The following is a 123,951-nucleotide window of genomic DNA, read 5'->3' as shown; positions in this document are numbered from 1 at the left end:
TGCAGGAAGCAACTTTCTTTGTACTGGTTGGTATGAAACCTTGAAGCTCTGTGTGGACTTTGTACTTCGCTTGGCTCTTTACAGTTCATTTGGCACTTTAGTTGTTGGCAGCCATTCAAAGGAGATAAAGGTGGGTGCTTATCTCAGGGAATTGTTTGGGACTCATTACGGGCTGGGAATGCACATAATTCCCAGCCATTGACATAAAAAGAGGGTCGTTTGAACTAAGCGTGTGCTTAATTACCGTCTTAGGAAGCCTTGGTCAGAACACAAAGTCATCCAGCTGATCTCATCCCTAAGGTGGACCTAGAACTCCCAACTTCCTGGTTATTGACCCAAAGTAATCCAGCCTGCTTTCATCCCTAAAGTGGGACTAGAATTCCCAATCTCCTGGTGATTGGCCCAAAGCCAGCCAGCTTTCATGCCTAAAGTGGGACTAGAACTCCCAGCCTCCTGGTGATTGGCCCAAAGTCACCCAGCCAGCTTTCATGCCTAAAGTGGGACTAGAACTCTTAATCTCCTGGTGATTGGCCCAAAGTCATCCATCCAGCTTTCGTGCCTAAGGTGGGACTAGAACTCCCAGCCTCCTGGTGATTGGCCCAAAGTCACCCAGCCAGCTTTCATGCCTAAAGTGGGAGTAGAACTCTCAGACTGCTGGTGATTGGCCCAAAGTCACCCAGTCAGCTTTCATGCCTAAAGTGGGAGTAGAACTCTCAGACTGCTGGTGATTGGCCCAAAGTCACCCAGTCAGCTTTCATGCCTAAAGTGGGACTAGAACTCTTAATCTCCTGGTGATTGGCCCAAAGTCACCCAGTCAGCTTTCGTACCTAAGATCGGACTAGAACTCCCAGCCTCCTGGTGATTGGCCCAAAGTCACCCATCCAGCTTTCGTGCCTAAGGCGGGATTAGAACTCTTAATCTCCTGGTGATTGGCCCAGTCACCTGGCTGCCTTTTGTGCCTAAGGTGGGACTAGAACTCCCAGTTTCCTGGTGATTGGCTGAAAGTCCCCCAGCCTGTTTTCATGACTAAAGTAGAACTAGAATTCACCGTCTGCTGGTGATTGGCCCAAAGTCACCCAGTCAGCTTTCATGCCTAAGGTGGGACTAGAACTCTCAGACTCCTGGTGATTGGCCCAAAGTCACCCAGCCAGCTTTCATGCCTGAGGTGGGACTAGAACTCTCAGACTCCTGGTGATTGGCCCAAAGTCACCCAGCCGGCTTTCATGCCTAAGGTGGGACTAGAACTCCCAGTCTCCTGGTGATTGGCCCAAAGTCACCCAGCTGGCTTTCATGCCTGAGGCGGGACTAGAACTCACCATCTCCCAGTGACCAGCCCAAACCCAGCTTGTTTTCATGCCTGGGACTTGCCATCTCCTGGTTTGTACACGAAGACCTTAACCACTGCCCCAAGCTGTCTCTGTGTGGGGGTTCTGGGTGTGAAATCCCACAAGGATGACAGGATACGGACCCCTTTACCTCTGCTCTGCCACGTCCACCGGGCTGGCGGGTTTCTAAAGACGTCAATGGAAACTCTCATCCCATGCCGGATGGACATTGGACGCACGCAAAGAAGCCTCCTTAAGGGTCGGCTGGCTGAGCCAAGATGCCTTCGGCAGAAGAGGGTCGATTAATCATCAAGCCGTCGCAAGCGGTGCCACGGGAGAAGAGACGGATGGCATGAGGATCCGTGTCTTAGAGCCACGCAGGGCACACTTGCCCACCTCCGGATCACAAAACCGCTTCGTTTTCTGTTCTTTCGTTCTCGGTCGGTTCTTTTTCTTTTCATTCTTTCCCGTTTTTTTTCATTGTGTGTTTTTTTATTCTTCAGACGGGCTTTTTCGTTGGAACGTGAAGCTTGGGAAAGTGAAACCAGCTGCTTATGAAGACTAAAGTGGCCTTAAAACATTTCCAGCAGGGCTCCAGGTCTAAAGAACCAGCCAATTCTGGGCAGGAAGGACAGAAGGCTAGAAGGGAAGACAAGGACCAGGGGAGACAGGAGAGCAGCCTTCCAATATTTGAGGGCAGGGGGGGTTGGACTAGATGATCTACAATTCTGTTCATCTGACTTTAATCTGATTTTAATGAACAGATGGACCAGGAGAGACAGGAGAGCATCTTCCAATATTTGAGGGGCTGCCCCAGAGAGGAGGAAGGGGGTCAAGCTATTCTCCAAGGCACCTGAATAATGCCAGACAAGGAAGAATAGATGGAAACTGATCAAGGAGAGATTCAACCTGGAAATAAGGAGGAATTTTCGGACGGTGAGAACCATCAACCCATGGAACAGAAGTTGCCCTTGGAAGTTGTGGGAGCTTCATCCCTGGAGGCTTTCAAGGACAGACTGGACTGCCCTTGGTCAGAAATGGTGTAGGGTCTCCCGCTTGGGCAGGGGGGGGGTTGGACTAGATGACCTATAAGGTCCCTTCCAACTCTGATGATCTGTTATCTAAGAATTGGCACCCAGCACTCTTGCAATGCCAGACAGAGAGGCGGGACGGGCACCGGGGACGGAGGGACGGTCGAGCCAGACCAGACACTGCGGAGTCCAACTTCTTCCTGCTTCCCTAGAAGCTGGAAAGGGGTGTCCCAGGAAGCCCCCCCCAAAGAACCACAAAATAGCAGAGCTCTCCAAATTGTGATGACTGGATGACTTTAAGACTGGTGGACTTCAACTCCCAGAGTTCCTCAGGGCTGAGGAACTCTGGGAGTTGAAGTCCACCAGTCTTAAAGTTGCCAAGTTGGAGACCCCCCCTCCAAGCTGTCCAACCGGTAGAGTTCTACATAAAAGGCCAGGATTGCAAACTCCTCGTTGTGGATCCCAGTCCTGGCGCCTCCTCTCCTCCCAACAGCCTTCGGGGGAGAGAATTTGGGGGAGGGGGCAGGGGGATTGTGGGTCCAAGCCAATGCATGCAGTGGGCGGCAGGTTGGGGAAAGCAGCCGCTCCTGGCGGTTTTCCTCCGCTTTTCGCCTCCGATTCTTCATTCCCGGTGTGGGCCAGCAGGGGGCGCCAAGAGCTTCTGCCCGGCTTTGCAAAAGATCCCGAGTGGAGTTGCGCAAGATCCCTCGGAGCCATCCTGGCGCTGCGCTTTGCCCTCTTTGGGACGGGCAGACGTGCAGCTCCTTCCTTCCTTCCTTCCTTCCTTCTCTTATTAACAGATGAGTTGGAAGGGGCCTTGTAGGTCATCTAGTCCAACCCACCTCCACCCCCGCCCAAGCAGGTCGTTTCCGACAGATGGCCGCCCACTCTTCCTTCCATGCTTCCGTCCACAGTTTCATCTCTCTGGTTGGGTTGGGGGCTTTTACAGATCCATTATTAACAGATTAACAGATGAGCTGGAAGGGGCCTTGGAGGTCATCTAGTCCAACCCAAGCTCTTCTTGAAAGCCTCCAGTGATGAAGCTCCCGCAACTTTCTCCAAACGACGCCCACCCCTCCGTCCAGCAGCGGGAGACCCCCCCACACACCTTCCTCACCTGACAGCCTTCCAGTCTTCCTCCGGGAGCCTGCCCGTCGCCCGGCCGAGCCGTTTCGCGGGTCTCCCCGCCCGCGGCGCCCCCAACTCAGCCCTGCTTCTGGGGGAGGGGGGCAGGCAAAGGCGATTTGGGTTTTTCTCCAACTGGGGGCGTCCTTCTCATCCTAGGAGGGGCTGAGAGTCCCGGAGGAGGCTGGCTCCAGCTTTACCCCGGGTGGGTGGGCGGGGGAGAGAATTAGCAGGCTCTAAATAGGGTAGGGGGTCGTCCGGGTATCGGAAACCGAGGGGACGGTGCCCCCCCCTCCGCCAGCTGGGACGCGGGGGTGGCCCTCCAACTCCTCCGCCTTGGGGACCCCTGCTCCCCCTTCTTAGAGATCCCTCTGGATCGCCCCCGTACCCCGACTCCGGACGCGGGGAGGAGGGGGGTCCGCAGCTCCGGCAACCAAGCAGCCCACCCTTCCCCCTGCCCAGCCGCCGCGACCCTCCAGCCTTGGGAAAGGCTGCCGGTGCGAGCGATCCTGTCCTCACTTCTGGATCGGAGGCGGTGGGTGGGGTGGGTGGGAGACCCTGGCGAAAGGAGAGAGCGCAGCCCCCGACTTGAGTGGGCGTTGCGCAAGAGCCCCCACGCGGGTCCCGGAGGCTGAGAGGGATCCTGAGCCAGAGAGAGAGACGGGTGGGGAGGGGGGGAGGACTGGCAGAAGCCCGCCCGCCCCTTGGCCTGGCCCCACCGGGGTGGGGGCGGCCGGCCTCGCCCCAGTCCCCGCCCGTTGCTGCAGCTCAGCCCCTCCGTCGCTTCTGCGGGCAGCGCCCGGACGGCTCAGATGCACGCGCGTCCGCCTTGCGCCAGCCGGAGCAGCCTAGGAGAAGCGGAGGCGGAGGAGGAGGAGGCGACCCCCACCCACCCACCCATCCCGGACCCCCCCACCCTGCCCGAGGAGAGCGGGAACGCCCCGCAACCGAAACCAGAGCCGACTTCTGCTTTCCGACGGGGAGACGTGCAGGTATTCCGCCCCCACCTTCCCTGCGCGCCATCCTTCTCCTTCCCCGGGGTGGGGGGATGCCGCAAGCTGCTAGTCCTCAGTGAGGAGCTCTCCCACGACGGGTGTTCCTGGGGCAGGAAGGCGAACCCCCTCCTATTTCTTTGGCCGCTTTCTTTCCCTTCCCAAAGCTGGACGCAGGAGCTGCCCACCCCAGAAGCCTGGCCGGCTGGTCTCTCTCTCTCTCTCTCTCCCCTGCCTCCCCCCTCCTCCTCTCCGTGCCAATGTGCCCGACTCGGAGCCCCGGCTTTCCCGACAGCCTGCCCCGCCGATGCAGCAACCTCACCACCCTGCAGACCAACAGTGACCCCACCCTCAGCTCCTTCATGTTCGCAGCGGGCCTGGTGGGCAACTTGGCGGCCCTGGCCATCCTCGGCCTCCACCGGAAGGAGCAGCGCGCCAAGACCTCGTCCTTCTGCATCTTGGTGACCGGCTTGGTGGTCACCGACCTGGCTGGTACCTGCGTGGTCTCTCCGGTGGTCTTCGTGGCCTACTCTTGCAACTCCACCCTGGTGGGCATGGTGGGCGGCCGGGACTGGCTGTGTAACCTCTTCGCCTTCTCCATGATGTACTTCAGCCTGGCGGCCATGTTCCTGCTCTGCGCCATGGCGGTGGAGCGGTGCCTGGCCATCAGCTACCCCTACGTCTACTCGCAGCACCACATCCGGCGGTGGGTGAAGCTATGCCTGCCCCTCACCTACCTCTTCAGTGGCCTCTTCTGCGCTCTGCCTTTCCTGGAGGTGGGCAAGTTCAAGCAGTATTGCCCGGGCACCTGGTGCTTCGTCCAGATGGACAAGGACTTGGTCTTGGGCGACAAGGACGTGGCCTTCTCGTTGTCCTACGCCACCGTCATGGCCTTCCTCATCGTGGCCATCTTCATCTGCAACGGGCTGGTCATTGTCAGCCTCTGCCAGATGTACCAGAAACAGAGACACCGTCGGCGGGGGTCCCTGGGCGCGGGACAGCGCTGGAAGAAGAGTTGGTTCAGCCGAGGGGAGGAAGAGGTGGATTACCTGATCTTCCTCGCTCTTGTGACCGTCATCTTTGTCATCTGCACGTTGCCCCTCACGGTAGGTGCGGCACCCGCTCCGGGCACAGCTCCGGAGCTCCGGGGAGGGGTCACGTAGAGCAGGGGGGGTCTCCAACCTGGGCCACTTTACGACTTGTGGACTGAAACTCCCAGAATTCCTCAGCCAGCGAAGCTTTAAGATTTGCAGACTTCAACTCCCAGAATCCAATTCTGGGAATTGAAGTCCACAAGTCTTAAAAGTTGCCCAAGTTGGTTGAGGAATTCTGGGAGTTGAAGCCCTCCAGGCTTAAAAGTGGCCAAGGATGGAGACCCCTGCTATAAAATGTCCTGGGAAGGATAGGGATCTGCTCCTTGCTGGTAAAACCATTTTTTTGGGGGGGTGGGATCTCACCTCCACAGTGCCAACTCTGGGGTACACGCAACAGGATACGACGGGAGGGAATTGGCCTTATGAGGTTATGGAAGTTATGGAAGGGAGGATGGTGTCACCACCCCTTAAACTAGAACAGTGTTTCTCAACATTGGCCACTGGAAGACAGAATGGACTTCAACCCCCAGAATTCTGAGCCACCGTGCTATCGAACTGGAAAATGGGGGGACTTCAACTCCCAGAATTCCCCAACCAGCGTAGACAAATCCCTGCCATTTTCTTGGCAAGGTTTGCCGTAAGTGTGTTGCCGTTGTCTCCTTCCTAGAGTTGAGAGAAAGTGGCTGGTCCTTTGCCCTCATAGTCCCCCTGCTGGCTTTGTGCCTTAAGCAGAACTAGAACTCCCAGCCTCCCCGTTTCTAGTCCGATACTTTGACCGGGACACCAAATTGGCTCTTTTCCTGGGAATTTCCCGTCTCTTTCAATACAGGCTGTGGCGTGAAGGCAGCCCGGCCCCACCGACCCTCTATGTCAGGGGTCTCCAACCTTGGCCACTTGAAGACTTGTGGACTTCAATTCCCAGAATGCCTCAGCCAACTTTGGTAACTTTAAAAGTTTTGCTGGGTGGGGAATTCTGGAAGTTGAAGCCCTCCAGGCTTAAAGTGGCCAAGGTTGGAGACCCCCTGTTTTTATAGTATCTCAGCTTCTCTGTGATTTTCATCACAAGAACCATTATCAGAAGAGTCCAAATATTTATAGCTGTCCTTGCTCTTCTTCCCTCCCCGTCGTGTTTTCCTTTGATGCTATCTCTCTTCTCTCCCTCTTTTTGAAGTGTACAATCCCCCAGAATCAGGGTGGGGAGGGGAGAACAGGACAATCTGCATTCTTCCTCCAGTAGCTTAGGTGAACCGTCTTTCCTGGCGGAGAAGTTAATAATAAGCGCGCCTGTCCCCTCTTTCAGGGGCGACACAAAAATGGGAAACGTTTTTTTACTTGTTCAAACTTCACCGAAGGATCTTTTGCAGGTGAAAGGTTTAAAAGTGGAGCCAGTTCATTAAGACAGAAGTCCAAAAGGGAAGCATGAATGTTAACTCGAGGATGGGGGAAAGGGTAGGATTATCCAATTTTAGCAATCCGTGAATTAAAAACAGGGCAAAGTAAATTAAGAATGAATTAATGAGCGCATTAAAAATAGGGCAAAACTCACCTGACAACAGAAAATTTGGGCTCACTCGCGTTCGTAAGCGGAGGAATGCGCATGCATATATTTACTTATTATTAAATGTGTATTCAATTTATATGCTACCCATCTCACTGTCTTATAGATATAAATATATATTCCTGAATATAGCTTGGGAAACCTCCTCCTATTTTGGACACACGCACACATTGTCTAGGGGCATCGTCTCCCCTTCAACCACTCCTGCTTACACACACGTCATTGTCTGCAATGAAAAAGAGAATCTTTATAAGCTGAATTTTCATGCTTCCTCTTGGTCCTCCCCCCCCCACAACATCTGGGGTCCTCCTGCTGCCCCCTTGTCTGAAGGGTGTGGGTGAGTTTGCCAGCTCTTTCTCCTGTCATCGGCAGAGATAGCAAGGCAGGTGTCCTTCTCTTATCTTCTCCCGCCAGGTTCATCAGTGGAGGTTAGGTAGACACAGAGGTACTTAGCAGATTTTCTGCAGCCATCATTGGGGTTCTTGGTCCCCCCAGTTTTGGATAATGTCCAGTGACTTGTCTTGATTTTAAAAGGGGACATTTCTGGACAAAGAAAGAAAAATTGTTCAGAAATAAGCCAGAAAAATTAAGGATATGAGCCTTTCTCTTCTTTCTTTCTTTCTTTCTTTCTTTCTTTCTTTCTTTCTTTCTTTCTTTCTTTCTTTCTTTCTTTCTTAAGTGTCGTACCTTATGCTTCTTGACTCTGGACGAATGTATCTTTTCTTTTATGTACCCTGAGAGCATTTGCACCAAGACAATTTCCTTGTGTGTCCAATTACACTTGGTCAATAAAGAATTCTATTCTATTCTATTCTATTCTATTCTATTCTATTCTATTCTATTCTATTCTATTCTATTCTATTCTGTTCTGTTCTGTTCTGTTCTGTTCTGTTCTGTTCTGTTCTATTCTATTCTATTCTATTCTATTCTATTCTCCCTCCTTCTCCTTCTCCTTCTCCTTCCCATTTCCTTCCTTCCAATCCTCCCTCTCTCCTTTCCTTCCTTCTCTTCCTTTTCTTCCCCCTCCTCTTTCTTCTCCCCAATAGGACAATTAGCAGTCAGTTTATGTGTATCTTTTACTAATTGTTATTCCTCTTCTCCACCACCTCCTCCTTCCTTCCTTGTCCTTTCTTCCTTTCCTTTCCTCCCTCCCTTCCTCCATCTGTCCCTCCCTTCCTTCCTTTTCTCCCCCCTCCCCACCACATTTTCAATTCCACACATGCCCGTTTTCAGGTTTATAGCCTTTGCAATGGAGTTATTTCTTCATTTAGAGTCCCTGAGAACTTGGCCATTTTAAGACGGGTGGGCTCCAATTACCAGAAGTTCCCAGCCAGCAGGTCCCTCATCTATGCTGGTTACCAAACACCCCAATTTTTGTCACCTGACCATGGGAATGCCTGGATAGTGGTCAGTGGGAGGAGTGGTCATGCTGTTTGTCACTTGGAACAGCTGCTAAATGAACAGTTGTAAGTTGAGGACTCCTTTTGGTGAAGATGGAGGTGGGCAACCATCCTTGTTCTGCACTGCCTTGGTAAAGGTTTTCTCCCCCCCCCCCCCCGGTTTTTAAGATGGAAAATCCCCCATGCTGCATTACGAAATGATCATCACGTTGGTGCCTTGTTGTTAAAAGCCACTTTCCTGTCCTTTGTTCCCTTGAAAATTAACCTTCGGGATGGCTCGCCAATCAAATCCACAGGATAGAAGGAAAAAAAACCAAAAGAGAAAAACCGCAGATGAAAGGGGGAAGTGGAAGGAACACCAAACGGTTTCATGATCGCCTGTCAATCAGGAAGCTCTCAGCAAGCGGGAAGGCCAAAGTCTTACCCAAAACCGGGCATTTTTGCGCAACGTGTCATCATTGTCAAACAGAGACACGAGAGGAACAAAATTGCATGCCGGGAATCCTAACCACGGGGCTTAACAGGGGTCAAAAAGCCAAGATGGAGGACGATAGGTTGACACCCACCCTCTTCTTCTTTGTGACAGTCCCTTCAATATTACAAGATGCTATAATGTCACACCAGTCCTTCTGTTCCTTAGACTAGACATACCCAGTTCCTGCAACTGTTGGTCATGTATTTTAGGGCAGAGGTCCCCAAACTTGACAGCTTTAAGATTTGTGGGCTTAGAATTCCTCCTCCTGTCATGTTAGCTCAGGAATTTTGAGAGTTTGAGAGTCCACAAGTCTTAAACTAGCCAAGTTTGAAGACCCTTGTGATAGATGATGGATAGATGATAGATACATACATAGATAGATGATTGATAGATTGATCGATTGACAGATAGGTAAATAGGTAGGTAGGTACAGGGAGAGAGAGGGGGGGAAGAGATGATTAGATCAGGGGTCTTCAAACTTGATAGCTTTAAGACTTGTGGACTTCCACTCCCAGAATTCCTCCTCCAGTTGTTAGCTCAGGAATTCTGGGAGTGGAAGTCCACAAGTCTTAAAGCTATCAAGTTTGAAGACCCTTGTGATAGATGATAGATGATAGATAGATAGACAGACAAACAGACAGATAGACAGACAGACAGATGATTAGATCAGGGGTCCTCAAACTTGACAGCTTTAAGACTTGTGGACTTCCACTCCCAGAATTCCTCCTCCAGTCATGTTAGCTCAGGAATTCCGGGAATTGAAGTCCACCAGTCTTAAACTTGCCAAGTTTGGGCTCTGGAAGCTAAAACATGAAGAACGGTTGCAGGAATAGGATCTGTCTAGTTTAATGAAAAGCACCAGGGGGTGACATGATAGCAGTCTTCCAAGATTTGAGGAGCTTCCCCAAAGAAGAGGAAGGGGTCAACCTATTTTCCAAAGCTCCAGAAGGCAAGAGATAAGAAGCAACGGATGGAAACTCATCAAGGAGAGATCCAATGCAGAATTAAGGAGAAAATTCCCAATAGTTGGAACAATTAATCAGTGGAAGCTGTGGGTGCTCCAACACTGGAGGTTTTCAAGCAAAGATTGGAGAGAACTCTGTCTGAAATAGTACAGGGTTTCCTGCTTGAGAAAGGGGGCAGGGTGGACTAGAAGACCTTCAAAGTCCCTTCCAACTAACTTCTGTTATTCTGATGGGGATGGTTGCCTGCACATTTGAAACAAGCAGGATTTTGATTGGAGAGTCCCAACCACTATCGTGACGTTAAAAAAAAATATTCCCAGGGTTAACCCTTGGCATAATTTACCAAGGAATACAGGGTCTCTGGTTTTGAAATGTTTCCTTTTCTTCCTTGATGGTTTTGGGGTTTCCTGTTATATGCCAAGGGAATTTTCTTCTGGGTGCTGTGAAAATTGACCAGAAGGGCTCGAGAAATTTGACTAGAAGAGCTAGTCTTGAAATGGATGAAAAAGGATTATTTTCAGAAGCTGGACGCCTTTTAAAACCAACTAAAGAGGGATAAACAAGAAAGGCAAAAGATTTGGCAGTTGAGGTGTCCCCCCAGCCTTGTTTCTCTTAAATTTGTTCTTTTAATTCATTTTCAACCTAATTCTTTTCAAATGCACAGGAATGAAGGAAGAGCGATGCTGCTTAAGAAAGGTGCCAGTAAATATTTAAGGTGCTTCCGTGTTCTCTAAAAGGCGCTTTCATTATTAAACTGCACCCAAATTAGATGGAAACGCTTTACAGGATAGAAAAATGCACCCGCAGTTCGCAGCTTGCCATGTTCGCAGCTGGGCAGTTCGCAGCTTGCCATGTTCAGTAGGTAAACAGGGTGGTTTTTTTTTAAAGCTTAATTTATAATTTTAGCTTTTATTTTCTGTTTGGTTTCTCTGGAAATGCAAGGAGGCCCGTTCATAAAGCCAAAAACCTGGTTTTCGTTTGCAATTTGCAAGTCTGAGGAAGCGAAAAACAGGCGCAAAAAAGCGGCCAGTGTGTGTCATGTTCTAAATGTTGGCTGATAGCCTCCTGGTTGGAAAAGATGGCAGGGAGGGCAGAAAAGTCAAGATGGCAGCCCTCATTGTGCAATTGAAGCAAAGCTGGCTGAGGACCTCTGGGAGTTGAAGACCACAAGTCTTAAAGTTGTCAAGGTTGGAGACCCCTGCTCCAAGTTGTAAATTATGAGCAGCTCAAAATAAGAAGCCGTGTACCCTGCGGGGTGGAATGGCTGATCATTGAGGAAGCTTTATTGGTGTGAAGTGAGCCAACTTTCATCCTGAATCTTCGGTTTCTCCTGGCTGGGGAATTGTGGGGGTTTGAAGTCTTAAAATTGCCAAAGTTGTTTTAGAGCTCAAGTATCAGAATTCCCAAGCTGGAAAGAGGCCTTAGGTCCTCTAGTCAAACCCCTCACTCAAGAAGGAGACCCTCTACCATTTCAGACAAATAGTTATCCAATATTTTCTTGAAAACTTCCGTTATTGGAGCATTCACAACTTCTGGTGGCAAGCTGTTCCACTAATTAATTGTTCTGTCGGGAAATCTCTCCTTAATTCCAGGTTGCTTCTCTCCTCGATTTGTTTCCATCCGTTGCTTCTTGTCCCGCCTTGAGTTGCTTTGGAGAATAGCTTGACCCCCCCCTTCTTTGGGGCAGCCCCTCAAATACTGGAAGACTGCTATCGATCACCCCTAGTCCTCCTTTTCATTAAACTGCTAGACAGACCCAATTCCCGCAACAGTTTTTCATATGTTTTAGCCCAGGAGTCTTCAAACTTGACAGCTTTAAGACTGGTGGACGTCAACTCCCAGAATTCCTCCTCCAGTCATGTTAGCTCAGGAATTCTGGGAGTGGAAGCCCACAAGTCTTAAATTTGCCAAGTCTGAAGACCCTTGTTTTAGCCAAATCCTCTTCGTTGCTCTTTTCTGCACTCTTTCCAGAGTCTCTACATCTTTTCTTTTTGACATCGTGGCGACCAAAACTGGATGCGGTATTCCAAGTGTGGTCTTACCAAGGCACTATAAATTGGTATTAATGCTTCAGGTGATCTTGATTCTATCTTTCTATTAATGCAGCCTAGGATTGCACTGGCCTTTTTGGCTGCTGCCTCACACTAATGGCTCATGTTTAAGTGATCATCCAGTAGGACTCCAAGATCCCCCTCGCAGTTACTGCTTATTGAGCCAGGTGCATTGGGGTTTTTTTTTTCTTGCCTAAATGTAAAACCTTCCTCTTTTCTACATTGCATTTCATTTTGTTAGAACAGAGGGCCCAGTGTTCCAGTCTGTCGTATTCAAATGCCTGAACTTTCCCTCTTGCCATCCACTGCCTGGTAGTTCCAATCCACCGCTCCTTAGGATCCGGCTAAAACAGGATGGCTGGAGGCTGTTGTACATTTTACTGGTGCAACAGAAAGCTGGCAGGGCGTGATAAGTTAGCACAAAAGGCTGTTTGGGTCAGGCTGTGTCAATAATTGAGAGAGGCCTAATCAGAACGATGGATAAAGAACAAAATAGAATAGAATTCATTATTGGCCAAGTGTGATATTTGTCTTTGGTGCCTATGCACTCAGTGTATACAAAAGGAAAACAAATACATTCATCGAGAATCGTAAGTTGCAACACTTAATAATAGTCATAGGGTACAATAAGCAATCAAATCATACTCGGAAACAGCCAATAAAGAAAAAAATACAAAGGGGCAAGAGACCAACTTGCCAAGGGGGTCAAAGCTGCCTGAATCAGAGGCTGGGTGGGGGGCAGAGCTTCATTTATTGGGGTTCTTTGTCAAAACCCTCGAAAAGTTTGCTCCAAATTATGTACTGCAAGTCCTGCCAATCCAGTTCCCCAAACCAGGAGATGGGAGAAGAATCTCGCCCGAACCAAATTGAATTTCAAGTTTTGTTCCACTCCGTCACTGGATGCCAGCCTACGGTTGTGCCGATTGAGGTCTTGTGCGTGCGTGGGTGGTTCTCTCTGCCCTCCTTCAATCACGGCCAGCCTTATCATTTCATCTAGGGGTAGGAAGTGGCAGAGTTTCTAGGGCACGAGGCAAGCTTTGCCACCCCCTTCCTTCCGTTGCTTGGCTTTGCACCATGCAATCTGATTTTGGGGTTGTTGTTTTTTCTCGCGGGGTGGAAAGAACGACACACACACGATCGCTGCAGGATTCAAAAGCTGCCCTGGGCGAGAATCAAGGCTGTATTTTTTTTAAACACCCAGTTTTCAGCTCAGAAAAAGTAGGCCAGCCTGTTTAGAATACGGAGGAATGACAGAGGAAGGATGGAATCTGTCCTCTGCACCTCTATAACGGTCTGGTTCGGTTCTGCAACCCAACAGGACAGACACAGACTCCAGAGAGGAATTAGGACCAATGCAGAAAAACACAATGGCTACTAACCTGCCTTCCATGGAGGAGGACCTGTATCCTGCACGAGTCAAAAAGAGGGCTGTGAAAATATTTACAAACCCCTCACATCCCAGACATAAACTGTTTCAACTCCTTCCCTCAAAATGACCCAAATGTCATCACTCTGCTAAACAAATAATTCCCTCAACGCTATCCAACTATTTACTAAGTCTGCACTACTATTACTATTAATCTTCTCATCACTCCTGATTACTCATCCCCTACCACTTGTGACTGTATGACTGTAGCTTGGTTGCTTGCATCCTTACGATTTATATGGACTGTTTCCTAGTATGATTCGATGGCTTATTGTTCTGTATGACTATCATAAAGTGTTGTACCTGATGATTCTTGAGTCTTGACGAATGTCTCTTTTCTTCTATGTACACAGAGTATTTGCACCAAAGACAAATTCCTTGTGTGTCTAATCACACTTGGCCAGTAAAGAATTCTATTCTATTCTATTCTATTCTATTCTATTCTATTCTATTCTATTCTATTCTATTCTATTCTATTCTATTCTATTCTATTCTATTCTATTCTATTCTATTCTATTCTATTCTGTTCCTAGTTCTATTTTATTCTATTTCTATTTCTATTCTGTTCTGTTCTATTCTATTCTATTCTGTTCCTAGTTCTATTTTATTCTATTTCTATTTCTATTTCTATTTCTATTTCTATTTCTATTCTATTCTATTCTATTCTATTCTATTCTATTCTATTCTATTCTATTCTATTCTATTCTATTCTATTCCACTCTCTATTCTACTCTACTCTATTCTATTTTTCTATCCTATTTTCTATTCTATTCTATTATTCTATTCTATTCTATTCTATTCTATTCTATTCTATTCTATTCTATTCTATTCTATTCTATTCTATAATACGGGGTAAAAAATCTTAGGAAGAAATACAGATAGTTCTCGAATTGCAACCATTCATTTAACATCTGCTCAAAAGTTACGTTGCCTCCTGGAAAAAATGACTTACAAACCAGTCTTCACACTTACGACTGTCGTAGTATCCTCCCCGAATTCGGGCACTTGGCAATCAAGCCCAGATTGACAAAGGTTGCAGCTTCCCGGGATCAAGGGATCTCCACTGGCGATCTTACGGCAAGCGAAGTCATTGTGGGGGAGCCGGATTCACTTAACGACAGCCTGAGTCATTTAACAACAGCAGTGATTCGCTCACCCTTGGCCAAAAAACAAACAAAAAACAAAGGTCATAAAATCAAGCGCAACTCACTGAATGAATCCTTGCTTAGCAATGGAAATTCTGCGCCCAACGGAGCTCGTAAGTCGAAGATTATAAAGCCTCAGTGGCGCGGTGCTTAGAGTGCAGTGCTGCAAGCCACTTCTGCTGACTATCAGCTGCCTGCAATTTGGCAGTTCAAATCCCACCAGGCTCCAGGTTGACTCAGCCTTCCGTCCTTCCGAAGTGGGTAAAATGAGGACCTAGATGGTTGAAGACAAGAGGCTGACTCTGTAAACCTTCCTTCCTTCCTTCCTTCCTTCCTTCCTTCCTTCCTTCCTTCCTTCCTTCCTTCCTTCCTTCCTTCCTTCCTTCCTTCCTTCCTTCCTTCCTTCCTTCCTGTTAGAATGGAGTATTGCAGGCTAACTCTGCCCACTGCCAGCAGTTCGATTCTGACCAGCTCAAGGTTGACTCAGCCTCCCGTCCTTCCGAGGTGGGTCAAATGAGGACCCAGATGGTTGGGGGCAAGAGGCTGACTCTGTAAACCTACCTCCTTCCTTCCTTCCTTCCTTCCTCCCTTCCTTCCTTCCTTCCTTCCTTCCTTCCTTCCTTCCTTCCTTCCTTCCTTCCTTCCTTCCTTCCTTCCTGTTAGAATGGAGTATTGCAGGCTAACTCTGCCCACTGCCAGCAGTTCGATTCTGACCAGCTCAAGGTTGACTCAGCCTCCCGTCCTTCCGAGGTGGGTCAAATGAGGACCCAGATGGTTGGGGCAAGAGGCTGACTCTGTAAACCTACCTCCTTCCTTCCTTCCTTCCTTCCTTCCTTCCTTCCTTCCTTCCTTCCTTCCTTCCTTCCTTCCTTCCTTCCTTCCTTCCTTCCTTCCTTCCTTCCTGTTAGAATGGAGTATTGCAGGCTAACTCTGCCCACTGCCAGCAGTTCGATGTTGACCAGCTCAAGGTTGACTCAGCCTCCCGTCCTTCTGAGGTCGGTCAAATGAGGACCCAGATGGTTGGGGGCAAGAGGCCGACTCTGTAAACTGCTTAGAGAGGGCTGGAAAGCACTGGGAAGCCAGATAGAAGTCTAAGGGCTATTGCTAGTATTGGCAAACTAGCCCTTTGGGCCTTCTCGGCGTTTTGAGATGTGGCGGGAGGGTTAACCATGCACTTTAAAAGGGAGGGGCCTTCAACGGCCAGATCCCTGGGAAAAAAAAGTTACCCCCCAAACGCTGCAGGGAAATGCTGGAAAAAGGAAGCCAGAAGCTGAAAAGCAATTAAGGCAGCAATTATTGCTTGTGCAGAACAGGAAAAAACCCAGACTGGTCTCCGGAGAGCATCTTCTCCTTGTGGTTTCAGGGGAAGTGGGAAAATACTTCTGACGGTTGCCCATCTCTCTCTCCCAGCTGTGGAATATGGGCCAGGGAATCACAGCAGGGCTAGGGGAGGGCGGTTTCCCAATCCTCTCCCCTCGGAGCCCACCCCCCTCTGAAAATTGTGCTGGCTGCTGCAGAATTCCTGGAAAATGGTCCTTTTTATTGTAAAAGGGGTGGGGGCGACATGACTGGACACGCCCAGGCAAAGGTCGAGTGCCATTTTCATTCCAGAGCAGTGGGATCAAATTAAATTGGGTCCCTGCGTCGGCCGCTGGCCAAGGTTGTCCTCCAAGACAAAACGCAGCCGTTGACTTAGAACAAGCCTGCATGGGACAGCCTGGTTGGCCAGCGGCCAAAGATTTTGAGACCAGGCCTCTTCAATCTGGCGCTTTCCAGAAATGCCGAGACTCCGGCGCCCAAAACTCCCAGCCAGCCTGCCTGCCCCCTGCAACTAGCACCCTCTTTTCTTTGGAGAACTGACTCTGTGGTTTCTTTCCCCAAACCCCAAAACCTTTAACCTTAGACTGTCCACTATTGACCTCACCCCTTTCCTAAGAGGTCTGTAGGGGCTGTGCATAAGTTCACCAATGTGCCTACCGTCCCTGTCCTGTTCTTTCTTTTTATTTTTCTTATATGTATCCATTTCATGTATTCATAACTATGTTATACTTATACCTGTTATCTTATAATCGCTTGACAAAATAAATAAATAAAATAAAACCTCGCTGGCTTTAAGAGGGGTGGACTTCAACTCCCAGAATTCCCCAGCCAGCATACTCTTGAACTCGATGTGTGGACCACAACTCCCAGAATTCCCCAGTTAGTGTGGTTTAAGAGGGGTGGACTTCAACTCCCAGAATTCCCTAGCCAGCAGACTCTTGAACTTGAACATGTGAGGACCACAACTCCCAGAATTCCCCAGTTAGTGTGCTTTAAGAGGGATGGACTTCAACTCCCAGAATTCCCTAGCCAGCAGACTCTTGAACTTGAACATGTGAGGACTACAACTCCCAGAATTCCCCAGTTAGTGTGCTTTGAGGGGTGGACTTCAACTCCCAGAATTCTCCAGCCAGCATACTCTTGAACTCGATGTGTGGACCACAACTCCCAGAATTCCCAGTTAGTGTGGTTTAAGAGGGTGGACTTCAACTCCCAGAATTCCCTAGCCAGCAGACTCTTGAACTTGAACATGTGTAGACCACAACTCCCAGAATTCCCCAGTTAGTGTGCTTTAAGAGGGATGGACTTCAACTCCCAGAATTCCCTAGCCAGCAGACTCTTGAACTTGAACATGTGACGACTACAACTCCCAGAATTCCCCAGTTAGTGTGCTTTAAGAGGGATGGACTTCAACTCCCAGAATTCCCTAGCCAGCAGACTCTTGAACTTGAACATGTGTGGACCACAACTCCCAGAATTCCCCAGTTAGCGTGCTTTAAGAGGGGTGGACTTCATCTCCCAGAATTCCTCAGCCATGCTGGCTGGGGCCTTCTGGGAGCTGAAGTCCACCCCTTTTCACATGCCTTAGCAACCAGTCTGGGGAATTCTGAGGGTTGACGTCCGCCCATCTTAAAGTCACTGAGGTTGAGAGAGACATATACTGCTACCCTGAGAACCCGACCAATGAGACCATTCATTTCCTGACAATTTCCACGATGGGACCGCCATCCTTTTCTTCTTCCAACTTCTGATTCTCAGTTCATCTTCTCAGCTCTCTCTTCCCAGAATATCCCCTCCTAGTCCTTGGGGGGAAGCCCCACGTAACGGGGCCAAAAGGGTTTGGCAAGCCGAGGGGGCTGCTCAGACCCGATGCACTACAGTTCCCATCCGACGTCGGCCAGCCCAGCCGTTGGCTCGAGGCCCTTCTGGACATCTATGAGGACCTAAGCAAAGCTTAGTCATTTTTCAACTAGCATCCCCAGAGGCGTAGCGGCCTCTCCAAGCGGAGCAAAGATTTTTCTAAAACAAAGAAGGAACAGAATAACAAGAGATGGATGGGACCCTGGAGGTCTTCTAGTCCAACCCCTTGCTCAAGCAGGAAACCCTACATCATCCTGGTCATCCAATGGCTGTCCAGTTTCTTCTTGAAAACCTCCAGTGATGGAGCACCAACATCTGGTGGCAAGCTGTTCCACCGGTTAATTGTTCTCACTTTTGGAAAGTTTCTCCTGACTTCCAGTTTGCCTCTCTCCTTGGTGACTTTCTGTCTGTTGCTTCTTGTCCTGCCTTTGGGGGTCTTTGGAGAATAATTTGACCCCCGTTTTCTTTGGGGCAGCCCCCCAAATACTGGGATACTGCTGTCAAGCCACCCTCAGGTCCTTCAGATCAGGTTACAGCACAGAGTTTAGGAGCTAACAGTGTCAAGGCTTTGACTCACGAGGTTGGATTCCTAAAACTTAGAACACGGAATAACAGAGTTGGAAGGGACCCTGGAGGTCATCTAATCCAGCCCCGTGCTCAAGGAGGAGACCCTACATCATTTCAGAAGAAACGGTCGTCCAATCTCTTCTTAAAAACCTCCAAGGATGGAGCACCAATGATTCAGCACGGGGTTGGATTAGATGACCTCCAAGGTCCCTTCCAACTTCTGAAGACAAGCCATGCCACTGGTTAATTATTCTCACAATTAAAGAAATTCCTCCTTAGTTCCTGGTTGCTTCTCTCCTTGATGAGTTTTCCATCCGTTGTTTCTAGTCCTGACTTCGGGGGTCCAATAGGTTGGGGCAGCCCCTCAAATATTGGAAGATGCTACCCTGTCTTCGTCGTCCCCCCCATCCTTCTTTTCATTAAATTAAATCTACCCAATTCCAGCAACTGTTCTTTGTATGTTTTAGTCTTCTAATCCTCTGTGTTGCTCTTCTCAGCATCCTTTCCAGAGTCTCAACATCTTTTTTTTATATCGTGGGGACCAAAACTGGATGCAGTCTTCCAAGGGTGGCCTTATCAAAAGCTTATAAAGCCGTATTAAAACGCCCCATGATCTTTGATTCTCTCCCTCTGTTAATGCAGCCTGGGACTGTGTTGGCTTTTTGGGCAGCCGCAGTATGCAAGTCACTTGTGAGGAGATCGGTTTCCAAAGATGCCGTTCTTTTACAAAGAATTGTAAAAGGAGCCTGCGCCAACCTTTCCATTTTGAAAGAGGGGGATCTTAACACAGCTGACTAATTAGACTGTTTTTCTGTCCTAAATCAGGTTGATATTTAAGGGAGAATTTGGATAAGTTAAAAACAAAACAAAACCCACATTAAAAAACAAAAAAACAAGCGCTTACAAAAAGGCACTTATAAAAACACAGCTGCAGCATTTGAAACACAACCAAAACTGTGTTTTTCTTCCTTTGTTAGAGGCACTGCAAATGCTTTTAAAAGTGCTTTATAAACTAGCATTCCTAAGAAAACGACATTTCTTCCAACAAAGATTTTAATCTGCAGTGCGATTTAATTTAATCTGGGATTAAACCAGGTGGAAGAAAGGATAGAGTGTATAGATGTAGTATATCATATATATAGAAAATATAGTATATTGTATACTAGCTCGATACCCGTACTTTGCTACAAAACTATGTGGTCGATCTTAGTTTTTTGGGAGGAAAATAGGGGGGGGGCGAGTATTCTGCCTCTGCCTACCAGCATCCATTGGTATTCATCTGGCTAGTGTCTGCTCAGTGTGTGAGAGAGTTGAGGGCTGCTTGGAAACTGAAACAGTATTTGCTGTGTGAGCAAGGAGACAACAAGGAGCCTGGGCGTGACTTAGCTCAACTGTTCTGTACTAAAGCTGCTTGGTGCTGTGAAACTGAACCTGAAACTCCTCCCCTCTGCTTGTGTTTTGCCTTTGGAAGAGATTTCTTTCCAGGTGGGGAGGGGGAGTAGAACTCCTTAGCATCAGAGCGTGTTAATAATAATAATAATATAGGGAATATTAATGCTCTGATGGTCATTTCGAAAAATCCTTTCTTAGTGAGCATCTAGAAGCCAAGAGGAAGATACGTGCCAAATTTTAAGTTTGTAGGCTTTACGGTTCTGGAGATTTTGTGATGATGCGTGAGTGGTATTTCGCTTTTAGATAGAAGATAGATAGATAGATAGATGATAGATAGATAGATAGATAGATAGATAGATAGATAGATAGATAGATAGATAGATAGATAGATAGATAGATAGATAGATAGATAGATAGATAGATAGATAGATAGATAGATAGATAGATAGATAGATAGATAGATAGATAGAGAGAGAGAGAGAGATGGATGATAGATAGAGACAGATAGAAATAGATAGATATATAGGTATAGAAGATAGATAGATATAAGTAGTTCATTGTGTGACCATTCGAAATTACAACGGCATTGAAAAAAGGGACTTACGACCGTTTTTCACACTTATGACCATTGCAGCATTCCTTAACAACCAGGTTACTAACTGAAGCACTGCAGTGATTCACTGAACAGCTGTGGGAAGCAAGGTCATAAAACAGGGGCAAAACTCACTTTGAGAAATGTCTCCTTTATTCACAGAAATTTTGGGCTTATTTGTGGTCGCAGGTCGAGGACTACCTGTATATAGATATAAATTAAATCGTATATAGATAGATACATTCCTTGTTGTTATTATAAGCCAGCATGTGAATTTCCTAATGAATTTAGGTCAGTTGGGAAGTGAAATAAAACGATCCCAAAACTTTCCATTCCCTGAGCTGGGAATTTCTATAAATCCTTTAATTCTTTTCTTTGTTTGGCTGGTTCTGGCTCTCTTATTACCTGATCAAAGTTTCTTCCAACTGGGTAAAACTTGCTGAAGTTCTTTGTGCAGTTAAACATCTGCCAAAGATAAATATTCCTCGGTTGCTTTTTTGTTTTAAGGGCAGCCATTTGTTTGTTAAAAGGAAGAGGGTTTCTTTTTTTAATTCTGACAAGCACAAGCTAAAAATACAGATCAACATTTATAAATACAAGCCTGACAAGCTCTGCTTCAAAAGCCACCCTTCTTGTAAATTTCCACCTCCGTTAACAAAGCCTGGCTTTTAATTTTTGCATCCTAGGCACGGATCGATTTTTTTTTAATTGGGCTTTGTCATAAAGAGAATATAGGTGTTGTGGTTTGCCAGCAGCCGGTGCAGCCGGCAGCAGAAATGGACAGTGGGGCAGAACGGGGACCAGTCAGGGAGTCTGGAGAAGATTCGGACGAGGGTCCTGCGTCGGATGCAGAGGTGGGGCCAGGACCTTCTGGGAGTGGGGGGCTCCCTCTGGAACCTCCAGAATCTGGCAGCAGCGAGGCAGAGGAACCAGGGGAGCTTGTTCCCAGTGTGCATATGCACAGAGCTGCTAGGAGGCGAGAGCAGCTGAAATAGAATTCTGGAGTAAGGCTGGGCGGTGATTGGCCCCTCCCATAAGGGATAAAAGTCAGACCTCAATGACGAAATCTTTGCAGGAAGCAAAGGAGTTCAATCGGTTCAGAGTCATAGTTGAAGCTCTTTATACTTCGGTTGGTTTTTTTTTTCTTGTGCTTCGGTTGGTTTCTTTTATAATTAATTTGATCCTTCTGTTTTTGGCAGCATTCCACAGCACTGAAAGGCGTGTGCTTATCTTGGGGGACTGTTTAAGATTAGTTCTGGCTGGGAATGGAAACAATTCCCAGCATTGCAATAAAGTAGGTTTTGCTTTTAAAACAAGTTTGTGATTGATTACGGTTTATGAAGCCTGGGTCAGAACAGTAGGTCAGGGAGGGGACAACTGCAGCATTACCTTCCGTTTGCAATGTCCTGTGTAGGCAGTCCTCGAATTACGACCGCAGCGGGCAGTGAAATTTCCGCCGCTAAGCAGAGGAATTTGCTAAGTAACGTTGCACCCAATTTTAGAACCTTTTGGCCACAGTGCTTAAGACAATGACTGCAGTTGTTAAGTGGATCATGGAGTCGCTAAGCAAATCCAGCTTCCCCGATTGAGTTGGCTTATCGGAAGATGGCTGGGAAAGTTATAAATGGTGATCGTGTCACACACACACACACACACACACACACAGAGGATTGTTGCCAAGTGCCTGAATTTTAATCCTGTGACTATAGAGATGCTGCAGTGGTCAAAAGTTGTAAGTCCCTTTTTTCCAGTGCTGTTGTAACTTGGAATTAGCACTGCTGATGTTACCTAGTTTTGTAACGAAATGTCTGCAAGAAAACCACCAAGCTCAGAGAGCACCAAGGACCCCACAGTCTTCCTCCTTCTCTTCATTTCTCCGTCATCCATTCTCCTTTCTCTTCCATTCTGTGCTTCCCATTCCCTTCTAACACTGACAATGTTACCTAGCTGGGTTATGAAATGTCTGCAAGAATACAGCCTAGCTCAGAGTGCACCGAGGACCCCTACAGTCTTCCTGCTCTTCCTCCTCTTCCTAAACCCCACTCTCTTCTACAACTGATGATGTTCCCTAGTTGGGTAATAAAACATCTGCAAGAAAACCACCAAGCTCAGAGAGCACCAAGGACCCCACAATCCTCCTCCTCTTCCTAAACCCCACTCTCTTCCAGCACTGATGATGCTTCCTAGTTGGGTCATGAAACATCTGCAAGAAAACCACCAAGGTCAAAGAGCACCGAAGACCCCAGAGTTCAACCGGACTTGCAAATAATTTTCTTCTATGGATACACGCAGATGCTGACACCCGTTTCGAGCTTGCGGCCTGTGATTTTTCTGGGTCAGAGCGCAAGACATTTCTCACCAGGGGATACGCAGCTGGGGAAAACATCTGGGCTTGGGATGAACGCCTTCTTTGGGCCGCTTGTGTGCCTGCAACAGAAGACCTGCCCCTGCTCTTGCGCATGTTTCTTCTTTCCTCCAGCCCTGATTTTATTCCTGAGAAGAGAGAGGCCCTCCTTCTCTCAGTTCCCATCCTCGTTTCTCGGGACTTTTGCAATCAGTTAAGAGGTCAAAAAGTGATCTCGAATGTCTTGAAGGAAAAAAAATCCAAAAGAATATCATTCATTTGGGGGAAGAACAGAGCAATTTTTAGCAACCAGGCTGGAGACCCCATCACCACACCAGGTCATGTGCATTATAAATAATCCGGACTGCCTCCTTCACGTTAATCGGAAACTGCTCCAGCCAGGAAGCTGAAATGGGGTGGCCTTTGGGTCAGTCTGATCCATGGCACAGGATTATTGCAACGATAAAATGAGGAAAAAAAAAAGTGAACAATCAAATAAACAAAGGTGATTTTCGGAAGGCCCCAATTCCAGGGGTTTCTTTGCACAGGGGATAGAATTCACCCCACGTATCTTTCAAGTCTGACATCCGTGCAAGCGAGAAACCTTGACTTGTGAAGGTTATGATCCTAGGGTGATGGAGTGGGTCGTTTTTTCAAAGCTTGGGACGATTTCGAGGGATCTGGGGACAAATCAGCAAGGATCTCCAAACTTGGCCATTTTTTAAGACTTGTGGATTTCAATATCAGGGTTGGTGGTTTTCTTGCAGACATTTCACAACCCAACTAGGGAACATCATCAGTGCTAGAAGGGAAAGGAGGAGGAGGAGGACTTTGGGGTCCTTGGTGTTCTCTGTGCTTGGTTGTTTTCTTGCTGATGTTTCATTACCCATCTAGGTAACATCATCAGTTCTAGAAGAGAAGTTGTGGGAAGAAGGAGGAGAATGAGGAGAACTATAGGCTGGGTTGGTTTCTTGCAGACATTTCATGACCCAACTAGGGAACATCATTAGTGGTAGGAGACAGTGGGGTTTTATTTATTTGATTTATTTTTGTCAATTGCTTACAAGATAATAGGTATAAGTAAAAACATAGTTATGAATACATGGATACATATAAGTAAAATAAAAAGAACCAATAGGACACGGACGGTAGGCACATTGGTGCACTTATGCACGGCCCCTACAGACCTCTTAGGAAAGGGGTGAGGTCAATAGTAGACAGTCTAAAGTTAAAGGTTTTGGGGTTTGGGGAAGAAACTACAGAGTCGGGTAGAGTGTTCCAGACATTGACCGCTCTGTTGCTGAAGTCGTATTTCCTGCAATCAAGTTTGGTGCGGTTAACCTTGAGTTTATATGTATTGTTTGCTCTTGTGTTGTTATGGTTGAAGCTGAAGTATTCATTGACAGGTAGGACATTGCAATGTATAATTTTATGTACTATACTTAGACCAGACCAAAGGTGGCATAGTTCTAGGTTGTCTAGGTCTAGAATTTCAAGTCTGGTGGCATAAGGTATTCTGCAACGAGTAGAGGAGTGGAGGACTCTTCTTGTGAAATTTTGGGTTTGTGGAGAGGAGGAGGAGGAGGAAGAGGAGGACTGTGGGGTCCTTGGTGCTCCCTGAGCTTGGAGGTTTCCTTGCAGACATTTCATGACCCTACTAGAAAACATCATCAGTGCTAGAAGGGAGAGGAAGAGGACTGTAGGGTCCTTGGTGCTCTTTGAGCATGGTAGTTTTCTTGCAGGCGTTTCATGACCCAACTAGGGAAGATGACCGGTGGTAGAAGGCAGGATTTGTGGAGAGGAGGAGGAGGAGGAGGAGGAGGAAGACTGTGGGGTCCTTGGTGCTCTCTGAGCTTGCTTGCTAACCCCTTGCTTCCTGTTGCCCTCTAGATCCGAGCCTACATCGGGGGCATCGATCCAGACCACAGCGAAGCGGCCGACATGGTGGCCTTCCGCTTGAGCGCCCTCAACCCCATCGTGGACCCTTGGCTCTTCATCATCTTCCGCCATGCCGTCTTCCGCAGCCTCCGCCATTTCTTCTGCTACCAGCTCAGCTGGCCCTGCTGGTTTCGGCCGCCCAAAGGGACGACCACGCTCAGGATTCAGGACAGCCTCCCCTGCCAAGCCCAGTCGGTCTGCTGAGAGAGTCTCCTGTCCTAAACTTTGGAATTTGGGGCTCCTTGGCAGGTGGGGGGGGGAGGGGCCAATTTGGGGAGGGCCTGGGGAGCTGGGCAGGAAGCCCCCTCCCCTACCATCCCTGAGAGTCCAAGAATCGACAGAAGAAGCATCTCCTTGGAAAAGCTGATTGGGGAAGGATGGCAGAGTTGGAAGGTCTTCTAAGCCAACCCAGGTTGAGGAACGTTTGAGGGCATCTGATATGGCTTTGGCTGCAGGAGAAGGGAAGGCCCATTCTGCCTCCAAAGGGGGCTAAATTGGAGGGAGGGGCTGGGAGAAACACAACCTGAGATTTACTTTGCACCTCTTTGGGTCCAGCGCCCTTCTTTGACTTCAGGTAGCGTATGACTAGTGATGCTACCTTTCTGGGTACCACTTCATGCAGGATGCTGCTGCTAGTTGCACTGAAGAATCCTGCAGGACCTGGACAGGCCTTGAAGAAATAAAGGAAGCACTGAAAATAAACCTTCATCTCGCCCTGTAACTTTAACTTATTTCTTGGATTTTATTTTTTAAACCCCCGCCATCTTCAGACGCTCGGCGGCTCATAAACCCTGAGAAACGCCCGCCACGCCAGCACATAAACTCAACTAGAGAAACTGCAAAAAAAGAGAAATAGATTTAACTAAGCCGCGATGCTTCTATTCTGGCTTCCAAAACTTAACTTCTCCCAAAGGAATTTATCTGGCCGGGTCTTTGTTGCTTCCATTTATTTTTATTTGATTTAATTTTTTGGCCCAACATCTTTTTTTCCTATTCAAATGGGATTGCGGTTTTTGGGGGAACAAAACATGGCTGGCTTTTTTTTTTTTTTTAAATTGAATGTTTTGCTGGAAGTTTTAAGATTCTTTGGGGATGAAGTGGATTTTTTTACAAGGGTTAGTTAGGGCAAACACTTTGAAAGCTTAACACCTCGTCCTTTTGCTCATGGTTCTTCCTGACCCCTATTTAAAGTTATTTCTCATCACTAAAAAACCCAGAACGGAAAAAAAAAAAAAGCAGATGAAAGGATTTTGCCTTATGGCAAGCATGTCCACGGATCAGAAAGCAGAAGTTTGTTACCGCTTTTTCCAGCCAGCAAAAGTTTATTAGATACAGATAATCAGAGTTGGAAGAGCCCTTGTAGGTCATCTAGTCCAACCCCCCGCCCAAGCGGAAGACCCTACACCATTTCTGACAAATGGCAGATGCTTCTGACTTTTAATAAATTTTGTTAGCTGGAAAAGATGCTACCAGATTCCTCCTGGTTCTTGGCCACCCCAGACAAACAGGACTCATCTCCAATCATGTCCGGGATTACAATGCCCAGTTGATCCCTTTTTCGTGTCTTCATAGCTCCTCGGAGATCTCCAGATTTTCTTTGACTTCTTAAAGGTTCCCTTGAGCTTGGTTGTTTTCTTGCAGACCTTTCATGACCCCATTAGGTAACATCATCAGTTCTGATGAGTGTGGGGTCTGCTCGGTTTATATACAGCAACTTGCCCTGCCACTGAGAGTGGGAGTATGGTTTCCCCCTCGATAGTTCTTGGATTAAAATATTGCTTTCTGCTAGATCGTTGGTCTGGAGTTAATCCCTGCTTATCTGCGTATCGGCTGCACAGATGATGTTACTCAGTGGGGTAATGAAAGGTCTGCAAGAAAAGCCACAAAGTACAAAGAGCACCCAGGATCCCACAGTTCACAAGCAATTCATTATCTCCTTCCGAGAACAAACAGCAGCTCTTCTGCCCTCCAAGAAGCCCCCCAAAGAGAGAGTTGGCTTGTCGCATGTTCACAAAATCCTCAACCGGAATCAAAGTTTGCCTTTTAAAGTTGTTGGTGCTCCATCGCTGGAGTACTTCAAGAAAAGATCGACCAGCCATTTATCCGGGGTGTATATGGTCTCCTGCTTGGGCAGAGGATTGGACTAGAAGAATATAGAATAACAGAGTTGGAAGGGACCTTGGAGGTCTTCTAGTCTACCCCCCTGCCTAGACAGGAAACCCTACACCACTTCAGACAAATGGTTATCTAGCATCTTTTTAAAAACTTCCAGTGTTGGAGCATTCGCAAGTTCTGGAGGCAAGTTGTTCCACAGATTAATAGTTCTAACTGTCAGGAAATTGTTCCTTAGTTCTAGATTACTTCTCTCCTTCATTAGTTTCCATCCTGATTGCTTCTTGTCCTGCCTTGAGGTGCTTTGGAGAATAGCTTGACTCCCTCTTCTTTGGGGCAGCCCCTCAGATACCGGAAGGCTGCTCTCCTGTCTCTCCTGGTCCTTCTCTTCACTAGACTAGCCAGGCCCAGTTCCTACAACCGTTCTTCATATGTTTTAGACTAAACATCTTGGTTGTTCTTCTCGGCACTCTTTCCAGAGTCTCAACAACTTTTTTTAACATCGTGGCGACCAAAACTGAATGCCGTATTCCAAGTCTGGCCTTTTCAAGGCCTTATAAAGTGGTATTAAGTAACCCTTCAGGTGGTCTTGATTCTATCCCTCTGTTTATGCAGCCTAGAACTGGCAGCTGCTGGCAGCTGCTGCACCTGGCTGGCTCCTATTTAAATGGTGGCCCCAGTGGTGGGATTCAAATTGTTTTACCACCGGCTTGTTGGGTGTGGCTTGGTGGACATGCTTTGCCTAATGCCGGCGTGCAGCTTTCCAAACACCAGCTGAGAGGATAAAGAAGAGAAAAGCGCAGGGAACGGTGGGAGGGCCAATCCTGCACTTTTCTCTTCTTTTTAGTATCAACTCAAAAGATACTCCTTTGGTCTTTTTGGTTCTGCCAGCTGAAAGGAAGTGGGGTAGAGCAGTGCATTCCTTAAATGCCTCAGATAATCGCCTTGGCAGCCGAAGCTGTTGGCGCGCAAGATTATGACTGGAGAGCATGATTGGCGACTCTTGGCTATGGATGTGTCCCATTGGAGAATATACATCCAGGGGGTGGGGGGGAAGACCAGGGTCAAGGGGGAAATGAATGATGTATTTTAGTGTTGGCTGCACCCAGCTAACGCCGACATGGCCGCTCCTAATAAATCAATTTTTTTTTTTTACTCTTGAGAGATGCGGCTAGAGACTTATGATTTGAATGAGAGTGGATGATTTGGAGGATTTTTTCCCCTCCTCTCAGCCGATCGTCAGAGCCCCTCCCCCTTTTTTTTACTACCGATTCAGCTGAACCCGTCCAAACCGGTAGCATACCACCACTGGGTTGTCCAGGGGTCTCCAATCTTGGCAACCTGGAGGACATCAAGTCCCAGAATTCAAAGCAAAGCTGGCTGGGGAATTCTGGAAGCTGAAGTCCTCCAGGCTTAAAGTTGCCAAGGTTGGAGAGCCCTGCCCTTAGACTCCGAGGACCTTTCCAATGCCCTGATTTCATGAAGTCTCTTGCTAACTCAACAAACCCCTCCTCTCTTCCAGGGAGGAGTTCAGTGGAAGCCCTGAAGGCAGACGGAGAACCTCCTCCCCCAAAATGGGACGGCCCTCCTCTTAAGCCTGCGAATGGCCTCGGGGGGAGGTGGGAGAGAGGAAATGGGGAGCCTTTTCCCGCAGATGGAGGTTGAGTCAGACCACTTTTCCAAGCCTTCTCTGGCTGCTCCTCCTCCTCCTTCCCCACCGTGGGCGTTTGAGCATCCGAGAGCCCCCTCCACGACATGACTCTCTCCCGTCCCGTGGTCTCTCCTGGATGTCAACAGGACTTCCTCTTCTGACAGCGAGCGCTAGAAGTTTGAGCAACCCATCCGCGGCCTTGCGACAGCATCTTGAACTCAAGTCAAGAAGGGAAGACATGGGTGGAGGAACAGGGGCCTTCGTCAAAAAGGATGGGCCGGGCTAGATGAAAGCCCTTTCCGCTCCCTTTGGACCAGAACCACACAGACGGCCAGCCACCCGTGCAGTCCTGTCTTCCAGAGATCTTACGAAACCAACATCCCTCCGGCTGTTGGAAGGAGCAACGACATACAAGTTCTGGATGGAGGAGATGTCGGATGGGGCGGCCAGAAGAATCACGAGAGAGTTTTCCTTTGCTCCAGGCTGGGGTGTGTGTGTGTGTGTGTGTGTGGGTGGGTGTGGGTGTGGCTGAAATGAACTCCAGTGAGTTCATTTAGCTTTCAGTTGAATTCAAATGATCCCCATTTCGGAAGATGGCTTTCGTTTTCTCCCTTGCTTGCAATACCTCCCCCCGACACACACGTTGGAATTCGGGAATCAGTTCTACAACGGCTCGGTAGGACGATGGGGGTTAATGCTAGATTAATCACCCAGCAGTAAAAAAACATCCCGATGAAGGATGGAGCAACTCTGGCCAACAATCAAACAGTAAGCAACAGCAATAAACAAGGGACCATCAAGAAGAAAACCACGTTCCAACCAATACTGGCACGACACACCAGTTGTGTTATATATAAAGGGAGCAAACCTCCATTCTTGCACTGGTGATGTTACCTAGTTGGGCCATGAAACGTCTGTGAGAAAACCACCGAGCATCAAGGACCCCAGCAGAGTCTTCCTCCTCCTCCTCCTCCTCCTCCTCCTCCTCCTCTTCTCCATAAACCCCATTCTCTTCTACCACTGATGATGGTTCCTAGTTGGGTCATGAAACATCTGCAAGGGAACCACCAAGCTCAGGAAGCACCAAGTCCTTCTCCTCTCTCCACACACCCCACTCCTTCTCCCTTCTAGCACTGATGATGTTACTTAGTAGGGTCATGAAACATCTGCAAGGAAACCACCCAGCTCAAGAGACCACCAAGGACCCCATCATCCTTGTCCTCCTCTTCTCCATAAACCTCATTCTCTTCTAGCACTGCAGATGTTTCCTAGTTGGGTCGTGAAACATCTGCAAGAAAACCACCCACCTCAGGGAGCACCAACCCCTCCTCTCCTCCTCCTCCTCCTCCTCCTCCTCTCCACAAACTCCACTCCCTTCTAGCACTGATGTTTCCTAGTTGAGTCATGAAACGTCTGCAACAAAACAAGCAAGGTCAAAGTGCACCGAGGACCCCACAGTCCTCCTCCTCCTCCCCCCTCCACACAGCCCACTCCCTCTCCGTTCTAGCACTGATGAGGTTACTTAGTAGGGTCATGAAACGTCTGCAAGAAAAGCCACCCAGCTCAAGAGACCACCAGTTCAACCCCGAGCTACTAAGATCCTCTTCCAGCGGCATTTTTATCTAAATGGAAAGGTCTCTTCAAGCAAAGCCATGAAATGAAAACGTGACATGAAGAAACCGCTAAAGAAACGGCTTCCTCTTTACAAGACATCACCCCACCCCTCCCTGACAAGAACAAAACCTCAACTGTGCAGGGTCATGCGAGGTGAAGTCCAGCAGGTATAAGGATCTTAAGGTGGAGGAGGCTAAAGTACACCTTCGCCCAACACTTTAAGTTCCATCAGAAGAAGAAAAAATGGAGATATTTTGGCAGAATGTAGTTAGTCCTTGATTTACCATCTCAATTGAGCCCCAAATTTCCTCAGTCCATTTTGTCCCATTTTACAATCTTTTGACCACAGTCGTTAAGTGAATCACTGCAGCGAGTCAAATGGTTGTCAAGTGAATCCGACACCCCTCCCCCGCCCTTGTCACAAGCCAGGTCACACCTGGCAATCACGGGACATTGCTCCCGTCATAAATACGAGACGGTTGCCGAGCGCCTGAATGCTGGTCACGGGAACCCTGCAACAGTCGTTAAGTGTGAGACACGGCCATAAGTCACATTTTTCCCAGTGCCTTAACTTCTGAACGGTCACTAAGTGAAACAGCTGTCGACAAGGACCTGCATTTGCAAACAATGTGGGTCTTTAACAAAATTTGACATGATGTTGAAGGATCAGAGGATGGGATGTATGCACAGAGCAGGCCCTGGGGATCAGAGGAAGGGTCTGATATGTGGAGAGAGGACCCAGGTAGGGATGGAATGGAGATGAGAGGGAGGAATAGGAATTCTGCTAAAACATTTTCTCTCGTCTTCATTTCTGTGCCTTAAGCAGCCTTGCTCCTTCCTGTCCCTCTTTACAGGAGCGGGGGGGTCACAGGGGAGTGGGGGTGCTGCCTCAGACAAAAATTTAAAATTGCTATTACTTTTCTCTGATGAAAGGGGGTTCGCTGAGGGGGGAGCTACCTTGAGCTGCTCTGCAATAGGAAAGGGGTTGGAACCGCACCTTCTTAGCGAGGCAGAAGTTAGCACCTTAAACCACTAGCCAGGATATCAGGAACAAGAATAGCTGGCTTATAAGAAAAACCACATAGCTGGCACATGAAACTAGGACACCTTTGCAAGATACCCATGACCTGGGGTGAAAAACAGGTGGTGCCACATTGAGCTAGGTAGGGGGCTGAGATCCAACCAACCAATCAATATGATGTTACACATGCATTATTAGGGAAAGGGCCAAGGGCTGAATGCAACTACCCCTTGACTATAAAAATTGCTTGTAAGATTCTCATCCGGGCCCTTGGTTAGCTTTTGAGCCGGGGTCCTTATAGCTTGGTACCAAAAGAAAAGTATATTGTATCACACCTTGTATCTGGGGACACCAAGCAAGAGCCGTGTTTTGGGGACAACAAAGTCCTAGACAGAATTGCTCAATGGGTGGGGAGAGATTTTAAGGCAGGGGTCCCCAAAATTGGCACCTTTAAGAGTTGTGGATTTCAACTCCCAGAATTCCTCAGCCAGCTATGCCTGCTTTTTTCTCTCTCTCAATCTCCTAAAGTGGAGAGAGATGGCAGAGGAAGGGATTGCAAGAGAGTAAGCTCTGCTGGCTGGAGAATTCTAGGAGTTGAAGTCCACCAGTCTTAAAGTGGCCAAGGTTGGAGACTTCTGTTTTAAGGGGACCCTCCTGCTCTCTCTGCTCCCCCCCTCTTTTTTGCTCTTTTATCTGGGGTGTGCGCAAATGCACGCATTTCCACACCCTATCAGAATCAAACAGACTTTGACAAGCATTAAATAGGCTACAGCTTTATTTTTATTTATTTTTTTAAAAGGGAACACGCAAGCCACAAGGGTGGCTATTAATGGAATAGCGGGAAATGATAGTGCTTTTTTTTAAAAAAAAGAAAAATTCTGTTTTTCAGTGCAGGAGGAGGCACCTACTGTTTCTCTTCTACAATTTAATTCAGAGGGGGGAAAATGATAATATAGAGCATGACAATAAAGAGCAACCTTGGCTACTTTAAGCCTGGCGGACTTCAGCCCCCCAGAATTCCCCAGGATCTCCAACCTTGGAGACTTGTGGGCTTCAATTCCCAGAATTCCTCAGCCAGCGCATGTCCAGGAAGGATGCTCGGGTGGAGAGGTTTTGGAGGTGCTCCAGAAATTGTATGCATCCTTGGGGGGTCTTGCTCTGATGCAGGGGTCTCCAACCTTGGCAACTTTAAGACCTGTGGACTTCAACTCCCAGTTAAAGCTTTGCTGGCTGAGGAATTCTGGGGGCTGAAGTCTACAAATCTTTTTTTTTTAACTTTTTTTTATTTTAAACAAACATAAACAAACACAAAACATGCAACATTAAATAAAATCTTTCCATTATACAGTGTGTCGGTTGGTACATATCTCTTGTGCACAATATCAATAGTCATTCCATCCTGGTTTTACATTACAATTCATAATATAACTACTATCCGCTTAGCATCACATTATTGTCAAATCATTATCAGACTGTCTTTATAAATTCACCTCATCTTTTTTGAGCAAGAATCAACAATTATAAAGCCTAGTTTGTGGTATCGTTCATTTCCAAATAATCAAACATAGAATATCATATTATAATCCTTTCCATAGTAATTGCTTATAGCATATCATTACATTATTTTATCTTAACTATTATGTTATGTTTATATTATGTTATATTTCTCTAATTTCTTATCTAACCATTGATAAAATAAGTCCCATATTTTATAATATTCTTTTTCTTCTTGCTCTCTAAGAGCAAATGTCAATCTACTCATTTCTGCACCTTCCATTATTTTCGAAGTTTACAAATCTTAAAGCTTTGCTGGCTGGGGAATTCTGGGAGTTGAAGTCCACAGGTCTTAAAGTTGCCAAGGTTGGAGACCCCTGCACCAGAGCATAGGGTTCCAAGTTCAGGACCCCCAAGGATGCATACAATTTCTGGAGCACCTTCAAAACCTCTCCAGCGGAGCATCCTTCCTGGACATGCGCATTGCTTGGTGACCCAACCCATAAGCCACTGTCCAGCCCGCAACCTATGGAAGAAACTACCTTCATCAAGGCAAGGGGATTTTTCCATGGAGGGAGGCGCCCTCTGCTGTCTTGACCTGGCACTACAAGGCCAACAAAATGCCCCCTTTCCAAACATCACAGACCCCCCCCCCTAGAAACCCCAAACCTTTCCCAAGGGAATTTCAGAAACGTTGCAAGGAAAAAGCTTTCCAAAGGAACAAAGGCTGCTACATCGCTTTCATCTGAGACAACCCTGAAGATGGGAGGACTTCAACTCCCAGAATTCCCCAGCCAGCAAAATGTGAAATACAAATAAATGGTCTCGTTAAGTGGAGTCCTTGAATTTGTATTTTGCTTAGTTGACCATTCGAAGACACAAAGGCACTAAAAAAACAACTTATGGCCGTTTTTCATGCTTAACGACCATTGCAGCATCTCCCTGGTCATCAAAACTCAAGATGCTTGGCAACTGGCATGTACTTATGACGGTTGCAGTGTCCCAGGTCACTTAATTCCCCCTATTTGCGACCTTCTGAAAAGCAAAGTCCATGGGGAAGACAGATTCACTCAATGACAAGGTTACTAGCTTCCGCACTGTGGTGATTCACTTAACTGTGGCCAGAAAGATCGTAAAATGGAGCAAAACTCCCTTAATTCTGGGTTCAGTTGTGGTCATAAGGCGAGGGTTGGCTGTAGAGGGGTTTCTTCCTCCCATCAACAGCTGATAGAAGGGGGCCAAGGATGGCAAGAGAAGTCGCTGTAGGGAGAGGGCAGTTGTGGGTCCGTGAGGCCCTCGGTCCTGCTGTTTTCTTGCAGACGTTTCATTACCCAAGTAAGTTGCATCATCAGCGCTGGCAGGAGTGGGGTTTGCTGTCTGTAGAGCAAAGGTGTCCATCCTCGGTATCTTTTAAGACTTGTAGGCGTCACTTCCCAGAATTCCCCAGAGTGTTATGTTTACAGGCCTTAAAAGTTTTAAACTGACTAAGGTTGGGCATCCCTGCTGTAGGGCAAATTCTGTAGACAGCACAAACCCCTCTAGCACTGACGATGTTACCTCATTGGGTCATGAAATGTCTGCAAAGGAGCAACTAAGATTAGGTAGCACCAAGGAGCCCACGAGTCAACTCTTGAGCTACAAATACGGTATCCATTGTTAGTTTACATCAGGGGTCTCCAAATGTGGACTTCAACTCCCAGAATTCTCCAGACAGCATAGTTGGCTGGCGAATTCTGGAAGCTGAAGTCCACAAGTCTTAAAGTTGCCAAGTTTGTCAGGATTCTAGCCATCGCCCTAATCATGATTCTCGAGCCAAACTTCAAAAGGATTCATTAGAGGCGACATCCCGGCACCGCCCTGGGTGAAGCCAACTCTGGCCTATGTCATTTACAGTCCCCTGTGACCCTGTTCCCCCCTCACCCCCAGGTGTGTCATAAATCAGATATTCCAGAGCACCTTCACAGGCTGCGTGTCCTCATTCACGTTGCCCAATTCCATATATTCCCGGGCAAAAGCTCTGGTAGTTTAGTTACAATCTTTTAAAGAGTTGGAATGTACTTTTGCTTGCAAACTGCTGCACTGCTCTTCCAGATTTCCTTCCTCTCCCCCCCCCTTTAATAAATGGCAATTACTAAAACAGGAATAGGAATGTTTTGAGTTGACATTCGGCCTCCTCTCACTTCTTGAAGGTGACCTGTATAAAGCAAAAAACAAATTGAGTGCAGATACAGAATTTAGGATTGCAAACCACTAACCCAGGCTTGGTTGGATTTTCTGCATGGAACCTTGCTAACAGGTGATCAGCTTGGACGTTCCTCCTCTTTACCCAATGCCTCTGGTAACAGATAGCCCTTCCACTTAAGTATTGGAGTTGTCTCCTGTGCCACCTCGAATCGAGGACGTGCTGCACATCATAACGGGCTTGGCCTCCTATGACCACGGGGTCTGGGGGCTCACGAGGCAGGGGCCTCAGGGTCGATCCGACCACAGGTTTTAAGAGGTTACTATGGAATACCAGGTGTATCTTCCCTAGCAATTGGGGCCATTTCAAGCGCACCATGACTGGGTTGATCATCTTTACTACGAGGAATGGTCCCATAAACTTTGGCTCCCGCTTCTTGCTAGGGAGTTTTAGCTGTAGGTACTTTGTGGAGAGGTAAGACTCCTCCCCCACATGGAATGGCCGCTGCTGGGCTCGGTGTTTTGTCTGCTTGGTTTTTATAGGTGTTGTGGTTCGCTGGCAGGAGGTGCGGACGGCTGAGGAGAGTGAGGACTCAGATGAGGGGCCAGGACCATTAAGGAGCGGACTGCCGCCTTCAGAGATTGTGGGGGCTGGCAGCAGCAATGAGGAGGTTCCCGAGGAGCCTGTGGCAAATACACGTGTGCGCAGGATTGCTTGCAGTAAAGCAGCTGCAGCAGGCAAGGGCGACTCGGGAGTAAGGCTGCAAGGTGATGGCCCCGCCTTCAAGAAGATAAAAGCCAGCTGTGAACGTTCTTTGCAGGAAGCAAAGACGTTTTGAAGCTCAGCCTCGTGGACATTCCAGTTGGTATTTGAAGACTCTTGTGTCGTAAAACTATTTCTTTTCTGTTGTTTTTTGGCAGCCTTGCAAAAAGTTGGCAAGGCTGTTTCTTGTCGGAGCTACTTAGTTGGAAGCAGCCTTCTATCTGTGAAGAAACAGGATTCATAGAGGAAACCTTAAAAGGTTGTGCTGCTGCCTTTGTCTTGTGTTTGCTCTCTTGGAACCAGGTTTGGGTCAGAACAATAGGTCTGCGCCGCTTTAGCTAGCGCTTTTTAAACATTCTCCCATGTTTGGGGTCTACGTTGCCAGCCAACATAACGGCAGGAGCTTGGCAGCACCTTCAGAGTAGCTTCTGCTCATCGGAAACCTCCTCTGGGTTCAAGACCAAGCGGGCTCCCCAGGAGGCAGGCCAACCAGCCGCCGCTTCAAAGCAACACCAGCCACGTCAGGTAGTCACTGCATTTTATTGGAAAACATTGATATAATTTTTTTTTTAAATTTTTATTTTTAATCTTCACAGCTTGAACTGAACAAACGCCGCCTGCTTTCAAAAGACATTCTGGCTCAACCTTCCCCACTCTCTCCAGCAAGGCCCCCCCTCCACGGACATGTCGGCGGAGCGCGAAATTCTCCCCGTCCAGATACGGGACACAAGAGTCTGCTTCTCGTTTCAATGGCCTCGCCCGGAAGAAGAAAAAAAGAGAGGAAAAAAAAGCTCCCCAAACATTACTTTCCTCCCCCAAATTGGATTTCAAAAAAAAAAAAAAAAAAAACACCAAAATCAACCCTGTCCCCCCGCATCAAAGGGGAGGGGAAAAAGAGAGAAGCGAAGTTTGCAGCTCATGCTGTTTGCCGCCAGGAGGGGGAGGGCAGGAAGAAGAGCGGGGAGGGAGGGAGGGGGGCAAAAGGGGGGAGAGGGCGGAGGGAGAAAAGCCACAGCTAAGAGCACAGACACCGAAGCCGAGAAGGTGCGCTTAAAGCCGCCAGCCACGACAGAAGAAATTTTAAAAAAAGCACTGGCGGAGGAGAGGAAAACGGGACGCTCGCTCGGGCACAGTTGGCATTCGCTCGGCTGAGGCTTCCCTCTTTTATTGCAGTGTCGCCCCCTCCCCTTCCAACACCTTCTCCCCCCCCCCCAATCTTCCCAAAGCTGCCAACCAAAAAGCCTCTGCCGCTCGCAGGGCGCATCCCCATCGCCTCAGGTTATGTACATAGCAGCTCGGATGTCGGACACCACGCGCAGGAAACCGTAAAGGACATTTACAATTATTTCTTTTTTTACAGGGTTGAGAACAAAGAGACTCGGGGAGCGTGTGGCGGGGGTGGTTTTGAGAAAAAGCGCCAATCGGGACAGTGCTGGGGACCCTCACGTTCTTCCCCCCTCCCCTCGCTTCGATCCGCCTCTCCCCTCCAGGTCGTGCCGATGGGATCCGCTTTCCGCCACGGACATCCGGGCGGTGGGGAGTCTGCCCCTCCCGGCCCACAAAACGAAGGGGGAAGACAAAAATAAACCCCCTCCCCATTTTCTTGCTTGCACGCCTGGTGTTCCTTGAGGGCAAGACCCTCCTGGGCGGTGGCGGCCAGGTCCAACGCGCGCCAACGGCAGTGCCCGGACACATGCAACAGGACTGGGGTTGGGTGGGGGGGGAAAAGAAGGGTTTTTGCACTCTCTCCACCCCTTCGTGGTGGTGTGGTATGTGTGTGTGTTGGTGTGTGTGTGTGTGTAGGGGGTGTTCTCGAAAGGAATCTGCACCCTGAGATATGGGGCCAGCTCTGACTACAGAACAGAATATCCAAGGGAAACGAAGACATCCAGAAGGGCTGAGAGGGTCTCGGGGGACCCTGGGAAGGGGAGGAAGAAGGGAAGGAGGCGGGAGGGAGGGCGAAAAAGAGGAAGGGAGGGAGAGATGAGTGCAATCATGCAGCTTGGGAAGGTTTTTCTTTTTTGTTTCCTTTTTTGTTTTTTTTCCAACTTCTTAACTGCTTGATCAGATTTATTCCACAGCCGATTTGTTTGCTTAGAGAACCAGGTTGCTTAAGTAGAGAGAGTGAGTGTGGGAGAAAAGTTATCGAAGGAGAAAACGGGCCTTGCCAGCCACTCCGTCTGCGGGCTTCATTTTGCGGTCATCATCTGCACAAACTCTGCAAGAGACACGGAAGAAAGCAACACACGGTGAGTCCTCACGGATGTCCCTGCGGCAGGCCTTGCTCCCCTCTCACTTCACTTAACGCCCAGGGACGCCACAGACCGCCCTTTAACTTGGTTTAAATGTGTGGCTGAAGACAAAAGGAACCAACTGCACCCAGAGGGAAATAAAAACCCACTTCTGTCTGTCCTGTCCTCCCTGGTGTCCCCCGTCACCACCATCCTCCACAGCTCTCTTCTCCTGATCAACAAGAACGTAGACTCCTAGGGCTGGAAGGGACCTTGGAGGTCATCTAGTCCAGCCCCTGGCTCAAGACTGGAGGTCTTTATCCCATCCTGGTCAAACGGTTGTCCTGTCTGTTTGTGAAAACCTCCTCCGGTGATGGAGTAGCCACAAGATCAGAGGCATCTTTGAGTGTTTCAGGTTGCAGACCCCTGATCTACACTGTGGAGTATTTGTGTTGTGTTCTAGCAGAGGCCTGTCCAACCATGGCCACTTTAAGACAGGTGGACTTCAACTCCCAGAATTCCCCAGCCAATTGGCTAGGGAATTCTGGGAGTTGAAGTCCACCTGTCTTAAAACGGCCACGGTTGGACATCCCTGTTCATGGTCGTGGTTCTCCAACCCATTCAGAGGCCTTACCGACCTGCAGAGACCCCCTTGAGAAGCAACTCCCCCAACCCACCAGGACCCCTTTGACCAACCTTCATAGTTGACCTGCCCGTCTCCGTCAATATCGGCTTCCCGGATCATCTCGTCCACTTCTTCATCCGTCAGCTTCTCGCCGAGGTTCGTCATCACGTGGCGCAACTCGGCAGCGCTGATGTAGCCGTTCCCATCCTGGAAGGAGAGAAGCTTCCGTCAGGCTGTGGTGGCGGTGGCGGCAGGGGCCGGGCTGGCAGACGTTCCCATTCCACCCGCCTCCCCAGGCAGGTTCCCGGCTTCACCTTGTCGAACACCCGGAAGGCTTCCCGGATCTCCTCCTCGCTGTCCGTGTCCTTCATCTTCCTCGCCATCATGGTGAGGAATTCAGGGAAGTCGATGGTGCCATTGCCTGAAAGGGAGCGATGGGCGTGGCGAGACCGAGCGGGCGGCTGTGGGCAGCCCCCCGTGTGGACTACTGCCCTTTCCCAAGAGGCTTTGCAAACTCCCCCCTTGACCAGCGGACTCCTCCTCCTGATTGGCAAGACCGCTTGTGTCCGTTGTCCCATAGAGCCTCACTCAGTTGCCATGAAACGAGGGAGATACTGGAGCAAGGTTCCCCAACCCTCGGGCCAAGGACCGGTACCGGTCTGTGGCCTGTTAGGAACTGGGCCGCACACCTGGAGGTGACTGACAGGTGAGCAAGCAAAGCTTCATCTGTATTTGCCCAATGGGGCTCAGAGGTGAGCTGCTGCTGCCGCTTCGCACCGGTTCAAATGAACCGGCAGTTAAGATTCTGCGCAGTTCGGCGAACCAGCAAATCCCACCGCTGGCTGGTCCTGCCCCTTTTTCTGCCGTTTTTTGGGCATTTTCCGGCCAAAAACAGCCTGAAAACAACTTCCCAAACAGCTAAAAAACTGCCCCCAAAACAGCCCCCCAAATGGGTGGAGCAGGGCCAGCCGGTGGTGGGATTAACCCTAACCGGCTGACTCCTACCTCTGCCTTTCAGGTGAGTGGCCAGGCCCTGGCTGTGATGAGTGATGTCCCCCACCCAGTCACATGACCAACCGGCCCCACCTACCCAGCCAGAGAACCGGCTCTTCCGTTATGCCGATCCCACCACTGATGGGGCTCTTGATAGAATTCGGCCTCGTTTAATGCTGGAGTTTTTTTTTTTTTTTTTTGGGGGGGTTTGTCACTCACCATCCGCATCCACCTCGTTAATCATGTCTTGCAGTTCGGCCTCGGTGGGGTTCTGCCCCAGAGACCTCATCACGGTGCCCAGCTCCTTGGTGGTGATGGTGCCATCGCCGTCCTTGTCAAAGAGGGAGAAGGCCTCCTTGAATTCTGCAGGGGGGGGGGGAGAGAGGAAAGCGGGGCTCTGAAAACCAGTGGTGTAGGGAGACTGGCAGGGCTTTACCCCAAAAGGGCTCGGGAAGGGGGAAAAGGGAAGAGAGGAGGGGAATCTTGGGGTGCCCCCATCCTTCCCACTGTCCCCCAGGGGGCATTTTTCTGTTTTCTAAGCAGCCCCGAGCCCCAACCCACCCCCACCCCCCCCCGAATGTGGAAGAACCACAGACTAACAAAGCCAAGCGGAGTTTGTGAAAAAGGAGCTGCCTAAAATAAGGATGTAAGAATATAAATCCTTCCATTCCTCACTGTTGTCAACTCATAAAACATTCCTATGCCTGTTTTAGTAGTTGCCACAAAAAAGGGAGGGGGGGGAAACGAGACTACATTCCGACTCTTCATCTTTAAAAGATTGTAGCTAAACTACCAGAGCTTTTGCCCGGGAATATGTTTCATTGGAGAACGTGATTGATGACACCCAGCCCATGAAGGTTCTCAGTTGGAGAATCTGATTTATGACACACCCAGGGGGAGGGAGGGAAACGGGTCACAGGGGACTGTAGGGCAGAGTTGGCTTCATACAGGGCAGGGCCAGGATGTCGCCTCTAATGAATCCTTGGAAGTTTTTTGAAGTTTGGCTTGGGAATCATTGTTTAATTAGAGTGATTCCTGGAATCCTGACAACTGTCCTGTCACAGCTGAAGAAGCTTCCTGGAAAAGCGAAACGTCTTCAAAAGAAAAAACCAAAACAAGAAAGTCCCAGTTGCCTCCTGAAAAAAACAACAACACCTTTGGGACAACCATCACCTGGAGGAATGAGAATCTCTGCAGACTTTAAGCTGCCTAAAAGTCCCTGGACTTTCCAGAAATAAGTTTAAGACCTGCCTCTCAGTGTATGTTTGCTGAGTCAGTCTGTTTGTTGCTCTTCAACAACTGGGGTGGGTGGGTGTTATTAATCCCGTTCATGCTCGGGGTGGGGTGTGTGTGTGTGTGTGTAAACTCACCTGCAATTTGTTCTTCAGTCAGCTGGTCAGCCTGCAAGCAGAAAACAGAAGTTAAATGCTACGGCTCATCCCTCGCTCTGTCCACCTTGGAATCTTTTGCCAAAAAATAACTGGGTGGGGAAGCATCAGTTGCAAGTGATATTTTCCATGCCCCCCCAAAAAGATAATTGAGGTCCCTCCAAATTTTGGGAGGGCTCTGAATCCACATCCTCAGTGCTGCGCTGTAGAAATCCCAAAATACCGCCGCTCTGAAGATGCAGCCAATCACACAAGGCAGAGGTCCCCAAACTTGGCACCTTTGTGGATGTCAACTCCTAGTATTCTCTGGCTTGTGGGAATTGAAGTCCGCAAGCCTTAAAGGTGCCAAGTTTGGGGACCCCAATGGGGTCCTTCAAGGCTCCCTGCCAGCCGTTGCATGCCCTGCCTTCTACCATTCTTGCTCAAGGTGCAATTGGTCCCATCGCAGCGACAACTGGGGACAAGAATCTCCGCCCGGGGACTCTCATCGCTCGCTGCAGGCATCTGGCTCCGGCCTGCTTCCAGGAGATGCCACCCCGTCCTTGTCATCCTTCCTGTGCTGAAGGTCCATCCTCGGGGCTCTTCACTGCAGCCACAAGCAACTCTCCAGGAGCGGAAGGAAGGGCAGCCGCGTTGGAGCAAGGGGTCAGCGTTCCAAGCAACGCACCCATAGAAAGCAGAACTACGAGGCAGGCAGATTCATCAAAGAGCAGTTTATTGGATACATCATCATATTGGCATAACTGGCAAACGTTCCTGAGGCTTTCACCTAATTAAAAAGTTTCCCCTTCCTCCCAAGTCACTGGTCACGTTGTCCAATCAAGATGCTCGACGGTTGCTTGGTTACTTCACTCCTCCCCTGGCCAGCTACCTGTTGGAATGTCCTTGGTTCCCACAGGAAAACTTTGTTTTGGCTACAAAACCCCATCTAGCTATTTTTTCTTGCTCCTTCTGTTTTGTAGCAACCCTGAAGCCACCATGATGGCCTCAGCCATGGTCACTTCAGGGCTGACACAAGATGGATTGAGCCTCATTCAGACAACTCCAACTGTCCTCAGGGGTTGGAGACAACCATATAAATCAAAGGCGTGCCCCTCCCTCGCTTTGCTCTGGACAAGGGAGGTCTCACAACCTCTCCTGCCTCTTCTCTGCTCTTAAAGAAAGCCGTGGGATTCCTTCTGGGGCTCTTACTAATCCAGCCTGCGTGAGGCAAGAGTCAGGACCAGACACACCGCAAGAGATGCCCACAAAGGCGGCTGATTCATGCTGGAGAGCACCACAAAACCCAGTTTGACAACTTGATTTCTGGAATTTATTCCCACCAGAGGCGGTGATGATGGCCAAAAGCCCGTTCAGGGCAACAGGCATGTCTCAGACCGGCAGGTATCAGTCATCTCGCCTGTTTTGCGCATCAAAAGGCCCGCTGGTTCTTCACGCTGACACGGCAGGCCCTTTTTAACTCCCGGTGGGTGGGTGGATGGGTGGCTTGTCTGAAGCAATCCTGGCTACCGTGAGAAACAGGATGCTGGATCTTGCAGTGAGTCAGCAGTTCCCTTCTGGCCCCGAGGAAAATCTTTGCCGATCCCAAGCATGGCCAGATCAGATTCAAAACATACAAGCCACAGGGCGCTTGCTTGACTTAAAATTAGAAATATCCCGAGCTTCCGTCGCATCTACGGAGTCCTCACGGCACTGGAAAGCCGAGCGCAGCCGTCCTGCACCAGCGACAAACCACCATTGAGACTTCCCAAGTTTCCTCAATGTCATTTTGGGGGGGACGGGGGAACGGGACCACCTGGGCTGGGCTTCCCAAAGACGTCGCCTGGATGGATGCTGGATGCAAAACGGCTCTTCGGTCTAGGATTCCCTTTGTCCTTCTTTAAAGGCAAGTTCTCCAATGAGTTTGTTTGGCAGGCTGCATTTTGGTGCAAGCGATCCCAGCTTCTGGGCGAAAGCCAGCCGTGACAGGGGCTCAAGAGGACACGATGGGAGCTTCCCGAGGGGACCATGGGGCAGCTGCTACCCAGGGCTGGGCAACCCGATGGACCTGTGGGATTCTGGGAGCTGAAGTCCATAGGAGGCTAAGCTGCCAGAGGTGCCCAGCCCTGTCCCAGCCCAACCCGCCTCCAAAATCCACGGCGTGACTAGAGCACCGCTGGGGCTCCCATGGGGAAGCAGAGGCGCTGACCAACAGCCACCAAGCAGAGTCTCCCCCCGTCATAAAACTCCATCTGGGAGAGTCTCTCCCACTGCTGGTAGTCCTTGACTTACGACCAGAATGGAGCCCAATGTTTATGTCACTGAGATATCTGGCCCGTTTTGCCCCCTTTCTTGCCGTGGGTGTGAAGCGAATCCCTGCAGCTAAGTTGGGGAATCCTGGCTTCCTCGCTGACTTCGCTCGCCAGGTCGCAGAGGGGATCACGGAACCGCAGGGCGCTACAACCGTCATAATGCGAGTCAATTGCCAAGCGCCTGAATTTTAACCATGCAGCCATGGGGATGCCGCAACAGCGTTAAGTGTGGAAAAAAGACCATATATCGCTTTTCTCCTCGCCGTTGTCATTTTGAACCGTCTTTAAATGAACGGTTGTAAGTCGAGGGCTACCTGTGTTAAAGGAGGTGGGGGGGGAGAAAGAGGAGTTCAGCCCCAGAGACCGGAGGGGGATCCAGAGGGAGGAAGCGAGGAGGATGAAGCACTTCCGGTGGAGCAAAAGAGGGGGAGGCTGGCGAGGAGGGGGCTCCCCCCTTCAAGTACCACAAAAGACCTGAGCTGCTGCTGGCTTCACAGCCCACCCTCAATTTCGAACCCACTCCTCTTCCTGCTGTCCCAGCTATGATTCCTGGATCCAGAATGAGGCAAGAAAATCACTACCCTCCCCCGGAAGCCACCAGCCATTAATCCCACTCAAATGCCCCCTCAAATCCCCTCGGATTGCGGCACAGATTCGCTCTGCAGAAACTGCCCGTCGCAACTCAAGGAAGCCTTTTGAGGGGGGGCTTTGCGGCAAAGATGCTCTCCGAGGACAACCAGCGCCGAGGAAGCAGAGAACGTGAGCCGGTGGGCTGGGCTGGTCTGCGCAGAGGTCCAAAGAGGAGGCTGGCCAGCGGCTTTCCATTTGGGAAAGGGATGAGGGGGGAGGATCTGAAGAATCCCAACGCGTCATCCAGGCGCCGGAAGCTGCAGTGGGGAGTGGGAAACACCCCCCCCCCGAGGAACTTAACAAGGAGGCCTCCGTGGCGTTCTGCAACCCGCAAAGCCGCAGTGCCAAATCAAATCTGCCGTGCGTGCGCGTGTGTGTATCTTCCGCGCAGGTGAAGAAGAAGAAGGGCGAACCAAGTTTCCAAGTCCAGGTTTCTCTACCTTGTCCTCATGGGTGCTTTTCAAGGCAGCAGCAGCAGCAGCCCAACCCAGCCAGCCCCCTTCTTTCCTCCAGAGCTTCGGCTCACCCAAATCAACCCTTCAGTGTCGCCCTGGCAGAAGTTGTGGCCCCAGACAAGACGGGCGACGGCTCCTCTGCAGTGGGTTGCAAAAAAAAACACCCCCGTCTTTCGCTCTCTCCCCGGACAGGGCAAGGCAAGAGTGGCGTGAGCCGCTTTCCGACCAGAGCCGTTCCCGCTGCTATTTCCGCTGGAGTCAGAGGCGACCCAAGGCGGCATTTCCTTCTTTAGGCAAATCGTCGGATGCTGCAGAGGACCAGCCTGATGCCACAGCCGGGAGGGCCGGGGGCCTTGGATACATTTCCCCCTTGCAGACGGGGTGCCCGCAGCTCTGCCCCCCCCGAATAGCAGCCATGTGACCGGCACCAGCAGGGGAGGCGTCCACCCTTCCCCCATTGCAGGGAGAGGCAAATTGCAAAACCCCCCCACTTTTTCTTTTGCACCGTTTTTGGATGATGGTGTCTGTATCTTTCAGGATGCTCCGAACTCCATCCTGAAGTGTTGCCCCCTCTGAAAAGAGATATGCTCCCCCCCATCTTCTCCAATGCTTGCTGTCTGTTCTGTCCCCCTAAACGTCTGTCTGGAGCTCCCTCCCCCCCTCCAAGTGCTGGTCCTCCTCCTAGATGAGCCCCTCCCTGGTCCCAAAAAGCAGACCGGAAGAACCCCCCCACCCCACCCCCCAAAATAAATCCCTTGCCTTGCTTCAAGCATCCCCAGACAGGCCTCGTCCAAGAGGGATGCTGCCCTGTGCAAGGGCCAGCCAGGGGCTCCAGCTCCAGGGCAGCCCCCCCCAATTAGCCCACCTGCCCAGCAACCCCCCTTCTCCTCTGCCACTCAACCCACCAAGCCCCCCCATAGCCCCCTCCTGATAACCCCCACGCACAGCCAACTCCCCCCGGCACAAGATTGAGGGGTCTGGCACCCCCTGCTCTCCCCTCCCCAATTCACGTTGCGTCAGCCCCAGGGCCTCCTCCCCCTCCTCGCCCCGCCCATAAGCCCCCCCGCAACGCTCCTCCGAGGCGACCCCCTTCCTCCTCCCGCATCTCTTCTACTGCATTGGGATACGAGCCCCCCTCACTGGGAACTGGCCTCATAACGCTGCTCCCTCCCTCAACTGGGGCCACTGCCCCCCCACTCCCCCTCCTCCATTAATGGGCCTGACCCGACCCCGCAACAAGGGGAGGGGTCGTTTTCTTCGCCCCACCCCCACCCCCACGGAAGCGTCTCCCCATCTTCTTATAACTCCCCTCCCCCACGCCCACCAGGCCATAACCCTGGTGGGGTGTTTAGGACTACAAGACCCATCCGCCGCGGCTTCCAGCCGGGAAGCATGGGACTTGTAGTCCGCCCCGTCCGTTTCAAATCACCCCCACCCCCAATATTCCCTTCCCGGAAAGGCGACGGAAGCCGCGCTGACCCCCCCTCACCATTGTCGGATCCGGCTCGGCGAGGCGGCGGCGGCGGCGTCGGGAGGCTTCGAAGGCAGCAACGGCGTCGCGAGGGAGGCAGGAGGCGCACCAGCCGGGACGCACCGAGGGCCGCTTCACGGAGCCTCACTGCGCGCGCCGGATCCCTCCGCCAACGGCCGCCTCCGGCCTCGCCCCGACGCCCCGCCCCGCGGTCGACGCCGCGCCCAATCCGCTCTTGCCCCTGAAGGAGGCCCCGCCCGCTTCCTCCCTGCGGGCGGGGAGAGGACCTGAGGGGACTACTTTCCTCCCCTCGCTGTCTCCTCGCGCTTCTTTCCCCCGTCCCGTCCCGTCCCGCCCCTCCCCTGTCGCCGCCTGCCGGCGGAAGGACACAGGATGAGGAGCTCGCGATTGTTTCGCGCGCTCCCATTGGCCGCGGGAGGAGGCGCAGGATGAGACTCCCGCGGCCATTGGTCGCCTCTCACCTGCAATGCGTCAAAATTGGAGCGGGCCATGTGGAGGAGGGAAAAAGGGGGACGGAGGGAGGAACCAAGGGGAAGGGTGTGGGTGGAGGAGCGGGAGAGCCCAGGAGGCTGCGTTTGGACGCGCGTTTGGTTTAGTAAAGGACAAAAAATAATATTTCACTGTTTTAAAAAAAATGGTATAGCCCTCCCCCTCCCGGGCACGAATAGATCGCTCTAGAAATAGGGGCGTGGTCCCACTGGCCACTGAGCCGGAGATAGCCCCGCCTTCTTTCAAAGAGCTGACATGACAATCAAAATGGGCCACGCCCTCCTTTGGTCACGCCCACTCGTTGCAGGCCCGCTTTCCTTCCATAAAATAAGGGGTCTCCAATCTTGGCCGCTTTAACACTTGTGGACTTCAACTCCCAGAATTCCTCCTCCTCTCATGTTAGCTCAGGAATTCTGGGAGTTGAAGTCCACAAGTCTTAAACCTGCCAAGTTTGAAGACCCTTGTCTACATAACAAAGATCTATTCCAGGTAAAGCTATAATAGGAATTGCCCAAAGCCCTTTTCATTACATCGTCATCCAGCAAGGCTCAACCAAGCCTGGGACTCAGGACACAGGACAGCCTACAGAGTTGCCCCTGCCTGGCCCCACGGGAGTCTGACAACCAATCAGAACACAAGCCCAAATTGAAATCCCAACAGAGGGTATAAAACCCAGGCACACTCAGCATCTCATCCCTTTTCCTTCTTTTCCTTCACCTTGAAGCCTGTGGTCGTCCTTTTCCCTTTGGAGCTCCGAGCCACGTGGTCCTGCTGTCCACCATTAAACCACCTTTCCAAACAGCCTCCATGTTTCCAGTGTCTTTCTTCCCCGCTTGGAACTGAACCCAGAAGGACAATTCTTCCAACAGCTCTAAACAAAAGACATAAGGCACAAGGAAAGAGGTGGGCGAATGCGCCCACGTGCTCGCCGCAACGAACTGGTTCGCTGCCAGCTGATTTTCGGAGCAAGGGGTTCACACGAACCCATCCAAACCGGTCGAATCTGGAAACAGTCATTGAGGTAGCCGTCAGGTCATTGCTTGGCTCAACGACTGCAACCTTGGCTCTCCCAACTGCAGTCATGAAACAATAATGTGGACATGGAGGGGGATGTCCTGAGAAGCCCAGCACAGGTGACAGAGCCCACACTGGCACCTGGAAAACCCACCATGGGGTTCTTTTACGACCAAGAATGGTCATAAAATGGGACAAAGCTCGTGTCATGCCCCTGTTGGAGACTGACTCCGAGGGAGAGGAGGAACAGCCGACAGGGAGTGGGAGTGTGGCTCCGGAGGTTGTGGAGGAAGCTGGAGAAGGGCAGAGGCCGGCTGGGCAGTCAGAGGAGGACCCAGGCCCATCCCGTCTCCATTCTAGGGCATGAAGGGAAGAGAGGATAAGGGAGAAATGTGAATGGAGTGGTCTACAGGGGAGGAAAGGGCCTTGATCCCCTTCATGGGCTGCAGCTGTGAGGACTGCTTAAAAGGACGGACTGAGCATGGTCCAGTGCTGGAAGCAAAGCGTGGAAATATCTCTAGTCTGTCAGTTCTTATCTGTGTTCTGGCATCCTTCCCAGTGTGCGTATTTCGATATCCGTGGACGTCTTCAAGGCCTTATGCTGCCTTTTCTCCTTAATTGCTTCAGTGTGGTTTGTGTTGGTTTTTTTTTCTATTTATAATTTATATGTATTTTGAGTTTGAACGGAAGTTCTTCCTTTTCGCAACTGTTTGTGGGGGAGTTTTTTCTCCAGTCAATGATAATTGGACCTTTGAAGCCAAGTTGAAGGAATTAAAGGGGCTTCACCTGTTTTTGTGGCTTTGTTGCTTTTGTATCCCACCCTGGGTCATCACAGCACACTTGAGAAATGTCTTGCTTGGCGACGGAAATTTTGGGCTAAATTGTCATTGTAAATCGAGGACGGCCTATATTGGAATCCCAATCCTCCAGCTCTGAGATTAGAAACAAATCCAAGGGATGCCTCTAGACCAGCAATCTGGTTTCCCTGCTGTGACGCCTTTCCTGGCCCCTCGGACGAAGGTCAAGTTGCAGCCGAGCTTCCAAGCCTCCCAGGGATCCTCGACTTACGACGTGAGAGCCAGAGAAACTGGAATTTTGTTGTTCTGTGCGTTTGGCAGCCAATTGTCGGGGGGGGGGGGCTGGAAAGGAGGGGGAGTGGGAGGCACGTGTGGTGTGTGTGTGTGTGTCTTTTTGCAGTCAATTGCAGCTTCCTTCCCTCTCTTGCAATTGCCAGTAGTGGAGGAAAACCAGCAGCAGCTGCTCCTAAGAACTACAACTCCCAGCAGCCCAAGCCAAGCTGGTTAAAACTCTAGTGACCTCTAATGGGCTGCGTCTTTTCTGTTCCTCCTGTCATTCTGGAGTTTTGTTGTTTGTGTGCATGTGTTTGTGCAAAACAGAATTCACACCCATGAATTCTGTTAATACACATCTATTGCGTTATTATTGTATAAAGAGAGATTTTATTTCAGAGTCTTTATTTTGCAAAACGTTGCACAAATATTTTCCAATGGCTTTTGGCAGCAGTAGGTCACCCGAAACCTCCGGGTTGTGACCCATTATCTATTCTAGAGCAAGGGTCGCCTATCTTTTGGACCTCAGGGACCACCAAACTCATAATTTAAAATCCCGTGGACCAGAGACCCTGGGAAAATCCCCAAAAAGAGTCTGCAGAAAAATTCCCCACCCCGTTTTCCTACCGACCGATTGTTCTTTATTTGAGATCGCAGGATACCGTCTCCAGCTCTGTTCGGGGGGGGAGGGGGAGAGAGACTTTTGGCTTCATGCAAGAAAAGCAGCAGAAGCCGCAGAAGTCTTTCTTTCTTTCCCCCAAACTCCGCCAGAAATGAATCTTTGCCGGCGCAGCCTCTTGGAGGAGGAGGCCTTGCAGGGTCCCAAAGACTCATTTCTGGCGGAGTTTGTGGGAGAGAAAGAAAGTCTTCTGCTGCTTTCCTTGCGGGCAGCCAGAAGAAGAAGGAAGAAGCAGAAAGAAGCAGTCCGGTGGCCAGGCCAGGCGCGTGGGGTGAGTGGGGCAAGTTCTCCCCCTCCTCCCTTTCCCCCCTCCCCTCACTACCTCGTGTTGTTCGCAATGCAAGCAACGCAAGGCGGGCCATGTGGGCGTCGCAGCCTTGTGTTTCCCAGCAGCCTGGATTAATTGCTTTGGCAATTAATGGGACATTTCTCTGTGGACCGCCAAAACTTTCTTGCGGACCCCCAGTGGTCCCCAGCCCACTGGTTGGCGACCACTGTTCTAGAACATATAATAACAGAGTTGGAAGGAGGTCATCTCGTCCAACCCCCTGCTTGAGTCTATTCCAAATATTAGCCTCTACCTAGGATCGAACTCACAGCCTCCTGATTGTGGGGTGAGAGCTCCACCTCTAAGCCACCGGCCTTGAGCCATTTGGAACCGGACTGCAGGAGTGTCAGGCAAGTGCATGGATGCATCCCCACTTGTGCGAGTGTGGCTAGAATACCTGCACACCTGTATTCCAGCCACTTGCACCTGGATTTGTCCACTGGGAAGTTGAAGTGTTGGATGCCCCGGAGTTCAGCTCTAGGATCATCGTTCCAACCCAGGGGGGCTTCACTGATCCTGTTCCTTGATTTGGCGAGCGCCTGGTCTCTCTATTGAGCTCACCGGCCTCCGTACCTGAGAATCGCTGGTTCCTGCCCCACCAGCTTCCTTCCTTCTTTCCCAAAATGGGTGCTTGGCAAGCATCACCCCAATTCCTGCCCCCAGCGCAATTTCATCACCCCCCCTTCCCCCGCCCTTCCTCCCCAGCCACCGAGTAACGATGGGGCGAGGGAGGTGCCCGGCTGAGCAGCTTACCTGCCCGTACAGGTTACGAGGCGTTCAGCCTCCCCTGCCCCAAACCTCCTCTTCCCCCGTGTTCTCACAAGCTCAGAGCCCGGGGCAGAGCGAGGCAGGCTGCAGCCTGTCTTCTCCCCCCTCCGTGATGGCTTGGCTGGCACCAGCCACGGTGGCGAAGGAAGTGGGCGAAGAGGGAGCCGAACAGGTGAGGGGAGGAGCAGGTGAGCCAAAGAGCCTCCGGAGGTTTCGCCGGCTGGGAAGAACAACAGGAATCGGTCTGCCAGCCTCAAATTTCTCCAGAACGGCCGGTCCCGAGATGCCAGGGTGCCCTCAAGGAGCCCATAAAATGCAGCTGCCAAGCAGGCAGAGCTAGAAATGGTCTGGGCTGACGTTTGAGCTGCCAGCCACGTCTTGCTGGCTCGCTCTTGGCAAAGATACCCGTACAGGTAGTCCTCGACTTACGGCCACAATCAAACCCAAAATTTCTGCTGCTAAGTGAGACATTTGATCGGTGAGGCCCTTTTGTGACCTTTCTTGCCACCGTGGTTATGTGGCTCCCGGCGGTCGTTAAGATAGTCCCACGGCTGTTAAGCGAATCTGGCTTCCCCGTTGACTTTGCTGGTTGCTAAAGGGGGGACACTGAGACCGTCATAAATATGAGTCAATTGCCAAGCCTCTGAATTTTGATCACGGGACTGTTGGAGATGCTGCAGCGGTCGTTAAGTATGAAAACCGGTCGTAAGTCGCTTTTTGCCGTGCCTTTGCCGTTTTCAGCGGGCACTAAATGAACTGTTTTGTAAGTCGAGGATGACCTGAACCTCTGATGCCAAAACAAACCATGTTAGGATTTAGGATTGCTGGCTGGGGGATTCTGGGTGTTGAAGTCCACCCATCTTAAAATGGCCGCGCTTGAGAGACATTAACAGAAAACAAGATAATCAGAGTTGGAAGGGACCTTATAGGTCATCTAGTCCATTAGTCCCAGTACATTACGGAAGTTTCCAAAAATGACAAATAATCCACTCCCCAGGTCAAAATTGGGGTGCCAAACACAGCTCTTTGGCAACGCTCCATGCAACACCCCAAAATATGCAGTGGTGCGCAAAATGGCAGCCATAAAATATTCCCTCACAATCCTTTTGCTACACCCAAACACGGGACATTTGAATCAAAACACAACCGGCAAAAAAAAAAGAGAGAGAATATTACAGTATATTACAATGCAAGTTACATTCCCATCTGCCCGAGAGGTTTCTTCCTGCCAAAAAAGGGGGGTCTGTCTCCCCCCCACCCCCCTTCCAAGCACCCTCTCGCTGGACTGGACTACAAAGCCCCATGCTCCCCAGCCACTCCAAATCCCAGCCCCGAGGTTGCTGGCTGGGACGGGGATGGGAAGCCACCGGATGTAAAGTGGGGGCGATCCAGGGTTATGGGAGTGGCCCCCTGCCTTGTTATCCCCTTAGGGGAGGGTGGGGGGGAATATACAGGGGTGGGATTCGATTTTTTAAACAACCGGTTCTGTGGGCGTGGCTTAGTTGGCAGGCGTGGCTTGGTGGTCATGTGATTGGCTGGGCGTGGCCAACTCAATATCACTCACATTGAGGCACGCCTCTCCTCGCCTGGCCTCTCATGACTGGGGATGCTGCAACAGTCGTAAGTGTGAAAAACGGTCATAAGTCACTTTTTTCAGTGCCATTGTAACTTTGAATGGTCACTCCACGCAAGCAAAGGACCAGCAAAGGAGGGGAAAAAAAAACTCCAGAGACGTTCCTGAGACAGGAAGTCTAGTCCTGCCAAGAATGTAATAAGGATTAACGGAGAGGCAGTTTCTGTAAGCAACACCAGAATGTTTCCTTCCTGCCTTCCTTACAGAATTAGGCCAGTAATTTCTTCTAACAACCGGTTCTCCGAACTGCTGAGAATGTTAACACCCGGTTCTAGCGAATAGGTGCGAACTGGACGAATCCCAGCCCTGGGAATATAGCTTGCCAGATGTTGTACCCCATCGATGGCCAGATGTGTGCCCGTTCAAATGATGAGACGATTATTTGCTCTTGCAAACGCAGCTTCTTTGGGGACGTCCTGTTGTCTGAGCAGCCGTCGGAGACCCCCCCAGAGACCCACCCTCACTGCAGTGAGCCCGGCAGCTAGACCAGTGGTACATCTGCCTGGGAACATAGGAAGCCTTGCAGGTGGGTCCTGCCCGTTTTCGGAGCAGGGCCTCTTTCGGAGAGGACTGTAAAGAAGATGGGAATCAGGTCTGCAGGAGAAGCACCACCGGTGTGGCCCGCCGGCAGCTGAGGGAGCTGGCAGCAGAGTTGGACAGTAGCGAGGAGGTTGGGGAGGAACCTGGGTGAGTCTTGGAGGCTGAGGAAGGCCCGGAGGAGGGCTCTGCATCAGAGGCAGAGTTGGGGCCAGGGCAGGCTGGCAGTCATCAGCTGCCGTCGGGCTCGGACAGCAGTGAGGCGGGGGGAGCTTCTGGAACTGGTTCCCAGCGTGCGCATGAGCAGAGCTGCCAAAAGGAAGGAGCAATTAAGAACTCAGGGTCGAAGTGGGAGCAAGGCCGCAGGTGGACGATAAATGGCCCCTCCCATCAGGATTAAAAGAGGAGCAAAAGGGGAGGGGGCTTTTGCAGGAAACAACTCGCTCATTCAGTCGTTTGTTTGTTCCAGCCTCGTGGAGATTTGCCTGTAAACTCAGCCTTCCCTGTCAGCACTGAGTGTGGAACTATTTACCAGGCAGCATTCCAGGATTGATAAAGGTCTGAGATTAGTCCACCTTCGCGAGGCTGTGGGCCAAGCCGTTGGCTGGGTCTGAATGAAATAATTCACATTCTTGTAAATGAAGAGGTTTTTTGGGCGGGACTCAGAATTGACCGAGTGCTTTTTGGGTGAGGCCTAGGACAGAACAGTGTCCAACACCCCTCCGCCATCTCCTTCTTGTCAGAGAGGCGGCTTCGCTAAAACCAGGCCGACGTTCAACTGGTTGAGTCTGGCTCTCTCCTGGTTGGAGATGTCCACCTTGGAGAGCCCCGGAGAAGGAGGCCCCCCAGTGGGCAGCCCCGCCATCTTGGCCATGCCGTCAGCCGCACTGGGCCCTCGCTCGGCCTCCCCGGGGTTGAAGTTGCGGATGAGATGGACGGCATCCGGCCGCAGGCTGTTGTTGGCGGGAGGCTCCGTTTGACCGGGGACTTTCGGCAGAAAGCGGTGTTGAAGGCAAAGCAGGAGCAGTAACACCAACACGGGGACTCCTCCGGTGAGGAGGAGAACTGGTAGAAGGACGGCAGACAGGAGGCCAACGTTGGTCTCTCCTAGAGGGAACCATATTTGAAAAACAGAGTGATAGAGTTGGAAGGGACCTTGGAGGTCATCTAGTCCAACCCCCTCCCCTGCTCAGACAGGAGACCCTATACAATTCCAAACAAGGGACTGTCCAACCTCTTCTCAAAAGTCTCCAGTGATGGAGCGCCCACGATTTCTAGTGGCAGGCTGTTCCACTGGCTAACTGTCCTCCCTGTTAGCAAGTTTCTCCTCCATTCCAGGTTGTTTTTCTCCTTGGTGAGTTTCCAACCATTGTTTCTTGTCCCGCTTTCTGGTGCTTTGGAGAACAAGTGGACCCCCTCTTCTTTGGGGCGGCCCCTCGAAGACTGGAGGAGTGCTGTCATGTCACCCCTCGTCCTTCTTTTCATTAAAAGAAATTTTCATTTTACCCAACTCTATCCTGACTCTGGGCAACCTGTCCCACCAAGCTACTAAAAAGAGACCCTACCCTAAAAAATTATGACTGGAAACGCAGCCGCCATGGTAAAACCTAGCGTGTCATAAAGGGGTACAAGCAAACCTCTAATCCAGAGGTCCCCAAACTTGGCCACTTTAAGACATGTGGACTTCAACTCCCAGAATTCTCCAGCCAGCCAGCAGAACTTACTCTCTTGTGATCCCTCCCTCTGCAATCTCTCTCCACTTTAGGAGATTAGGAGAGAGAAAAAAGCAGGCATAGCTGGCTGAGGAATTCTGGGAGTTGAAGTCCACAAGTCTTAAAGTGGCCAAGTTTGGGGATCCCTGCTCTAATCTAAGATTAGGGAGAAGAGCCAGGTTTTCAGGGTTTGCTGAAATAAATCTGGGGGGGGGGGGAGATTACAGAAATTGGCACGAGAAATGCCTTTCATTGGAGATTGCAAATCCCTGGAAAGATAGGTGGACTTCAACTCCCAGAATTCCCCTTTGCCAGCTGGAGAATTCTGGGAATTGAAGTCCACTCATCTTTTAAAACACCGTCTTAAAAAGATCAGCATTAAGGCCCAGCCCTGCCAAAGCTGCAATCTTCAACCACCTACGAAGGGCTTTCAGGCTGGGGAGACCCTTCCCCTGCCCCCCCCGGACCTACCTTTGCACCCCTCACCCAAGCAGGGGTCTTGCAGGGCCTGACAGGTGGCACCTTCAGGGCACAGGCAGGTGTAGCTTCCTCCTCCATCTTGGCAGATGGCGCCTTTGGGGCAAGGATTCGGAAAGCAGGGATTGGCAGAGACCTCGGGAGAGAGCCGAAGGGGGGGTGGCAGGGAGAAAGAGTGGAGGGGGGAGGATAGTCAGAGTTTATCTGTGAAAAGTTTGGGGTGAGGGGTTGTTGTGGTTAGCCGGCAGCAGGTGCGGATGGCTGAGGAGAGCGAGCACTCAGATGAGGGGCCAGGACCATTAGGGAGTGGCCTGCCGCTTTCAGAGATTGTGGGGGCTGACAGCAGCGATGAGGAGGTTCCCGAGGAGCCTGTGCCAAGTGCCAAGTGCGCAGGGCTGCTCGCAGGAAAGAGCAGCTGCAGCAGCGCAGGCGACTCGAAGAACTTCAAGAAGATAAAAGCCAGCTGTGAAGTGAACGTTCTTTGCAGGAAGCAAAGACGTTTTGAAACTCAGCCTCATGGACATTCCAGTATCTTAAGTTGCTATTTGAAGACTCTTGTGTTGTGACATATTTCTTATCTGTGATTCTTGGCAGCCTCGCACAGTTTAGGCGAAGTTTGTACTTATCAAAGTTAATTAGTTTGCAGCAGCCTTTTAACCGGGGATTCGTAAGACTCATTAAAAGGTTTCTGTTTCCTTTGGTTCGTGTTTGTTTTATTGGAAAGGGGTTTGGGTCAGAATAGGGGTGTCCATCGTTTTACTCTTCCCGCCCTCTCCACTCCAAACGTCTGTGCATTATGGAGTATGGGGAAGTCCCACTGGTCTCCATGGGGAGAAGTCATTCAGCGCTGCCACCAAGGCCAGTTGGGTCTAACTGGAGAAGGCACCAGGCTACAAAACCAGGAGACGGTGAGTTCTAGTCCTGCCTTAGGCACAAAAGCCGGCTGAGTGAGTTTCTGCCAATCACCAGGAGATTTTGGGAGTTCTAGTCCTGCTTTAGATACAAAAACCGGCTGGGTAAATTTGGGCCAGTCACAACAGGAGACAGTGAGTTCTAGTCTGGCCTTAAGAATGAAAGTCAGTTGGGTGACTTTAAGCCAATCACCAGGAGATGGTGAGTTCTAGTCCTGCCTTAGGCATGAAAGCTGACTAGGTGACTTTGCGCCAATTACTTGGAGATGGTGAGTTCTAGTCCTGCCTTAGGCATGAAAGCCGGCTGGGTGACTTTGCGCCAATGACCAGGAGACGGTGAATTCTAGTCTAGCCTTAAAGAATGAAAGCCAGTTGGGTGACTTTGGGCTAACCCCTCCCAGTCAGCCCAACCCACCTCACAGGGTTGTTGTCGTGGGGAAAATAGAAGGCGGAAGAATTATTAAGTATGTGGTCCACTTAAGTTATTTGCAAGCAGCACACAAATAAATAAAATAAAGGACCCTCCCAGCGCATGGCCATGCGAACCCGGCGGAGTTTGCACCCTGCAGAAACGGGCTCAAATTACCTCACACCACCTGCCGCTAAAGCCCAGAGGGCACCTGCAGAAGGAGGTCTGGTTTTCCGCCTGCTGGCACTGCCCACCATGCAGGCAGGGGGCATCTCTGCAGGACCTCTGTTCGGTCTCGCACTCGGCACCCGTGTACCCTGGTTGGCATGAGCAGCTCTGCCTATCAGCCTCCATCTGTGGGAGAAAGAGCGAAAAGAGGTCAGGGCAACGAGCAGAGACGGATTACACCCAGTCCTCGACTTACGACAACAACGGAGCCCAACATTTCTGTGGCTAAGTGAGACATGTGTTAAGTGAGTTTTGCTCCGTTTTACGAGGGGGGGGGGGGAAAGCAGCATATAAAACTATAATCGTCTTTCATTTATCCTAAGGTGGCAGATTTTTAGACAAAAACACACACACACACCTGGCACATGCCTCCGTTTTGGCATCTCTTTTGGCACAAATTCATTCCTGTGCAGAAAGTGGATGAAAAAAAGAAGAAGATTATTGATTAAAAGAAACTTCAAAGCTGCAATGAAAGAACCAGATGTTAGGCTGGTTTATCAGGCCCTGCATTTGCCTTGAGGGTTTCTAGGTTGTTTTTGGGACTTGAGAAGAGGGTGAACATGGCACCGTCTTCCTCCTACCTTGCTGCTACGTCGTTACCTGGGAGGTAGGTTGGCCGAAGGGCAGATTTGACACCTGGTCCCTCCAATTTTCATCCATTTTATTGAAGAACCTTTGTTTCCCAAACTTGGCAATTTTAAGATGGGTGAACGTTCCCAAATTCTGGGGTTTGGAATCCACCCATCTTAAAGCATGCGGTTGGGAATTCTGGGAGTTGAAGTCCATCTATCTTAAAGCTTATTAACTGGGAATTCTGGGAATTAAGTTCACCTCTTAAAGCATGCTGGTTGGGGAATTCTGGGAGTTGGTCATCTACCTTAAAGCGTCTTAGCTGGAGAGTCTGGGAGTTGAAGTCCATCTATCTTAAAGCTTATTAACTGGGGAATTCTGGGAGTTGAAGTCCATCTATCTTAAAGCATCTTAGCTGGAGAATTCTGGGAGTTGAAGTCCATCTATCTTAAAGCTTATTAACTGGGGAATTCTGGGAATTAAAGTTCACACCTCTTAAAGCATGCTGGTTGGGGAATTCTGGGAGTTGGTCCATCTACCTTAAAGCATCTTAGCTGGAGAATTCTGGGAGTTGAAGTCCATCTATCTTAAAGCATCTTAGCTGGAGAATTCTGGGAGTTGAAGTCCATCTATCTTAAAGCTTATTAACTGGGGAATTCTGGGAATTAAAGTTCACACCTCTTAAAGCATGCTGGTTGGGGAATTCTGGGAGTTGGTCCATCTACCTTAAAGCATCTTAGCTGGAGAATTCTGGGAGTTGAAGTCCATCTATCTTAAAGCTTATTAACTGGGGAATTCTGGGAGTTGAAGTCCATCTATCTTAAAGCGTCTTAGCTGGAGAATTCTGGGAGTTGAAGTCCATCTACCTTAAAGCTTATTAACTGGGGAATTCTGGGAGTTGAAGTCCACCCATCTTCAAGTGGCCAAGGTTAAAGAAACTTTGCTTAAGGTGATCACCAAGGACAGGGAATCTACAGCAAACTACAGTTCCCAGCTGCCCCAGTTCCCAGCTTCACAACCAGTTGTGAAGGGTGCTGGGAAATGTAGTACAGTGGTACACTGGCCTTGGAGGTCCAGTTTTTTCTGAATGACACAAAGGACTCTTGGGCATCTGTGCAGATTTATTTAGTTTCCCCTTCTCCTGCGACCCCGGAATTAATCCCTTACTGATGCTGCAGGTTGCACCCATCCAGCCTGGCAAGCAGTCGCAAAAATAGCTCCCCGCAAGGTTTTTACACGCCCGAGCGTGAAGACACGGCTTTCTGTGGCATTCGTTCACATCTGGAAGGAAGAACAGTGAGCCTTTAGATCAGGGGTGTCCAACCTTGGCAACTTTAAGACTTGTGGACTTTAACTCCCAGAATTCCTCAGCCAGCTTTGCTGGCTGAGGAATTCTGGGAGTTGAAGTCCACAAGTCTTAAAGTTGCCAAGGTTGGACAGCCCTGCTTTAGATCCACCCGACTTTTTCCTGCCTCCCCCTCTTCCTCTTCCATTGGCCGTTAGCATTCACAGGTACACTACTCCTGGATGAGGAAGCTCAGAGCTGGCAAAGCCATGAAACCCAATACCCATGGTTTTGCTTTTAAAAAAATCTCTTCCCAGTTGCCGTAATCAAGAATATATATATATATTTTTTTAAAAAAAGAATAATGTAATCTCAAAAATGTCTCCCAGAATCCCCCAGCCGGGTTTGCTTTAAGATGGATGGACCTCAATTCAGTTCAACGATGGAATTCTGGGAGTTGAAGTCCACCCGTCTTAAAAGTTTCTTAAGGTTTTTTTTTTTTTTTTTACAGCATTATTTAAAATTCTTGTTCCATTTCTATATTCGTATCCCACATTGCCTTTATCTGTCATATTTGCAATTTTATCAATCCTTATGCTATTAATTCTAGAAACTGTCCCCTTTGGTTCTTAATTCGAGCTTAACCACCTTCATTCTACTTAATAATTACTACATATCAGGTATATACATATTCTGCATCAGATTCCGCATAACATTTTCTCAATCACCATACTTATCATCTATGCTTTACAAATGTATTAATCTAATCAATTCCTTATAACAACTGATATTAATCTTTCCATAGTAATTCTCATCTTTTTTCACATCGCTAATCATCAACTAATATATAATATTCTTATTATAAATTCCCATTTCCGTATTTATTTCACTGAATTCCATATCTAATGCAGCGATAATCCTTTCATACAAAAGAAAAAGGAAGAAGAAAAGAAAAAACAATATCAGTTACAATCTTGTCTACTTTCAGTACTTATTCTTATATATCACAACACATTACCTTGCAGAATCTCCTTCCTAGATGGGAACGTATGAATCTGTACTTGTAAAATTGGAACCTAAAGCTGAAATCGCACTTCGTTTCCCCTCCAGCTGTCTGATCCGCCTCCAGAAAGCTACCCTACCGCGTGCTGGGAACCACATACCATCCTGGCACGCCTTCCCACGCCACCCGGGTGGACAGACACACTGCGGTCCGGACGGAGTTGGACGGCAGCTCCCACCGTTGGCACAAAGCTCCGAAGGGCAGGGCGGCCTGGAAGCAGGCAGAGGAAGGAGGGCTGGGAAGAGACGACAACCAGAGACAACCCGCATTACGTATCTGATATTAACACAGCTGAGAAAGTCCAGAAATATTTCACGAGAAGAGTTCTCCACTCCTCTACTCGTTGTAGAATACCTTATGCCACCAGACTTGAAATTCTAGACCTAGAAAACCTAGAACTACGCCGCCTTCGGTCCGATCTAAGTATAGTATATAAAATCATACATTGCAATGACTTACCTGTCAATGAATACTTCAGCTTCAACCATAACAACACAAGAGCAAACAATAGATACAAACTCAAAGTTAACCGCACCAAACTTGATTGCAGGAAATACGACTTCAGCAACAGAGCGGTCAATGTCTGGAATCCTCTACCTGACTCTGTGGTTTCTTCCCCAAACCCCAAAAACTTTAACTTTAGACTGTCTACTATTGACCTCACCTAAGAGGTCTGTAAGGGGCATGCATAAGCGTACCAACGTGCCTACCGTCCCTGTCCTATTGTTTCTTTTATATTTTTCTTATGTGTGTCCATTTCATGTATTCATAACTATGTATATTCTTATACCTATTATCTTGTAAGCGATTGACAAATCAAATTAAAATAATAAAAAAATTAAAAGAAAAAGAGTCAGTCAAGGGACCAGTTGTGCAAATGAGTGAATCACAAGGGATAGAGGTCCAGAGAGTGTTTGGAACCACATCTGAGTTAGTCACAGTCCGGCTGGTTGGGGACTTGCACTAGGATTAAGAAGGGGGCTGAAAGTCCCCACTCCCCAATTTATCCTCTGAGTCCTTGGTGCTCTCTGAGATGGGTGGTTGTTTCATGACCCAACTGGGGAACATCATCGGTGCTAGAAAGGAAGCGGGGTTGGGAGGAGGAGAACTGTGGGGTTCCCCGATACTCTTTGAGTTTGGTGGTTTTCTTGTAGACCTCTCATGACCCACCTAGGCAACCTCATCAGTGCTAGAAGAGAGGGGGGTTGTGGAAAGGAGGAGGAAAAAGAGAAGGACTGTGAGGTCCTTGGTGCTCTCTGATCGTGGTTGTTTTCTGGCAGGTGTTTCATGACCCAACTAGGGAACATCATCAGAGCTAGTAAGGTGGGGGTTTTGCAGAAAGGAGGAGGAGGAGGAAGAGGAGGAGGAAGGAAGAAGAGGAAAAAGAAGAGGAAAAAGAAAGAAAGGAAAGAAGAAAGAAGAAAGAGAAGAAGGAAGGAGGAGGAGGAAGAAGGAGGAAGAAGGAAGAAGGAAGGAAAGGAAGAAGAAGTAAAAGAAGAGGAAAAAGAAGGAATGACGAAAGAAGAAGGAAGGAAGGAGAGGAGAGAAGAAGAAAAGAAGAGGAAAAAGAAAGAAAAGAAGGAAGAAAGAAGGAAGAAGAAGAAAGGAGCAGGAGGAAGGAAGGAAGGAAGGAAAGGAAGAAGGAAAAGAAAATAAAAGAGAAGGAAAAGAAGGAAGGAAGAAGGAAGGAAGGAAGGAGAGGAGGAGGAGGAAGGAAGAAGAAGAAGAAAAGAAGAGGAAAAGAAAGAAAAGAAGGAAGGAGGAAGGAAGAAGGAAGGAAGGAAAGGAAGAAGAAGGAAAAGGAAAGGAAAAAGAAGGAAAAGAAGGAAGGAAGAGAAAAGAAAAAAGGAAGAAGAAGGAAGGAAGGAAGGAAGGAAGGAAGGAAGGAAGGAAGGAAGGAAGGAAGGAGAGGAGAGGAGGAGGAGGAGAACTGTGGGGTTGCTCCCTGAGCTTGGTTGTTTTCTTGCAGACATTTCATGACCCAGCTAGGTAACGTCATCAGTGCTACACAGCTCAACTCAACTAACTCATTTAATTTTTCAATCAAGCAAGGATTGGATGTTAGCTGCTCACAGGACAATCTTCTCTAATACGTAATGCAGACAACTACCAAAACAATACATCATCCCAAGAACGCCCATCACTGGTCCCGCCCCTCTGTCCCCGGTCTCTGCCAAGGGGGTGGTCTGGAAAGCCCTTCCCCCTCCCCCCTCAGCTCCTCCCTCTTTCCTCATCCCCGGCTGGCCGTCCCTGCTCACCATCCTCGCAGTTGCGCCCGCCAAATCCTTCCGGGCAGAGGCACTCATATTCATCCGGTTCCTTGTTGGCACAGGTGCCGCCGTTCTGGCACGGGCGGTGTGATCCACAATAATTCAGATCTGAGCGAGAAGGACCAAAAAAGGAAAGCGGGTTTGGGGGGATCTGGTCCAAGGTTCCGGCAGTGACCCCCGTTTAAATCCTGAGTCTCGAGTTAAACTTCCAAAACTTAAAAAGGATTTATTAGGAGTAAACATGCTAGCACTGCCTGGGTGTAGCCGACTCTGAGACACATCATTCATGGTCACCCTTGACCCTGGTTTTCCCTCCCACCCCCTGAGTGTATCATAATTCATATCCTCCAATGGGACACCTCCATAGCTCAGAGTCATCAATCAGGCTCTCCAGTTAGATTTTTGCACGGCAGGAACGTCAGTCGCCTAGTGATTTTGAAAACCTTTACGGAATGCAGTTTCGATTTGCAAACTGCCACACTGCTCCTCCCTCCCTTTCTGTTGGCAACTCTAAAAACACCGTAGAATTATTTTATGAGTTGACACCCCGTTCCATCTGAACCAGGCATCCGGAATAGGCGCCTCTCAGGGTTACCAATCTCCCTGCCAGCTTCTCTGGCTGAGTTGCCACTACGGTTGTTGTTGGCATAACCTTCTCTGAAGTTGCCCAGCTTCCCTTATTTCCTCATTTTTTGAAAAAATAAAATAAAATAAAATATAATTCCCAAGATGATTCATTGGGAAGCGATGACAGGTAGTCCTCGGCTTACGACCACAATGGAGGCCCAGAACTTATGCTGTTCAGCAAGACGTTTGTTTTTCCCTGTTTTACAACGGCAGGGAATCCCTGCCGTTGCTCAGTTAGTGACATGGCTGTTAAATGAATCCGGCTTGCCCGGTGGCCTTGCTGGTCAAGACACAGCAACGGTCGTAAGTATGAAGCAGCGGCCAAGCATCTGAATTTTTGATCAGGTGACCACGGCTAATGTTGCAACGGTCGTAAGCGTGAAAAACGGTTGTAAGTCACTTTTTTCAGTGCCATTGTAACTTAAAACCATCACGAAAGGAACGGTTGTAAATCGAGGACTACCTATATTAGCTTCAAAAGACCCTGGTAGGTGTCTTGGGGGAATCCTCAACTTATCAACCTTCCATTTAGTGGCTAGTTGATGTCACAAAGAAGTGAAAAAAAAGTGACTTATAGTTGATCCTCGCACTTACAACCACCACTGCAGCTTCCCAGGGTCACACGTTCAAAATTCGGCCACTTGGCAACTGGCATGTACTTACGACGGTGTCAACTCATCAAATATTTCTCTGGTCTTTTTAGAGGTGCCAACAGAAAGGGAGGAGGGGGGAGCAGTGCGGCAGCTTGCAGAAAAACCAAAAGTGCATTCCATAAATGTTTTCAAAGATAGTAACTAGGTGACTGAAGTTTCTCCCGTGCAAAATTCTAACTGGAGAGCTTGATTGATGCCTCTGGGCTATGGAGGTGTCCCATTGGAGGATATGATTTACGACACACATAGAGGGTGGGGGGGGGGGGAAACCAGGGTCAAGGGTGACAGTGAATCACAGAGTTGGCTGCACCCAGGCAGTGCCGGACATGTTAACTCCCAATAAATCCTTTTGAAGGTTTGGAAGTTTGGCTCGAGACTCGGGATTTAAATGGGGGTCACTGCTGGAGCCCTGACAGCTAGCTGAGATTCCCTTTGCGTCACACGATCCCCATTTACGACCTTCCCAACTGACATCCCACAAGGAAAGTCAATGCGGGAAGCCAGATTCGCTTAATGACTGCATGATTCTCTTGAACCACAGTAGTGATTCGTTTCACCCCCCCTGCGGCAAGAAAAGGCGGTAAAATTGGGGTGGAACTTGCTTACTAACCACCTCGTTTAGCGACAGAAATGCCTGTCCCCTCTTGGTGCTCGTAAGCCAAGGATTACCTGTGTTCTTCTGTTAATGGCTCTCCTGCTTCGAGCAGGGGGGGGCTGGACTAGATGATCTCCAAGGTCCCTTCCAACTCTGTTATTCTGTGACAGGGGTCCCCCAAACGTGGCCCCTTTAAGACTTGTGGATTTCAACTCCCAGAATTCTCCAGCCAGCTATGCTGGGAGTGGAAGTCCACAAGTCTTAAAGGGGCCACGATGGGGGACCTCCCTGCTATAGAAGGAATTGCCAAGAATTTCTGCCTCTTGGTGGGAGGGTCTCCGCTGCCCCCTTTCTTCCCATCTCAACACGAGGACCGGGGGTGGGATTCAAATTTTTTTTACTACCATTTCTGTGGTTACTGCAAATCCCCCATTCCCTCCCCACCCCACTAACCTGCTTTCCAGCTCCGTTCTCCTCTGCAGGGCAACCAAAGGAGACCCAGCCGATCAGCTGGGACTCGATGGGAGGCGGAGAAGAGATGGGGTTGGCGGGGCCGGTCAGAGGTGGGATTGGCCGGTTCTCCAAACTACTCCAAATTTCCGCTACTGGTTCTCCAGAACTGGTCCGAACCGGCTGAAGACCACCTCTGCGCTGCCCCCTTTCTTCCCGTCTCAACGCAAGGACCCCCTGAGCAAGCCCAGAGGGGGTGGGGAACTCACCCTTGTCGCACAGAAGGCCACCCCAGTTGGTCTCGCAGTCGCACTTCCAAGGCACGGTGCAGCTCCCATGGACGCAACCAGGGAAGAGGAGGCATTGGTCACAATGGGGGCCTGTCCAGCCGTAATGGCACCTGAGAAGGGAGGGGGGGTTACTGTACAGCAAATGGCCTAGAAAATGAGGAGGGGGAAGCAGCTAGGTCAGGCCTGCCCCCATCTGATCCTGTAGGACAGGGTCCCCAACTCCTGGTCCGTGGACTGGCACCGGGGGGGCTGCAGCACACCTGAAACCAGTCTGTGCAAACCAGCGAAGCCCCATCCCGTGGGGCGCAGGCCGCACGTAAAACCACATCCCCCTCCTCCGGTCCTCAGAACAACCTCTCTCCAGCTGGAGAATACTGGGAGTTGAAAGTCTTCAAGTTGCCAAGGTTGGAGACCCTTGATCAGGGGTGGGATTCCACCGATCAATTCACGATTTGCTCCCAACAGCTTGCTGCGTGCAACTTCCCTTTTTAAACACCGTGTTCCCAGCTGCAGCTAATGAAGGGAATCAGGGCCCTTTCCTCCCCCGTAAGCCAGGCAACCCACGTTGCTCCCTTCTCTGTTTCTTCCTGTGCGCCCTAGGATGAAGAGGGGGTGGGCCTGGGTCTTCCTCTAAACTCCCTCTCCCTTGTTCTACCTCTCCCCTGCTCTGCCCAGCCGCACTTTGCCCTTCCCCAGTTTCTTCCACAGCCAACGGAGCCACACTCCCGCTCCCTGTCAGCTGCTCGGCCTCCCCCTCCGAATCAGATTCCGACAGGGGCATGACTCAGCTCTTTTCTCCACAGAGGCTGCAGTTGAGGGTAAGTATGGGCTGGGCTTGGCCCTCCGTCCATGCCCTGCACTTACCTGCATCCAAAAGGTGGGGACTCCTGGGAGGGGCAGGGCAGGGTGGGCGGGCTGGCCAGGAGTGGGATTTGGGGTCCTCCAAACTGCACAGAATCTTAGCTAGTGGCTCTCCCAAAATTCCCAGCAGCCCCACCCGGATTCAGAACCCCCTCCCACCTGCTTACTCCTCACCTGCACTCGCCAGGCTCCTCGCAAAACCCGTGCGTTTTGTGGCACCCCTGGCGACAAACACCTGCAAGAGACCACAAGGAGAAGGTTGCAACATCAGGCGAGGCTCCGGACTGGGTCTTGAAAGCTGCTGCCCCCTTTCTTTGTGGGCGCACCAGAATGATCCTTCGGATACCGCGGTTAGGGTGCTGGCCTACCTCAAAGGGCTGGCAAGGAGGGGGCTAAGGGGAGGGGATTTGGCCGACGGATTTGCACCAGGGAGGAATGTCCTTGTTTTGGTGTTCGTGGGAAGGACAGAAAGGATGCAGAGAGGGGGGCTGCCCAATCTGGAGACCCCATTGAACTTTTGATTTTGCATCACTAGGTGCGCGGAGAAGGGAAAGGGGTTGGTCTACCTGGCTACAGGTAAGATAAAGGTTAAGGAAGGAGGGCTGAGCCTCAGGTGCTCCTTTCTGTTTTTGAGGTGGAATATCAGGTTCCGGCATCTCCAGAACAGCAAAACATAGAGACATCCTACAGACAGGTGTCAAATAAAAAATCAAGATGGCAGCTGGGAACATGTGATGAAGTCCAACCCCTTTTAAATGCACAGGTGACATATAGAAGCCCAGGTGGGGTTTGGGGAGGCAGTTACGTCCATCATTTTGATCTGTTTGTCTGCTCCCCACCCCAGAAAAATGTCCACCATTTGGTTTTTTTTGCTTGCGTCCATCTTGGTTTTTGTAACACACACACACACACCCAAAACACTTTCTGGGAGGGGGGAATTGGGCCAGTACAACCAGGGGTGGGATTCAAATTTTTAACAACCAGTTCTGTGGGCGTGGCTTAGGTGGTGGGCGTGGCTTGGTGGTCATGTTATTGGCTGGGTGTGGCCAACTCAATATCACTCACATCGAGGCACGCCTCTCCTCGCCTGGCCTCTCATGACTGTGGGGATGCTGCAACAGCCGTAAGTGTGAAAAACGGTCATGTCACTTTTTTCAGTGCCATTGTAACTTTGAATGGTCCCTCCACACAAGCAAAGGACCAGCAAAGGAGGAAAAAAAAACTCCAGAGAAGTTCCAGAGACAGGAAGTCTAGTCCTGCCAAGAATGTAATAAGGGTTAATGGAGGGGCAGTTTCTGTAAGCAACACCAGAATGTTTCCTTCCTGCCTTCCTTACAGGATTAGGCCAGTTATTTCTTCTAACAACCGGTTCTCCCAACTGCTTAGACTGTTAACAACCGGTTCTAGCGAATTGGTGTGAACTGGTAGAATCCCACCCCTGAGTACAACCACAGTGTAGGAGGAGCCGCAGGGCAATGGGATAGCTTGCCCTTTTCTAGACCCTTTTTCCTCACCCTGCCCTGCCCCGCGCCAGCCCTCCAGCCCCAGACATACCCCGTTGGCACTTGTTCCCTGTCCAGCCGTCGAGACAGACCTTGTTCCCGGCCGCGTCGCAGCTGTGGTGCCCGAAGAAGTCGTCACGGGGCCTGCAGAGCAGGTTGCACGAGGGCCCGTAGTAGTGCTCATGGCAGCGCACTCGCAGCCGGCACTCCAGCAGGGCGCTGCGCCCGTGATGCCCTAAATGCTGCCAGCCTTCGCCTGGGTTCACCATGCCCGAACGGGTCAACCGCTCAATCAGCTGCCCTGAGCCTGCCAAAGAAGGGGAGGAAGACGAAGGTGGAGGGTCCTGTTCTCCATCACCAGCCCACATCTGGTGGGAGGCACACAAAACCCAAGGACCCAGCGGCCCCAGGAGAAAAAGCGGGAGGCGTCCGCAACATACAAGAGTGGGGACTGCAACAGTCGCTACGAGACGGAAGATTTGCAGAGCGCATCCGTGAACACCAACCAGCAGTCAGGATGAAAACCCCTTAACTGGACAACACGCGGACAAAAACGTCACCATAGTTTCAACTGGGAAACTGTGAGCAACCTGGACCAATTAAGTTCAAGAACACTGGAACATTTCTGGAAGGTCGGCATTCAGACAAATCAGCCATCAACAGGCACACTGAGATGTATAACATTTACCCGCCCTTCAAAAGAGACAATGAAAAAGAAGCAAAAAGACCACAACACCTCAGCTGGGTAATGAAATGTCTGCAAGAAAACCACCAAGCTCAGACACCATCAAGGGCCCCACAGTCGTTGTCGTCTCCTCCTCCTCCTCCTCCTCCTCCCCCCCGTCCTCCTCTTCTTCTCACAAATCCCACTCCCTTCTAGCACTCATGATATTCCCTAGTTTGGTCATGAAACATCTACAAGAAAACCAACAAGCTCAGAGAGCACCAAGGACGCCACAATCCTTCTCGTTCTCCTCCTCTTCCTCTCCACAAACCCACTCCCTTCTAGCATTGATTATTACCGAGTTGAGTCATGAAATATCTGCAAGAAAACATCCCGGCTCCAGGAGCACCAAGGACCTCACCGGTACAAAACTGACATATTCAAGGCAATTCAAAAAGATCCTCAACACTCCGAAACTTGGAACTTGTTTTATCATCGATGTTGACAGATGCAAGAATTTTATGACGTGGGTAAATAAAAAGAGCCGTCCATTCCCAAAATGGAAGAATGGCTGGGAAAAGTGATGGTGTTGGCAGAAAGCACAGAGTTAATTTTTTAATTAAAGAGAAGGACTTATCTAGTTTTGTTTGCATACGGAAATCGCTTCTGGACTTTGCGCTCGAAACAGAAAACGAAATTAAATTTTGATTTTAGGTTTTGGAAGACTAGATTAACTTGGTTATTATAGAAATGGCTTCTATTTGCCGGAAATGCAAAGCAAAAAGCTGAGGTTGGATCTGTTGTTTTGGGTTTTACTGCACTGAATAAAGTAAAAAAGAAAAATCACTGCATTTTTTTTTTACTCTGTTTCTCTTTATCCCGCACCCCTTCCTTTTTTTCCTGTTTTCATTTTCACCTGTATTTTATATCACAATAAACTCTACTACAATAAACTCTACATTATCGATACTCCCAAGCATTTGGTTCATCCTTGAGTGCCCGGGTCAGAGCTGGAAAGGAGCACAAGTTACTAGTCCACAAAGAGACTGGCGCACCGCCTGCCACTGCAACAGGGATGAAAATTAAAACTCATTTACCCGCTCCTCCTGTTAGATCGGGTAGATCGGTTCCCACAGAGACGCGAGACCAAAGTGAACAGTCAGCTCTTTATTGTAGTATACAGTTCTGTACAGGACCTGCGAGCCGCGTGGCTTTTCTTATAGAGCCGGCCGGCGGCTCGGCGGCCAATGACAGCACTTTGAATCTCCCGCGATCGGCTCGGCCAATCGCGGTAGATTCTTAGTGCACCAATCACATTAGTTTAGTCAGCCAATCAGGTTGCGGTCTTTGCGGACCAATCAGAGTTCAGGATTTGGAGAATGTTAATATAGAACACCTCCATACCCCCTGTAGGTGCCACTGCCCTCGCCCCTGGAAATCCATAAATGAGGCCTCTCTTCCTGCTTATTCCGGCCACAGCTACTTTCAGGTAGAGTGCCTCTCTCCATGGAAGTTCCAGTTTTCACAGGCCAGAGGCTAGTGACTAGTTCGGGGTTCATTGATCAGGAATGTAGCTGAAAGCAGAAGTAAAAAGCCCAGAGCTACAACATTATTTTCTTCCAATATTTCCTGGGCAGTAACAACTAGTCGAGCCACTTCGCAACAACAACAAAAAAAGGCACACCGACTGGCCACCTGCTCTTTCACCTCGATCTCGGTTTCCCAAAGGAGAGGTACATACAGGTTCCAGAAGTGGAACACCAAATCCAGATGTGTCTGAACATCCCACCCCTTCCTACCTTGCACCCACCATCTGTATCCAGCACGGGGGGGAAAAAGGGACCCCTTACCTGGGCTGGTGACATCACTGGCATTGACAGCATCCCAGGCCTCCAGAACCAGCGAGTACGAGCGCTAGAAGGAACAAGGCAGACGTTCATAAACATGTTCCTGGCCTGAACATCTGGATCCCCTCCACCACCACCACCCCCAGCAACTCTCCCAGTTCTCTGCTCCGTTCTGCGCAAACCGACTGAGAACGAAATCCTTTCTACCATATCAAAGCCAGACTTCCACTCAGCTGAACTGGATGCAAAAAAAATTAATTAATTTAATAATAATAATGCAAAAAAAAAAAAAAGTGGGGTGATTGTGGCAAAGGAAGCAAAGATAGTGAGAAACACCTTGGGTTTAATCCCATCTGGAGCACCAACTAAAGGCGGATTAATTGGCTTCTCGGGTAGGTTCCTCAAAGCACCCCAGAACCATGGCAACTTCGAGTTGGGTGGACTTTAATTCCCAGAATTCCCCAGCCAGCCAGGAATTCTGGGAGTTGGAAGTCCACAGGTCTTCCTTGATAAACTTGGTAAAGTTTATCAAGTTACTAAACTTGGTAAAGTTACCAACGTTGACAAACACTGCCAGAGGCCCTCATCCACAGCCAAAGGGAGCGTTCAGCCTCCATGGCGTCGTTAGAGGTCTACAACTACAAAACCCATGCCTGCTAAAGGCTAAACTGGATAAGGGTGGGGAATACTGAGCATCAACATTGGAGGCTACCGAAAGTAAGAAAAATAGGCTGCACCTGAAGCCTCGAAAGGGGAGGCCACTTCGTCTCTTTTCCAGGAAGACCAATGATTCATTTCAAAGAACCTGCAGCTCTGGGGGCTCCTTCTGAACTCTCCAAACCCTGAATCTCTGCTTGTCCGCTGCTCTGATTAAACCGGTTTGCTCCATTTCCCACCCACTCCTCCAGTTACCCAGGTTTTGTGCAATTCCCCCAAACCACAAGCTAACCACATTGGTTGCATTGGCTCAACCCACCGAGCCAACCAAAGTTTTCTTAGCATGTGGCAGGGGCTGCTCTGTTTTCCTATTGGTTGAGCAAGGAATTTCCCACAATGCCCCAGCGCTGGTGCTTTGTCAGGGCATTATGGGGACATCAAAGATGCAGTTCAGAAGGCAGTTTGAGATGTTAACCTGCCGCTGGCTTCTCTCCAGGTAACTTTTCTTTATTGATTACATTGATACGCCAGACATCCAGTGGTGAAATGCTACCGGTTCGGACCGGTTCCCTCGAACCGGTAGTAAAAAAAGCTCCAACAATCAGCTGAGAGGAGAAAGGAGAGAAAAGTGCAGGATCAGCCCCCCCCCCCCACTTCTGTGCTTTTCTGCTCTTTATCACCTCAGAGCCTCAGCTGGGGTTTGGAAAGCTGCGTGCACCCGTGTGCTAGGTGCACAATGCACGCGCCAAGTTTGCAATCACTGAACCAGTAGGGAAATTGGTAGAATATCACCACTGCAGAAATCCCACTGATGTCTGGATCCAAGCAGCATCGACCTCTGTGTGTGTGTGTGTCTGTGTGTGTGTGTGAGAGAGAGAGACAGAGACAGAGAGAGAGAGAGACAGACAGACAGACAGACAGAGGGGGAGGGGAGGGAGGGAGGGAGAGACAGGGAAAGACATACACAGAGAGGGAGAGAGGGAGGAAGGGAGAGGCAGACAGACAGAGAGAGGGGGGGGAAGGAGGGAGGGAGGGAGAGATAGGGAAAGACAGAGAGAGAGAAACAGAGAGAGACACAGAGAGAGACAGACAGACAGACAGAGGGGAGGAGGGAGGGAGAGAGAGACAGGGAAAGACACACACAGAGAGAGGGGAGAGAGGGAGAGAGGGAGGAAGGGAGAGGCAGACAGACAGACAGAGAGGCAGACAGACAGACAGAGAGAGGGGGGAGGGAGAGAGAAAGAGGGAGAGAGAGAGAAAGAGACAGAGAGGGGAGGGAGGGACATTCACTCAAAGCAGGATCTTGAGGGTCTCGTCCGAACAGCCGCTCGGCAGACAATCCCTTGGGGAAGGCATTTCAGAATAGCCCCAAAGGTCAGAGGTCATCCAGGCTCCATGACCTTTCCCAGGACCTGCGGCCAGAAACCAAGTAGCTGCCGCTCGCTTGGTTTTTCAAGGCAGCCTCCCAGAACAGAACCAGCTCCGGTTTGTAACAAACCAAACACCTCTCCAACTGCCCCCATCCCACCCAGTGATCCTTCAGATGGGAATGAGTGGGATCAACATAGATAAGTTTTTTTTTTTTTTAAACAACAGATTCTTTTCTTTTTTTAAAAAAAAAGATGCTTTTTCTTCTCCTACTGACATCCTCCACCAGAAAAGAGCTGGAATAGCAGTAGTCCTTAGACTTATATGCCACTTCACAGGACTTTCCATCCCTTTCCAAGCGGTTTTCCTACTGCCCCCAACGGTCTGGGTCCAATCTGGGTTTTACTGACCCAGGGGAACGGGGGAAACGGAAGGATTTACACTCCTGGCTTGCAGACAGCTGGTCATTTGCATCCTTTTTAAGAGGGTCATTGAGGCCACTTGGAGGTTTGTCTGTGTCCTCCATTTTCCCTCTGGAAATCCGTTCCTACTCCCACACCATTCAAACGGTCTTCACCCCAAATTGTAGAGCTAAAAGTTGGTAGAGATGCTCAATCATCCAGGTCATGGTTGTCCCGAAGGTGCTTTTCCCCCCAAGTGGCCTCAACGACCCTCTAAAACAGGGGTGTCCAACCTTAGTAATGTTAAGCCTGGAGGACTTCAACTCCCAGAATTCCCCAGCCAGCTTTGCTGGCTGGGGAATTCTGGGAGTTGAAGTCCTCCAGGCTTAACGTTACCAAGGTTGGACACCCCTGCTCTAAAAGGATGCAAATGACCCGCTGTCTGCAAGGAGTATCAACCCTTCCATTCCCCACCATCCAGTCAGAGCTGAAGAAGCTTCTTCGGATGAGAAGTGAAACATCTTCAAAGGAAAAAACAAACAAACAAGGAAGTCCAACTGCCTCCCCCCCAAAAATAGCACCTTCAGGACAGCCATGACCTGGAGGACGGAGAATCTCTACAGATCTTCTCTGTTGCTTTTTCCAATCTGCAAGTTCCAGTTCAACATTTCTCAACCTGGGTAAATTGGGGCTTTCTTAGGATGCAGCTTTACAGGTCATTTTCGATGTATGACCACAACTGGAACCAGAATTTCCCCTGCCAAGCAAGCCGGTTGTTAAGTGAGCCAGCCCTTCTTCCAGGTTTCACAGAGATGCCTCTGAAAACAGGTAGATGCCTCGACGGGAAGCCATTCGTTCAGCGGCCAAAGTGACAACGGCGCTGGGAAAAGTGACTTACGCAACTGGTCCACGCCCTGACAGACCCTGCGGCAGCATCTCCATGCTCAGGAGATCAAAATTCAGGTGCTTGACAACAAGCAGCCCGAAAGGGGATAGTATGTCTTCTTCCAGAGTCCACAGGGCTCTGAGACGCAACAAGGAATGCTGTGAAACCCCTGAACCTTGCCAATTGGCACGAATGCAGCGACATGGCTTCCGTCCTTCGGATCTCTCCCTGTTCTTTGGGAGAAAGATCAGACTGCAGGGACAGATCTCTGGAGATCCTGGGGGAGGAAACTGCCTGGTCAGGAGAAGGATCCGGGATCTCAAGTTTGGTCTGGGGTTTGTCGGCCTGCTGCCTATCTGCCTATTCCGCTGTTCCAGAGCTGCCCCCCCACCTCCCCAGTTGTAGATCCAGCTGGAAAAATTCGCAAATTGGTTCCAAAACTGGATGCTGTCCAACAGGTTCCTCATAGCTGCATTCACGCAACCTGCTAAAGCTAGTTCTCGACTTGCAACCATTCATTTAAGGATCGTTCAAACTTAATGTCAACTCATAAAATATTTCTCTGGTCTTTTTCGAGTTGCCAACAGAAAGGGAGAAAGGGGGAGCAGTGCGGCAGCTTGTAAATCGAAAGTGCATTCCATAAATAGTTTTTCAAAGATAGTAACTAGGTGACTGAAGTTTCTCCCACACAAAATTCTAACTGGAGAGCCTGATTGATGACTCTGGGCTATGGAGGTGTCCCATTGGAGGATATGAGTTGCGATACACCCAGAGGGGTGGAGGAAAAACCAGACTATAATTATTATGAACATTTTGAAAAGGATATGTAATAGATTTAGAAATGAATGAGAAAGCTATAAAATAAGCCTGAGGGAAGTATCTGAGGGGAAAAGTAATAAAGAATATATAAAGTAGTGATATGGAATTGAATATGAAAGATGAATATGTAACTGAGATGATATCAGTGTGAGGTGTGAAAACCTGGAACCACGCTGATAAATAAATAAATAAATAAATAAAGATGCTTTATTTTTCTTCTGTTTTGTGAAAACCCAAATAAAATTGTTTTAGAACTGAATGGAATCCCACCTCTGGGCCAGACCTAGAGTTGTGAGGAATCTTATATTTGACGCTTCTGCTACCCCTCAAACAAGGATAAAAATAAGCCACTTACCGGCCAGGCAAAGTCGAAAGGGATGATGATTGTCCCGTCCTGGTCCGAAAGCTTCTGGAGGGGAGCCGAGAAGACGTTGCCCCCCAAAACAGGAGTGCTGGCGGCCCCCAGCACGCAAGGCCCCCCCGGCTGTGCCCGCAGCTGGTATTCCTTGAGGCAGACCCTGAAGAAGGTGTGGCACGGCTCGGCCACAGGGCATGGCGGCTCCTGACCTCCACGACAGCACCGTCCATCCGCCAGGACGCCCTTCTCGTTCCGTGCCAAGGAGACCTGCAGCTCAACCACGCCTTTGGCCCCCGAGACCTGAAGGGGGAGAACAGAGTGGGCGCTGAGCCGGTGAGCGGCGTGAGAGATGAAGAAGGACCGGAGGAGAATCTCCATCTCCAACCTGGTGCCCTCCTCCCCCACCCTTGGGAAGGTGTTTTATTTATTCAATAGGTTTATTTATTACATTTATTCATTTATTTATTGAATTCATTGATTTATCAAAATGTATTTATTCAATTCATCGATTTATTGAATTGATTATCAAAATGTATTTATTTATTCAATGCATTGATTCAATTTGCTTATTTACAATTTACTTATGAAAATTTATTGAATGTATCTTATGCATAAAATGTATTGAATGAATGTATTAAAATTTATTTGTTAAAACTTACTTATTAAAAGGTATCTATTCATTCAATTTATAGGCCACCTGTCTCATGATTAGGTTTCTTACGACATCGTCAATAAGAGGGGGAAAACAATTAGAAGGTTAAAAGCAATAAAGCAATTAGGCAGACAAATTAGAATAATGTCAGCTGAAGTTTTCCAGTGGCTTTTTGCCAAGAGTTTATTAGATGACTAGCTGATAACCTGGCGTGGCCCAGCCGGGTATTTATTTATCCCAATCATCCTGTATTAGACAGGGAAATCCTGTAGTCGGGACTCACGCTGTTGTACTGTCTCTGAAGCTCTAGATGTAGTAACTCATTGGCGCAGCATTGCAAGTCTTCTATTCCAGAGGTCGCCAACCAGTGGGCCGTAAGAAAATTTTGGTGGGCCGCAGAGGAATCTCAGCCCCAGAGCACCCCCCAAAGCAATTAATCCAGGCTGCGCAGAAACACAAGGCTGCGCTGCCCCCATGGCCCGCGGGAACCCTCCCTGCCCACTCACTCCTTACCCGGCAAACTTGCCTCCTAAATTGCTATTTTTCCTTTTTCCGACCATCAGGTGTTCTGCTGTGCGGGAGATTTAGATTAGCTAGAAAACAGGAAATTGTTGAATTTCTTGCCTTCTAGCTAATCTAAAAGCAGAGCTGAACCTGAAGCTTCTATTATTCAGTGGAGACTCAGGTAGCCGATGGCAGAAACACAGATTTATTTATTTATTTATTTATTTATTTATTTATTTATTTATTTATTTGATTTGCCAATTGTTTACAAGATAATAAGTATAAATGTATACATAGTTGTGAATACATGAAATGGGTACATATAAGAAAAATAAAAGAATAGAGAAACAATAGGACAGGGACGGTAGGCACGTTGGTGCGCTTATGCACGCCCTACAGACCTCTTAGGAAAGGGGTGAGGTCAATAGTAGACAGTCTAAGGTTAAAGTTTTTGGGGTTTGGGGAAGAAACTACAGAGTCGGGTAGAGTATTCCAGACATTGACCACTCTATTGCTGAAGTCGTATTTCCTGCAATCAAGTTTGGTGCGGTTTACTTTGAGTTTGTATCTATTGTGTGCTCTTGTGTTGTTATGGTTGAAGCTGAAGTATTCATTGACAGGTAGGACATTGCAATGTATGATTTTATATACCATGCTTAAGTCAGACCGAAGAAGGCGTAATTCAAGGTTTTCAAGTTCTAGAATTTCAAGTCTGGTGGCATAAGGTATTCTACAACGAGTAGAGGAGTGGAGAACTCTTCTTGTGAAATATTTCTGGACTTTCTCAATTGTGTTAATATCAGATACATAATGTGGGTTCCAGACTGATGAACTGTATTCGAGTATTGGTCTAGCAAATGTTTTGTATGCTCTGGTTAGTAGTGTGATATTACCAGAGAAAAAGCTACGTAGGATTAGGTTAACAACTCTTAATGCCTTTTTGGCTATGTAGTTGCAGTGGGCTCTAGCACTTAGATCATTAGAGGTGAGTATTCCAAGGTCCTTTACAGAGCTTGAGTCATCAACAAGATCTTGACTATTCAGCTTGTATTTTATTTTCTGATTTTTTTTGCCAATATGTAAGACAGAGCATTTATTTGTTGAGATTTGAAGTTGCCATTTGTTTGACCATTCTGATACATAGTCAAGATCTTTTTGTAGGGTAGCAGTATTGTCTGTGGTATTGAACAGCTTTACATCATCAGCGAAGAGAACGCAATTGCTCTTAATATGATCACAGAGGTCGTTTATGTAGAGTATGAAGAGAGTTGGTCCTAGAACACTGCCTTGGGGGACACCACTATTGACAGGTACTGGATTTGATAGTACGCTCCGATTTTGACCATTTGTTGTCTGTTTGACAGGAATGCTTCTATCCAGTTATTCAGTTGTCCAGAGATACCATAGGATTTTATTTTTAGGAGTAGTTTGTCGTGTACCACTGAATCAAAGGCTTTACAGAAGTCTATGTAGATTGCGTCTATTGCTTTGCCCTGATCGAGTTGTGTAGTCCATATGTTTTTGCAGTGTAAGAGTTGCAGATTACAGGATAGTTTTTTTCTGAAACCAAATTGTTTATTGGAGAGTAGGTTATTTGTCTCTAAGTGAAGGATGATGGATTGGTTAATAATTGATTCCATGACTTTACAGGTGACGCAGCATAAGGAGATTGGCCTGTAGTTTTCAACTAGGCTTGGGTCTCCTTTTTGAAGATGGGGATGACTGTGGCTTGTGACCATAGGTTAGGCAAGGAGCTGGTTCTGAAAGATTTTTCAAAGATTATGCTTAGAGGTTTGGCTATGGCAGTGGATAGCTTTCTTAAGAAGTAGGCACATATTCTATCCGGTCCAATAGATAGAGATGGTTTTAGGTTGCGTAGTGCTTTTTCAACATTGTCTTCTGTGAAATCGATATGTATTAGATCATTGTTGTTATCTGTGGTACGGCTAGGAAATATTGGGCATGATCCATTGCTGTTTACAAATACTGAGCCGAAGAATGTGTTAAAGATGTTGGATTTAATGGTGTCGCTGCGTTGCAGTCTTTACCATCAGGTCCTATCAAGGGAGGGATCTCTAAGTGAATCTGTGATTCTGTGAGCAACTCAATCTGCCTCCCTGCTTTGCCTGATTTTGGGTAAAGTTACTCTTTTTTAAAATAAAAAATTCAATATTTACATACATGGTGTGTTGTGAGTTAATTTTATGAGTTCGCTTGCAAACAAATTTTATGTGACAGACTCAGGTAGCCGATGGCAGATAGATAGATCTCTGAATGAATCTGTGATTCTGTGAGCAACTCAATCTGCCTGCCTGCTTTGCCTGATTTGGGGTAAAAGTTGCTCTTTTTTTATAAAAATTTCAATATTTATATAAATGTTTATAATATTTACATACAAGCCACGCCCAGCCAGTCACATGACCACTAAGCCACACCCACAAATTAGGCCATGCCCACAGAACCGGTTCGTGGTCCCTGGGATTTAAAATTATGAGTTTGGTGGTCCCCGAGGTCCAAAAGGTTGGCGACCCCTGGCCTATTCCTCTCCTCGGGAGTTTCTTGTCTACGCGGGTGTTTCATTTTTGTAGCGTTTGATTGCACTTGGCCAATCGCCTGATGTTTCCTTGGAGGGCTGAGGGCCCATTAGAACCAATCCCCCTTACCAGAAGGAGCCCCCTTGTGGAGTACTGGGAAGCCATTACCCTGTGAAGCTGTTACCATGGCAACTCCACTGTGCTGTACAGTAGAAGCCGTTTTAAGGCACACTCACACCCCGAAGGGTGTTAGGGGCGTCTTACCCCCACAGCATTTGTTTTTTGGTCATCTGTGTACCAAGTTAGGTTGAAATTGCTTGAGGCGTTCCAGAGTGATGCATACATACATCCCGTACATCCATTTTTATTTAGAGAAAGAGTTTGATTGATTAATTGATTGATTACTAAGATTTTTATGCTGATCCATTCCAGAGTGACTCAGAACCACATGTAAGAAAAAAAAATACTTAAAAATAAACACAATAAAAAGCCAAAAAGAAGGAAAAGATGAAGGAAGGAGATGGGAATAGGGAGGGAGGAAGGAAGGGAGGAAAAGACAGGAAAACAGGCAGACAGAAAGAAAAGAAAGAAGAAAAAAGAGGAATGGAGGAAGGAAGGAGAAGAGAAGGGAAGAGAAGGGAATGAGAAGAAGGAGAAACAGACAAAATGGGAAACAGAAAGAAAGGGAAGGAAAGAGAGGAAGAGAGACAGAAAGGAATTAAGGATAAAAGGAAGAAAAAAACACACACAAAGAAATCGCCGCCTGGGGAATTCTGGGAGTTGAAATCCACAAGGTCTTAAAGGGACCCAGGTTAGATGCCCTTACTTTAAAGCAGGGGGGTCCAACCTTGGTAACGTTAAGCCTGGAGGACTTCAACTCCCAGAATTCCCCAGCCAGCTTTGCTGGCTGGGGAATTCTGGGAGTTGAAGTCCTCCAGGCTTAACGTTACCAAGGTTGGACCCCCCTGCTTTAAACCCAACCTTTGAAGCTTTCACAGAGTTTGAGTATCAGGGTCCCGGGCATCCTTATCTCCAGAAGGGGGACTGGCTCTTCCCTCCCCCCCTGCATCTGGAAAGACAGCTGTTCCTGGGGTGGGGCACATCAGCTGCCAAAGGGCCACCCCCTCCCCCCCGCCATGTGCTTGCTTGGACTGAGAAACTAAGTGAGGGCCACACCTTCCCGTCCCCCCAGGGAGAAAGATGGGAGGTCATTGAGTTTCAGTACAGCTGTAAAACTCCTGCCTTTTTTGGGGGGGGGGGAGGAAAATGGGTCTCTAGGGGCCCCTTTTTAGGAGGTTTATGGTTAGGGCCCCTGGGAAAACACACACACGCCCTGCACAGCTGTAAGGCAGGAGGGGCTGCAATCCCACCCACGTCTGCACCAGGTGTTCTGTAATCATGATCTCCCCAGAGAGGATCCCCTAAAATTTTTAGGGTTGATCTGGGGGGGGGGGTGCGTAACGCAAGAGTTTGGGGGAGCAGCCATGGCTTCGGACTGAAAGAACAGCAAGAGTTTAATAAATCAAATAAAAACCAAATATTTCCGGAGGCAGAGCAAGCAAACTCAAGCAAATTTCGAGGCTGACCTTTGTGGAAACCAGGAGCTACTCAGCGGCTGCATTCACACAATACACAAATAGAGATAGATAGATAGATAGATAGATAGATAGATAGATAGATAGATAGATAGATAGATAGATGGATGGATGGATGGATGGATGGATGGATGGATGGATGGATGGATGGATGGATGGATACAAATGGAGAGAAGAATGGAGAAATTTATTACTAGATTCTATTTTTATTCTGCCTGTTATTTCTATTTCTACTTCTATTTCTACTTCTACCACTTCTATTTGGATGGATGGATGGGATGGATGGATCGATGGATACAAATGGAGAGAAGAATGGAGAAATGTATTACTATGATTCTATTTTTATTCTGCCTTCTATTTCTATTTGGATGTGAATCCCGATGGATGGATGGATAGATTATAACTTTATTGTCGCTTTGAAAGTACACTAATCGGCATACATTAAAATGAAATTTGGTTGTATAAGCTCTCAAAGGGTCACTACCTCCAATATACACTACATGAACATGACAGAATAAATATAAAATTATGCATATTCCCACATAGATTGTATGAGAAACACAGAGAAACAACCCAGTCTAGTTCGGATCTATTACATGTCCAGGGCGAGGAGGAAAACGAATCTTGCGAATCCCGAATTAACACCCCGCCCCCTCCTCCACGTCTTGTAGCCTTGCCAGGACTTTATGGCATGGTCCAAAGTGGCCGAACTCCGGACTGGCACCTCTTTTAGCCGAGCCCACCCAAACCAACCAGGGTTCCAAGCGGGTCGTTCCGCTCCTCCCAGGACTTCTGAGAAGTTACGCGGGGAGGGGTCGGAGGGAAATCTTCCGCCGCCCCTCTCGGATTCTCCCTTAGCTTTCCTTTGCGGAGGGGGAGTAAACGAGGAGTAGCGACGGCTGCCCAGCTGGGGAAAACTCTCCGGGTCTCCAAAGCGTCCAGCTGCGCCTCTCTGTATCTCCAGGGTGCAGAGGCGCAGCGCATTCGGGGTGCGCCCTTTTGCGCCGGCGGGAGTGGAGTGGACCATGGGGCCGGGAGTCGCGCAGGGACCTCCTGACTCCTGCCTAGTCTCCCCCAGCCCGGACGGGTCGGTCGGTCGCTCACCTGGAGTCGCGCAGGGAGCAGCAACAGCAGCAGCAGCATCGCCGGGGCGCAGCGGAGGATCCCGCGCGGGCGCAGCCTCATGGTGGCGGCCGGGCGAGCCTTCCTCCTCCTCCTCCTCCTCTTCCTCCTCCTGGCCGGAGCCGGCGAGGCAGCCCTCCTGGGCCGCCCGATCGCGGGGCATAAAGCGGGGGAGGCGGCTGCTCGACGGGACGGACGCTGGGGCTCTGCCAGGCTGCCAGCCGCGGGAGGCGGGGCCGGTGCCCCCCTCTCTCCTCCTCCTCTTCCCCTCCCCAGCCTCGCCTGCCCCACCCCGGCCGGGAGCACGTGCGGGGGCCGCCGGCCGCCTCTCCCTGCTTGGCAGGCTCCGGGAGAAGGGGTGGGACGACAACTCCCATCGTCCCCCGCCGGCGGGGCTGGAGGGGGGGCATCGGGCATCCCGAGATGGCAAAGGCCGGGAGCCCCTTCCTCCACTCCTTGGGGGGGACACCAGACTCCTCCCCCTTCACCTGTACCAGGTAGATGAATGAAAACATGAAAGGAAAAACACCTGGCTGATTCAGGTATAGGTAGTCCTCGGGGTACAACCCCAGCAGAGGTCAACGTTGGTGTAACTAAGGGAGAAATGGGTCGGAGTGACGGATGGGCTACACTGGGAGCATCAGGGAGCTTAGCAAACCCCTCCCCGCAATTCCACCAGGTAGATTAAGCAGGGACCTCCAACCTTGGCCACTTTAAGCCAGGCGGACTTCAACTCCCAGAATCCCCCAGCCAGCACAGCTGGCTGGGGATTCTGGGAGCTGAAGTCCGCCAGGCTTAAAGTGCCCAAGTTGGAGGCCCTGGATTAGAGGTCTCAAACTTGGCCACTTTAAGACTTGTGGACTTCAACTCCCAGAATTCTTACAGTGGCCAAGTTTGGGGAGCCCTGTAAGGCAACTTACAACTGGTGGACTTCAACTCCCAGAATTCCCCAGTCATGCTGGCTGAGGAATTCTGGGAGTTGAAGTCCACAAGCCTTTAAAATGGCCGAAGTTGGAGAGCCCTGATCTAAGCTGTGTTCTCCAAGCCCAGTCCATCAACTTGAAAACTTTTATCTATCTGTCTGTCTGTCTGTCTGTCTGTCTGTCTGTCTGTCTGTCTGTCTGTCTGTCTGTCTGTCTATCTATCTATCTATCTATCTATCTATCTATCTATCTATCTATCTATCTATCTATCTATCTATTTATTTTGTGGCCAAAAAATAGCAAAGCGCAAAAGATTTGGAGCCCGTTTTTCTGAAAATCAGCCCTCTTCCAGGTTTTCTTTTTTTCCTCCCCTTTCTTTTTCCAAACTTTGGACATCAGAAAAATAAATAAATAAATAGAGGAAATTCTAGATATTCTAGCTGCCACAGGAGACGTCTGATCCCCCTGGAAAGTGGGTCCCTTGTCATCTTACAAAGAGAGAGGAGATCATCCCAAGGGGGCCGAGTTCCCCCTCCTTCTCCCACCCCAGGACCGGCTCTCTTCTCTGTTTGTTTAAGGCCCACCAGGCCGCCTGGCCTTTGCTAGCTCAGCCCCACTTTTTTGCAGCCACATAAAGCCCCCTTTGTTGTGGGGGGTAAAGGAGGCAGGTGGGATTCAATGGGGATTTGGTACTGGGGAGGGAGGAGAAACCCCCCTCTCTTGCGAAAACAAAGAGGAGGGTCTTTTTCTGAAGCCCCCCCCCCCACCTTACCCTCCCGAGATGGAATTAACTCTTAGCTGGCTGGGAAAATCCACACAAGCCATTTTCTGGCTAGGGAAGAAAAACAGGCAGGCAAGGGATGGGTGAAAAGTTAACTTTGTTCTCCTTAAAACTTCTTGAACGGAGAAGTGCCCCATGGCATGGGAGGGGTATTTTTCTTTTTCCCAAGCGAAAATTGGTGCGGTGGGGGAGGGGGAAAAAGGGTTGGCATGTCCCTGTTGGAAAATAAAATAAAAATAAAAATCCGGGCTGGGGAACCAGTTCCACCAGAGATGCATCTCGGAGGCAAATGATGCCCAGGTGAGATTTCTGGACTAGGAGGAGGAGGAGGAGAAGACCAGAAGCAAACTCCCGTCTGCACTCGCCTGAAAGGAAACGGGGGGGGGAGGGGGAAATCGAATGGAGCAGAAGTCAAGCCCGTTGGGGGCTTGGAGGGACCCCCTTCCCTGCCCACTCTTTTGGCAGAGAAAGGAGCGAGGATCCTGGCACTTGCCAATGGCACACAAACACACACACACACACACACACCCCGTGCCATCCCAGCAGCTCCGGAATAAACAAGATACCAGCCTAGAGCAAAAACATTCCGGATTCCTGTCTGGGCAAGCCAATCCGTGTTTGGGGTTGGTTTTTTTTTGTTTTTTTTCACCCCAAAGTTTAATCTAGTTTTCACTCCGATCTGAACCTGTTTCTTCACGTTCCCCCTTTTGTTGTGGTGCAAAGATTTCCTTCCTCTTGTGAGAAACGGAAAAAATAGCTTATTGGACTATCAGAGTCCATATAGGTCTAAGAAGGATAGCAGCCCTGCTCCCCCCGTCCCCAAAAAAGCTACATGAACCAAAGTTTTAGATAGAAAGACTTCAGAGTGTAGCAGAACTATTTGTAATAATAATAAATAAAAGTATAACTGTCTGGTTTGGTTCTGCAACCCAACAAGACAGAGAGAGACTCCAGAGAGTAATTAGGACGGCAGAAAAAACAATTACTACCCACCTGCCTTCAGTTGAGGACCTGTATAATATTGCACGAGTGAAAAAGAGGGTCTGAAAATATCTAGACCCCTCACATCCTGTATATAAACTGTTTCAGCTCCCACCCTCAAAACGACGCTATAGAGCCCTGCACACCAGAACAACTAGACACAAGGGGAGTTTTTCCCCCGAACACCATCACTCTGCTCAACAAATAATTTCCCCAACACCGTTCAACTATTACAAAGTCTGCACTACTATTACTATTAATCTTCTCATCACTCCTTATCACCCATCCCCTCCCACTTGTGACTGTCTGACTGTAACTTTGTCGCTTGTATCCTAACGATTTATATGGACTGTTTCCTAGTAGGATTTGATTGCTTATTGTACCCTCTATTATTAAGTGTTGTACCAGATTTTTGACTCTTGACAAATGTATCTTTCCTTTTATGTACACTGAGAGCTTTTGCACCAAAGACAAATTCCTAGTGTGTCCAATCGCACTTGGCCAATCAAGAAGTCAGTCAGTCAGTCAGTCAGTCTGTCTGTCTGTCTGTCTGTCTGTCTGTCTATCTATCTATCTATCTATCTATCTATCTATCTATCTATCTATCTATCTATCTATCTATCATCTATCTATCTATCTATCTATCTATCTATCTATCTATCTATCTATCTATCTATCTATCTATCTATCATCTATCAATCTATCAATCTATTATCTATCTATCTATCTATCTATCTATCTATCTATCTATCTATCTATCTATCTATCTATCTATCTATCTTGTATGTTGTACGCTGTAAATTGTGTTATGCTGGCTATTCAGGTTTCAAAAGGCTCATGAAATAAACCTCTGAATCCTAAAGTAAGAATGATTGATTGTGGTTTGTCTGGGTTCCTCTTTATTGGGACATTTTTACAGCACTCTTATTGAGGCATGTTTCTGGGTTGTCCCCCTCCCCAGGAAAAAAAAAGGGGGGGGAGAAAACCCAAAAACCCTCGACGTACAACCACCATCGAGCGCAAACTTCCTGTTGTTAAGGGGAGACATTTGTTAAGGGGGCTTTGCCCCATGTCATGACCTTTCTTGAACCCAGTCGTTAAATGAATCGCTGCCAGTCGGTCAGTTAGTAGCCCGGTGATTAAGCGAATGCGGCTTCTCTTGTCAAGAAGGTTGCAAAAGGGGATCACGTGACCCCCCCCCCATGGAAAACAGCCATGGTCATAAGTGTGAGTCAGTTGCCAAGTGGCTGAATTTTGATCCTAGGGATACTACAAAGATTGTAACTGAAAAACAGTCGCAAGTCACTTTTTCTTCAGTGCCATTTCTAAGTTTGAACAGTCACTAAATGAGCTGTTGTAAGTTAAGGTCTCCCTGTATAAGTTTTCTCTTACTTCAAGAGAAAATTGGTTTCCCCTTTTGATTCAAATTAGTACTCTTATATACACTCAAAGTTTTGGATAAACTACACTGGATTTTGTATCAGGTTTTGGTTTCCCCGCACCTTCTGTTTATTTCGATTTGTCAATCTCTTACAAGATAATAGATATAAGAATAAACAAAAGTATATGAATTAAAGAGGGGTTAACTAAATGATGTATAAAATAAAGGGGAGGCACACTCAAATTAGTAATTAAAGCAGAAACTTTTTGAACTATTAAGATGGAACTTTTGGAATAATGAAATAAGAATATGCGATGAAATTGCAAATGTGACAGATTAAAATATAAAGTATAATGAACAGGAAGATAGGAGAACTATTTAAAATAAAAAGAAATAAGAAAGGTATAGAAAATATATAAAATAAATTTGCAGAATATAAGAATTTTTGAGAAAATTTATAGAAAATATGAAATGATATATGAAATCAAATGTGAAAGATGAATATGTAACCAAGGTCATATTTGTATGGAAATGTGAAAACCTGGAACCATGCTGTTCACTAAAAGAGATGTTTTTGAAATATAAAAAAATAAAAAACTTTTTACAAAAAAACACCCAAAGGAATAAACGTAAATATGAATACAGGAAATAGGTATGAATAATTGGGGACAATAGCCAGTCCTCGTTTAGTGACTGCTCACAGCCGCAACAGTGATGAAAAAAGTAACTTTGTGACCAATCCTTAGATCCTTTCAGGGTCTGTAAAGTGCAGGAAGGCTGAAATCGGATCATCAAATGCAGTCCCATTGCACCTACCAATTGATTTGCTTAGCGACCTGGTCCCTGGTCTCAATTACGGCCAGTAAATGAGGACCTAGGCTGAAATACATCAAAGGAACTTTTATTTTGGGGTTGGGCAAGGTGGCAAGAAAGGGCCTTGCTTTGACCAGAAGGTGGCAGTGTTTTCACCAGCTTTTTCCATTCCCACCATTGGCAGCTTCGATGCTCCGCCCAGAACTTTCCACCAATCAACAGGGAGCCTGATTTGACATACTCCACAAAGAATTCTGGGAACTGTAGTTGAACTTGCATGCTGGCTAGAAATTCCGTTATAGGACGTAGCTGAGAAATAAACAATGGTCTAAGACTGGAGTCACATAGAATGCAAACCACAGCATGCTCAACCAGGGCTTGGTATATAAAGTATAATGAGATGGACTCAGAACATGTGAAGTCGCAAACCACGGCTACATGTGAAGTTACAAACCATGGTTACATGTGAAGTTGCAAACCATGGCTTGTAATACACAACTTGCTGATAAAGTCAAGCCAAAACTGGCTTAGGGAGCTGGCTCAAACCAATATTTCTCAACCTTGGCTGCTTGAAGAGGAGTGGACTTCAACTCCCAGAATCCCCCAGCCAGCCTGGGAGTTGAAGTCCACTCCTCTTCAAGAAGCCAAGGTTGAGCGACATTCGAGAGGATTTAATCCAGGGGTGTCCAACCTTGGCAATTTTAAGACTTGTGGACTTCAACTCCCAGAGTTCCTCAGCCAGCTAAGCTGGCTGAGGAACTCTGGGAGTTGAAGTCCACAAGTCTTAAAATTGCCAAGGTTGGACACCCCTGGATTAATCTTTTGGAAGGAAGAAAGCAAGGGGGACTCCAAACTGGTCAATCTTTCAATAGTTATTTTATTTTAACATCTCTGGTTTAATTACAGACAGTAAAATAGCTCAGTAGGCAGGAGGGCGAGTGGCAAAGAAATCCTGCATGGATATAAAAACCCTCCAGAGTCGGCATGGAGAAAATAATAATAATAATAATAATACAACACCAAAGTGCTTGTCATCGATTCGCTTGCTTCTCTCTTCTCAGCCACAAAAGTAAAAATGAGCTGAAAGGAGCTTCTTCCGGGGCAAGAGGGAGCAGGGAAGGGGGCTTTGGGGGCTTCATCCCCGTTCCCAGTTCTGTGACTCCACAGCCCCCCCCCCAATGGGCCCCCCTCTTTTGTCACAGGCTTCGGAGGAAGAGAACTTGGAGAGAGGAAGGAAGGAAGGAAGGAAAAAAAGGGGGGGAGGGAGGGAGGAAGGAAAAGAGAGAAGCAAGGAAAAAAAGAAGGGGAGGAAAGAAGAAATAGAAGGAAGGGGAAAAAAGGAGGGAGGGAGGGAAGGAAGGAAAGAAGGAAAAGACGCAAGGAAGAAAGGAAGAAAGAAGGAAGGGGAAGGGGAAGAAAGAAACGGGTTGGCGGAAAGGAAAGGAACGGAGGAAAGGGAAGGGAGGAAAGAAGGAAAAGAAAAAGGAAGGAAGGCAAAAAAAAGAAAGAAAAGGAGGGAAGGAAGGAAAGAAGGAAAAGAAGCAAGGAAGAAAGAAGGAAGGGGGAAGAAAGAAATGGGTTGGCGGAAAGGAAAGGAACGGAGAAAACGGAAGGGAGGAAAGAAGGAAAAGAAAAAGGAAGGAAGGCAAAAAAAAGAAAGAAAAGGGTTGGTGGAAAGGAAAGAAGGAAAAGAAAGGAAGGAAGGAAGGGAGGGAGGAAGGAAGGGAGGAAGGAAGGAAGAAGAAGAAATTAAGGAAGGAAGGAAGGAAAAGAAAGGAAGGAAGGAAGGGAGGAAGGGAGGAAGGAAGGAAGGAAGGAAGGAAGGAAGGAATTAAGGAAGGAAGGAAGGAATTAAGTAAGTAAGGAAGGAAGGAATTAAGGAATTAAGGAAGGAAGGAAGGAAGGAAGGAAGGAAGGAAGGAAGGAAGGAAGGAAGGAAGGAAGGAAGGTAGGTCACCGTCTACCAGGCGAGCAGATGGCTTTGTCTCCACTGCCACCTGGGGGGGTGAAGAGAAAGAGATTTGTGTCTCTGTGGGGGTCCCTGTTGTGTGTTGTGGTGTCTCTTTTCTTCCCTCTCTCCAAAGGAACAAAAGCCGCCCTGACACCCCTAGGAGAGGCCGACTCCAAACCATCCACGGAGGTGGGGCACAAGGGAGCCCCTCTAGGACTTGGGAACCCTCCCGGGGGGGGGGCAGGCTAAGTGGGGGTGACCCTGGATTGACCAGCATGGCAATCGAAGGTGGGGGTCTCCCTTGAGGAGAGAGGGGGAGACACACCTGCATTGGGTGAAGATCTGAGGGGCTGAAGATCTGGAGAAGAATTCAGGGGGGCTGGTTTTCCAAAGGGGGAGGGGGTGAGAAGCAAAGTGAGATTTTTTGGAGGGGGGTCTCTTCCTTCCTCTCTGCCAAGATGGATCAGTGTCAACCACTGAGGACCTTAAGATGGGTGGACTCCAACTCCCAGGATTCCCCAGCCAGCAACCTGGGAGTTGAAGTCCACCTGCCTTAAAAGTCCCCACGGTTGACACTGATCCGTGACAGAAAAAAAAAAAAATTGAATGTGTGTGTGGTGTGTCTTTTGGGTGGGCGGGTGAGAGAGTGGGCCTTTTCCTTCACCCTACACCAGGGGTCTCCAAACCTTGGTAGCTTTAAAGGCGGGTGGACTTCAACTCCCAGAATTCCCTCCTCCGGTCGCATTCGCTCAGGAACTCGGGGAGTTGAAGTCCACAAGGTTGGAGACCCTTAACTTCCATGTTCCTCTTCGGAACGTGGCCCCCATAACACCCCGGTCCTTTTTGGGGCTTGGAACGTATTCGCTGGATTTCGGCCCCGACGGACGCAGGGGCTCCTCGGCAGAGGAATGGAAGGCGGGGGGGGGGCAGAGGGAGACTTTTGGGGAGGGACACAGGCCCATAAAAGTAAGCCCACCTACCCTTTTCTCCCTCCCCTCCAGGTCTCCTTTCTCGGCTGGGAAAGGAAGGTGTTGAGGACAATGGGAAGGAAAAGAGGAAAAAAATACAAGGACCTAGGGAATAAATACAGTCTTCCAAAATATATAATTTTTTTTTTTTAACGTTTTGTTTCTTAAATGCTCCGACCGCTGTTCCCCCCGCGCACAGGTGAAGCACTCCAGGTGAGCGAGTGCAAGGAAAGGACCACCTGGGGTCTTTGAGAAAAGGGACTCGCCTCCCCTCAACCCTGCCACAGAATATTTTTCGGCCTGGCCGCCCGTCCCTTGGATGCCCCACCCGGCCACGCCTGGCCGTGACACAGTCCTGCTCCATGGTGAAGGCTGATGTTGGGAGAAACGATAAAAAAAAAGAAAATAAGAAAATAAGAAAACTCTGAAATCGCGGCCGCTGCCCGGTGAGTGGACCTCCAGGTGGTCTGGGGGGTGGGGGGAGACGGTCAGCAGAGGCTGAAGGCGGCTTATAGCATCCCCAGCTGCAGCAGCGAGTTGGCGTAAACCATGGGCTTAATGTTTGGATGAGGCTGAGGGAGGAAGAAGGAATAGAGAAGGAAGGGAAGAGGAACAGAGAAGGAGGGAAGGAAGAATAGAGAAGGAAGGAGGAACAGAAAAGGAAGGAAGAATAGAGAAGGAAGGAAGAATAAAGAAGGAAGGAGGAATTGAAAGAGGGAGGAAGGAGGAATAGAGAAGGAAGGGAAGAGGAACAGAGAAGGAGGGAAGGAAGAATAGAGAAGGAAGGAGGAACAGAAAAGGAAGGAAGAATAGAGAAGGAAGGAAGAATAAAGAAGGAAGGAAGAATAGAGAAGGAAGGCAGGAATTGAGAAGGCAGGGAGGGAAGAAGGGAGAAAGAAGCAAAGGAAGGATGGAGAAAGAGAAGAAGAAAAAGAAGGAAAGAACAGAGAAAAGAAGGCAGAATAGAGAAGGGAGGAAGGGAGGGAGAAAAGGAGGAGGAATCAGGAAAGAAAGGATGGAGGAACAGAGAAAAAAGGAAGGAAGGAAAGAAAGAAAAAAGGAGTGGAGGGAAAGAAGAAGGAAGCAGGGAAGGAAAGATGGAGGAACAGAGAAAAAAGGAAGAAAGGAATAGTGGGAGAAGGAAGGGAAAGGACAGGAAAGGAGGGAAGAATGGAAGGAAGCATTAGAGAGAAAAGGAAAGAAAAGCAGAGAAGGGAAAGAAGGGAGGGAAGGAAAAAAGAAAGAGAAGTCAGTGAATTCAACCACCTTCTCCTCCCGGGGTGCCTCACCCAGATGCCTGAGCCCAGGGCAGCCCTCCCCCCTCCCGAGAGCGCCAGGCCCCCCACTCACCCCGGAAGCCGGGGACTCACCACTGCTGTGAACTGGTGGAACTCCGGCTGCAGGTCCGAGCCTTGCAAGTGGATGTAGGCCCCCTTGTTGCCCATCTGGTCACTGGCGACAGAGGAGGAGGGAGGGGGGAGAAGAGGGTGGGCCGGCTGTCCTCAGGAAGAGCCCGGGAAGCGGCTGTCTCTCCCTCCCTCCCCTAACAGCATATGGGCAACGTCCGTTAAGCACGAAAAAACCGTTGCAAGCCCCTATCTTCGGGGCTGTGGTAACTCCGAATGGCCACGAAATGAACGGTCATAAGGTGAGGACTGCCTGGACGTGCTGCTAATCAGCATTTTTTTCTCTCTCCTTTTTTTGGAAAAAGATCCACCCTGAACAATCTCCGGGGCAAACCAGTGGCGGTATTGCACCGGTTTGGCCGAGCTGGTAGCGCCAATGAGCAGCGAACCGGTTCTCTCCAACGTTCCGCTATTGGGCTCACCTGCCTGCCCGAGCTCCCATACTCACCTGCGTGTTCTGCTTTCGAAGCGCAGCTGCTTGGCGCGGCACAGCTCGGTGCCACGCGGTAGCTGCGGAGGCGACAGGGAGGGAGAGGGCGGGCTGGCAGGAGGGGAGTTGGAACACCTCTGCCGCCGGCGCCAAGTGCGTGTTTGGCGGGCATGCGCACCCCCAGAATGTGTGCACCACGCGCAAAGCCACACCCACCAAACTGAATTTGCAAAAATGACAACTGTGAGTTGGGGAAGGGGTTTCCCAAATTCCTACCCGCTTTCAGGGTATCCATTTAAGGGGGGGAGGGTTTGTCCCACCACAATTCCCCCCCCCCCCGACTCACCAGTAGTTGGGGGCCGAGAAAACGGTGACACACTTCCCGTCGTGAGCCACCTCGTATCCTTCCGGCTTCACCTCGTGGCTTCGAATGATGTAGTCTAGCTGGTTGCTTTCCAGGAAACCCTTCGTGACGTCGGGACCGAACTGGCAGCTCACGCCTCGCTTACTGACCGACCGGCCGTTCTGAAAGAGAGACAAGGAACGAGGGGGGTCAACCTGTCCTGTGAACGAGACGAGTCGGGCTAAATCCGATGTTTTTTAATAAACTTAATTAATCTTTTATAACTTTAAAAAACAAAAAACAAGAAAAAGTCAAAGTACCTTAGATTTGACAAATTGTGACATCTTCTTATACGATTATTTTGTGTATTATTTACAAATATATACAATTTATGCAAATATAAACATTTAACTTATATATGACTTATCATTGATTCATCATCCATTTAACTATCTTTGTTCGATCCAGTCATACCATTTTCCCCAAATTTTATAGTGTTCGATTCAAATCCAATTTTTAATTGGGCTTTTTTTTTTCCTTTTTCTGCAGGCGGCTCCTCGACTTACAACTCGCTCGTTTAGCGACCGAAGTCACAAAGGCGTTGAAAGGAGGGACGCATGGCCGTTTTTCACACTTATGGCATCCTGGCGGTCTTGTGATCAAAATTTGGGCGATTATTTTAGGATGATTGCAAAGCCTGATTCAGTTAACTGTGAGATTCGTCTAATGGCTAGACGGACTCATTTAATGTCAATAGCAAATAAAGGCTGTAAAGTTGGGTCGGCCACACGGGCGACTCGATTTGATAGCTGTCGTGAGTTATGACCGCGATAGGCAGGCTCCGTTATGGTCGTAAGCCGAGGACTATATCTCCATCACGAGTATCTCACTTACCCTTCTACAATGGTGGACAAAGTTCCCGGAGGTGGAAGGATGGGGATTATCTCCTCTTAAAATTTGTGTGTTTGTGTGTGTGTAGGATCTCTTAACAGCAGGGTGTTGGCTTCCTCCGCTCCCTATGGTAGCCCGCAGCCTTATGAACCATCCCCACCAACCAGAACTATTTCCTTTGTGCACACTTAATTAGTTCATTAAGGCCAGCTGAAAAATTAATTAATCAATTAATGCCAGCTGAAGAAAGAACCACGCCCAGCCTAGTAGAATCAGCTGATTCAAAGACCAGGCTGTAGGAGGAGTGGTAGAACTTGCGGGTGGAGTTAAAAGAGGCATCAGCCTAGAACAGCGACAAAGAACCTTTCTCTTGTGGTGTGCCGAAAGCGTGCGTGTGCCGGCACTCACAATGCAATGCGTCCACCCCCGTGTGTGCGCGCACAACGCCCCGCCTTCCCTGCACTGCGCATGCACGCGCCTCCCAGGTGATTTTTCGGCTTGTTTGAGGCCGTTTTCGCCCTCTCGGAGGCTTGAGGAAAGCCTCCGCAGCCTCGGGAGGCTGAAAAATGGGCCTTCCGGAAATACCGAAAGTGCCTGTTTTCAGCCAGCGGAGGGCCTCTGGAGCCCGGGGGAGGCTATTTTCACCCTCCCGGGGCCTCTACAGCCTTTGAAGGCCGAAAAATGGGCCCGTTTTGGCACTTGTAGAAGCTTGTAGTGGCTTCCCTCAAGTCTCTGGGAGGACAAAAACGGCCCGAAAATCAATTGGGAGGCGCGCACATGCGCGGTGCAGGTAAGTTTGGCTGGGACTTGCATGCATGCACAAATGGCTCTGCGTGCCCCCTGTGGCACACTTGTCATGGGTTCACCCTCACGGGCCTAGAATCCCTACATAGCCAGGTTGGACTAATTCCAACCTCCTTTGATTGTTGTTGAGCTTATCTAACTCCAAGCAGGCGAAACCGTTAGCGGAGAAGATTCCTGCGCATCGGCTCTAAGCAATGGATTAATTGGACTTCCACGCGTGGCCTTTCGTGCCTAATGCAGGTGTGCAACCCCGTGCCATGATTTTTAGGGGTGAGGTGGGGCTCAGATAACGCCAAGAGCCGAACGGTGAGTTGAAGTGACAAAGCTGGACTCACCTGGGGTTGGGGATCTGACCACAACAGGTCACACATGGGACCTGCCCAAGAGAAGACGTCGAGCGAAGAGAACAAGGAAAGCCAAAAAGAAAAAACCAACAACAACACACAAAATGAAAGATTAGTAGGAGCATTCTTGACAAGACCAAACATTTTGCTAAACTTCACTTGGGATTTGCTCATCTACCAAGGATCCAGGTCTTCAACCAGCAGCCTCAACGTGCAGGTATCTTGAGATACTTCGATCTAGCTAAGCTTCTGCTAATAGGAAGAGGAAGAGGCCCAAAACACAGGAGGGCATGGATATGGACCCACAAACACCACCTGTGATAAAGTTTAAAGGCTTCCTCACTTCCAGAGATCATGGACACAACCATCACCCATGATGGTCATGCAACATGGGACGTGAGGTCCAAAGGGGCTGGAAGGTGGTGGGCTGGGGGAACATTGACCGAATGGGAGCCCCACCTGAGCGGGAAGCACCTTATCCAGCTAGATCCCTGAGCCTATCGTACGTCTTCTTCCCCATCTTCTACTCACCTGAGTCGGGAGGTTGGCGGTTCCTCTCAATCTTCCTGATATCGTCTAACATGACACCGTCTTCACTGAAGAGTCCACCATGCATTATCTGGTGGGGGAGGGAAAGAGAGGTCAGAGATGGGGGGGGCCACCAGCCAACGTATCAGCCGGGCTTCCATCACGTGGTTGCGACTGCCACCTTGGCTTCTTCTGCCAAGCCCAGGTCAGCCAGCCGACCCCCACGGCCCCCTTACCAACACTTTCCCATTGATGCACTGCACCAGGGGCAACCACTCGAAGACTTCGCTGAAGAGCTCAAACATCTGAGCCGTGTACTTGGCTTTGACCTCGCCTTCGAACCCGTAGATCTGGTTCATGTTGTCCGTTTCGTGATTCCCTGAAGGAGAGGAGAGGAATCAGGCACAGGCAGAAGCGGGCGGCTGCTGGTTCGCAACGGTTCGACCGAACCGGTAGCTAAGATTCTGTGCAGTTCGGCGAACCAGCAAATCCCACCGCTGGCTGGCCCGGCCCCTGCTCGTTTTATGGCCCATTTTGGGTGGTTTTTGGGGCCTGAAAACGGCCCAAAAATGCCCCCCCAAAAAACAGGCCGAAAACCGGGCAGGGGCGGGACCAGCCAGTGCTGAGATTAACCGGCTGAATCCTACCTCTGGCTTTGAGGTGAGTGGCCGGGAGGCGGAGCTGGGTGTGATGAGTGACATCTTCCACCCAGTCACATGACCAACCAGCCACGCCTACCCAGCCAGAGAACCGGTTGCTCAGTTATGCCAGTCCCACCACGGGGCACAAGCGGTAGAAAATGAGCACGGAGCTGCTAGGGAGGGGCCAGCCCCCCCTCCTGCCCCCCCTTTCCCTGCAATTCCGTGGGGAATCCGAGGCTGACCTCGGAGTAAGTGGAAATGGTCGGGATATAGCAGCTTGAAACCGAAGAGGGTTAGTATCACCTCCACCGAGAAGGAACCGCGGTCCACAAAATCCCCGTTGAACAGCTGGGGTGGGGAGGCTTGTTCAAGGAAATAACAAGGGAAATGCAAATCTTCCTTCCTTCCTTTCCTTCCTTTCCTCGTTCCCTTCCCTTCCTTATGTTTCCTTCACTCCCTCTTCCTTTTTCTTCCCTTCCTCCTTTTCCTTCCCCTTCCTTCCTTCCCGCCTTTCCTTCCTTCCTTCCCTTCCTTCTTTTTTTCTTTCCTTCCTTCCCTCCTTTCCTTCCTTCCTTTCCTCCTTTCCTTCCTTCCCTTCTCCCCTTCCTTCCTTCCCTTCTCCCCTTCCTTCCTTCCCTCCTTTCCTTCCTTCCTTTTTTCCTTTCCTTCCTTCCCTCTTTCCTTCCTTTCCTCCTTTCCTTCCTTCCCTCCTTTCCTTCCTTCCTTTTTTCCTTTCCTTCCTTCCCTCCTTTCCTTCCTTCCCTCCTTTCCTTCTCCCCTTCCTTCCTTTTTCCTTTCCTTCCTTCCCTTCTCCCCTGCCTTCCTTTCCTCCTTTCCTTCCTTCCTTTCTCCCCTTCCTTCCTTTCCTCCTTTCCCTTCTCGCCTTCCTTCCTTTCCTCCTTCCCTTCCCTTTCCCAGAAGCTCCACAGCCACCTTTCTCTCCAAGAACCCGCAGATCCCCAGACCCTCCAGCCACCCCAACGAGCCCCCTCCCCCAAAAAAAAGATACGTATGGATTATCTTCGGAGGGCAGCCCGTTCAGCTCAAATATATTCAGGAGGTCGTAGTATTGTCCGTGGGTGTCTCCACAGATGGTAATTTTCTCCGTCTGGATGAAAGGAGAAGGAAGAAGACAGAGAGTCACCAGAGGTCATAAAGATGAGTCAGATAAGAGCCTGTTTTTTGTTTTTTTTTAATCACTGGGATAATTTTTTTCGCCTCTTCTGGTTTGACTTAAAGAGACTTGGCAACCTGGGGGGAAAACCTCTCCTGCTTCCAGGCAGACATCAAAGGCTCTGCTCTGCTTCATCAGGCAAAAATGACCCCAATTGCAGGCAGATAAGACAGCCAGGGAATTGGGAGAAGCCCAGGAGAGGCTCACCTGTATCACCTGAGCCAGGCCCAGCAGGTGCACCTGTGTGTGGCGGTGACACAAATCCACCTCACTTAATTACAGGGTCCTGTCACCAGCCCTCTCCCCAGCTCCAAAGGTTACGGAGTTCCTTGGAGGGGGGTGGGGGGAGATGGATTATTTCTGGTTAGCGCTGGGAAAGGGAAGACCCCTGGTGGGAGGGGCCTGCGGGACAGGTACGCAACTTCAAAGGAAGCAGGTAGAATTGGGAGGTACCAGCGGAGATAACTGGTGGGATAACTGGAGGTGCCATCAGGGAGCAAGTTGGTGGTAGGTCAAAAATCATTTAAGAGGGATTGAAGAATGAAGCCTTCTCCCCAACTTGGAGATTAGAAGATGGGTGGACTTCAACTCCCAGAATTCCCCAGTGAAGTTGGAGTCCACCCATCTTCAGTTTCAATAGCATGCAGGCCGGGGAATTCTGGGAACTGAAGTCCATATTTCTTAGAAGTTTATTAGCATGCAGGCCAGGGAATTCTGGGAGTTGAAGTCCGTCCATCTTCAGGCTGGCAAGATGGAGAAACACTGGACTAAAGAGACTTCACATTCCAAGTTTTGGGACTAAGGGAGGAATCACGGATGCAACGTGCAATTATTTTCATTTTTCATCTTCCCTTTTTTTGGTCATGTTTTGTTTCGTTGCTTTAACCCTGTGAGTGCCACTCCGAGTTGCAACTGTGAAAAGGGGCAGGCTACGTTGGCGGATGCCATAGTAATAAGCGAACAGGTAGAAAGATGCCCTTACCTCTTTTAACGTGGTTTCTACAAGGGTGGGGAGTTTCGATAGCATCTCTTTCACCTGTACCAAAATCTGCAGGAAGGAAAGGAGGAGGGGTTGACAAGCAGGTAGGCAGGCAGGTAGCAAAGGGGAACGATATATCCTGGGCTGGAGAAGGAGCTCTTTTCCAAATGCAGGCCGTCCTCGACTTATGACTTATTCATTTTAACAACGGTTCAAAGTGATAATGGCCTCAGAAGTTGTTCTGACCGTTGTCCCGAGGCCGTAATTACGTACATGCTTAGTCCAAATAACTCTTGTTTTATTTCAACGCGGGGAATTATGTGCATTCCCAGCCCGTAATGAGTCCCAAACAATTCCCTGAGATAAGCACCCACCTTTCTCTCCTTCGAATGGCTGCCAACAACTAAAGTGCCAAATGAACTGTAAAAACCCAACCAAAGTACAAAGTCCACACAGAGCTTCAGGGATTAATCGTAACAGAGCGAACATTGCTTCCTGCAAAGGTTTCTTCACCTTTGCCTGTCCTTTATACCTTAGGGGAGGGGCAATCACCTCCAAGCCTTACTCTCGAGTTGCACCTTTTGTCTCAGCTGCTCTTGCCTTCTGGCAGCTCTGTGCATGCATGCACTGGGAACAGGCTCCCCTTGCTCCTCTGCCTTGCTGCTGCCAGAGTCCAGAGGCTCCAGAGTCAGCACCCCACTCCCTGACGGTTCTGCCTCCATCTGTACATCGGACGCAGGACCCTCGTCTGAGTCATCCCCAGACTCCCGGAGGGTCCCTATTCTTCCCCACTGTCCAATTCCGCTGCCGTCTGCACCGGCTGCCAGCGAACCACAACAGAAGTAGTGATTTTACGATCCGTCCTTCCCTCCCTTACGATTATCGCACCCCCGCTGCAATTTACAGAATTGCAATTTTAATTTGCATCGGCAACAGGTTGCAGTCACGCAATTTGCAAGTGGCAGCCTTCCCAGCTGGACCCTGTTTAACAGCGATTTGTTTAACGACCTTGGGAAAAAAGGTTGCAAAAATCAAGTCATGGGATCACTCCTTTTCTGACGGCAACGGCCGAGGAAGGACATTCGGGTCCCAGCTGAGGTCGTAAGGCAGGGACTACCTGTATAAGGGATGGGGGAGGTGCGGCTACCTGATATGCACATTTCCGGTGCAGCTTCTTCTGCTCCTTGTACCACTGCATCAGTTCCTTCATGAAGTCCAAGGTCACCTTCCCGTTCTCCAGTTTCGGCCCACTGTATTCGTCTTCGATGGCTGAAGGGGGTGGGAGAAGGACTCAGGTAAGCAAAGCAGCCGTCAAGGAAAGGCTGGGAGAAGCCGGGCGCTTCCAGGGGGTCTCCTTCTGTCACCAGGTGGAGAATCAGGTTTGACTTTCTAGCAAAAGTTGGTGCTGCTCCCTTTAGTTTCCATTTTGGCAGTACGATTTAATGCAGGCGGTCTCAGACCTTGGCAAATGATGACCTGTGTGGACTTCAACTCCCAGAATCCCCCAGCCAGCATGCAACTTTGAAGACTGGTGGACTTCAAACTCCCAGAGGTTTCTCAGCCGTCAAGCAACTTTTTAAGAGTTGTGGATTTCAACTCCCAGAATTCCCTAGCCAGCACCGCTATTGAAAGGGAAGATGAGCGGACTTCAACTTTGCTGGGGAATTCTCCCAGAATTGGAGAGTTGGAGTCCACAAGCCTTAAAAGTTGCCGAGGTTGGTAACACCCGTATTTACGCCCCAATTCAATAAGGCTGGGCCACTGGCCTTCAGAGTCAGGCCACCAGCTCTTCTTCGCCGGTTTCGCTTAGGATTCCGCTCCTCTCCCTCCCCTTTTCACTCTCGGGACAGGTGGGCACAACCTTGTGGCTGGTCGCCCGAGAAGACTTTGAAAAAAAGCAAGAGTAGGCTCCTGGGCCAGGGACCTGTTCTAACCCAGGCTTCCTGAGACCGTAATTAAGCCCACGCTTAGCCCAAGCAACTCTTGTTTTATTTCAACTCTGGGAATTATTTTCATTCCCAGCCGATAATGAGTCCCAAACAGTCCCTCGAGATAAGCACCCACCTTTATCTCCCTTTGAATTGCTGCCAACAACTAAAGTGCCAAATGAACTGTAAAAAAACCAACCAAAGTACAAAGTCCACACAAGCTTCAAGGTTTAATCCGAACAGAGCGAACGTTGCTTCCTGCACGGGCTCCTGTCCCTTTGCTCCTCCTTTATGACTTATGGGGAAGCCAATCACCTCCTAGCCTTATTCCTGAGTCGCCCCCCTTTTGTCTCAGCTGCTCTTGCCTTCTGCCAACTCTGCACACACGCGCGCTGGGAACAGGCTCCCCTTGTTCCTCTGCCTCGCTGCTGCCAGACTCCGGGGGCTCCGAAGGCAGCACCCCACTCCCAGATGGCCCTGGCTCCATCTCTGTATCGGATGCAGATCCCTCATTCAAGTTCTCCCCAGACTCCCGGACTGGTCCCCGTTCTTCCCCACTGTCCGATTCTGCTGCCGTTGAACCACAACAGGACCCCCACTAAGTTCCCCCAAAACAACACCCCCCCCCCATCTCTCCTGCCCCGACTCACTCATATTCTCAATGTCCAGGGAGTCGACCACCGACCGCTTGTGCTCGTCGCTGGCGATGGCGCGCTCGAAGGCTTTCTGCTTCACAATCTTGTTGCATTCCTGATACTTCATCTTGGCATCTTTATCGTTTGGCTTCACCTTGACCACCTGGGGCGGGCAGGGGAGGAAAGGTAGAGGAAGGGGAGGCCCGGATCAGTTCCGCCCCTCTGATCAACCTTTTGGCTTGGTCTGGGCTGCTGCCAGGGAAGAGGGAACGGTCTTGGGCCACACCAAAAATATAGGATGTAGTGTCAACTCATAAAATATTTCTCTGCTCTTTTTAGAGCTGCCAGCTGAAAGGGAGGGGGAGCAGTGTAGCCACTTGGAAAGCGAAACTGCATTCCACAAATGTTTTTCAAAGATAGTAACTAGGTGACTGAAGTTTCTCCCTCACAAAATTCTAACTGGAGAGCATGATTGATGACTCTGGGCTATGGATGTGTCTCGTTGGAGAATATGACTTATGACAGACCCAGGAGGTGGAGGGGGGAAAACCAGGGTCAAGGGGGGCAATGAATGATGTGTCTCTGAGTCGGCTGCACCCAGGCAGTGCAGGACATGTTTAACTCCCAATAAATCCTTTTTAAGTTTTGGAAGTTTAGCTCGAGACTCAGAATTTAATTGGGGGGAACTGCCGGAATCCCGACATGTAATTTATGTACGTAAATAACAGTCCTCAATGTACATTGGTTCATTTAGTGATGGTCCCAAGTTATAACGGCACTGAAAAAAGGACCCTTTTCCACACTTATGACCGCTGCAGCAGGCCCATGGTCATCTGATCAAAATTCAAAGGCTTGGCAACTGGCTCATATTTATGAGGGTCGCAGTGTCCAGGAGGTCATGTGATCCCCTTTAGTGACCTTCTGACAACGGGGAAGCCAGATTCACTTAACAACCATGTGACTGACAACTGCAATGATTCACTTAATAACCGTGGCACAAGCAAAGTCAACAGGGAAGCCAGATTCACTCAACAACTGTGTTACTCACTTAACAACTTAACAAAGCCAGATTCATTTAACAACTATGGCTGGAAAGGTAAAATGGTAGCAAAACTCACTTAACAACGGTCTTATTTAGCAACATAAATGTTGGGTTCCATTGTGGTCTCAAGTCAAGGAGTAGGTGTGATGTTAAAAAGTTTCCAACCTTGTGGGGCTGCGTATGTCAACTAAAAAAATACTCCCTTTGGTCTTTTTAGAAAGGGAGAGGGGGAAAGCAGTGCATTCCTTAAGTGCTTCAGATAATCACCCTGGCAGCTGAAGCTGTTGGCACGCAAGATTATTACTAGAGAGCACGATTGATGACTCTTGGCTATGGATGTGTCCCATTGGAGAATATACATCCAGGGGATGGGGGGAAAGACCAGGGTCAAGGGGGAAATGAATAATGTGTCAGAGTCGGCTTCAACCAAGAAACACCGACATATCAACTCCTAATCAATCAATCTTTTTTACTCTTGAGAGATGCGGCTAAAGACTTGTGATTTGAATGGGGGTGGATTTGTTGGGAGCCCTGACTGTATTACTAGCTCTCCAGGGCTGCCTGCAGCCCATGGACCACGGAGGGCATCACGCCTGCTCCCACCGCTTCTCGGACCCTTCCCCTCCCCGGTTTCTCTCCCTTACCGTCTCGTAATCCCGTAAAGCTGCCTTGAACTTCCCCAAGGCCATGTTGCTGGTGGCTCGGCGGTAGTAGCCCTTGATGTATTTCTTGTCCAGGTCGATGGACTTGGTGGCGTCGGCCAGGGCGTAGCCATAGCACTCCGTCCGCAGGTAGGCCAAGCTGCGGTTGGCATAATAGATGGCATTGGTGGGGTTGAGCTCAATGGCCTCGGTGTAATATTTGACTGCGTTCTCATAGTCCTTCGCTGTGGGGGGAGGAAAGAAAGGAAGAAGGCATGAAAAGAACAGCATGATGTATCTATCCATCCAACCATCCCTCCATCCACGTACATACATACATATATTTCTATCTGTTCCTCTATTTCTCATCTGTCATCTATCCTATCCTATCCTATCCTAATTCTATTCTATCCTAATTCTATTCTAGTCTATCCTATCCTATCCATCTACATCAGGGGCCTCCAAACTTGGCAACTTTAAGACTTGTGGACTTCAATTCCCAGAATTCCTCAGCCAGCTTTGCTGGCTGAGGAATTCTGGGAGTTGAAGTCCACAAGTCTTAAAGCTTTGCTGGCTGAGGAATTCTGGGAGCTGAAGTCCACAAGTCTTAAAGCTTTGCTGGCTGAGGAATTCTGGGAGTTGAAGTCCACAAGTCTTAAAGCTTTGCTGGCTGAGGAATTCTGGGAGCTGAAGTCCACAAGTCTTAAAGGCTGGCTGAGGAATTCTGGGAGTTGAAGTCCACAAGTCTTAAAGGATGGCTGAGGAATTCTGGGAGTTGAAGTCCACAAGTCTTAAAAGCTGGCTGAGGAATTCTGGGAGTTGAAGTCCACAAGTCTTAAAGGCTGGCTGAGGAATTCTGGGAGTTGAAGTCCACAAGTCTTAAAAGCTTTGCTGGCTGAGGAATTCTGGGAGTTGAAGTCCACAAGTCTTAAAAGCTGGCTGAGGAATTCTGGGAGTTGAAGTCCACAAGTCTTAAAGCTTTGCTGGCTGAGGAATTCTGGGAGTTGAAGTCCACAAGTCTTAAAGCTTTGCTGGCTGAGGAATTCTGGGAGTTGAAGTCCACAAGTCTTAAAGCTTTGCTGGCTGAGGAATTCTGGGAGTTGAAGTCCACAAGTCTTAAATCTATGCTGGCTGAGGAATTCTGGGAGTTGAAGTCCACAAGTCTTAAAGCTTTGCTGGCTGAGGAATTCTGGGAGTTGAAGTCCACAAGTCTTAAATCTATGCTGGCTGGAGAATTCTGGGAGTTGAAAACTCCCCCCCTCTCTCCCTATCCTATCCTATCCTATCCTATCCTATCCAGTTTGCTTTCATTTTATATACCGCTACTAGTGGCTTCTCCTGTAAGTGTTGGTGGAAGTGGCTCCATGACCGGTTATTTACTGTTCACTTGTTAAAATGAGGGAAAACTCTATTCCCTCCTAGCACTGAAGGTGTTACCTAGCTGAGTAATGAAATGTCTGTAAGGAAACAAGCAAGCTCAGAGTGTCACAAGGTTCCACAGTCCTCCTCCTCCTCCTCCTCCACTCCCTTCTAACACTGAAGAGAAGATTTGTAGCTCAGGGTTGAAATGAGGGGTCCTTGGTGCTCTCTGACCTTGGGGGTTTCCTTGCAGGCGTTTCATGACCCAACTAGGGAACATCATCAGTGCCCAAAGACAAGCAATCAAAGAATAAAGAACAACTTAATCAAGGAACCATTAACATACCAATATTGGCAGAACAAGCCATAAACAGCAATTCCCTTCTAACATTGTTGATGTTACCTAGTTGGGTCATGAAACGCCTGCCAAAAAAAACAACACCATCAAGCTCAGACACTACCAAGAACCTCACAGTCCTCCTCCTCTCCACAAATCCCACTCTCTACTACCACTGATGGTGTTACCTAGTTGGGTCATGAAACGTCTGCAAGAAAGTCACCAAGCTCTGAGGACTCCAGGGACCCCCACAAACTTTGCCATATTGATAATTCTCACCCTAGAAGCCAAACTTCAGCTAATGGAACACTACATCTACCCAGTGTTGGGCAAGAAGCTTCTAGAATGTTTTCGATCCTGTGGGTTTTGTCCTGAACTCTCATCTCCAAATCCCCCAACCTCAAGGGCATCAGGGGGAAAAAAAAAAGCAAAAGGCAGCACACTGTTGTAGAGACAAAGTTCCTGTGTTACACAACAAGCATCCATGAAAGCCAGAATGAAATAGAAACTAAGAGGATATATATATATATATTTAAAAACCTCTCCCTTCAGGGCATAAGCCCCCCCTGGCATGGGTTAAAAGCCAGCTACTCTCTGGCAGTCCGAACTGTTTAATAACCCACTTCATCGAAACACAACCCTGGGGGCAAAAATTAAGCACTAGGCCAGCAAGAAAGCAGATTAATCCACCATTAGAAATGAAATTTGCAAGGGCAACAATTGGAAATCTAAGGACAAGGGTCCCTGTGAGCCTCCTGGGGGGGGAAATCACTTCCTGCTGAATCCCCAAAAGGCAAAAGAAATAGAATTCAACTGCTACTTTCTTATTCTGCAGGCAACTATTTCCAATTTGTGGAAGAAGAGAGAGACATGGTTCTTTCTCCCTATAGGTGGATAACTCTGTTTCAGCCAGCCTACCAACCAAGCAACCTGCTCTACAAATTTACAGCGGGGCCCGGCTCGCTGTCCATTCACAAAGTTCTACGAATTGCTGATTATAACAGATTTAAGGGCTTAATTCTCCAGGTGGATCACTGCCCTCTAAAAAGATGATTCTAGTAGGCATCCAGAACCACTAGCCATAGTGTGAGCGCTTCGGGTTCCCTTGCTTGCATGCATTCAACAGAGGTAATTATTATAAGATTATTATTTTGCCTTTATTATGAGTAACTCAAGGCAGTACTTAATACTCCTTCCTCTTCCTATTTTCCCCATAGCAACAACCCTGGGAGGTTGGTTCAGCCCAAAGTCACCCAGCCAGCTTTTATGCTTAAGGCAGGACCAGAACTCACCGTCTCCTGGTGATTGGTCCAAAGTCACCCAACTAACTTTCTGGCCTAAGGCAGGACTAGAACTCACCATCTCCTGGTGATTGATCCAAAGTCACTCCCTCACACCCTGGCAATTATCTTTTTGACCTGGTGCCATCTGGACAGTGTTTTAGGTCAATAAAATCCCACATCACTAGACTAACATAGTTTCTTTCCCTGGGCCATCCGAACCGCAAATAAACACGAAGTCACTACCTTATTAAGATGTGAAAAGATGTGAAATCTCAATATCCCATTCAGATGTATAATAACATATTACAGTACAATCCATCTCTGGTGTATTATCCTTAGCAAAGTGTTACAGTGAGTGTTGGATGTATATTTTGTGTATATTTGTAGCTATTGTACTCTCAAATTGCAAATGGAGACGTGGGTACTCTATTTTTCTTATCTTCATTTTTAAGTGCTTTGGTTTTATTGTAGTGCAAACAGCTGCTGGGGTGCATCCACAGTTTCGTTGTAATTGTACAATGACAATAAAGTTCTTCTAATTCTAATTCTAACTTGCTGGTCTAGATAACAGTTGTCGAAGGAATGCAAGAATTCTCAGCAGAATTCCCAAGAGATTTACTTTTTTTTAAAAAAAAATTGTAAACTGTCATTCAGAAGTTGGGTGGCCTCCAAATCTAATGAATAAATAAGTTATAAGAGAGGAAAGGGACAACAAAATCCAGGGAAAAGAGGGAATGTGAGAACAACTCCCCTTAATTAAGAGGGGGCAGACTCTGCCAGTCCTTCCCGCCTACAACCATAGAGTCCCAGGAGTTATTGTGGTGTCTTGGCCTACCTTGAAGGGCCTACAGCAGAGGCCTTCAAACTTGACAGCTTTAAGACAGAATTCTTCCTCCAGTCATGTTAGCTCAGAAATTCTGGGAGTTGAAGTCCACAAGTCTTAAACTTGCCAAGTTTGGAGACCCTTGGCCTACAGCCATGCAAGGACTTGCTAAGTCCGTGCCATTTTAAGATGGGTGGACTTCAACTCCCAGAACACCATGCTGCTGGCTGGGGTATTCTGGGACTTGAAGTCCACCCATCTTAAAATGGCTAAGGTTGGGAACATGGTCTTAAATCGTGTTCAAGTCTGTAAAAACATCTCTTCTTCTACTGAGAGATTCTGCTGGCCAGGATGGAGCAGACCCAGGTCTCCTCATCGTCTCCTGGCCCAGAAAATTACCGAAACAGGGACAGGTTATTCTCCAAAGGAGAATAATTAAGGCTGCATGGAGGTAGGCCTAAGCCTTGGATTGCATGCCTGTTTCAGGTGGAGAAGGGATAACAAACCGGGATACCAGCCAGCATCCCCTTGTCTTGAATGATAACAGAGTTGGAAGGGATCTTGGAGGTCTTCTAGTCCAACCCCCTCTTATTTGTGCAGCCCCTCAAATACTGGAAGGCTGCTATCAGGTCACCCCTAGTCCCTCTCCTCCTTCCCGACGGTCTTCGGCATCAGGTCTGTGCCTCCCAACCCCGGAGTTGAATGAAGTGGCTCCTTTGATAGAGAAGACTTTTCCCCACTGGATTCCACCCATCATCCACAGCCAAGTCAAAGTCCTTGTATAGGAGCAGCAAGGCCCCCGGGCTCCCCCCAAAAGAAGTTCAAGATTCGCTGGGCTTTCCATGCTGGTCTCCAAGGTCCAGGAAAGGGAGACCCCCCCCCACATCAAGGGCAGCCCCTTCCTCCAGAGCTCGGCCTCTCCAACCCCAGCCTCGTTAAGACTCCCCGCTCCCATCGGTCGCTTTTGCTGTGGAAGATGGGTGCCGTAGTCCATGCTGCCCCAGGAAGGGAGGACAGGTGGACAATGTTTTATGGTTTTAAATGTTTTGTTTTATATTTTGTAAGCCGCCTCGGATCCACGCTGGGTGAAGTGGCAGCAATATCAATCCAATAAATAATAACAACTAATACTAATTAATAACTAATAATAACTAATACTAATGCCCATCAGACACAACGGCTTAAAAAAAATAGGACGGGTCAACACTCTTCAGTCCAAGGAAGATCACCCTGGACTACAAAACCCATCACTCACACACCCTCGGCCGGCAGGGGATGATGGGGCCTGGAGTCCACCCAGCCCACGAGGAATGACTGATTCTCCCTAGCCTGTCAATGCTCCTTTGGCCCCGCCCCGCAGGAGGCTCCACCCCCTCCTGAGGCTGGTCCCGCCCCGCAGGCTCCACCCTCCCACAGGCTCCGCCCCCTGATTCCTCCCACTCCTCCCACCGCCTCCTTCTCCCTCCCTCCCTCCCTCCTTCCCGGCTACCTTTGAAGTAATCGTTCGCCTGAGTCTTGAGGGCTTCGGCTCGCTCCAGCGCCCCCGGCTCCCCTTCCTGCGGCGGCCGCCCGGCGTTGCCTCCTCCTCCGCCCCCGTTGCCGTTCTCCGCCCGTTCTCCCTCCGCCATCGCCGCCGGGCCGTAAAGCGAGGCGCCCTGACAACCAGCCACGGGGGGCTGAAAGGGGAGGGGAGAGAGAGAAACCCAGCAGCCGTCAAGCCTGCCCGTCGCAAACCGCCGCTTAGCGGGAAAAGCGCGGGGAGGCGGAGCCTGCGGCGGAGACGTCAGCGGTGGGGCGGAGCTTGGCGCGTGCAGAAGCCCCGCGAGGACCCGCTGGGGGGGCGGAGCTGGAAAAAGGAGGAGTTGCGCCTCGCCATAGAGAACACCGTTCCTCCCTCTCGTGGGCTAGAGCGCCGCTTAAAAGGCATCGGGATAGAGCGATCGTTTAGGTCAGAGAGGGGGCGTTTCCAGGAGTCCGGATTGGCTGCCTGAGAGCTAGAAGCGGATGCGATTGGCTCATCTGAAATCCTTAAGAACCGGCCGAAGTGGGGGGCGGGGCCTCCTCCTGAGGGTGGGCGTGGCTTGCAATGTTGGGCTAACGGATGTCAAAGGCGAAAGTAGCAATAAATATTAATTATAAGTTCAAGGATTGCCAGCATCACCTGCAGCCAACATTTCCCTTGTCAGGCTGTTCTGTGTAGTAAATCCCCGAGAGTTAAGCCAGTTTAAGCCATGATTGGTTCACTAAACCACGATTGGCTGGCTTAATATTTTTTTTATTTTTTTTCCAAATTTTGTTCTTTACTAATTTAGTTGATTCTTTTTGTTAGTTTTTATTGTTTTTTATTTTTTGTTTTAAATATGGTTTTACATTGTGTAAGCTGCCTCGAGTGGCCATGGGTGAATAGGCGGCAATATAAATTAAATAACTAAATGCATAAATATTGTTATGGTAAACATGCTAAGCCGTGAAAGCTCTCTAAAGCAGTATTTTTCAAACCGGGCCACTTGAAGATGAGTGGACTTCAACTCCCAGAAAAAGTTTTTTTTTTCTTATCACAAAAACAAAAAATAAAACTATCTTTTCAGTTATACAGTGTGTGTCGGCTGGGTATATATATCTTGTGCACATATTAATATTTGTATATATTTCTTACTAAGTTTACATTCATATTATAGCCTATTTGGTATATCATTATGTATCACTATAATAATACCATTTAATTTCTTACTTTATTTTCCAACCATTTATAAAATAAATCCCAAATCATATAATACTCTATGTTCTCTTAATTGTCAATGTTAATCTACTCATTTCTGCACATTCCAATATTTTCTTAATCACCTCCTCCTCCACCGGCATCTTGTTCATTTTTCCAATTTTGAGCAAATACACTTCTAGCTAGTCCACTCATCTTCATAGCCAAGTTTGAAAAACATTGCTTTAGACACCCACATCAATTCTCTGTCCTTGCTGCTTTCTCTTCATCCTACATTTTTTCATTTGTTACTTTTAATATTTCTCCAGATTGGGCCATAAACAAAATGGTGATAATTTCTTGGGTCACACCCATATCCAAACATTCTGTTGCATGTAAAAGACTAAGATGGTTGGAGATCTGTTAGTTCACACTTGAATTCTTCATTAGCTGCAGCTGGGAAAACAGGATTTAAAAAGGGCGTTTGTGAAGAGCACCTTGCTGGAAGCAAAGCATGAATTATCTTTGTTTGTCAAGTCCTATCTGGGTTCTGGTGTCCTCCCAAATGTGTGTGTTGTGTTTTATCTTTTGAAGTCTTCAATTCCTTATCCTGCCCTGTCTCGTTTATTGCTGCAGAGGGGTTTGTGTTGGTTTTTATTTATAATTTATATGTACTTTGGGTTCGGACTGAATTTCTTCCCTTTAAAAAATGTTCTTTGGAGCGTTTTTTTCTCCAGCCGAGGATAACTGAACATTGGGGGCCACGTTGGAGGAATTAAAGGGACTTGACATACTTTTGTGATTTTGTTGCTGTTGTGCCATGCCCCTTTGGGTCATCACATGATGACCGTTATTCAGAAGTGATGTTGAACAACTTTCAGGGACAGAACTCAGAACTATTTATCAATTGGACAGTTCACATAGGAGTTATGGGGGCAGAGAAAGGTAGCTATCTTCTGTGTGAGGGGGGAAGGAAATACTGATGTTTATTTCAGTATTGAACGAACTTCACTCCCACTATAGCTGGTCCTCGACTTACAACAGCTTGTTTTAGTGTCCATTCAAAGTTACATCACTGAAAAATGTGACTTACGACTGTTTTCCAGTTATGACATCTGCAGAATCCCCATGGTCACGTGATCAAAATTCAGAGGTCTGGCAACTGGCTCATATTTATGACGGTTGCAGTGTCTCGAGGTCACAAGGTGATCCCTTTTGGTGACCTTCTCACAAGCAAAGACAAGAGGGAAGCCAGATTTGTTTAACAACCAGGTTACTAACAGTGATTCATTTAACGAATGTGGCAAGAAAAGTCATAAGGCAGGGCAAAGCTCTCTCTCTTAACGACCGAAAATTCAGACTCATTTGTGATTGTTAATTTTCTCTGAAGAGATGACATTAAATTGCTTGCACTTTTGATTTGCTACCACTGGGTGGGAATAAAACTCAATTTTTAAAAAAGCAGATTTGGCTGTTTCATTCCCTGGACGTTTCAGCTTGCGATACTCGGCATGTGTTAGGTAGGGTAGAAATGATCCCCCACCATCATCATATCACGCACTGACGCGCAGATATTCCTGATGACGCAGCTTCAGTGCTGTCATGACAAGACAGTTTCTGCAGAAAAGGTGCAGGATTCTGCCTCCTGTTCTTTGGGTCTGACTCCTTCCACCTCCACCGATCCATCCCTCTCGCTCAGACTAATCTGCATAGCGTTGCAGTCTGAAGTCGAAGCAAGGATTCAGCCGCTGTTGCATGCTTCTCTGCTCCATAAAAGCCTGAACATTTGAGGCTTTCTGTAGAAAGTCAAGCAGATGAAGAAAGTTGTCCAGGACTACCACATTTCCCTAAAAATAAGACCGGGTCTTATATAATTTCTGCTCCAAAAGACACATTAGGGCTTATTTTCCAGTTAAGGTCGTATTTTCAGGGACATATGGCTCCAAATGTCTGGCTGACAATCTTAACTAGGGTTTATTTTGGGGGTAGGACTTATATTACGAGCATCTTGAAAAATGCTTAGGGCTTGTTTTCCAGTTGGGTCTTATTTTTGGGGAAATACGGTTCTAAATGCACCCGTCTGGCTGCCAATCTTAACTGGGGCTTATTTTCGGGGTAGGGCTTATTTATTATGAGCATCCTGAAAAATCATGCTAGGGCTTATTTTCCAGTTGGGTCTTATTTTCAAAGAAACAGGGTACATAGGTTTCAAAAAAAAAATTATGTTGTATCTGGTGTCTGATCCTGCCTTCAGGACTATGGACTTCAGAATTGGCTTTGAGGGATTTCGCTTGGTTAGCAAGTGAAATTTTGGGCTCCTTTGTATGTGGTTGCAAGTGGAGGACTAGCCCTTGACTTACAACTAGTTCTTTAGCAACGGTTCAGCACTGGAAAAAAGTGGACTTGACAGGTTCTCGCTCTTGCGTCATAAAATCAGATGTGACTTTTTACTTAGCAACACCAATGGTTGCCTTTGTGTTGTAAGTTGAGGACTTGCTTGTATTTTGCCAATTGCTTCAACAAAGCTGCTTTTTCCTCCCCTCCCACCTCTCTCCCCCCCAAAAAAAGGGTTTATTTTGCTGGTCCTTGTTATTCTTGCCTCCAAGGTTAAAAACACACACGCACACATGTAAAGTCCTTTGCATGTTACCAGACGTAATTTATGTTTCACAACAGTGATACATACAGACATAACAGGGGCCAAACTTGATCCCGCCACAGAGGGGGGGTGGGAGGGAAATTAACCATACACAAAGATAAAGGAAAATAATATATTTATATGTATATATATAAAAATTATATATGAACAGATCCCAAAGCTTTTGAAGACGCTGGAGCTTCCTACACGGTTATCTCCTTTGAAACAGCCTTCCCCAAATTCCTTGTCATGCCAGCCAGATTTTCAAAGACAGGTGTGGTGTTTGATTCAACTTGGGCAACTTTAAGATGTGTGGACTTCAACTCCCAGAATTCTGGGAGTTGAAGTCCACACACCTTAAAACTCACCGTGGTTGAGAAACATCGAGTTGAGAAGCTGTCTGCCAGCTGGAGGTTAGTTTAAGATGTATAGGTGGATGATTTTCTGGGGAAATTGATCTCTCTCATACCTCCTGCGGAGAAATTCGTGAATTGTCTCCCTGGATTGACTGCTCGAGTGGATTCCTTGCCATCAGAATTTGGAAAACTGACATAACAAAAAATTGAACCTCCTTCCCAGTTAAGACGTGTCTGAAAGACTAACCCCAAATGTCGGAATCCAAAGTGAAGACTTCTCCTTATTTACACTACTAGCCTGGTCTTAAAATCAAGGTCAATTTGTGCGTCTTTATGTTCCCAGTTGCCAGTGTGATCTTCTCCCTCCCAACTTCTAAACTTGTGTGTTTTTACTCCTTCTGTGCCTTCTGAGGGTGTGGGACTTCAGCCCCCACGATCTAGGGCGGACTGAATTAGGGATGATAAAAGCTGAGGTTCAACCCATCAGGTTTTTGTGGGGCTCTGAGAGCATTCTGATCTTGGTGGCTTCCTTGAAGACGTTTCATAACCAAACCAGGTCATCAGTGCTAGAAGGAGTATGGTTTGTTCTCTATAGAGCAAGCTCATTGTAAGAGAGAACAAACCCCGCTTCCTTCTAGCATTGATGTTGTTCCCTAGTTGGGTCATAAAACATCTGCAAGAAAACCACCAACTCAGAGAGTACCAAGGATCTCAAAGTTCAACCCCGAGCTACAAATATTCTCTTCTATCAGTAAAAGCGGATTTTGAAAAAGCAGGCTTTATATTATTAATCATTGGCCTCTAATCTCTAACCAGTTTGCGGAACTACACATTTTCCACAGAACGGCCACCAACATGTTCAAAAGTCAAATGTTCCTGAGATGGCATAGCAGGGATGCCTAAGTCTATATTGATTAAACCTGAAATCTGGGATTGTTAGGTTTGTATAATCGGACATGACCAAGCAAAGCAAGCCATGATCTGGTTTATGTGACAGGTGAGATTATGTTTGGAGTCCTACCACGGCTAAATTGCCAATAACCCCGGAGTAGTTTTGCCTGGTGTCTGGTGATAGTCAAACCTGGCATAAAAACAAATTACTGGCACCCGCCATCCCCAGTTGGAAATACGACGAGGCACTTGAGGAAAGCGAAGACCCAAAGGCTGGTAGGACAAGGAGACCGTATTTATCAAGTCTTGGCTTTGGGAGGCTTGAAGGATGCTGGGCCCAACTCTGGAGCACGCATCCAGATTGCACAGAGCACCTGGCCAGATAGTTGGACTTCATTAGCATCGAGATATAAAACAAGGCTCTTCTGGGCCAGAGATCTCGAAGTTCGGCACCAGAGAATGTTGAGCAAGGCTGAACCTCAAGGAGACCCGTCTACCAGGGGAAAACTCCTCCAGAAGGCAGCTTGCAGACCGTAATCTTATCACTGCTGGCTGGCACAACAATATGGGCGAAAGGCGGTGTGTGTGCGTAAAAGGGGGTGGCCAGAAGAGCAAGAGGTTGTGTCTCTGGATCGTAGCGGGGTTAGAGCAGGTGATCTTCCAGAGACCATTGAAGAGCCACTCTAGGAAGAGATGATGGGAGAATCAGTGCGCCAATGTCGGTAGGCTGCCAGTCGGTCATCCTGCTATACCCCAATCGCATCAGCTTGGAATACACCCCCCGCCCCCGACTTTGGAATATTTGCTGCTAACATTCCCAGCCAGCATGGCTAGAGCTGGCTGAGAGGATGGCAGCAGAAGACCAACGCATTCGGAGGGCCCCCAGTTGGGGAAAGCAGATCATGGGTGCAACTTGGTGTCTCAAGTCTGAAGGTTAGGCCAAAAGTCCTTTCCCCCCCCCCCAAAAAAAAAGCAACTGGACTTATTTTTCCCCGTTGAAAACATTTTGCCTCTCATCTAAGAAGCTTCATTAGTTCTGAAGAAGCTTCTTGGATGAGAAGCGAAACGTTTTCAAAGAAAAACAAAAAAGCCCAGTTGCCTTTTTGGAAAGAAAAACCACCACCACCCACCTTTGGGGCAAGCATGACCTGGAAGATTGAAAATCTCCGTCAATGTTCTGCTTTGGGTTAGGTGGCACCCACCACCAAAGGGAAGCAACCACTCGCTTCCCACAACCCATCGCCCACCCACCACCGCTGCAGAGCGGAGGGGGGGCGCCGCGTGGCTTGCAACGGAGCAACCGCGACCGAAGACGGGTGTTGTTTGGGCGCCCTGAGCTGCCACCATCTCCCTCTCTTCTGAAGGTCTCTGGAAGAACATCCCTTCCTTTTCCGGCTCAAGGCAGACTCGAAGAGCTGAGAGGCTCTTTTGGTGGCCGTTCCGCTTTTCAAACAGGCCGAGTAAGGGCTGAGAGGAGTAAGGGGACTTAGCACCACTGCCTCTGGGCCATCTGGCAGGGCAGAGGGGGCGTGAGAGAGCAGAGCACCATGGGCACCTGGGCCGTGCTGCCAGCCAGAGGTCAGATCTCCGTCGGGGTCGGGAGGGTGTTTGCACCCGGTTGTTGTCGGCTGGCAGCCGTTCCAAGCGACTTGGAAAGGGGACGAGAGCACCATGGCCACACCGTGGTCTAAATTCAAGGAGGAACAGAGCACCGTTGCTCGGGGGGAGAGCTTAGCACCAAACGTCGCTGTTAGACGACGCGTCCCCAGAAGTACAAACGGCCAAAGCAGGCGAGAAACGTTCCCCTTGCAGGCCAAGAGAGGAGGGGTTGTGGACACGGGCGCTGGCCCAGGCGACCCAGAGACACCGGCCTCTTGCTCCTCCTTTCCCAAGAGGAGTTGGTCTGCTGGACATTCAGAGAAGCGTGCAGGCAGCAGCAGCATCCAGCTTTGGGGCAGACGATTGGGTTAAAAAGCTACAATTCCTATGATAACAGCAAAACGTCAACAATAATTGGGGAGAACCATCATTTCTTTTTCCCACCAGGATCCCCAAGAAAAGAAGAAGATGATGGGTTCGAAAGGTTACACGATACAAAGAAAGCAAAATGGAACGGCGGACGGTCAGTGGAGGCAAAGATGCCCCTTTGCTCTGTGGCTGGGGATTTAAAATTAGAATCCTAACAAACTCAACAAAAACGAGAAGAAGAGAGAGAAAGAGAGAAAGAGAGACATCTTGTCCTGCGTTCTTCACCTGGCTTTGAAATTCTATTGTTCTGTGCGTGTCTGTCAAGTGCGGCTTTTGAAAAAAAAAAAATACAGCTGCCTGAGCCAGTTGCGGCCCATCGATTTGTGAGATTGCGCGTGCTTGGTGTACTGCATTGGTGTGTGCGCTTGTATTTTGGGTGTACACGTAGGTGTGCGTGAGAGCTTGGCTCGCGTCGAAAAGGGAAACAGTCCAGGTTGGTAGGTCCAAGCGGAGCGGGTTGTCCTCACGGCTCCCTTCGGCGATCTTCTAGCGCTCCGAACCACGAAACTTGCAACGTTAACGACAACGTCAGGAAGGGATGGTCCCGTGCTCCATGGCACCAAGGAGGAACCTACCTTGTGCAAGACGGTCTGGGAATTAGCCACGTTCTCCCATTCCGCTATGTGCCACTGACCACGGCCACCTTTCCCTCCTCAACCGGGAAAGCGATTGGGAAGGGGCCGGATTCGTGGCAGGGCTGTGTTTTGCGGCTGCAGCTGGTGAAGTTGTTGATGTGAAGGCACGGGTGAACCATGACCGAGGCAAAGGTGGTGTCCAGGGCAGAACCGGCCCCTCTTTAAGACTGCGGTTTTCTACGCAGCTGATCGGCAAAGAGAACGGGAGGGAGGGGAACCTCCGGAAGAGAGTTCGCCCGTCCCGTTGCCGCCTTGCACGAGAGGCCAGACCCCGAAACTTTTGCAAAACGGTCATTCCCCAGCTGGATGGGAGTGGGAGACCCCCACTGTGGAAAACAGAGGCGATCGTGCCTCGACCGAGGGCCAGGACTTGCCTGTCCTGGGTGGGCCTGTTAACACCTGTGGATGGGTGCTCCCCCCCTACTGAGTGTCCCCACGTGTGTGGGGAGGGGGCAGAGGAGAAGAAAGCACCAAGAGGGATGAGAGAACTTGGCTAAAAAGTCCTACAAATACGGAGCTTCCAGAATAAGAGATTTTTCTGGAGCTATTTGTTACCTAGCTGGGAAACTGGGCCACTTCTGCTACGGGAAAAGTGGTCGGTCCCTGGGTTCCCCGTCAAGCTAAATGACAACCTTTCTCGGACACAAGCACCAACGGGACAGACCCACACACACACACACACACACACACACATACACACACCTAAGGGAGGTGTGAGAAAACACTGGTTTTAGCTTACGTTGTCTCCTGTCACTCCGTTTTTCCTTTTTTCCTTTTTTCTTTTTTTTTAAATCCAAAGGATTTGCACAGCGGGAGGGAAAAGCAGTGAATTGTGCAGACTTAAGCCTGGTTTGGGACCGGGTGCGAAATCCAACCTTTTAACATGCAAAAATAAAAAAAAACGCTGGTCAAAGTTTGCTGTTAAAAGTAGCAAGGCCGTGAGCTAAGCAACTGAGGGATTTATATCTATCTATTTAGATCTCTAGAAAAATGAAAAACAAAAACAAGCAGACTTGTTCTTCTTCTTCTTTTTTTTTTTTCCCTAAAGAGGGCGTTTTGGGGACCTCCCTCCCAACCCATCGCTAAAGGCCTTGATTGACAAAAAACGTCCCTGCGTGTATTTGTAGGGAAGGGTTGCGGGGATCGTAAGGGCCGTGCGGAGAGGAGAATTACTGTCAGCGTCCGATGTGATATTCGGGCAAGTGTTTAAGCTTGATTTAGACTCCGGCCTCGCTGCACGCCAGGGAACGTGCCCTGCCTGTTGTTCGGAGATGGTCGCGTAGCCGTGGCCTTTATAAGTCTGCGAATGTTGATGTTGTGGCTATGCGGTGCTCGAGGAACAAAGCACATGACAACACGGGTGTCCAACGATCAGCCTGAAACGTGTGCATCTCTGCGCGATGCAGAGTTGGGATTTGTGTGCCGCGTCGTTGGCCTTTCCGGTGTCTGATCCTGCCTTCAGGAATGTGGACTTCAGAATTGGCTTCGTGGGATTCTGATTAATTAATTGGTAGGGGGAACTGGAGGCTAAGACATATAAGGAATGGTTGCTGCAATTGGGTATGTCTGCAATTGGGTAGGACCAGGGGTGACATGAAAGCAGTATTCCAGTATTTGAGGGGCTGCCTCCAAGAAGGGGAGGGGGTTTCAATCTATTCTCCAAAGGACCCAAAAAGAAGCACTGGATGGAAATCAATCCATCTAAGGAGAGAAGCAACCTAGAACTCAGGAGGAATTTCCTGACAGTGAGAACAATTAATCAGTGGAACAACTTGTAAATTCTCCAACACTGGAAGAGATTGGACAACCATTTGTCTGAAATGATACTGCATTTCCTGCCTGAGGAGGGGGTTGGACTAGAAGACCTCAAGCCGTCTGCGGCGTATAGATATGTGTCGATGCCTGCGGGCAGTTGGAAGTCTAAATCAAGCTTTACTCGCTGGGATAATGTTACAACGGGACTTAAACACTGGCCCACATTCTCCTTCCTGGGCCACCGTTCAAGATTATTTAATTAAGTGCAACCCCTTTACATAAGTATTAACGCTTGGGGAGGGGTGGGCCTTCTCGATCCCAAAGACAGGACCAAAGGAGAGGCGAATCAACGTTTTGATGATGTCTGCTTGTCCAGAAGACATGGAACTTGCAGAATGGAAAAGCGTCTTGTTTTTTTTTTTAAGCCCGTTGGGGAGTTACGTGAATGCAAAGAGTTTGGTGGCTTTCCAGCGGAGGGCTCCAATCGGTTGAACAACCGGTTCGGGCTTCGGAGAGTAAAATAGCTGAGGCGCGGCAATCCGTTGTGCCGCGCGAATCAGCCAAGCTAAAAAAAAAACAGGGAAACATAGGGCAGGGCAGGGCCAACTGCTCACCGGAACAACCGGTTCTCTAGAACCGGTCTGAACCGTTAGCAGCGCACCACTGTCAGTTTCTAATCATGGAATTTGGGGGATATCATTGGAAAGCTTTTTTCCCCCCCGCATCAGAGTTACTTTTCCATGCTGCCGGTCAGATTGCAATCGATTTGAGTTGAAAGTAAAGTAAATCCACTGAGCATCATGAGATTAGCTTCTGAGTAAAACATTCATAAAATCGGGCTTTAAAAAAGTTGGGTGTCATTCCCACACAGCGGTTTTTCAAACTTTTGAGATGTGTGGACTTCAACTCCCAGGATTCCCCAGCTGGCTGGGGAATCCTGGGAGTTGGAGTCCACCTATCTTAAAGAAGCCAAGTTTGAAAAACCAGCTCTACATCATTACTTTGAACTGAGCTGCATTGATTTTAGCGCAACTTACTTCCAAGTAAGCGTGACGGGGATCGAGGTGTTAAAAACACAAGAGAGCACCTTTTTGGAAATTTCGATTTCCCCTTTCGTTAAAAATAGAAAAAAAAATATATATATCGTGATTGAAATATCGACAACAATGTCATTTCTAACAACGGATAACATTTTCATAGCACCGGTTCAAACTCGCTTAACGGAAAGCGTTCCCCCGTTATCGAAGATGTTTGCAAACAGGCCGTCCAACTCGAAGTTTAAAAACAGAGGACGGCCGTTCTCTTCTTCACTACAAAAAAACTTGTCGTGGAAATTGTCTTCTTTTTTTTTTAGGCCGTACTTTTTAAGGCTCCTGAAAATTTCTCTTCGGATTTCGGATTTGACAATCCTTTTTTTAGAATTTGGGATTTTGCAATTTTTTTCCCCTCTATTTTTCTTGGAAAGTTTTGACGACTGGCAGAGTTCAAAATGTTGCATGGGGCGTTGGGTGTTGTTTTTTTAAAATTATTTTTGGATGTTTCCCCACCCCCCCTCCCAGGCGTCAAAATTTTCAAGCTAGCCAGTCTTCCCCAATCCAGCTGTTTCCAGATGTGCTTTGGCTTGCCATGACAGCTGGCCGAGTCACAGATCTGCTACCTGCCTTCAAAACACACCTGGGGACTGCTTGATAAGGGAAGCTGGCATGCGCTTTTTTAAAAAAATAGGTGTTTGGTTGTTGTTGTTTTTGTTCTGACGCTTTTATTTCCAGCTTGCCTTGTTTTCTACATGGCATCTGATTTTTCTCTGCACCGAACGTGTGCAGAACTGAGAACGTTTTGTAAACAGAAAAAGATCTTTTAAGTAGGCCCGGATAGGGCCGAAGCACCAGCTGTTCTGGGGACTGATTATTCCATCAGTTGGCCATCTTTAAGGGGGAAAGATCACTCTAAGAGTCCAGGACAGGTGTTTCTCACCTGGCCAAAAATGTCCTCTCGGGAGCAGACACTCTGAGGACCTCCCTGCTTTTCCTTTTCAAAAGGTGAGACCTTGCTTTGAGGTCGATGGGAGGCACCGTAAGTATGTTGGGGAAGTCGTGGCGAGGCATTTCCCCCCCCCCCCGAGAGGCTAACGCAGATGGATGTTCACCCCGTTCTCGGAGCAGGTTCTCCCCACTTTTCACCTCCCTCGAAGGGGTAAACTCCTTTGTCCCAGGAATGGCTGGTCTTACAACCTGGGCGCATGCTGAAGGACCTGTCCTAGCGAGCAGAGGACAGAGGAGAAGGTAGAGCCCCAGGGGCTCTGCACCGCTCTTTCTCGTCCGTGGGGGGTGGATCCCTCTGTGGTGCTTTCTCTTCCCTCCGGGAATCGATCCCACTCCTGGCCCCCTTCCTCTTGGGTTCAAGAACATTCAGGCGGATCAGCACCAAAAGGGGTGGCAGAGGCCTTCCTCCCCCACCGTCTCCAGAGGGGAGAGGCTGCCTGGGGGAGGGGACGGGACTGAGGTAGGAAGAGTCCTAAGAACGCCAGTGGAGGAGGGTGGACGGGCGGGGGAGGGGCCGGGAGGGACCCCTCCCTGAGGGCATTTGGTTGGATTTGGTTCCGGGTGTCCCATCTGCAGAGCAGGAGTGTGGGATGAAGGTGCGGTGGGGGGGCAGGGGCGGTCAAGGGCGCCACTTCAGGTGGCCTGGTCCAGCTCCACTAGGAGTTCCTCCCCCAGCTGGAAGTGCTCTCCACCACGCCCGGAGACCTCCTCCTCGCCATCGTACAGGGCCAGCTGGGAGAGCGCTGGTCCGTCCACCACGAAGGGCAGCATGTCTCCTAAAAGGCCTGAGGTCAGAGAGCCAGGAGGGCGAGAGAGAGAGAGAGGGGGGTCATCAGGAGCTGGGACCTTCTTTTCAGGCTTCCCTTCCAATCTGGCCGCGGTAAGATGTCGGGAGAGGAGGAAGCGTCAAGCGGGGAACTAGCCTTGAATCCTTGCGCGGCTGCAAGAGGCATAGAGCCTGACGCCACCTAAATTTGATGGGAGCTTCTCTGGTTGTTCCCAAGGGAAGGCAAGCAGTCCAGGGAGATTCTTGCAATACAGGTAGAGCGCGATAACCTGGGCCTTTTGTGAGTGGATCTGGTTGCTTGCGCCAGCAGGACTACATCTCCCAGGGTTCACAAGGATGCCCTGGCCAACCACCACTGAGACCCTTCCTGGTATCCCATCATCAATGCTAAACGGGAGTGGGGAAACCACCAAGTTGGGAGAGCTCCAAGGACCCCAGAGTCCCCCTCCTCTTTCTCCTTCCCCTCCTCTTTGCATTCTCCTCCTCCTCCTCCTCCTCTTACACTCCACAAACCCCACCCCCTTCTAGCACTGAAGCTGCCACCTAGTTGGGTCATGAAACATCTGCAAAACCACCAAGCTGGGAGAGCTCAAAGGAGCCCATCATCCCCGTCCGCTTCCTCCTTCCCCTCCTCTTGCATTCTCCTCCTCCTCCTCCTCTCCTTCTCTTCCACTCCACAAACCCCACCCCCTTCTAGCACTGATGATGTTGCCTAGTTGAGTCATGAAACATCTGCAAAACCACCAAGTTGGGAGAGCTCAAAGGAGCCCCAGAGTCCCCCTCCTCTTTCTCCTTCCCCTCCTCTTTGCATTCTCCTCCTCCTCCTCCTCCTCTTCTCCTTCTCTTACAATCCACAAACCCCACCCCCTTCTAGCACTGAAGCTGCCACCTAGTCGGGTCATGAAACATCTACAACAAAACAACCCATCTCAAGAGACCACGGAGGCCCCTATTGGACTCTCAGGAGGCAAACGGGGGCGTGGGAGAGGCAAGGATCATCTTTAAACTTTTTACCCCCACAAGCAGCTGCCATCGGGGGCCGCCCAACCCACGAGAAATGTCCATTCAGCAACGGCAGGTCAAAGGGGCAGGGCAGGGGCTCCGTGCTGACCCCGCCAAGCCTTGTTCACCCAGCCGCTCAATTCCAGACCCCAGGGGCACTCACCCATGGGCTCCTCCAGGGCCAGCAGCTTCTTGCCCAGGGCCACAGAGGCCCGCTCGGACCGGGCATCCAGACACTCTTCCACACTGAGCAGAAAGCCCTGGCGGAACAGAAGGTTGTCTCTCGCAAAGGAGTTTTGGGTGGGTGGATGTGCCAGCTTCATGCCAGGCAATCTCCTTCCCAACGGGTGGGGCCCTTCGGAACTCACCAGGCTAAGCGAGGGCATCAGGAAACTTTCAGCCTCGTGGTTATGGGCACGCTTGGGGGGGCTGGTCTCCAGGAAGAGGTCCTTCTCTTCGTCCAGGCTAATCTCCCGAGTCCTGTTGGGGGAACGGGGGAGAAACTTTAGCCCAACACGGGTTCAAACTGAGGTGGGGAGGGCTGTTGTGCCACACGGCCCAGAGATGGGCTTTTCTGAAAACAAAACGGCTCAGGGCACACGTTTTAGATCGATGTTTCTCAACCTCGGCGACCTTAAGGTGGTGGGGAACTTCAACTCCCAGAATTCCCCAGCCAGCCGGTGGGGAATTCTGGGAGTTGAAGTCCACCCATCTTAAAAAGTGGCCGAGGCTGAGAAACCCTGTGTTTCAATGACGAGCGGATTGAAGAATTACGGCCGCAATATCGCCCCCTCGTTCCTCAAAATGATTTTAATTTTAAACTTCCAATTTTAGCAGGTAAAGGGGATGAGCTGGGCCAGACAAAGCTTCACCGTCTCTATTTTTGTGTTAAGGTAACAGTAAAAATTCCCCTCCTTGCACATACGTGTTACTCGTTTCCAACTCTAGGGGGCGCTGGTGCTCATCTCCGTTACAAAGCTGGAGAGCCAGCGATGTCCGAAGACGTCTCTCTGGGGTCATGTGGCCGGCATGACTAAACGCCTTCGAAGGCGCATGGAACGCTGTTCCCTTCCCACCAAAGGTGGCCCCTATTTTCCTACTTGCATTTTTACGTGTTTTCGAACTGCTCGGTTGGCAGAAGCTGGAACAAGTAACAGGAGCTCACTCCGTGATCCGGGATTCGAACCGCCGAACTGCCAACCTTTCCGATCGACAAGCTCAGCGTCTTAGCCACTGAGCCGCTGCCTCCCTCTTTTGTGTTATCGCCCTCCAAATTCTGATTTGAGTTCAAGTCAGCGACTGACCTCTTCCTCCCGCCCAAGGGAGACCTCTGGCCATTCAGACCGGCCCCGTCCTGCACAGACTGGATCTTGACCGATGCCACCATCTCCACCATCTGGCCTTCTCCGCAGGGCGAGTTGGCCAGAGGGGTCTCGACGGGGCGGCCTTGGCTCAAACTGCTGTCGCTGCCCCAGCGGGGAAGAGGAGCCGGTTCCAGCGGGCGTGGGGACACGCCATGGAAACTGCGAGAGCGAGGTCTCGGAGGGGGCGAGGCGGACCGGGGTCCTGCCCCCGCATCGCCTCGTTTCTCGGTCAGCCAGGGCGGGTGGTCGGTGCTGCTGAGCTGAAAATCGTCGTCCATCGAGATGTAAGGAGCCAGCATCTCTAAGTCGAGGCCTTCGTAATCCTGCAACGGGGAGCAGAGAGTTGTCAGTAGAGAGGGGGGGGAGTCAGACAGAATCTAGAACAGTTGCAGAAATTAGCTACAGTGGAGCCTTGGGTCGCGACTGTAATCTATTCCAGGATTTCGGCCGCAACCCGATTTGGTCATGACCGGAAGCATGACCGTCTGCGCGTGTGTGGACAACAAGACCCCCACCAAATGGCGCCGAAGGGAAAATTGGCACAGAAAGGGAATCTTTCCACTGTCAACTAAAAAAAAAAAATACTCCTTTGGTCTTTTTAGTTGCCAGCAGAAAGGGAGTGGGGGGAAAGCAGTGCATTCCTTAAATGCCTCAGATAATCACCCTGGCAGCCGAAGCTGTTGGCACGCAAGATTATTGCTGGAGAGCCTGATTGGTGACTCTTGGCTATGGAGGTGTCCCATGGGAGAATATACATCCAGGGGGTGGGGGGAAAGACCAGGGTGAAGGGGGAAATGAATGATGTATTTTAGTGTCGGCTGCACCCAGCTAACGCCAACATGGTCACTCCCAATAAATCTTTTTTTATTATTCTGAGACATGCAGCTAGAGACTTATGATTGAATGGGGGTGGATTTGTTGGAGCCCTGATAGCCAGCCCTGACATCCACAGCAATTTTGTTCACCACCCTATTTTTGAATTGTGACCTGATTCAAAAATCGGGTGGATTATTTGTTTGCCACCTGATTTGGTCACGAACAGAAGCGTTTGCGACCCGAGGTTCCACTCTATGTCTAGTTTAATGAAAAAAAGGATTAAGGGGGGACATGATAGCAGTGTTCCAATATTTGAGGGGCTGCCCCAAAGAAGAGGAAGGGGTCCACTTATTCTTCAAAGCCCCTGAAAGCAGGACGAGAAGCAAAGGATGGACACTAATGAAGGAGAGAAGCAACTTAGAACTAAGGAGAAATTTTCCAACAGTGATAACAATTAACCAGTGGAACTGCTTGCCACCAGAAGTTGTGGCTGCTCCATCACTGGGGTTTTTAAAGAAGACACTGGACAGCCATTTGTCTGAAATGTTCTAGGGCTTCCTGCCTGAGCAGGGGGTTGGACTAGAAGACCCCCAAGGTCCCTTCCAACTCGTGTTATTCTGTTAGAACTGAAGAAGCTTCTTGAATGAGAAGGGAAATGTTTTGAAACAATAAACCAAGACAGTCCAGTGCCTTTTGGAAAAAAATCACTTTGGGACAGCCATGACCTGCATGATGGAGAATCTCCCTAGATACCGAGTCAGGCCAAAGAACGGAGAAGGGGGCGGCGAAATATACACCAAAACCTGGAGGGGTTATTTCCTAAATGGGCTGAGTATTTTGGTAGCACAGTAGCTGAACATCTGAAATCCGCTTTCCCACAATTTGGGGGATGAAAAACCCAGAAGCAACACGAGTTTCGTGCTGAGAACAGGACAAAGTAAAACGAAGGAAAGAAGAAGGATCCTTGACTTATAGCCACAACTGACCCCCAAATTTCCATTCCTACGTGAGACAGTAGATAACGGAGCTTTGCCTCGTTTTACAGCCTTTTTTTGCCCCCCCCCCCCCCCAACGGTCATACCTGCAGCACCGTCTCCATGCTCTGCTCCTCCTTGCTAGATGCAAAGAGCTTCTGGACGTTCTCCATGTCGAAGATGAGCTCTTCCGGCAGGTCCGACTTCAGGGAGAGGAGGGGAGAAAGGAAATGAACCCGGAGGCTGGCGCAATCCCATCACCTTGGGGCCCATTTCCATCCCAAATAGGGCTTCTTCCTTCCTCACCCCCCCAAAGATGTCAAGGGAAGGCCATTGTAGGCAGGGAAAAGTTACCACAAGGTGATCAACAGAGAGGGGGGAGGGGGCAGAAGTGTGTACGGCTCTGGCCCCTTCTCTCCTAGATCCTTTTAACCAGAGACAGATAGATAGACAGACACACAGAGGGATGGATAAATGGATGGATAAACGTAGACAGATGGACAGATAGATGGATGATAAATATAGGGAGAGAGATGGATAGAGACAGATTTGGATAGATAGATAGATAGATAGATAGATAGATAGATAGATAGATAGATAGATAGATAGAGAAAGAAAGAAAGAAAGAAAGAAAGAAAGAAAGAAAGAAAGAAAGAAAGAAAGAAAGAAAAAAAAGAAGAAAGAAAGAAAGAAAGAAAGAAGAAAGAAAGAAGAAAGAAAGAAAGAAAGAAAGAAAGAAAGAAAGAAAGAAAGAAAGAAAGAAAGAAAGAAAGAAAGAAAGAAAGAAAGAAAGAAAAGAAAGAAAAAGAAGAAAGAAAGAAAGAAAGAAAGAAAGAAAGAAAGAAAGAAAGAAAGAAAGAAAGAAAGAAAGAAAGAAAGAAAGAGAGAGATGATAAACATAGGAAGACAGATGGATAGAGACAGACAGATTTGGATGGATGGATGGATAGATAGATAGATAAATAGATAGATAGAGATAGAGGGATAGATGATAGACATAAGGAGACAGATGGATAGACAGATATTATAGACAGAGAGAGACAGATATGGATGGCTAGAGACAGATTTGGAGAGAGAGAGAGACAGACAGAAACAGACAGACAGACAGATGATAGACATAAGGAGATGGATAGATAGATATATAAGATAAACAAATGAACAAATAGATGATAAAATAGACAGACAGATATGGATGGATGGACAGACAGATAAACAAATCAATAGATTCAGGCCACCCAGAGTGTCCCTCCAGGTTGCCTTACCAGACCGTGATTTCCAGACACCTTCTTCACCACCGGAGCCATCTTGGGAAGCGGGGCGGGAGGTTTTGCCCGCCCGGTGCCCCCTGCCAAGTTCTGGGCCCCAGGTGGGTCGAAGATGGGCCCCAGCAACTTCTGGAGATCCGGGCTGCAGAAGCGCTTGGGATCCAGCTGCAGTTCCTCCTCGCTGATGTTGGCCGGGCGCAGGAAGGCCAGGATTTTGGGACCGCGAAGTTCTGGGGGAGCGAAAGCGTTGGGGGGTTCAGTTAGGGGAGGGGGCAACCCCCCACACCCATTTCACACCACCCTCTTCCCTCACCAAAGCTGAGGTTGATGATGGTGTCTCCGCTGTTGGGGTCCATCTCTTCCAAGGCGCTATCGGAATCCAGCCCTTCGAGGCAGGGCGGGGGCAGCCGGCGATGCTCGCCTTGGCGGTCCGTTTGCTCCAGGGACAGGACCAGGCCGTTCTCTTCCACTTGGCTACAGAAAAGAAAGGGGGACAATGTGGAAAATGGACACCGTCGGTTGGATGGAGAGAGTTTCTGCGGCTCTTGACAACATATCGTTCAAATTTGTTCAAACCTGGCAAGAAGGGAGCAATGTGGCTTACGAGAGAGAAAAGGGCCCTGATCCCTTTCATTAGTTGCAGTTGAGAGAACAGGATATGTGGGGCGTTTGCACATGGCTCCTTGCTGGAAGCAAAGCATACATTATCTTGGTTGTGGCTTAGCTGGGTTTTGGCATCCTCCCAACTGTGGTTGCCGCATTATCTTGTGGAAGTCTGCAATTTATCATCCTGTTGTGTTAATTACTTCAGTGTGGTTTGTATTGTTTTTTTTTATTTCTAATTATCTTTACTTTGGGTTCAGACTGCATTTCTGCCCTTCGTAGACTGTTTTTTGAAGAGTTCAATCTCCAGCCGAGGATAATTGGACATTGGGGGCCAAGTTGGAGGCATTAAAGGGAATTCATTCTACTTTTGTGACTTTGTTATTTTTGTGTCATTCCCCGGGTCGTCACAACACTTATATGTTTATATGTCATGCTCATACTTGTTTTCTCATACATGCTTGACAAACTAAACTAAATAAATGAAAACAAAGGAGGTTTGGGAATAGGAACACATGTAAAATCGAAGGGCGGGTGGGTGAGTGTTAGGGGATGGTGTCCATCTTGAAGTTTTTGACCTCCCCCCGGGGAGTGTGGGGAGGAGGTGGGCGGCTGACCTCAAGACGAAGTGAATGCAGACGATGCTCTCGGGTTGGGAGTTCTTGCTGCTGGAGATGACGGTGGCCTCGGTCTGGATCCAGATGTAACCACCATTCCTGGCTAGGAAGCGGTACTGCCCGGTCACAGCTTGGCCCTTGCTTAGCACTACCGATAGGGAGTGAAAGACAGACAGTCTAGAACGGACAGACAAACGGATAAGCGGGAGGGGAGATGGGGAAGAGACTTTAAGGCGGAAGAGGATTGGCTGCGTTTGCTCTCGCGGGGAAGATATGACGGGAGGGTGGGTGGATCCCGAGACCCCTTCCACGCCGACCTTCCACCCTCCCACCCCCAAGCCTTCGTCGTCCAGACGGGCCGTGGACGGCAGCAGGAGGAACCCACGGGGGGATGGCAAAGAACCGACCGGGCCCTGCAACACGCTGGACTTACGAGTGTTGATGCTCTTGCTGACGGAATCCGAATCCAAGGCGTGGATGTATTCATAGAGGGAGCAGCCAAGCAAGCTCTCGGAGGTGTAACCGGCCATCTCGACAATCCTGGCCCAGGAGGAGAGGCGGGACAATCGTCAGGAAATCATATTCTGGCTGAGTTAAGCTAGAGCCACTAACCTTGGCCATCTTTAAGACCTGTGGACTCAAGTCCCAGAATTCCCCAGCCAGCACCCAGTTTGATCGTGCGACTGTGACGATGCTACGATGCTCATAAGCGTGAGAACTGGTCA

The 123,951-nt window shown here is 49.1% G+C and overlaps 5 protein-coding genes across 12 annotated transcripts in view; 1 reads left to right on the top strand and 4 right to left on the bottom strand.

Moving 5' to 3' along the window:
- Positions 1-4,559: 4,559 nt before the first annotated feature.
- Positions 4,560-25,440, top strand: PTGIR (prostaglandin I2 receptor). The gene is made up of 2 exons (XM_026688071.2): positions 4,560-5,579; positions 24,553-25,440. The coding sequence occupies exons 1-2, from the start codon at positions 4,734-4,736 to the stop codon at positions 24,802-24,804; spliced, it is 1,098 nt and encodes a 365-aa protein (XP_026543856.1). The 5' UTR covers positions 4,560-4,733; the 3' UTR covers positions 24,805-25,440.
- Positions 25,441-35,957: 10,517 nt separating this feature from the next.
- On the bottom strand, positions 35,958-45,721 carry CALM3 (calmodulin 3). Its single transcript, XM_087971278.1, has 6 exons — positions 45,539-45,721; positions 40,656-40,686; positions 39,505-39,648; positions 38,607-38,713; positions 38,364-38,499; positions 35,958-37,654 (listed from the first exon to the last, which is right to left on the bottom strand). The coding sequence occupies exons 1-6, from the start codon at positions 45,539-45,541 to the stop codon at positions 37,626-37,628; spliced, it is 450 nt and encodes a 149-aa protein (XP_087827404.1). The 5' UTR covers positions 45,542-45,721; the 3' UTR covers positions 35,958-37,625.
- A 5,331-nt stretch (positions 45,722-51,052) lies between these two features.
- Positions 51,053-79,610, bottom strand: LOC113425791 (protein jagged-2-like). Of its 2 annotated transcripts, XM_087971270.1 has the most exons (13): positions 79,352-79,610; positions 72,960-73,262; positions 68,477-68,540; positions 66,015-66,269; positions 64,635-64,695; positions 63,579-63,709; positions 60,973-61,092; positions 58,815-58,949; positions 57,534-57,647; positions 56,155-56,201; positions 55,746-55,922; positions 54,243-54,384; positions 51,053-53,166 (listed from the first exon to the last, which is right to left on the bottom strand). In XM_087971270.1, exons 1-13 carry the CDS (start codon positions 79,430-79,432, stop codon positions 52,799-52,801), a joined length of 1,998 nt encoding a protein of 665 aa, XP_087827396.1. In that variant the 5' UTR covers positions 79,433-79,610; the 3' UTR covers positions 51,053-52,798. The 2 variants fall into 2 exon arrangements, with proteins under 2 accessions (XP_087827396.1, XP_087827397.1); XM_087971271.1 differs by lacking the exon at positions 57,534-57,647 and having other exon boundaries at positions 51,059-53,166; positions 79,352-79,546.
- A 7,727-nt stretch (positions 79,611-87,337) lies between these two features.
- PPP5C (protein phosphatase 5 catalytic subunit) lies at positions 87,338-104,504 on the bottom strand. The gene is made up of 13 exons (XM_026688077.2): positions 104,245-104,504; positions 98,957-99,198; positions 97,286-97,433; positions 95,855-95,976; positions 94,711-94,776; positions 93,564-93,662; positions 92,797-92,902; positions 92,150-92,292; positions 91,917-92,004; positions 91,377-91,417; positions 89,350-89,528; positions 88,538-88,619; positions 87,338-87,739 (listed from the first exon to the last, which is right to left on the bottom strand). The coding sequence occupies exons 1-13, from the start codon at positions 104,381-104,383 to the stop codon at positions 87,677-87,679; spliced, it is 1,518 nt and encodes a 505-aa protein (XP_026543862.2). The 5' UTR covers positions 104,384-104,504; the 3' UTR covers positions 87,338-87,676.
- Positions 104,505-115,498: 10,994 nt separating this feature from the next.
- The window catches only part of HIF3A (hypoxia inducible factor 3 subunit alpha), a 49,437-nt gene continuing 40,984 nt past the window's right edge, over positions 115,499-123,951 (bottom strand). For all 7 annotated transcript variants that reach the window (XM_087971258.1, XM_087971260.1, XM_087971261.1 and 4 more), the window contains 9 exons: positions 123,660-123,766; positions 123,227-123,374; positions 122,320-122,480; positions 122,004-122,236; positions 120,849-120,944; positions 118,892-119,274; positions 117,956-118,067; positions 117,751-117,847; positions 115,499-116,583 (listed from right to left, as the gene is read on the bottom strand). In XM_087971258.1, coding sequence (XP_087827384.1) covers positions 116,432-116,583; positions 117,751-117,847; positions 117,956-118,067; positions 118,892-119,274; positions 120,849-120,944; positions 122,004-122,236; positions 122,320-122,480; positions 123,227-123,374; positions 123,660-123,766 — 1,489 coding nt within the window. In that variant the 3' untranslated portion in view covers positions 115,499-116,431. The remainder of the gene's footprint in view (positions 116,584-117,750; positions 117,848-117,955; positions 118,068-118,891; positions 119,275-120,848; positions 120,945-122,003; positions 122,237-122,319; positions 122,481-123,226; positions 123,375-123,659; positions 123,767-123,951) is intronic.

The sequence above is a fragment of the Notechis scutatus genome, chromosome 8 (genome assembly GCF_049901735.1).
Source record: "Notechis scutatus isolate UNSWTSFEM ecotype Mainland chromosome 8, rNotScu1.2, whole genome shotgun sequence".
NCBI lineage: Eukaryota > Metazoa > Chordata > Lepidosauria > Squamata > Elapidae > Notechis > Notechis scutatus.
Note: the sequence above shows the minus strand (reverse complement) of the source record. Positions and strands in the feature narration are given on the sequence as shown.

Bases quoted from the DNA above. Each gene is read 5' to 3' on its own strand.
- PTGIR (XM_026688071.2), top strand. From the start codon at position 4,734: ATGTGCCCGACTCGGAGCCCCGGCTTTCCCGACAGCCTGCCCCGCCGA. The intron at 5,580-24,552 runs GTAGGTGCGGCA...GTTGCCCTCTAG, and splicing joins TCTGCACGTTGCCCCTCACG to ATCCGAGCCTACATCGGGGG.
- CALM3 (XM_087971278.1), bottom strand. The intron at 39,649-40,655 runs GTGAGTTTACAC...CCCCCCCTGCAG, and splicing joins GACTGAAGAACAAATTGCAG to AATTCAAGGAGGCCTTCTCC. The intron at 37,655-38,363 runs GTTGGTCAAAGG...TGTCTCTTGCAG, and splicing joins CGGGCAGGTCAACTATGAAG to AGTTTGTGCAGATGATGACC.
- LOC113425791 (XM_087971270.1), bottom strand. From the start codon at position 79,432: ATGAGGCTGCGCCCGCGCGGGATCCTCCGCTGCGCCCCGGCGATGCTG. The intron at 68,541-72,959 runs GTAAGTGGCTTA...TGTTCCTTCTAG, and splicing joins CTTTCGACTTTGCCTGGCCG to CGCTCGTACTCGCTGGTTCT. The intron at 64,696-66,014 runs GTATGTCTGGGG...GGTCTCTTGCAG, and splicing joins AGGGAACAAGTGCCAACGGG to GTGTTTGTCGCCAGGGGTGC.
- PPP5C (XM_026688077.2), bottom strand. From the start codon at position 104,383: ATGGCGGAGGGAGAACGGGCGGAGAACGGCAACGGGGGCGGAGGAGGA. The intron at 92,903-93,563 runs GTATCTTTTTTT...TCCCCACCCCAG, and splicing joins CCTCCGAAGATAATCCATAC to CTGTTCAACGGGGATTTTGT. The intron at 89,529-91,376 runs GTGAGTCCAGCT...TCTCTCTTTCAG, and splicing joins GGTCAGATCCCCAACCCCAG to AACGGCCGGTCGGTCAGTAA.